The sequence below is a fragment of the Parasteatoda tepidariorum genome, chromosome 4 (genome assembly GCF_982258835.1).
Source record: "Parasteatoda tepidariorum strain Cologne lab strain chromosome 4, Ptep-v5.0, whole genome shotgun sequence".
Taxonomy (NCBI): domain Eukaryota; kingdom Metazoa; phylum Arthropoda; class Arachnida; order Araneae; family Theridiidae; genus Parasteatoda; species Parasteatoda tepidariorum.
The window spans coordinates 35,353,523-35,497,701 of record NC_141758.1 but is presented as its reverse complement, the minus strand read 5'-3'; the positions used below and the strand labels follow the sequence as shown (position 1 = coordinate 35,497,701).

At 32.1% G+C, this 144,179-nt stretch overlaps 4 protein-coding genes across 4 annotated transcripts; 3 read left to right on the top strand and 1 right to left on the bottom strand.

Annotated features, from left to right (window-relative positions):
* The first annotated feature begins 38,496 nt into the window (after positions 1 to 38,496).
* On the top strand, positions 38,497 to 68,551 carry LOC147810887 (uncharacterized). Its single transcript, XM_087162138.1, has 10 exons — positions 38,497 to 38,587; positions 40,349 to 40,512; positions 41,716 to 41,814; positions 42,654 to 42,750; positions 45,743 to 45,815; positions 49,691 to 49,736; positions 52,647 to 52,702; positions 54,673 to 54,748; positions 59,043 to 59,353; positions 68,368 to 68,551. The coding sequence occupies exons 1-10, from the start codon at positions 38,497 to 38,499 to the stop codon at positions 68,549 to 68,551; spliced, it is 1,197 nt and encodes a 398-aa protein (XP_087018264.1).
* A 6,392-nt stretch (positions 68,552 to 74,943) lies between these two features.
* On the bottom strand, positions 74,944 to 76,285 carry LOC147810886 (uncharacterized). The gene has a single exon (XM_087160915.1). It carries the CDS (start codon positions 76,208 to 76,210, stop codon positions 75,449 to 75,451), a length of 762 nt encoding a protein of 253 aa, XP_087017041.1. The 5' UTR covers positions 76,211 to 76,285; the 3' UTR covers positions 74,944 to 75,448.
* Positions 76,286 to 82,272: 5,987 nt separating this feature from the next.
* LOC107439972 (uncharacterized) lies at positions 82,273 to 105,369 on the top strand. The gene is made up of 9 exons (XM_087162137.1): positions 82,273 to 82,312; positions 89,048 to 89,211; positions 90,463 to 90,552; positions 96,198 to 96,297; positions 97,167 to 97,230; positions 100,551 to 100,593; positions 101,958 to 102,013; positions 103,837 to 103,912; positions 105,114 to 105,369. Exons 1-9 carry the CDS (start codon positions 82,273 to 82,275, stop codon positions 105,243 to 105,245), a joined length of 765 nt encoding a protein of 254 aa, XP_087018263.1. The 3' UTR covers positions 105,246 to 105,369.
* Positions 105,370 to 109,707: 4,338 nt separating this feature from the next.
* On the top strand, positions 109,708 to 134,454 carry LOC107439974 (phospholipase A1 member A-like). The gene is made up of 7 exons (XM_087160362.1): positions 109,708 to 109,780; positions 118,357 to 118,595; positions 120,089 to 120,253; positions 125,864 to 125,972; positions 126,748 to 126,864; positions 132,198 to 132,314; positions 133,980 to 134,454. The coding sequence occupies exons 1-7, from the start codon at positions 109,729 to 109,731 to the stop codon at positions 134,231 to 134,233; spliced, it is 1,053 nt and encodes a 350-aa protein (XP_087016488.1). The 5' UTR covers positions 109,708 to 109,728; the 3' UTR covers positions 134,234 to 134,454.
* The last annotated feature ends 9,725 nt before the right edge of the window (positions 134,455 to 144,179 follow it).

Sequence of the window (144,179 nt, the reverse complement as noted above, 5' to 3'; positions counted from 1 at the left end):
CATTTAGATTGAGTCTTAGAACGTGAAGATCCGATCATTAGATCAAAAATCATTCAGGGTGATCTTTTTTTTTTACGCGATGTACAATATATTTGTTTTAAAATACATAATAATCCAAGACTACTACCTCTCTGACTTCCAAATAGTTTGAATTTGAAAACTGTTTGTTGGTTTAAATTTCCAAAGATTTGCAGGCAGTGGCGGTGAGAAACAACTATTTATCAAATAAAGATGTTGTTGATAGAACAAGTTGCTGCTGCTATGGATCAGTGGGAAAATTTTATCGGAGCGAGACCGTGAATGTTTATAGTTAATTAACTATGTCCAGTTTTGAAACTTTGCAAATAATACTTCTTTTTCTTTTCAATTCTCGCAGGACTTGGATTATGGATATCAGGAAAGAAAAATACTTTATCCCAGACTTTATAATATGTAAGTTTTTCTATATAATATAAAACAAATGAAATAAAATAAAAATATGACCACCGAAGCCGACGTCTTCAGGGGGTACCGGCCCCGGTAGCCATTAAAAACAAAACCATTTCTATTTGAGGGAGAAGCAAAAGCTTAAAATATCTCCCTCAGTACCCCGATGGTTTTGTATAGAGGTCCAGGAAAAACGAGATACATTCAAAAGAATAAACAAATTACGAAAAGAAAATCAATAAAAATCATCAGAAAATTAAAAACTCACAGTCACAGGTCAAGAATAAACTTCAAAAGCAAGTGGAGGAAAAGAAAACACTAAAAACTGAAAAACAACGCCCCCTATAATAATGCGCAGTAGAAGTTTAAAAATGAAATGAAAAAGGTCAGGAGAAGGAGATACGTAGATAAATTAATAGAATGCTTAACTGGGGCTGCTCAGTTAAGACTAGAATTGCGCCCTGTTAAAAGAAAAAATATATAAAAACTTAAAAACCATCAATCATTTTTTTAATTAAAAAATTAACATTACAAAAATTAAAAGGAAAATCATTTTTACTCAAATTATTTAAAAAATTATCCACAGCTTCCCGAAAACTTTCAACATTATTACAAATTTTCTTGATCCTAACTAATTGCGAAAAAACAAGATTTTTGAATATTTTACTACACAAATTAGTTTTAAAGTTGCAGAAAAAAATAACATTAAAATTAAAGGCTTTTCTTTTATCAAACACACCAATTTTAATAAAATTGTTAACAATATCAATTTTAAAATCTAAATATTCAATATTAAAGCAATTTTCATTAGTTTTTTTCAGGACCAAATCACCAGGATAAATAGTATAAATAAAATTATAATCGTCACAATTAAACAAAATTAAATCATCAATGTATCGGAAAGCATTAAGTACTTTATGTTCAAGAAATTTAGCCTCGAAAAAGTGCAAAAAAAAAAAATGTTGGCAAAAGCCCCAGAAAAGGAATTACCTTGTGGAATTCCAATAATTTGTTTATAAAAATCTAAACCATTAAAAAGAACATTCTCAAAAAGATTAAACTTGCATAAATCTAACCAGTTAAACCTATCAATTTTTTCATCAAATAAATACTTGTCATAAATACCTTCACAAATCTCAATAATTTTTTCATGTGGTATGCTGGTATACAAATTTTCAAAATCAAAAGTGTTAATGCTGGAAATATCATTACTTTTAATAAAATCCAAAACTTCAACATTACTTTCAATAATAATATTTTTCTCTTTTTTAATTTTAAGCAAAATAATTTTTAAAAAACAAAAAAACCTTTTACTAATATCAGAATTATAACTATTAGTACCACATGCTATAAACCTAAATTTAATCGGATTTTTATGAAATTTAACTATTGGAAATAAATATGGAAATGTAATCCTATTTAATTTAAATTTTAATTTTTTACTAAATGCAATAATTCTTTTTTCAATAACTTTTTTATCTTCTTTTAACTTTAAATAGGTATTATTTGCATTATATTCCCCAATAATCAATTTTTTAAAAAAATATTTACACATAATACAGAAATTATTTGAAGCTTTATCTACAACAGTAGCAATGAATTTATCCTTAAGATTTTTAATTTTTCTAGATAAATCATAATCAATAAAAGTACCTTTAGGAAATGAACTAAAACTGGTATTAAATAAATTAAATTTAACCCTTTCAATAATTTTAGCTTTCCACTCAGAAAAACCTTCAATAGGCCAATGATATTTTCTGGAAATTTTTGCAATAAAAAAATCTAGATCTTTTTTAATGGATAAAATAAAATCTTCTTTTTTCATCTTAACTCTGGTTCTAAATTTTGAACCCTTACTTAAAATGCTAATTAGATCCTGATCACCCACAATTTCCAAATTTCCGGTAATAACATGTCCATAATCATTATCAATAAATTTTGAAAAACCCTCCTCATCACAATAACAATCAGATTTAGAAATACAATTAAGATTTCGACTTAAAAAATTATAATTACACACCTTTTTCCTAAGTGTAGAAGAATATTTAAAAGCAGCAGTAACCCTAATTTGTTCTAAAGGAAAGAAATCAGTAAGACCATGAATAATCTGTGGTAACTTAGCATTTTCAAAATTCTTATCATGAAAATTAATCGTACAAAAAACCCTTTCGACTTTAGAAACATTATTAAAAAGCAAATCAGTTTTATTGACACCAATTTTTGATTTAATTAAATCCAAAACTATAAATTTAACAAGTTCAGTATCAAATTTAATTTTAGAACCAAATTTAATAAGGAAATTTTTTAAAACTTTATTTTTAAAACCAAAAATATATTTCCTAATAATGAAAATATTATTCAAATTAACAGGTAAGTTACAAAAATTCGAAAACTCATCAAACTCAATAATTTTACCCTTACCTTTTCCACCTCCCCTTTTACTTCTAAATTTTGAATCACAAACACCAGGAAAATCAAAAACTTTTAATTTATTATAAATACAAAAATCTTCAGTATTAACCGTACCTTCCCCATTAAATTTACTATTTAATCCATAAGGAAAAAGAGTTTTAAGACTACCAATGTAAATATTTTCTAAATCAAGTCTTTTATCTAAATTTTCCATAAAATCCAAAATAAAAAGAGTAACATTATTAAAATCATGAAATTGAAAATGTAAAATTTCATAATCCGTGGAACAATTACTATTATTAAAATTTTTTATAGCTGATCTGTGGGAATTAATCCGCGTATGAAATTCAAGACCTGTCTGACCAACATAACACAAATTACAACAATTGCACTGAATTAAATAAATAATATTAATACTTTTACAAAAAAATACATTAGAATGACTGTCAATTTGAGAACTATCAGCCAAAGGACAAGTTTTACATTTTTATTACAACATTTCTTAAACTTTTTAAATTTTTTTATATTTTTAAATTTATTTAAACAAAATATTTGACTTAGTAACTTTTTGTCCGAAGTAATCCCTAAGTCAAGACAAACTTCAGTGCTCCTTGTTTGGGCGCGCGACGAGCCAGGCGCCATAAAATATTTATATATTGTACTTTGCATTATTTTAAAATTAACCTAAAAGGAAATACTAAATTAGACATATAAAACCTAGACATCCAACAAAACCCTTTGACGCTTTAAATTAATTAGAAAACACCTAAAGCAAAAAATAAAAACAAAATAATTTTTCAAATAAGAAAAGCGCAAATGCAGCATAAACCAAATTTGAAAATTACAATACTGAAAGAAAACACAAATAATTAAGATCAAAAGGATAAAACTTCTTTGAAAAAAAACGCGCTAAGAAGCAGCAGAAATTTCAGAAAAAAGTATCAATATAAAACAAATGAAATAAAATAAAAATATGACCACCGAAGCCGACGTCTTCAGGGGGTACCGGCCCCGGTAGCCATTAAAAACAAAACCATTTCTATTTGAGGGAGAAGCAAAAGCTTAAAATATCTCCCTCAGTACCCCGATGGTTTTGTATAGAGGTCCAGGAAAAACAAGATACATTCAAAAGAATAAACAAATTACGAAAAGAAAATCAATAAAAATCATCAGAAAATTAAAAACTCACAGTCACAGGTCAAGAATAAACTTCAAAAGCAAGTGGAGGAAAAGAAAACACTAAAAACTGAAAAACAACGCCCCCTATAATAATGCGCAGTAGAAGTTTAAAAATGAAATGAAAAAGGTCAGGAGAAGGAGATACGTAGATAAATTAATAGAATGCTTAACTGGGGCTGCTCAGTTAAGACTAGAATTGCGCCCTGTTAAAAGAAAAAATATATAAAAACTTAAAAACCATCAATCATTTTTTTAATTAAAAAATTAACATTACAAAAATTAAAAGGAAAATCATTTTTACTCAAATTATTTAAAAAATTATCCACAGCTTCCCGAACAGCTTTTCTTTTCGTAATTTGTTTATTCTTTTGAATGTATCTTGTTTTTCCTGGACCTCTATACAAAACCATCGGGGTACTGAGGGAGATATTTTAAGCTTTTGCTTCTCCCTCAAATAGAAATGGTTTTGTTTTTAATGGCTACCGGGGCCGGTACCCCCTGAAGACGTCGGCTTCGGTGGTCATATTTTTATTTTATTTCATTTGTTTTATATTGATACTTTTTTCTGAAATTTCTGCTGCTTCTTAGCGCGTTTTTTTCAAAGAAGTTTTATCCTTTTGATCTTAATTATTTGTGTTTTCTTTCAGTATTAAGTTTTTCTATTTTATATTAAAAAAAATATTTAGCCAATTATTATTTATAAAATTAAAATAATTAATTAAATTAATTACCAAGCTTTACTATTATTCTTCAGTGGTGTAGCATTATTTTCGTGTTTTATGTTGCGTACACTTTCTAATAGTTAGTAAATGATTCCTTAGTTCCGCAATTCATAATTGTCTTTACGGAATTGCATTCATTTCGTTCTTTTGATGTCTTAGTTTACAAGTGGTAAAAAAATGCTCGTAAGCTTGTAGTTTCGTTCTATGTCTCACAATAGCATTACAACGTAAGAAGACAGCACTGCAGAATTGCAAAGATGTACTATTTTTGCATAACAACGCTTGGCTGAATGTCGCGCTGGTGGCCAGGAAAAGCATATATCAACTTGATCGGAAGACTTTATACCATCCTCTTTGCTCACCCTACTGGAGCCGACTTGCTCCAAGACTCACTGACTTCTATGCGACCAAAACCACCGAGATTTATCGTAATGAGGTTGCAACAGTTGGAGACACATTGACAGAAGATGCCGGTGGACATTACTGCAAGGGCTAACAATGTTGTTGTTACACATCCCCCTGGAGAAGGAAAGCCTAGACCAGGTCCAGAAGGCCCTGTCGCGTCAGTTCCACATATATCTGCAGAAAGTCCCGATCAACCAGCAGCTGCTTATAAGAAGCGCCAAGGCAAAAAAGAAGGTGATCAGGAATAGCAGGTTGTAAGCAGGAACAAGGTTGGAAAGTCCTCTTCCCATTTTGAAACCTTAAAGACTTAAGATGGCCACTACGAAATCTGGCCATGGCCGACTGGAAAGGCCAAGGGCCGCTGCATGTTAATGATAGGCCAGGGCGGTTGCCAGCATACCACTGATGGGATGGAGTACGGCGCCACACTGGAAGCAAATGATGTTTTCCCAGGGAGTGGATCTCAGTGGGAGTAAGACGGTTCCAACAGTCTATAGGAAGATCACAGCCATTCTTGGCGAGCACATCGACTGTCTCATTGCCATGTACCCCGACATGCGATGGGATCCATTGGAGGCTTATTGGTGTCTTCAGTCCTATCTCAGATAGAAGCTTCATAATCTCCTGGGCAGGAATATAGGGCTAACACTTGTCGACACTTGAAAGTCACTTTCTTTTTGGCCATTAAAAAATGGCTTCATTGATTACCTTGTAAAAACGAAACAATTTTATTGCAGCATCTAATTTGAAAAGTATTTCCCGGTAAACAATATATATTTTGATTTCAATTTGCAGCTCACAATTCGCATATGTCGGAGTGTCCTTCAGAAATGCAAGGATTAGAATTATCAACTATGTTCCAAGAATGATGGTAAGTGGATTTTGTTTTAAATTCATTGCCTGTCAAAATTCTCCAACAATAGAACGAAAATGCTGATTACAATCGCACAAAAAGTCTTTCCGCAAGACAAATTTATAATTTATTCTAGAGCTCCCTGTTTTCTATCTTATATTCGAAACTGTAAGTCCGAGTGCTTCCTAATGCATTAACTAAATGAATTACCCAATAAAGTACAAACACATTTTTTCTCATATATCTGAAAAAGACAGGCACGATTACAATCAATTTTCATCCCATTTGTTTCAAAATTTTAACAACATGAACAGCCTTGATAGGGATTTCTTTCTCACTAAGCTTTTTTCGTTAAAAATAAATTAGTCGAATTTTTGTATAATAAGTATAAAGTCCCTGAAAAAAAGATTACAACATTTAAATAATAAAATTCTGCAGTTACATTAAAAAAATAATTGGATAATTGCAATGAAAAGGAAAGTGCATGTTACTGCAAAATTGTTTTTCTTTAAAAATGAGTAAGTAATGATATGACAATATGAAATAAGTAATGATATGACAATATGAAATAAGTAATGATATGACTATATGAAATGAGTAATGATATTACAATATGAAATAAGTAATGATATGACAATGACCGGATAACAATATGAAAAAAATGAATAAGTAATAATTGCGAAAAAATGAAAAGTGCATGCTTATTGCAAAATTGTTTTTCTTAAAAAAATGAAAAGTCGAAGATTTGTATAATAAGTATAAATGTCCCTGAAAGAAAGAGTTTAATATTTAATTAGTAAAATTCTATAGTTACATTAAAAAAAACTAATTGCAATAAAAAGAAAAGTTGCAAAATTTCTAATTAAATCAGACAAAATTTGAAAAAGTTTTCAAGTTTACGTACGTGAAAAAAAAAACATATTTTTAAAATGTAATTTAATTACTGAAACCTTTAAATGATATGCCATTTGGAGAATCCATTTTTTTTTCTACATCAAAGCGTACGTCAATGCTAAAAGTGCTGTATTTTTCTAATTTGCACGAGGTCCTTTCTTAATTCTAAAAACAATTTACTCTTATGTGCCAACAATCAACACCCAAACTCTAAACTAAACTCAGTGGCGCGACAGCCCATAGAGGGCCAAAGCCTACTGTACCAATTTCAGTTTTCTTGATCTTGGGCTCTGGGGTGCAGGAGCATGGAGATGTTCCGGTGAGGTGGTCAGCCGAGCGCGGAACCCCCAGTTTTTAGTTCCCAAGCATGCTGGGTACTCATTTATCGACTCACTGAAGGGATGAAAGGCTGAGTCAACCTTGCCCGTCCCGAGGATCGAACCCAGGACCTGTAGCACGGAAGCGCGAAGCGCTACCACTCAGCCACCGGGCGCCAACAATCAACACCACACAGACAAAAACTGCAGTTCTTTTTCGATTGTTTTAATGAATTGCCAACATTTATTAAATATGCTTTTAAATCTACGCTGAAATAAATAAATAGATAAATAACTTACATATAATTTCATTTATAAGCACGAGGAAAATATTATATAGCAACTGGACTATAAAGAAAAAACCAGCAAAAACAATTTTTGAGCCACATTCAATAAGTATACATTCAATTCAATTCAATTCTATTAGTATCTATATTTTTACATAAAAGCTATTTTGATTAACTATTTAAATATCAGTTTAATGAATAAAATATATTGTAATATTAATTTTGTATTGATATTTTCAGCCAATGGAATTGTTTAGCAACATCGGTGGATTCCTAGGAATTTGGATCGGATCTTCTATCATATCGATCTCTGATTTATTATACAAACTATCTGAATATATATACACCTACTTCATAAAGTTTGCTAAAACTAAATCAAGAGCACGGCAGTCATAATTGAATAAGATTAAAATTGAAATACTCAAATGCACTATTCTTTCCTCATTTAATTTATAATACTAACAAGCAAAAATAACTTTGCAACAATAAATTATTATCAAGTATTGAACATTCGTGTAAATATGAAGGTTTAAAACAATAAAATGGAATTTCCAATTTTTGAGATAATGAAAATGAAGCTTTTATAATCACAAAAATGAAACCTACAATGGGGTAATAAGTTTTGTCACGTCTCTAATGCATGAATAATATTAAATTTCGCACAAAAATTATTAACAATTTAAGTATACTTTCCATTTCCAATGTAAATCTATATAAGAAATAAACAGCTTAGTTTTATTTGAGTTATATAATTCCTTTGACTCTTCTTTACTTCCGTTAAACTGCTTTCAATTTTTAAGTTTTTACCCATTTTCAAAATAGGTCATGTTTTGGACGTCATCACACTTTTCAACTGTATTCAAGAGTAATAGTAAACAGTGCTCATGCGTCGTCATTGCATGCGTTGCTATGACGACCGCTGCTGTTTGATACTTTTTTTTAGATTTTTTTTTTTCACCAGCAGTCATTCTTAATGTATTTACATAATAATAATTAATTTTTTTTTAATATTCTTTTTATTATAAACTTATAATTACTGTCTTTTGACGGTGATTTTAATATAAATATGAATACTGAAGAAGGAAAAGTATTTTGTGACGTCTTGAAACACGTATATAGCCAAGATTTGAAAATCAATCCGACGACAAGCATCAATTGAAACAGTTTTTTTAACCCATGATTCGAAATGTTGTGGTGTTTATCGAAGTCAGGAAAAAAATCATTTAAAAAATGGATAACCAGTGATCGTAATAAAACGATCACAATTTTTTTTAATTATTTATTTGTAATTGTTTCAATTATTTTTCCCCCCATTTTTTTTTTCCAATTGGTTATAATAAGTAGAATTTTAAATATTTACTACATGGGTTAAAGAAATAGGTTTTAAAATATTGAATATTATAGTCCAGTAATTATAAAAAAAGGGTGTTTTATCGAATAAATTAATAATCAAAATGTTTTTGGCGAAGAGCTTTGTTATTATAAATGATTCTTGAAAACTTCCCTATTCTTATCTGTACTTTTCCCCCTTTTTCAAGACAAGGGAGGGAATTTAAGCAGGAGAATTGAATTTCTTCTAAACTAGCAACTGTGACATTGTTCTCCCTATTTTTTCGCCCATGGTAAATTGAATGAGACCGACTAATATGTGATTGGATTAATAGTTTAGAAGTTATAAAGGTTTTAGGTACAAATATATACTCTTACCTATTTATGCATCTTATCTCGCTATTTAAACAAATGAGATATTATTCACAATTGAACTTTTTACGTTGAATCTAATGAGACTATACACGTGTCAAGATATGGAATTGTTTAAAAGTTGCAAGCATTTTTATCTGTAAAAAGTACCACTTTTGACATAACTCGGTACACAATTTACTTTGCTCTCATTTTGCTATCTGAGTATGCAATGTACGTTTTCTGCCTAAATGTTTTATACTAAATCGAAAGAAATTAAAGCCAAGTAGATAGGATAAATAGTTTTGAAAGTATACAGGTTTTCCTGGTAATAAATGAAATTCAAAAGAAGTACTTTTTATTTTTAAAAAAATTAAATTTCGTAATATCACCCTTTTGATTTGTGTTTCGTCTTATTTTTAACAATACTTTTCTGTATAGAAATGTAAGACGTGTAAATACATGCACATGCAACATTGTACTTTTTGTTTACAAAATCCTTGCGTCTTCTTAAATCTTATCGATTATTGCTTTGTCTCTTTTAATTCAGCATTAAAAATTACATCGGAAAACTTACTTTATACGTACAGATATCTATTGGATAGCGATGTGAAGTGTATACATGAATGCGCAGAAGTACTTTTGAATCTTAAAACCTCTTGACGCTTTGTAATCATTGACTGGTGTGTATAGTCTCATTTGATTCATCTTGTGCAAAAAAAAAGGAAAACAATGTCTTACTTGTTTAGATAGCAATATCAGAAGCCTAAATAAATACAAGCACAGATTTGTACTTGTTGTACATAAACCATTTTAAATTTCTATACTATACTAGCGCGTTCTTCTAATGACTTGTTTAATTTAGTTCAGCGTGAAAAAATACATCAGAAACAAAACCTCACTTACCTGTTTAGAAGAAATTCAATTATCCCCAATTGATCCGTTGTGGCTCAGGGGATACAGCATTCGCTTTCCAATGAGGTGAACCGGGTTCGAATCCCAGAGATGGCAGGTTGATACGAATCTCTCACCCGGCTAGCACCGATCACAGTGCTGACGTAAAAATATCCTCCGTGGTAGACGGATCATGGGTTAGGATCCCCTTATCGTCAGACAATCTGTGGGAGGTTTTCGTGATTTTTCTCCCAGTACAGTGCGAATGCGGGTTAATTACATCAAAAGGTTCTTTTAAAAGGCAAATTTCTCCCAATACTTGCTTCACTTCTTGATTGGGTTCAAAATTACTAGGCTACGGAATTGGACATTACTAGTTGTAAACCCGAAATTGGGTCGGCAGTTCAACGACGGTTACATAAAATTTCTCTATAGTAGAGAAATCCCCTATTTTTATCTCTACCCAATATCTCTCTCTTCTCTCTCTCTCTCACTATATATATATAGATATAAGCTGAAGCGGTGATGTACACAGAAGCACCATAAAAAAAAGAGACCGAAAGTGAAATATCGTTTGAATAATACATTGAAAAAATTATATGGTGCATGGGTTAAAGTAAGTGTTCGAAGTTTCTGCAACCGGCTACAATGTACACCTCACATCTCCGGCGCATGGACATTTTGCAATGCTCCAGGCATATCACGCCGGCAGTTACTGCGATTCTTGCAACCAGCTCCTCAGCATTGTCAACAGGGGTGTCATAAACCAGTGTTTTCATATGACCCCAGAAATAAAAATCAAGACATGGTAGGTCTGGTGACCGAGGAGGCCATATAATTTTTTCAACATATTATTAAAACGATTTTTCACTTACGGGTCTATACGCATATATATATATATATATATATATATATATATATATATATATATATATATATATATATATATATATATATATATATATATATATATATATATATATATATATATATATATATATATATATATATATATATATATATATATATATATATATATATATATATATATATATATATATATATATGTATATATATATATATATCTTTATATATATATTTCGTCTGTTCGTGTGTTTGTCACTGAACTCCTCCTAAACGGATGGACCGATTTAAAGGAAATTTTCTGTGAACCTTCAGAAGGATTCGAGAATGGTTTGTATCTAATTTTTTTTCATTTTTTGGACAGATTTAACGTATATTTTAAATATATCTTTATTTAATCGTATTCGGATCCAAACTAGACATAGAAACATAATAAATCAAAAATAATATTCACGCACGTTGCAACAAGTCATATTAAACTCTAATACTTATGCATGCCCTTAAAAGAAGAGCATCAAATATATTTGCAAGTATGTGAATAAAGGCAATGATATAGCAGTATTTCGAGTTGAAAATACCAATGTGACTGCTCTTCCAGTGAATAACGACGACGAAATAACGTTGTACCAAATAGGCCGGCACATGAGCTCCAATGAAGCTGTTTGGCGTATCTTTGGTTTCCCAATTAATGAACGGGATCCAACCGTTATTCATTTAGCCGTCCATCTTAAAAACGGTCAGAGCGTATATTTCACGAACGAGATAGCGATTGACCGAGCTATAAATCCACCAAAAACTACACTCGCCAAATTTTTTGAATTGGGTAATCGTACGGATGCTTTTGGCGTCTTTGCACGGACATTACTCTACTCAGAAGTACCACCCTATTTCACATGGGTTCAAAAAAATGGACACCCCACAAGCAAGGCACACCGGTTGATGCATGTCCCGGTTTAATCAAATCAAACGTCTTGGGGAGAATATTTACAGTCAATCCCAGGCAGACTGAGTGCTTTTATTTTCGACTGTTGTTGGTTAATTACACCGGCTCATTGTCATTTCAAGATATATGTAAAGTCGATGGAAATCAGCATCCAACGTATAAAGATGCATGCTTTGCACTCGGCTTGCTGGAAGACGACAACTAGTGGGAATGTATGCTTGCTGAAGCAGCATTGAACTGTACTGCAAAGCAAAATCGTCTACTATTTGCTATAGTATTAGCTACATGTTTCCCGGCCCGTATAGAAACGTTATGAGAATATCACAAAGATTCGATGACTGATGATATACGGTATCAATATCGCACACGTTTCAACGATCTAACGATAGTATTCAGGGATGCTATGTACAATGAAGCACTGATTGTTATTGAGGATCTTTGCATTATTATTGCTAAATTGCCACTCAGTCATTTCGGTATGCTTTCGCCAAATCGAAGTGCATCTGATTTATTAAACACTGACATGAATCGTGAACTTCAATACAATACGACAAAAATGGCAGCGATTGTTACTCGCAATGTTCCACTAATGAATGAGAAACAAAGGAGCATTTATGACCGCATTATGCTCGCAGTTTCAGCAGGACAGTGTGGATTTTTTTCCTGATGCACCAGGTGGAACTGGCAAAACATTAATTACTTCGCTAATTCTCGGTGAAATACGATCAAATAATGGCATCGCGTTGGCCGTTGCATCATCTGGCATTGCGGCAATTTTGTTGGACGGAGGCAGAACAGCTCATTCAGTATTTAAGCTGCCACTAAATATTTAAAACAACCCAGATGCAGTGTGCAACATAAAAAATATTTCTTCTATGGCCACAGTGTTAAAACACAGTAAAATTATCATCTGGGATGATTGCACTATGGAACACAAAAATCGCTTGAGGCGTTGAACAGGACATTGAAAGATATAAAAAAATAATGACAAATTATTTGGCGGCACTCTGTTACTCATTTCAGGTGATTTCCGACAAACACTTCCCGTCATTCCACGTTTAATGTACGCTGATGAGATCAATGCTTGCTTGAAATCATCTCCACTGTTGCGCAATGTTGAAAAAGTTCTACTAAAAGTAAATATGCGTGTCCAAATGCTTCAAGATCCATCTGCTGAAACATTCTCGAAACAATTGTTAGATATCGGTGATGGAAAAGTTACTAAGGATGAGACTGGATGCTTAAAATTACCGGACGATTTCTGCACAATCATTGATTCACAAGGTGCTCTCATTAGCCTAATATTTCCCGATGTACACTGGCAGAAAGGGCGATCTTAGCAGCAAAGAATGTGGACGTCAACGAATTGAATCTGAAGATGCAACAGTTATTGCCGGTTAACTTGGTGACGTATAAATCCGTTGATGCAGTTTGCGATCCCTTTGAAGCTTCAAATTTTCCAACAGAGTTTTTAAACTCATTGGATTTACCAGGCATACCACCGCATAATTTAGTACTCGAAGTTGGCTTTGCAATTTGAACCCATCACGGCTGTGCAACGGCACGCGATTAGTCGTTAAAAAATTAATGAACAACGTTATCAATGTCATTATTTTAAATGACAAATTCGGAGGTGAAAGTATATTACTTCCACGAATCCCTGTCATACCCACAGATGTGCCAATTCAATTTAAAAGCATTCAGTTCCCCATTAGGTTGGCATTTGCAATGACAAGGCCAAACAATGTCTGTTTGCGTCTTAGATTTGAGCACACCATGTTATTCACACGAACAATTATACGCGGCATGCTCTCGAGTGGGCAAACCATCCAGTTTATTTGTGTTAGCTGAAGATGGAATGACAAAAAATATTGTACACTCCATTGCACTAAGAGATTAATATTGTTGACCAATATTTTCAGAATTCGTTGTATATATAATTTATAAAACAACTAGGAGGCTTCGCCCCTGCTCGCTGGCGCTCACCAACCCCCGGAACTGCTTTCGCAATTCATTTCGGATTGCTTCGCAATCCAAATGCTCGCTTTGCTCGCTCATTGGATACGTTCTTAACGTCTAGTTTTTGTATACTTTTTTTAATGCTGAAGTTCCGAAAACTTTTCACTGTAGAAAATTCTAAACCTGTACATTTCAATATTAATTTGAAATTGCAAACAGTTCACATATTTTTCTTAATCACACTATTCTAAATTTCAGTTGTTGTGAAAAGCAACTGTTGTAAGTTTTGTTTTAAAGTCTTTCCCACCAGAGGGCTAAAGCCATGTGTTGTGAAACAGTATGAAATAGTAGTCTGCCACTGAACGCCGGATGTAAAGCATCGGCTTTGCTGAAGATAATTTTGTATTTTTAAATCTCTGAAGAGAGAGCCATCTTAATAATATGGAATTTGTAAAATAAATGTAGATATTTTTGATTGTTGATGAAGCCCATCATTTTGTGTTTTCATCAGTGTTCAGAAGAAGAACAACTATAAGTTTTTTATTTTATCACAAAAATATCAAATGTATTAAAAACAAAGAAAAGAGTAAGAAAATGAGTATAGTCATAGAAAAAGTTAAAATTGTTATATAGTATTTGTCAGTTGAAATAAAACTTTTTGTTTAAGTCATTTCTAACAATTCAAATTTCTCCGAGGCAATTCTAAAGTATAAATTAAGGTAGTATTGTTAAGTTGAAACACAATATTTTTAGTTTTGATGTCAACAATACAATTCAATTTTTCACAAAAACGATTGCTTCCATTGTTTAGTTCAATGTCAACAATTCAAATATTTCTGAGGCAACTCTTAACCTCTAAATATTATTTTTTTTTATGTACACATTTCTAAATGTCAGTATTCAACCACAAAACAACTTGAAATCCTCAAATTTAGCATGAAGTTGTAAAATGTAATGAAAGAGGGTCATAGCAATAATGTAAGTAGAAGTAAAGTTAGTACTGTAAAATTAAAACAATATTTTTAATCAATGAGCCAAGTTCTTCAAGAAGCAGTTGTAGAAGTAGCTGGATAGATGTTTTTTTATTTAAAACTTTTTATAGAATTTGTTTAAAAACACAATTGTTAATCTGGGCATTTGGCGATACAACACTTATAGAATTGAAGGATTTGTTACGTCAAGCTCTCAGGTATCATAATTTTGATCTAGTTGCGCTTCTATGTCATTTTGATTTATGTTGCTAAGTTAACTTTCAAAAAATTCTATGGCTGGCAACAGCATTTTTATTTTTTAAGTTGTTTATTTTTATTTCTTTTAGAATTCGTTATTTTTTTAGCGAAATGTTTTTTAACCTAACAGAATTCTTTGCCGACTGTTTTCTCTATGAATGAAGAAAATAAAGTAAATATTTAACTGTTGTGAAAAGAATCTTATTTAGTTGTACAAAGTACTTCAGACAAAATTTGGGAACCACGTAAGAGAATTATATATATTAGATCAGAAACACATCATTAAAAGGCAGAATGCTTTGGTGTTTTCAAAACAAAGCAAACGTTGCCACCGGCGGAAAAGAAATACAGCCAAAATTTGGGAGCCACGTAAGAGAATTATATATAATAGAAATTACAATAAATAAAAAAAACTATTATTTGGTGTGCTGTTTTTTTCAGATTCCATCATCGTTCACAGAGCTCCATGCCTCTTCCACTCATATACCACAATCGCACACACTTACAAGAAATCAGATATATTTTCATGCTCTTGAAATAATTCATATGGCAAACCAACGTCTGCCGGGTCAGCTAGTTTATTTATATATTTGTGTAAAAAATTTAAGTGATTCGTAATCTCATGATTTGTAAAATCATTTTTCGTATTAAATATTTTAAAATGAATTGTTCAGAGATCAACTGTCACAGCTTTTATATAATATATTTTAATGGAAGAATGAGAATAAAATTTTTTTAAATTAGTGAAAAAGAGAAAAGAGCGTTCCCTTCCCGATGAGGTAACCCAGGTTTGAATTGCAGAGGTGACTGGTCGATACGAAATTTGCATCGGGCTCACACTGACTACAGTACTAACACAAAATATCCTCACAAAAAAGTTTCCTATCTAAACTTTCAGAATTCAATAAAATTTTTGCAAAGAGTTAGATCGAGAGGTCCCCGGTTTAAACCCGGGTACCCCCTGCTATTTCTTTCGAGCCGCTATGGCTCAGGGGGTGGAACGTTCGCTTTCTAATGAGGTGAGATGGTTCGAAACCCGGCGATGACTGGTTGATTCGAATTCCGCACCCTGCTTGCACCAACCACAGTGCTGACGTTAAATATCCTCAGTGATAGACGAATCATGGGTTAGACTCCCCTTGCAGGCAGGCTTACGGTGGCAGGTTTTCGCTGTTTTCCTTTCCATGTAACGCAAATGCGGGTTAGTTCCATCAAAACAACCTCCACGAAGACAAATTTCTCCCAATACTTGATCCAGGAGTTCCCTTGTCTTCTAGATTGGGTTCGAAATTACAAGGCTATGGAGTTGAACATTCGTAGTTATAAACTCAGAAACTGGGTCTGTTGTTCAACGACGGTTATAAAATAAAATAAAACGAGTTAGAGGAAAATAATAAGTCCCTATATCCGAAATATTAACTGCTAAATTGCATTAAGAGATGATTAAAATAAAATTGTAGATCGAGTAACGGTTATTAAACTCATACAATTATTAATACTCGACGATTTATTATTTTCGAAAAAAAAAATGCAATAAATTTTAACAACTTTTTACTGAATTTACATATCAGATATTTAAAAAATCAATCTTTACAGCCATCATATCATTTGGAAAATAGAACATGCTTCTTATCTGTACTCAGTATTCAGTGAAAGATAATAAAATTGATGTAGATCAATTGAAAGGATTACATTTTTAAAGGTTAAAATTATTGGAAATGTGAGTGCAGTGGGCAGATAGTAGGGAAACGGTTCCCAGCAGAAACCGAAGTCATACATCACTGGCTGTGGTCAGTAAGCGTGTGGGTGACCGCTTTGATCAGCCTGCGTAGGCACCGAGGGTGCGTGGTATCGGTCCACGGTAAATTGTTCTACCGTAAAGTGCTCGACTTCGCACGCAGGTCGTTGGGCTACCAAAGCAGGGGAGTCATCCCCTCTGCGGGGGATCAAAATTGCTATTGCATGTCTTCGTATCATCCTCAGGGATGCTTCCCAGACTGTCGCCAATAACCCATTGTCCAGCTCCAGTGTGGCGTAAATTAAATACCTACCATTATACCCTCCTCCCATTTACGTTAAACAAATGATAAAGATGATTTTTATATAGCATCTGATATTTCGATACATTCTTCCCAAATTCACCATGAAATGTCGCTCAACATGTTCTTCAATTACGATCAACTACAGTTATCTCCAAATATCGCTACTATGTCTTTGCCTTTTTTACCATAAATTTACAAATTTGTTTTACGATTCTCACCATCACTAAATATATTTTGAGCAATACTCTCCTTTGAAACAGAGTTTGTAAGATCCTTAAGATACTGAAAAGATGTCAGCAAAACTAAGATAAAATGCATATTTTTACGTTTACATTCATCACAATTTAATTTACTCCAAATATTTGGTTTCAAAATTTTAATTCTAAAGTAAAAGAAGCGTGACATCATTGATGTTACGAATCTTTGACTTTCTAAGGACTGCAGGAATCATGTTATTATACTAAAATATAGATGTTTACTTCTTAGAGCATAAAATTCATATCAAAATGTAAGACAGTATAATTGGTGATGCAAACTTCATTGACTTCAAAAATATGAAGATGAAAATAAATGTCGAGCATGTTTCGAGCGCTCAAAAATAATCACCCATTCTCAACAGAAGGGAATGACCTGCAACGTTAATTTTTGAAAGCTTTAAAACAAATATATTTTTATTTTCATCTTTATAGTTTATGAATTCAGTGAAATTTTTATCTTTTCGTTTCAGTTTCTAGGGATTATTCATTTCGTAACTCAGAATATTAAATTAATTCACGCGATATTAAAGTGAGTTTTACGTAAGATAATGACATAGTCTCTGAAAATTAAAAACATTTGTCCCAACTTTCTAAAAAATCAATGCAGGAAAAAAATTTTAAGCTGTTAGTCTTAAAAACAATTTTTAAAGACGTCAAAAAAAAGTTTACAGAACTTTAAAAGTCTAATGAGAAAGTGGAATGCACCTAGCATCAGTAATCAGAGTTAAATGGTTACAAATGACAGCTATTTCAAACAAGTTAATGATTTTGTCCTACTCTAAATAGTTTGAAAATATCGTTCTCGTTTATCTATTTCAAAATTTATTCTAGATATATTTTAGGGTATGCTTTAAGCCGTACTTTGATAGTTTATTTTTACACCCTTTATTTCGATAAAATTATTAAATTTGCTTAAAATAAATTATCAAGTCATGTCTTTCCATTCACAGCATAATAGCTAACGGGGCTCCCAACGCATATCCTTATCTTTGATACCGTTATCAACAAATTAATGGAATAAGCTTAAATAAATAATTACAGTTAAATTGCTTCTCGTTTTAGCCTTCAAGAAGTAATGTTTCATTCAAACAGATAATTCTGGAAGTAACGAAATTATTGATGGTTCCTTGGAGCAATATCATTCTTATCCTCTTATGATGAGATATAGGAAAAATTTGTATTCATAATTTCTGTTAAGTACGTTTACCCTCTCGCTGCTTGTTTTCTTCTTTTTTGTTATTTTTTAATCATAATAGGGTCGGAAATTGCAAATTTTTTTATTACATATTAAATCCGTTGATGAACTTTAGCCATCATTCTGGTCAAAATTACTATCTGTGGAACAATAAATGGATGTATGAATGGGTCAGCCCTATAAACGGGTAGTGATGTGTGTGTGACTAAAATTGTTTTCTTGGTCATAGATGGCGCAACTGTAAAACAAGAAACACACCCTCTGCCTTAAATTCACATAATTTCACCAAGTAATTCACATAACTTCACCTGGTATTGGCATTGGCATTAGTGTGCATGTAAAGTAATTGTTGCCATTTTTATTGTTAAGGTATGTCAAAAAATTTTAGTGTATAGTTTTTTGTTCAGTTGCTAATTTTAACTCGTCTAATCACGAGAACTGTTTTTGATTTCTGTGTTTTAAAACATATTCATATTACGTTACCTTTTAATCGTAGTGATTTATTCCGATCTTCTCAGAATATATTTTTTATCTGAAATGGAAAAGTTTAAGGGTTTCTTTGTTAATATTCCATATAATATTATATCATTTGAATTATCTGTTGATAACCTTGGTATTTAAAAAATAATAAATTTTTAATGCGAAAATCTGCCGATAATCTGTGACAGTGTAACAAAAATATTTAATATGCACTACAAATGTTAAAAAAAAATCTATAAAAAAGTTGCATTAAAACTGTTCAATGTATCTTTTAAAAGTTCAACAATGTGCTCTAATTACTGAATCTAATTTTCCCCATCTGCAATTTAGTTCTGGCTGTCTGGTAAATTATTTTACCATTGGTCGTTTTTCTTGCAACGTAGGCATGGATGCAGGGAGGCAAATAATACTTTATCAAATTATTCGATCAGATATTTTTTCTACTTTATTTTGGGAAAATCATGTTTTATTTGGCATCATTTTGAGTTGCAATAAAAAACTGCAGGACCTTTTTTAATTTATTTTTCAGGTATGCAGAGATTAATGAGAAACAAAATATTTTTAGATGGGTACAAAACTAAAAAAGTGCATTAATTGTATTGTGAATTAAAAACTGTAGCTATAAGGAAAAATGTGAATTTCGTTTCTTAGTAATTATCTTTTCCTTTATGTAGCAAAACATTCAGCAAAAAATGGGTTTTAATAATTTTTTTAAAAATAAGTAACATTAATTAAAGCTGAAAGCAATTAAAATGTCTAGTCATTTTTACACATTCGGGATTATTCTTGAAACGCTTTACAATTTTTCGATATTTTGAATGCAATTAAAAAGTATTTGAAATTAAACCCAATTTGACACCAATTATTTACTCAGTTACTTATGTGACAGGGAAATTTTGTAGTCTTATTTCCTATTCTACAATAACTATTTATCTAAGTGTGAATATCGCAAAGGTTTAATCAAGCACAAAATTACCACATAATTTAAAATTACTAAACCTTCATTCACATAAATATGCTTTTTTCAAACTAAACATTGTTTTGGATAAAAAAAAACATGCTTGGAATAAATTCGAAAAAAGATATTTAAATGCATTTTATTTGGGAACAAATAATGAAAGTAAACAGTGATAATTGTGGAATAAAATAGAAAAAGCAATCAAATCTGCTTTTAATCAATATTGAGGGATTAAAAAAACAGTGTTCCGATAATGCTAATACAAGTATTTGAAATTAAAAGAGAATTATTCCAAATTATAGTATCGTTTGACTACTAAGTCACATGACAAGCTTGAAAAAAACTCAATATCTAAGCCAACATGGTGAATGTTTGTGTTTTCATCCACTTAGTCAAGTCATAGGTAAACCGGGTTAAGGAAGAAAAATTACACATTGAAGTATTTTTAATTTACAATTTAATTTCTACAAATCTTTAAGTTTAAGGGTTGAGGTATAGAAAAAGAAAACAAACATGTCAACTTTAAATGAAAAGATAAGAAACGCGTTTGTGAAATCTTTCATCCCCAGTTTTGCGGAAATAGCAGCGACCACATCAACGAAAAAAAGAGTTTTCATAACTATCATATTTATGTCGTGTTTATTTGGATTCCTGTATCAAGTATACGAATTTTCGATGATTTATCTGTCATATGCAACTGAACAGAAAGAATACTTTACAAACCCAAACTACGTGGAATTACCGGCGATTTCCTTCTGCAATATCAATTCGTAAGTATTGAAATCCGTTTATTTTAATTTTATAATCGTCGTTGAACAGCCGACCCAATTTTGGATTAACGACTACTATGTTCAGCTATGCAGTTTTGCAATTTTGAACCCAATACAGAAGACAATTGAACTCCTGGATCAAGCATTGGGTGAAAATTGCCTTCGTGAAGGATTTTTCGAGGGAACTAACCCGCATTTGCGTTACACGGTGAGGGAAGTCACGAAAATCTCCCACGGTTAGCCTGACTGCAAGGGGACTCTAACTTGTGATCCATCTACCGCTGAGGGTATTTTATGTTAGCATTGTGGTCCATGCGAGCTGGTTGCGAAATTCGAATCAACCAGCCATCGCCGGGATTCGAACCCGGTTCTCCTCATTGGGAGGCAAGCGCTCTATCCCCTGAACCACCATGGCTCAAACCCGTTTATTATGCAGTGTCCATTCCATTATCAAAACTTTTTTATGAATTATTTTTTCATGCATTTTAAAAGCAAATTCTTCCTAAAAGTACTCGTACATCATTTTGAAGCACTTTGTTTCTTATTTCTGTTAAGTCTTTAACAATATTATAACGCAATCTCTTAATTACCTGTAGGTAAAGAGTCGAAGAAAACTTGTGCTTTGCAAGAGTCGGAAAAATTAAGGTTATGAAGGCGTTGATTAGTCAAATTTAGCGGTTAGTTAAGGTAGCATCGGTAAAATCCTAGAATAGCCCACCCCTTGGCGACTTTTTGAAATATTGCCATATTGGCGATTATTACTTAGATCAATATTGCTTTTTTAACTAATAAAAAACAATTTAAATTATTACAAATTTATTAAAATATTATTAATAAAATGAAAATAGTGCGTGGAGTCCCTCCTCGCGGAAGAAGTTAAACTTCGCAACCTGCGACGTTAATTGTAGAAGAATCAGCAGTCGTAGTAGGATCACTAGTTCTATTCAACGACTCTTTTTCCTGCTCCGCTCGCTTCCGTGCTCTGTAATCACGGTAATATTGTGCATTTTTCCCTCGTGGACCTATTGAACCAGTAGAAGTGATTGTGGTTGCCTCATCGTCTGGCCCCGGGAAATGTATTTGTATTAATAATGTATGTGAATGCGTCATAATGTAATTTCAGAAGAGAAAACCTAACAATCAATTGATATTCTCAAGAGACGTACCTTGACATAACCTTAAATCCGTCGCGTAGTCCGTGGGATTGTTTTCACTCATTTTTTACAATTGTTATCCACTAAGTTTGAAAATAAAAAATACTACCCTATTAAATTCGCGATCGCAACGCTCGAGTACGCCGTCTAGCGGGAGCCTGTAAATATCGGACATTAATTTATCACGTTTTCATTTAGTTCCATCAAAGTCATTGACTGAATCAGACGCCATTTTTTAGTAGCAAATAAGAAACAAAATTTCCCTAAGGAAAAGGCCGAAGAACTTGAAAAAAATCTCCAGAATATTAGTAAATCTTTCAGGAACAGAACACGCCAAACATTTGAAGAAAAATTCGTCAATAATTTTTAATTTCTATTATCAACAAACTTGCAACTGATGACTTCCGATTTCGGATACTGTTACAGATGTGTGTATTAAGGTAAAATGCATTTCTTCTGTCTTCAATTCATTACGAATTAAAGTGAAGTCAACATTGCTTTCGTCATTCCAGTGAATAAATATGAATTCAGAACATACAGAATTGTAATAGTTATAGCATATTCTTCTTCGTTATAGAATAGTATATATTTCTGTATCCATATAATTCGGAAAACAACAATAAAAAATTATCCAAGTTACTTGAAATAGTGCCATTTGTGCTGATTCTTAATTAATTTAAATCGTTTTCTTGGTAAGTTTTTTTTAATTTTGAAAGAATAAGTTCAACTAGAATTCAGCTATTCTGTTTTTAGCTACATATTCAAATTCATATCAATTATAAAATTTTGCTGTGTAGTATGTTATCTGAAAGTAATGAAGGTATAAACTATGTATCTATTATTTGAGAATAAAGTTTTCAAACAAGGAACTTATCATTTTGGAATTCTCCGGGAATCATAAATCAGGTAAGTGCAATGATTTTTACAATAAAAAATTTGCTTGTAAATATTTTTTTTTCATTTGATGATGGTTCTCTACAGAATGGTTTTTTACGTCTGATTAAGAACTATAAGAATAATAAAAAAAGAAACAATATGAAAGTTTTTATTTCAATGTTAATAATTCTTAAAATCGTTTTTTTTATCCTAAGAATTCTTTATTTTCCGTTTTTTAGTTTATAATTTTTTGATAAAAATTGTTCTCAAAATACTTTTGAAAAATTAAATGGTATAACACTATGTGTTTATGTATACTTCTTGTATATTCCAATGTTTGAAATAATATGATTCAGAAAAGTATGGAATAAAAATTCGGTACTTACGACGTATTAACGCCACCGCCGCTACAGATTTGGCGGTTTTTAAGTGCCGCCAATCTACACTTAAAATTTTTGCGACAGTTCATAAAATAAAACACTTTATTTAAAATCAAAATAGTTAATTGGATTTCGGTGGAAAATGAGCCGATATAGAGTTTAGCATAGATTCAAAACAGTCATATCGCCATATGAACTCTGATGAATAAGATTCCAAATGAAATAACATTTCCAAAACGTACGTTTGCCAAGATGAAGTTTTATGTTGTGGGAATTGGTACATTTTCGTCTTTTCGGTAAAATATTTCCCTCCTGAAAAAATAAAATTGCATCTTGTTTTGTTTTTGGCAAATCCCAAAGACGAATATTCGTAGCACTAAAAATGGCGACAAAAAAGAATTGTTTTTTTTGTTTTTGTTTCGTCAGCATTCTTTATTTTACGTTTCTTAGTTTCTAAATAATGATTTTTATTGAAACTTGAAATTTTTTGATAAAAATTGTTGTCAAAAAACGTTGTTTACAAAATTAAATTTCATAAAATTATGAGGCTTATGTATACTTTTTGTTCATTTTAATTTTTGAACAAATATGATTCTTAAAACTATAGAATGTAAAGTTTAAATGGGCCTTTCATGTTATATCATTAAATTTAGTAATACTATTTCTCGGGCATTAGGTTTTAACTCTTATAAGAATATACATATTTTTTTTCTGTTAATGTACAAATATTTTTCCGATGTGTTTTGGATATTCCTTCTCTAATAAAAAGAGATACCATTTTGTTTTCGGTTGTACAAGAAAGAAGATCAAGCATTTTTCTTTTTTAAATTTAATAAGCCACATTAAAGAAGGAACGTTGCAATGCTACACGCTACATTAACGACGTCTCCAGAGTAACTGAATGACGGCTCATATGGAAATCGCAGGTAAGCGTCTCATACAACAACGCCCCCTATTGTTCGTTGCGATCGCGAATTATATGTGTATCAAAACAAACTAAAAAAATATTTATAGAAAACACTACTTTTATTATTTTTATGCTAGTGAGAACCAAAACAATATGGAAATGAATGAGGGAAAACTGGATCCTACCACGTGATTTCCCGGCCAATAAAAATGTAGCGTTAAACGCTTAACGCAACCTTGTTAAAAGTCGCATAAGAAGTATAACTTTAAAATAAAAAAATAGCTTGCAATAAGGTTGCAACAATATCCCCCGAAATATCTTACAGAAACCTAGTTTGGCGAGATTCCTAGGAAGTCGCCACGGGGTGAGCTATTCTAGATTCCTCCCTGGAGCATCATTGTAGTATTAAGCATAGTTTCGGCCGTGTGAGATTATTTTTTAAATTCGCTTTAAAACTTCTCGAGATATAGTAGTACGCAAAACGTAAAATTAACATTAATGGGTCCAAACTTGGGAGCGCTCTCCTAACCAAACTATGAGAATCATATTTCCCTGACTACGGCTAGTCACTTAATTTTGCTGGACGAAAATCCGAATCAGTCGGAAAAATATGTTCATTCAGAGAAAGAACGTTCTTGTGTCTGATTTCGTAACACAAAATATCGTCTGCTCTAATTAACAACATACTTCAGGTAACCATTTTGAACCATTAAGTTTGAGTCCTAAAATGTATGTATTTTTTATTTATTTTTTTAATTTTTTTTGCACAGAGCATTATTAAATTACTTAGATGCTTGGCAAAATATATTCAAACGATATTTTTTACTGGATACTAGTAAACCAACCAGTGAAGGAACATTTCATATATATTGATTAAAAATAAGAATTTGAAAGTTTTTCTTTAGATTGATTGGTAACAATAGCTTACTGCCAAACAATAGGAAGTCATCTAGCAATGTTTTGGATTACCTGGTCAAATAGACTTCTCTGGAAAAATTTTTGAATTTGTTATTATCTCTGCAACACCTTGTTTCTTTGAAAAAATTATAAGGTGACTGTTTGTATTTATATGTTTGAAGTGGAATTAATTGCATGCAATAGTTTTATTTTTCTCACCGTGAAAAAGAGAATTCAAAGTATAGTTATTGAAGTTACGTTTTATTTTTTTAAGAATCATAGCATAATAAAGTACTGAGATAAGGGGGTGTTTATTCACTGGATCACCAAACGATGAAAAACCAGTAAAGGAACAAGTGTTCCTTTACTGGGTTTCTTTCTAAGTTAATGAAAATAAATGATAAACTTTAATTTTCTTGTACCTTTAGTGATGTTCCGCATCAAAAGTATGTTAAAAATACGAGAAACAACTTCTAACCAGTGAGGGAACAGGCATGTTCCTTTACTGGACATAGATTTCCCAGTGAATGAACAGTATGTGTTAATATGTTGACACTTTAATTTTCAATTCATGATTACAAAAAAAAGTTAACATTTTCCAAGTATTTATATGTTATAATTTCAAGAATAGGCTTGTTTTTAAATATTTGTATGACTTATAAATTCATAAAGATCATTAAAAAATAGCTAAAATTAAGTGTTCCTTTACTGGGTGTTCTTTCACCGGTAAGAGCTGTTCCTTCACTTGGTCTTCTTACTACTTGTTATTTGAACCTCCAAAACTTTAAAACAATATTATGTAAGTTCTCTACAATTTTTTTACATAATTTGCAATTAGTAACAAATATGTTGACACTGTCATTTAACTAAAATTACGAATTTTAAAATTAATATGATTTTTTAAGAAGCAAGCGAAGCTTAAGTGTTTATTCACTGGTTAGTTTACCCTTTGAAGCACAAATAAAAAACAAACCAACTTGAAGGCAATATTCAGTCAAGCTGTATGAAGTAATCTGATACCATTTGAATGTTTAGTGCTAATGCTGTTGCTGTGAGTAGTACTAATAATGGTGCTTGTTTAATTGCAAAAATTGTCTGTTGTATCGGCTATTTAATATGTGCTTTTTACTGATTGCTCTAAAATTGTCAAACAATTTACAAAATCGATTAAGGGAAAATGGAAAGTGACAGAAGTGTAAGAAGTGTTTATTCTCCCCTAGTTTCATTATTAAAAAAGTTTATGCAACAGATGGCGTTACTAGGTAAAAATATTATAATGTAATCAAAATAACAACCATTTATTACAGTAACGTAACCATTTACTACAGTATGCGAACAAAATTAGCCTACTACAGTGCAAATATTTCAGTCAGAATGGACTGATATATAGCTGATTATATTTTTGAATTTTTTCTTCTGATCATCAGCGCCATGTGCTACTACGGTTAAAAAGTAATTTTAAAACTTGTTAAAAAGAACTTCATAAACAAAACACCACAATTCACAAATTTCAATATAGTAGATTTTATAACTTGATGTTTTATAAGCCGTTTCACCTGGTAAAATTTCATATAATAATCAGTCATTAAATTATTATACAATTTATACCTTTATGTAATAATAATCCTTTAATATTAAAAAAATATTTCTTCTTTTAATTTTGTAAGAATATTTCATTTGTTTCCTAAGAAGAAGGCAGCAAGATTTATTTTTCTATCACATTCCATTTTCTGCTTTAACTAAAATTTTATATCATTAATTTTTAGGTTTCTTGGCTTATTTTTTTCTTTTCCTCTGTTTTTCTTTTGGTTTGAAAAATAAATTTAAAATTTGAGTATGGGAATAATTGTAGTAATTTAGTTTTTTTGAACATTTAATTTTTTTCAGGTTCAAAAAAAGTGAAATATGTAAGTCGAAAGAGGAATATGACATGTATGCACTCGATTCGTGTAAAAGAAACCCTGTGACTTGTGCAGAATGGTTGACAAGAGTAAACCTCGTTAGTATATCTTTGGAATAAAATTATTTGTACCAAAAATATTATGTCAGCATAAATGGGTATAATTTGCCATACAATTCAAAATTCTTCAAGGAAATGCTTAAAAGTAGAAAAATAAAACTTGAAATTCTGTTCGAAAACTCTTCCATTAATATGCCACAATTTTTAAGAATTTACTTTCTTTTTTTAAAAAAATTAAGAACTAACAATTTTTTGGAATTAAATTAAATTAAGATTTAAGTTTTATTCTTCATCAGCAGTGGTGATTACTTAATGAGTCTAATTTATGAATGGAATTAGGAATGGTTTTTAAGAATAAACAATTTTTGACAAGTGAGTTAAGAATTTAAAGTCCTTAAGAATAAACAATTTTTAAGAATGAACGATTTTTCGAAATGCATAATTTTTACGAATTGAATTTTTTAAGAAAAAGCAGGTTTTAAGAAGAAACATTTTTTTTAAAAATTGGAGTTGTAGTTTAATGCTTTTGAGAATTAATTATAAGCAGTTATTTTTTTTTATATTTTATTTTATAACCGTCATTCAACACCTGACCCCAATTTTCGGGTTAACGACTACTATTGTTCAATTCCATACCCTTGTAATTTTGAACCCGATTCAGAAGACAAGGGAGCTCCTGGATCAAGTATAGGTACAAATTAGCCTTCGTGGAGGACTTTTTGAGGGAACTAACCAGGACATGCGTTACATGGATAGGAAGACCACGAGAGCCTCCCACGGTTAGCCTGACGGCAAAGGGACTCTAACCCATGATCCGTGTACCACTGAGGATATTTCAAGTCAGCACTGTGGTCGGAGCAAGCCGAATACTGATTCATATCTACCAGCCTTCGCTGCGATTCGAACCCAGTTCATCTCATTTGAAGGCGAGCACTTTATATCCTGCGCCATCGCGGTTTAGTATAAACAGTTTATAAGAAATAACAAAATTTAATTTGAGTTTCTGTTGCTGTTGGCTATTGAGGCAAGGCGTTTTTCTTGTTTTCCAGTGGCACCATTTATGGCCAAGAATTCGACTTCTGCCACACCTATACGACACAACCGCTTATAGGGCTGACCCATTCATACATCCATTCATTCTGGTCATCAATTAAGTACCCCAGAGGCACTATTTGTTATAAGAACATGGAGGACTTTGTGATCCGACAGATTTAGCGTGCACCAGTCACCATTTACTACACGGGGATTCCTCGGCCGGATGGATTCGAAGACCAGCGCCCTGCCAACCTGGCTATCCCGGCTTATTTGAGTTCCTAAAATTTCAAAATAACTCAACTGTTTCTCTGACACATGAAAATAAGCAAGATTCTCTAGATCTAGCTAATAGGAAAGTAGACAATATTCTTAATTGCAAGAATATTGGGTCAGACCCAAAGCTATATAAAGACAGTAAAAATAAACTTAGTTGCGGTTATAACTAAAACGTAAAGCTGTTTTTTTTGTATATTTTAGAATCTATAATTGAAGTAAACATTTTGGCTAACTTTTTTCGAGTTATTGTGCACTCATCTGAGTTGATATGAATGATCTGCAGAGCAGGTAGATGTACGTTTTCTATGCGGATGTAAATAGAAGTTCCGTTGCTGGTGTCATACTCATCCGGTTCAAGATTTTGAGTTTTTTTTTTTTTAATCTGAAATAAATTTTCTCTTAACAGGACTGTGACTATCTGTTTGGTAAAAAGTACTATCATCACGGGATCTGGGAATTAGCCGAAGATTATACTCACACTGAAAGTATGTTTTATTCATGTTTCGTGGTAAATGGAAACGAAAGGAAAGAATGCGAGTAAGTGTTACAGAGTCATAAGTATTACCATTACTGCCTAAGTATTACCTAGTATTACAATTACTACCTGAGTGTTCCATCACCTTATCAATTACTTGCTTATTAATGACCTTATTTACCAATTTCTACAGCTTTTAGCGGTGGGCTACTCATTAATATTTAAAGTAATTGTAAATTTTTTTATCATCTTATTTTTAATTGAATACTTTTATTCAAAAATATTTTTATCGCCTCAATATCTTAGTTTAAACAAATATCTGATAATCAAGTAAGGAAGTTTTAAGTGCGTAAAATGCGTTAATTTTAATTGTTACTTCGCTGCTACTTTTAATGCTATAGGAATCAAGGATTTTTGGATAGTGATCTTATTTGTATATGTTACGATGAAACACCGAAATCTGGGGAATGTCGACATTCACCGGTGAATGTCAGCATTCACGTAGTCGCTTTGGTGAATGTCGGAAATATTTTTTATATCCAATTTTATATTAATTTATTCGTTAATATTATTATATTTATTTGATATATTTATATTTATTCTATATTTTAATACTTACTGACGATAGATTAGAAGAAACATCAGTGTTTGGAGTATCGGGAAAATATATACCGGGCAATGGCACTTGACCTTAAAAAAACATCAGTGTAAGGTTAAAATAGCGAATAAATGTAATTATATCCACGAAAAAATTTATATCAAATCGAATGTAATAAATATTTCGGACATTCACCAAAGCAGATCTGTGATTGTCGACATACACCGGTGAGGGTCCGAATGTACAAGAATGTAATGAAATATTCAATCTTTCACCGACGTATTTGGTGTTTGTCGACATTCACCGGTGAAAGTCAACAACCACCGATTTCGGTCTTTCGCCGTGACATACATATTTTATTGAGAAAGAGGGAAATAAAGGCATTGTATTCAATTTTGTAAAAGCCCAGCAATGCGTACAATGTCCTACATTTTTAGGCAAAGCATGAAATGAACGAGTTCGTATAAAATTTAAAACGAGTTCGTATTTATACTATAAATGGTATCTGCACATTTTACACCACAAGCAAAGAATGAATTAGTCTTTTGAAGCAAAAAATGAAGAAAGAAAATTAAAATAAACTTTTCCCGGCTATCGTATTCCACTTGAGCAAGACCGCAAGAAACAGCTGGACCAGATTGTTGTTGTTGTTGTTGTTAATTTACGTCACACTAGAGCTGCACAATAGGCTATTGGCGACGATCTGGGAAACATCCCTGAAGATGATCCGAAGACATGCCATCACAATTTTGATCCTCTGCAGAGGGGATGGCACCCCCGCTTCAGTAGCCCAATGACCTGCACGCGAAGTCGAGCACTTTATGGTAGCACAGTTTAACGAGGACACCCTCGGTCCCTACGCAGACTGAGCAGAGTGGTCACCCACCTGCACACTGGCCGCAGCCAGTGATGCTTGACTTCGGTGATCCGCTGGGAACCGAGTCTTAACAATCAGTCCACTGCTGTACCATCTGGACCATAAAAACAAAAATGTGGAAAATATATTGTTCATAACTAATTAAGGTACTAGAATTGGAGGAGGGGTTGAAGACTTAGAATATTCCAACACAGTTGTGTTGTGCATTCGGCTTGGTTACCATTAAAGCTTATATGTTCTGCAAGATAATTTTGAAAGGCAACCAAGCTGGCAGCCCAAGACAGTTGTTTTTTTTAATATTTAAAAGTTGCATGATCAGGACTTGAAAATTAAGAATTACGAATTTATTTTAATCTAGGTGGGAAAATCTTTCTAATCGGTGGTTTATAAAACAGTTTAATACTTTTGAAATATTAGGTTATCTGTTTTGAAACCCAAACAATTCGCTACTGCAACGTAGCAAAATAAGATTAATACTAGGAGGCTTCGCTCCCTGCTCGCTTGCGCTCGCCAGCCCTCGGAACTGCTTTCGCAGTTCATTTCGGATTGCTTTGCAATCCGATGCTCGCCTTACTCGCTCATTGGATACGTTCTTAACGTCTTGCTTTTGTATACTTTTTTGAACACTGAAGTTCCGAAACCTTTTCACTGTAGAAAATTCTAAACCTGTGCATTTCAATATTAATTTGAAATTGCAAGCAGTTCACATATTCTTCTTAATCACACTGTTCTAAATTTCAGTTGTTGAGAAAAGTGACTGTTGTAAGTTTTGTTTTAAAGTCTTTTCCACCAGAGGGCTAAAACCATGTGTTGTAAAACAATATGAAATAGTACTGAACGCCGGATGTAAAGCATCGGCTTCGATGAAGATAATTTTGTGAGAAATTTTTTGATAATTCGATGAGAATTCACCCGATTAGACATATGATGCTCACTACGTGCTCTTGCGCGCCGAAGCCTATCGATTAAAACGTATTAGCGTTTTATATAATATAGATTAGCTATATGATGCTCACTACGTGCTCTTGCGTGCCGAAGCCCATCAATTAAAAATGAAAACTGTTGCCAACGCCAGAAAAGAAATATCATCGGTTTTATTGATACATACAGCGTATTAGCGTTTTATATAATACCAGCGGGTGACCGAGCTCCGCTCGGAGAAAACAGGTATCGAAGCTAACTCGAAGATTTAAATTTTCAATTGTGATTTATCAAAACAATACATGCCATAAGAAAATTTGTGAAACCATTGGTGAAAAGATAACCGGTTAAAGTGCACCATTGTAAACTATCTAAACAAAGTTAGAGTTTGGAAAGGGATCTATTCTATACAAAGGTAAAGTTTGAAAAGTCATATGAAATAAAATGTAATTGATAACAAAAAATTATACAATTAAAGAAATGGTACAAAGTGAGCAGTGTAAAGATTGAAGTGTGTTGAAGTTCATTATTTTTGACAAATTTATTTAGAAAAACCAAACATATATACATACATAAGAAACATATTATAAACCTATAACAGCATAAACATAATAAACATTAATCATCGATTGCGAAGTCTTCCATGTTGTCCAGGTAGTTTCTTGTCGGAGAGGCAGGTGCGGATGGTGAGTTTCTCTTGTTCAGGACTTCCTTCCATACGACGTTTCGGGTGTGGGTTGGATTCTCAGGAGGCAGCAGGACCTTCAACGCACTTTGACGCTTGACTCTTGAAAACGCGACGTAGAGCATTCCGTGCACGAAGACCGTCGTGAGGAGAAGCACGCCGACGAATTCGAATGTTTGGCCTTGTGACTTGTGTATCGTAATGGCGAATGCTGGAGTAACTGGGAATTGGTGCCGTTGCATAGTTGCGCCAAGCTGTGATTTGCTGGAGTCGAGCGTGATCCTTGGAAGGTGTTCTTGTCGGCCTGCGTGTTCACCGGTGATGATCTTTGCCTTGATGATGTTGTTGCAAAGTTCGGTGACAATCAATCGTGTTCCGTTGCACATTCCTTCAGAGACGTCCAAGTTTCGGAGAAGCATGATGATGGCGTTCTTCTTGAGCTTCAGATTGTGTGGAGGCAAGTCGGCGATGTTGATCGAGTTCAGGAATTCAGGCGCGAATTGAATTCCCCCTTCATGTTGATCCTTTACCGAGTCGAAACTTGTGTATGTCTTCTCTTCGCCTGGAAGCATAGCGATAATCTGCTCGTTGATCTTGTCCTTATCGTCGTTCAATGGTGCAAGAATAGAGCGATTCTTCATTGCTTCGTAGTTCCCACTTCTGAGGCATGGTCCGAAGATTTCATCGATGAGGTTACCACCAGAGCGAATTTCTTCTGGGACTTCTATTTCGCCGAGTTCATTCACTTCGAGTTCACCGTCGCCGACCTTTAGCAGGTATTTCGCGAATTCTTCTTATTCGGGATCAACGCGCATGTTCTTTTCGAGCGAATAAGTCTTGAAGTGTTGCCACAGATGGCTTCTCTTGATCAAAAGGTCGAGTATTTCGCTTTTGTTGGCACGTTGTTGAATTGGACAGCACTGTCGGAAGTAGTCACCAAGCACCATGACTTTGCCTCCAAACGGAATGTTGTTGCAAATCGCGCGTAGGAGTTCGTCGATGTTGTGCAAGCCGTATTTTGACATCATCGGAGCTTCGTCCATCAGACACATGTGGGCTCCTTTGAGTGCGTTCGCATTCGGTGATCCTGGTTTGATGGATGATCTTGAGTCGGATGTAAGCGGGAGTTTCAAGCCAAAGGTTCGGTGCGTTGTTTGACCACTCGGTAGAAGAATCGCTGCTATCCCGGTGTAAGCCATGCATTTCACTTTCTTAAGCCTTCCGGTAACGATGCGATACAGCGTGCTGTAGACGAATGTCTTCCCGGTTCCTCCTGGTCCATCTATGAAGAAGCATTTCGCAGCAGGAGTCGGGTCTTCAAGTGCTTGGATTATGGTGTCGACGATTTCACGCTGCTTTTCGTTGAGTTGCTGGTACATGCGGTCTCCGATTGCTGTTGATTCGTCGACGTCGATCATATCGTGTTCCAAATCTTGCTCATAGTTGTCGATGTCTTCCATGCCATGTGTCTGCACCCAGTATCGGAAGTTGCGGCTTTCGGTAGCTTCGGTGTTCAGCTTATGCGCGATGATTCGGTAGGCACGCTTTATCGCTTCTTCTATGGAACCACCAGTGCGTCTTGCTTCTCGAATGAAATCTTCCGCAAGGTCCTCTTTGAACAGTTCCCATAATCTCTTCGGGTTTTCTGGCGCACCAAGTATCAGGATTTGAGCGAAGAGTATGCGCATAACACTTGGCATTTTCGATGAAGCAGATTCGCGGAGTCCTTCTACGTACTGTTGGTCGTCGTATGTGAGGCCTCTTGCTAGACAGGCTTGCTTGTAGGTTGTGTGCTGGACACCGTCGACAATGTAGAGGTCTCTGAAGTTCGTTGGTTCCTTGACGTGGAACAAAAGCGTACGCAGGAAGAAAAGTTCTGGCTGGGAAACGAAGTTGACTGGATGTACGCGACCAATTCTGCTGCAAGCATTCACGTTCTTCTGCCAAGTGCTCGTCTGGCCAATCCATCGGTAGGGCTCCGGCATTTCATGGTAATAGTGGTAGGTGACTGACTTTCCGTTCGCTTCGTCTTCTTTCAGCGCGGTGTTATGGCGGAAGTAAGCCCTTAAGGTCGATCCCTTCTGTCCAATATCGGCAAGGTCAACTGGCGTTTGGTCCAAGTTAACGCCATCTTGTCCGGGTAGGTGAATGTCAAGTCGAACGACGGTGTGGCTTTTCGCTTGGATCTTGAAATCCTTGAATAGGCGCCAACATGCTTCAACTGGTGAGATATAGCGAGCCTCCACGTACTTCTCCGGCTCGTTGTAGATGATCGTCTGCTGGTTTTCGACGGCCTTTATCGTAGCACAATCATGGCCCTTGTAGATGTACTTGTAGAGGTATTTCACCGGTCCGATGCTGCCGACGAATTCGACATTGATGTGGCATTGATACTTCTTGAGCAGGTAGGCGTTGTACGGGACGACGTGGCGGTTGTCTGTGGTGACGCGCTGGCCGTTGCAGTCTTTCCTGTAGATGGCTTGCTCATGCGAGAATTCTGGGTTCATTGGATCCAACAACGGATTGTAGCGTCGGCGATACCTCGGCTTTTCATCGTCCACCAGCGATGCCATGTCTTGATGTTCCATTGGAAATCCCCATCTGCACTGGTCTCTTCCATGTTTGCTGACCATGCACGGAGCGCTTGGGTTCATATCACCACACGGGTTATGGATCATCCATTTCGAGATCAGTTCCTTGAGTTCCGGATCATCTGCTGGAATTTCCGCCGAGATAAAATCGTCAAGTTGGTCAGCGCTGTGAATCTTGTCCGCTGGCGACATAATCACTAATAGGTGCATGTGCGGTAAACCTCGCTTTTGGAACTCGATGGTGAAGACGTACGCGGATGCTCTTCCAAAGATTTGATGCGTCATGATGTCTTCGACGATTTGGCGGAACTTGAGACGTGCGACTCTTGCAACGATGTCTGGACGGGTTAGAGCCAACAGGCTTTCCGGAATTGCGGCGTTGAATTCATTGCGTATCGCTGACAGGAGTTCTGGCCACTGCGGATTGCAGGTAACGGTGATAAAAAATTCGGGCGATCCAAATCTTCGCACTAATGCCATGGAGTCTTCGAAATTCTCGATATACCAGCGCGTTGATCCGGGAAAAGATGACGGTAAGATGGTTGTTTCGCCAATTGCAGCATCTTTTTGCGCAGCCAAGCTTCTGAGCATGTTGTGAACTCCGGCGTATTTCTCGACTTGAATTTCACGCTGATGGCTCTTTATCCACTGTATGCGATCTCTTTCGACGCAAATGTAGGTGTCGACCACGTATTGCTGGAGTAAGCGTCCGCCAAAGTGAAGTGCATTAAACTCGACCAATCGTTGATCTATTCCTGCATTTGTGCAATCGATCGGGAGTGGCTTGGCATAATTCGGACGGTAGGCGAGTCGGTAACAGGCTAATTCTGCACGTGTAACATGATTTCTTGATGGATAAGGCGTGTGCAGCGGCATTCCAACATAGAATCCAAAAGTTCCTCTCGGGTAGAAAAGCGGGTAGGTAAAAGGCTCGACGCGACCATCGATGTTGCTTAGCTGCGTGATTTTTCCCCGCGTTCTCGCATGACCATTTCATTCTCTGGGATGCTTTGATCGGCGTTGAGAGTCAAGACTGCGGCTATTTCGTTTACAACTCTTGCGTTGAATCGTCGAGGATCGTCGCCTTCACGGTTTGTAAAGACGAGGTGGACATTGGGCGGTTGTACTCCGGCTGCGATTGCGCGTTGGTTGGTTTCTTCGATCACTTCTCTCATCATCATAAACGATTGGGCGAACGGGTTGTTAAAGCGCATGATCTCCTCGAGTAGTTGCAATAGTTCTGGGCTTAACTCTCGGTTGAGCTCAGATCGCGCAGCTGTAGCCTCGTCCGGGTCCATGAAGTACATTTGTGCAAACTTCGGCTGTTCAAATCCACCTTGCGGGTCTTGAGTCGGGCGCGTTGCCAGGTTGATCTTGTGATGGACTTGACCGCCGGCGATAAACGCGTAGATTCCATGTTGATTGACGGTTCTGTCGCCGTCGACTTTGAATGAGGCAAGTGCAAAGCAGGCGTCGATGTTGCGGATCCTTCTGTGGTATTCTTCCAATAGGCGGTGTTGTCGTGCAAATAGAAGCGCTAATTCGTTTGGAAATTCGGGCATTGGTAGTTTGATTCTTCCATGTAAGCAGCAGTCGCCAAATGAATCTACGTGTATTTTGTTCTTCGCTCTTTCTTCTGGGAAATGCAAAGCGCCATCGTGGATGCAAGCGACGTTAAATGGACCAAGACTTTGATATTCCACGTCGGAAGTTGCAGCATTTTTGTAGGTTGACGCAGGCCGAGATTTCGCAGCTCTATGGAGTCTTTCATTACGGCGGCGTTGTTCCTCTAGGCGAATGTTGCAGCCCCTCATTGTTTCGTTTTTTCGTCTGCGTCTTTCATAATCGCGGTATTTTACTCGTTGAGATGCATTAAGTTCCTTCAATATATCCGAGATTCGTTCCTTGCTACGCTGCTTGACTGCTCTTGTCGGGCGCAACGGCGTTATCATCGGGTCTTGGATATTCAAAGCGTGCATACTGGTCGAAGATGTGAAAGATGCGGCTTCAGATGGTCCCGACATGTTCAATTGGTCACTGTTCACAACGAATTCGTAAATTTGCTTCCGTTCATCCGCTTCTTGAAAATTCTTGTCCAGGAAAAGGCGTCGATGAGAGAGGTATTGTCGAGCATAAAAGACGATGTAAACTCCGCAGGAAGACGCGTCATCTTGGTGGTTGTAAGCGTTGCGAGATTTCACGATGCATCCTTTCAGCTTTTCATTCGTAACAACGGTATTCAAAACGTGTCGCAGTATTTTTCTCAAACAGCATCGATGGGCAGCGGGTTGTCGACTGGATCGCAGACTAATGGTTGACGTTCTCCATAGCTTGCTTCGTAAATTCCTAGCATCCAGTGCTCGCCTCTATCCATTTGAGCTCTCTTGTGAACGGGAATGAGTAGCACGTCGAATCCTTGTTGAACGCCGTATAGATAGTTGGAAGCCTTGTTCTGGTCGCTGATATCGTTGAGAAGAGCCATTCCTTCATAAGCGTCATCCGCTGTTGTAACGTAAAAGCGTGCGACAAATTCAGGGTGAAGTACTGCAACTTTGATGGTCGGGTAAGCTTGTTCGGCGTAATGGAGAAGCATTCTGACAATGACGGTATCTTCTAGTTGTCCATTTGCGGGTAGAATTGAGTTGATCGCTTGTTGTTCTAAATTCCGGCTCCTTGAAGAATTTCATGTAGAGGTGCATTCTGCATGTTGAAAATGTAGCTTGAAATCTGATGAATGTTGAAATGTCGGACTTTGTTGACGGTGATTTTAACACAAAAGTTAAACTTTTCTCCACTTTGATAAATGTAAACTAATGCGAACCTTACAATTAAATTATTAATTCCTTCGTATATTATTGGTTTAAGTTGTCGAAAATTAATATTTCAATTGTAAGGTTCGCATTAGCATACATTTATAAGAGTGGAGAAAAGTATCTATAGCCATTATGGCGAACTAATAAAGTTTGAAAATATCCTATCTGTAACTCCGAACTGCTCGACCGTAGCGCTTCAAAACCGTCGCCAATCGATTCCTCGTGGCCAAAAACCCCAGACCCCCAAGTTTACCGGAGTTTATTAATTCTGGGGCGATTTTCGACTTGGCAACCATTCCTCGTATTATAGTATAAGATAGATTTAATTAAGATTTTCCTCAGGGCACTTAATCTACTTTTTTTTATTTTCCTTGGCGGAAAAATTTTGCAAATCACAGTTAACTGTGCCATCTCATTATCATTGTTTCTAAAAAGTGTGAATTCAACATACATTGTTTATCAGCTTTTATTTCTTATTTTAAGCTTCTTCACACCAGATAAAAGAGCATTTCCTGTACCTAACCAGGGAATAACAGTAGAGAACAATCCAACATTCTGCTACACTTTTAATTCTGCAGTTGGAAAACCTGAAACTGTGGGAAAAACTTTACCAAAATCCTCGAGTGAGTATGACCTGGCATACAGGTTTTATATACAAAATAAATAGGAAACCTAACATGGTATGTTTGTCATAGGAATTTTATTACCATTGGCAAAATGCGTCTTGTTTTGGGTTTTATTACCCATTGGCAAAATGGGTGTTGTTTTGGGTTGTATGGCTTGCGTACTTTATTTGGATGTCATCATACTTTTCAACTGTGTTCAAGAGTAATGGTAAACAGTGCGCATGCGTCGTCATTGCATGCGTTGCTATGGCGACCGCTGCTATTTGATAATTTTTTTAGAATTCTCTTTTTCTTTTCATCCGCAATCATTCTTACTGTATTTACATAATAATAATTTAAAGTACTTTTATATTCCTTTTATTATTAACTTATAATTACTGTGTTAACTGTGATTTCAATATAAATATGAATACTGATGAAGGAAAAGTATTTTGTGACATGTTGAACAGGATTTGCAAACTAATATCAATTGAGACAGTTTTTGCAACCCATGATTTGAAATGTTGTGGCGTTTATCGGAGTCAAACCAGAAAAAAAGCATTTCAAAAATGGATAACCAGTGATCGTAATAAAGCGATAAAAATTTTTTGTTGTTGTTGTTGTCGTCGCCCATTACAGCAGAAGGGATGCGATTGTTCTTGTCTCCAGTGGCGCCACCTATGGCCAAGAATTCGACTCTTGCCACACCCATATGTCACACCCGTTTATCAGGTGGACAAATTTATACATCCATTCCTTCATCCACAAATCGTAATTTTGACTTAAATCAGAGAACGATCAATCTCCAATTCGGTTCCCCCCGAGATATTGATTTGTTAAAGGAACACGGAGGACTTTGTGACCCAACATATTTACGTGCACCAGACGCTATTTACTAAGCGGGGAGTCCTCGGCCGGCTGGATTCGAATTCCCGTTCTGATAAATGTGAGTTAAGCTACTATCCAGGACAAGGAGTTTTATTAATTACTGGTTTTACTTTATAGTGTAATGAGAAATTATATGAAATAATTAGTTTCGCAGTAACTCTTTAAACTATTGTATAATACTAATTATTGTATAATACTAATAATTAGGTCAGCGGAGAAAGATTATCTTCGAGTTTTTAAAAGCATAAAAAATCTATGACAGTAATGAGAATACAATTATTTCTGAGGTAACACTTTCTAGAAGTCAATAATAAGAAGTCATATTGCAGATGCAGAAAGCTTCGAACTTCTATTTATAGGTAATATAAATAATCATAGTTATAATTATGGTAGTCTGTTGGCGAATAATTTCCAAGTTTATTTTTAAATTTTTTGTTGATTAAAAAAAAATTATAATTAGTATTTATATGCGATAAAATTTTTTGGTTTCGGACGGATTTTTAAGAGTTCTAAACACGTGACGCTACCATTTATAATTTAATAATTCTTTCATCAATAGTTCAAAAAATTCAGCGAGAAAGAATAATTATTAAGGAAAAGAATAAAAACTTAACAAAAAATATCTGTTTCATCATTTTCAGAAATTTCTTTATTCTCACATCCTTACTGAGTAGTTTGACTGAACTGTTCAAATTGCATCAAGGGAATTAGCATTATCTCATGCGTATTCTATATAAATTTAAATTAGAATGAAATATTCACAGCATAAATATTACAAAATACTATTTTCAATTATGAATACAAATTTGTCATTAAAATTTTAATCTGACGCTTCTTTATTTACAAGAAAAAACTACTTTTTAAGACTCTTTAAATACAGCAACGAATTCAACCGCTTCAACGATTTTGGAACTTGCTCCTCTAGCTCCAAGTCAGGAAATTAACCCTTACAATAGGTTCGGTTTCAATAATGGAGATTCTCCACTAATATTTAAATGTATCAGATCTCGATAGCAGTTTTTCGATATAAATTTTCGCTCGTTTAAATAATACTTTTGATGGGATTCAATGAAATATAGATTAAGGCCGGTGATAACGAATCATACTGTCTATTTAGTATGTGGCAGGGTTATTAGATTATGTGGGGGCTATTAGATTATGTGGCTGGGTGGAGCAGTTGGTTTGTCCGTCGGCCTTCTGAGCCCAAGTCTGTGGGTTCGATCCCCGGCCCAGACACCATATTTTCGGGCGCCATATTCGGGACCCAGACACCATATTCGAAAATCCTCAGCGGCCATGTCGTATGATTATGCGGCATGTAAAAGATCCCTGGAGTGCCTTATTGGCTCTTGGTATTTCCGACAAAATTCCTAGTGCACTTTAGCATCCAAAAAGAGTCTCGGTGCTGCCATCTAGTGTGGCAGAAACTAGACGTCCAAATTAACATGGCCAACGGTATCACACCCATTGTGGTGGTCCTGAAAGAGTGGATACCTCTTCTGGAGAGCGCACTAGATCTGCTCATAGGGAAGACTGATTGTGCAGCTCATAGGAAATAAAAAAAACTTTATAAAGATTTTCGTGAATTAAATTATAATACAAATTTTCTTAATGCGATTATTCTTTCTTTTTGTTTTTATTTAGAGATCGAAATTGTTCTTTTGACTGAATTTTCGGAGTATCCAATCCCGAAAACGAAACCAGGATTAATAATCGCGATTCATGATAGAAAGCAATTGGTAAATCCTTTTCTTTCTGGAGATGTTTTGTATGGTGGTGATAAGTATCAATTAAGAATTGAGAAAGAGGTAAGTAATTAAGAGTTATATTACTTAATACTTATATCAGCTCAAGAAGAAAGTTTGCAAAATGTCAGATTTCATTTATTTTTTCTTTTGCATCTGTTCTTTTGATTTGGAAAGACTCTTAAAATTTAGCAAAATACTGTGCATTCAAATCTTTTGCGTCTGTACTTCTTGATTACAAAGATGCCAAAAATTTTGCAAAAAAAAAAAAAAAATTACAGTCTACCATTTAACTTTTAAAAGTCGAATGAGACAATGAAATAACCTGAGCCGCGATGACTCAGAAGATAGAACGTTCGCCTTCCAATGAGGCAAACCGGGTTCGAATCCCAGTCGATACGAATTCCGCATCCGGCTTGCACCGACCACAGTGCTAACGTGAAATATCCTGAGTGGTAGACGGATCATGGGTTAGAGTCCCCTTGCCGTCAGGCTAACCGTGGGAGGTTCTCGTGGTCTTCCTCTCCATGTATTGCAAATGCGGGTTAGCTCCATCAAATAGTCCTCCACGAAAGCAAATTTCCCCCAATACTTGATCCAGGAGTTCCCTTGTCTTCTGGATTGGGTTCAAAATTACAAGGCTACGGAGTTAAACATTAGTAGTCGTAAACCCATAAAATTGGGTCGGCTTTTCAACGACTGGTGTAAAATCTAGCATCATTCATCCTACTCAGGATGTTCCGTAATCAACTCCTTTGATGTAAACGTTAGAAAATTTCGAAATTTAACGTAATATTCATTACACTCAGGTTCCGTAATCACTACTTTTGATATAAACGTCATTGCGATTTCGGAATTTATCTCCAGCAAGCTCATTTTAATCATATTAAGGTCAAGAACCGAATTATTGCAATAACTCCTAGAAAAAAGAAGGCCTCAGATCGGGTTACCATAAACAAGAAATTTGATTCATTAATAGTCTAAACGTAATGACATCTTTTGTATTTACCACCACTACGCAGCCTTGGATCCCAAACGTAGTGACATCTTTCTTATTTTTCACCCACTGCGCAGTTTATGTTCGTTACGTCGGACTACTAAATTGATCCGTGCTGAGGCTTTCTTTCTTGTAGGAGGTGTTGATTATTGTTGAATTATCAATGTAAAGCTAAAATTAAAAACATAAAAATCTGTTTGATTGCGTCGTCATGAATTATAGTGGACTTTAAAGATGATGTTTAGTCTAATTAGTTTTTTTTTTAATAGATTCAAACTAGTCTGTTACCAGCTCCCTATGACACCAACTGCACTGACTACTTAACTCAATGGGAGCAAAACGATGGTACAGGACCTCTCGATTCTCAAGTAAAGTTGCACTTTAAGTTTGAATTTTACATTTGACAATATTTTTAAAAAGATTTTTTAATATTTTATCAGAATTTTACTTTTAAAATGTATATTGAAACCTTAAAAAACTTTTTTGTGAAGAAAATAGCTTCAAAAGCATTTAAAAATCATTATAAATTCGATATAATACTTTTTTGTGTTAAAAAAAGAAAATGTGAGAGTATCTTGAGATTAAAATTGTATGTATCACTTCAACCGGTTTTATTTATTTTCGAATTCAATGATTTAAAACTTAAATATTGTGCATTTTTTTAAAGATTCTAAAATTATATCCTAAGGATAGAAAAATTTAATTATTGACTGAAATTTCTTTCAAGATTTTTAACTGACAATAAGTCTCAAATTTCTGGTTTAGAATTTTGTTTTACTTCTAAAGTAATTTTTTTGTCATTTTGTATTACATTTCTTTGAGTGTGCTTTTAAAATTTTTAACAGAAATGATGCTAAAAACAATATAAGTTGCATTTATATTCTAATATAAGTGCAATCAACTAGTAAACATTTTCATAAATAATTTTTAAAAAGCTTACTAAGTTAACATTTTAAAAAGCTTACCAAAATAATTTAACTGAAATTTGAAAACTGTAAAAACAGCTAAAACTTAATGTGTTTGTTATTTAGTATTCGCTTAAGAAAAGCGATTAAATTGTCTGATTTCAATCAAAAATATCGTTATCCAAAAAGAATTTTTTTAAACAAAGATATTTGTTTGAAAATCGCGTATTTTTTCACTTTTAGTTTTAATATATTTTCACATTCAGTAAAATAATAATTTAAACATGTTTCTAATTTTTCAGGATTGCATAAATAACTGTATTTTAGATAATTTAATATCTATTGAATCTTGCATTCCTGATGATTTTTTTGTTCCTCACAATCAAGATATTTGCGAAGGTATGTACATTTAGCTGAGGTAAATATCTTCATTTTTGGTTTCTACTTTGCAAAAAAGTTTCGCGTATTCGAGCTCTAAAAATGGTGTCAACTGCTTTACCCTTAAGTTCTACAGCACCAAAATCTAAGGATAGTTCCGGTTGTTATGAAACTAGAATGTTCTTTCACACTACTTGGTGTAAAGTAACTGCTACCAACTACCAAGTTTGTTATTTAGTAATATTGAATCTTATAATTACAGTAAGATATACGAAGTAAGAATCAGTAAAGTTACATTTGCGAGTAAATGCAAAGCAAGAATCAGTAAAGTTATTTTTGCGAGAAAATACAAAGTAAGAATCAGTAAAGTTATTTTTGCGAGACAATACGAAGTAAGAATCAGTACTTTAAGTTGCACACATGCACTAACTCTTAAGATAAAATTACAGTTTGTGAATCAAACATACACGAAGTAACTCTCATATTAAGACGAATTAAGGCATAACAGAGCTGGGTGGGATGGAAATTATACTTTATAAAATTATTTGATACAGTTTATAAAAGCTTGAAAAAAAAATTAAAATATAAATATCCTTATTGCGCAACTGAAAACAATTATACATATTTTTTAACGACGAACTATTGTGTAGTTATTCTCTGAACTTCTGCAGAGAACTTCTACTGAACTATGAACTTATCGGTAGACTGCAGTCTCTGCAGATGAAAAACAGCACTGAAGACAGACATTAAAAAGGCGTTATAGATTGTAAACAATCACAAACGAAATCAAAACGCGCCAACATTGGAGTTTTTGGAAGTAAAAATATTTCACGCATGGTGTAATAGTGACTAATTATGGTCAAAACTTTTTGTACTTTCGAATTTTTGAACTTTCAAACATTCTTTTATAGTATGTATAAAATACTGCATTTAAATTGTTTATAAAAGTTTGATTTGGTTAAGAAAGGTTTGGTTGGAAAAATGTTAACCCACAAAATTTTTAGAGTTGATCAACATCAAATTCGGAGAGATATTATGCCATAGTTTTTACTGTGTATACTGATTCTTAAATTGAAATTAGTTTATAAATCAAATTTAATCACAGCACGCAGAGAATATTAAATTGTGAATGCGAAGAAACAAAACTGATTTGAAATAGGAAACATAAAGTTGTCAATGAAAAATGGAGAGAAAAAAAATCAATTCCAGATTGAAGTTCATTTTATCGTTGTCAACTTCACGATTTCTATTTCAAATCTATTTTGTTTTTTCTCATTAACATTTGATAAATCTTGAAAATGGGTGCTTATTTTTGAGGGCTTGAAACATGTTGACTGTTATTTCATATTTATATATTTTCGAAGCAAATGAAGCTTTTAATCAAGTAATATATTGCATTAATTTGCTTCGAAAAAATCGCAAATATTAACGATAGAACATTTTCTTAAACTTAAAAATTAATTTTTTTTTAAATTTTTAATTTTTTTTTTATACGAGGTAGTCAGTGGAATTATTTCAATTATGTAACTTCTCAAGTTTAATTATTTCAATGAAAAGAAAAATGAAGTTAATATCTAGAAAAGTGTAATGAATTAGAAGTCCTCAAAAACATGTTTATTGAAATGAACATGAAAAGAGTAGATGAATTTATTAGAATTGCTGAAAACGGAGCATAATCTCGAAATCAAGTTAAACAGCACATTAATTCTTTTTATTCAATAGAATTATTGAATATAGTCAGCAGAGGCAACAACTGATTAATCATTAAAATCATGAAAACAATATGAAAAACCATTTGACGATTCCAAATCAATAGAAAAAAAATAGAAAAGAGCCAGTGATCTGTCATCAAAATTCCGAAACCTAGACGATAAATGGACTGGCTATTCTAATTTATCGGAAAAATAGAAAAGAACCGTAAGGTAATAATTTTTTCGTGAAAAATACTGTATTTTAGTTTTTATTTCAGTTTTTAGTATCTACCGAATCGATAAACCAAAGTCCGTCCTTTTCCCGGATCTGAAATTTTATTTAATTCCCTATAAGTTTATTATTTTTTTAAATTGAGTTTAGCAAAATTATTTTAGATATTTATGCACAATTTTAAAATATAATTCAATGAATTGATGTTATTTAATTTTTCCTATTAATCATGCAAGTTGAGAACACTGGCGGATCCAGCGGCGGGTCATGAGCCCCCCCCCCCCCAAATTTTCTTTTTTTTAGAAATAAATAAATAAATAAATAAAAATAAAAAAAATTTTAATAGTTTACAAAAGAGGCCGGGATAGCCTGGTCGGTAGGGCGCTAGGCCCATATCCAAGAGGTCGTGGGTTCGATCCATGGAGTTTCCTTGTCTTCTGGATTGGTTTAAAATTACAAGGCTACGGAGTTGAACGTTAGTAGTCGTAAACCCATGAAATTGGGTCGGCTGTTCAACGACGGTTATAAAATAAAATAAAATAGTTTACAAAAGAAATAAAAATTTTTAAAAATTATTTAAGGGGGCATATACACCTAGGTAGGTCGGAAAAATCGATTTTTTTTCCAAAGCCAAGATTTGCCAAAGTTTCTAAAAAAACACATTACATTTATTATTTAAAGATGTTGAATACTTGAATTATTTATTTGTTGTTCTATTGTTCATTATGAAAAAATAAATGAAAAATCTAGCATTAAAAGCCCCAGTTTTTTCTTTTTTAAAAAAAAATATGTAAAAAAATTTTTTTTCATAAAAAAAATTAATTGTGGGAGGGATGAATCTGAGTCTATGACCCCCCCAGGAAAAATTTCTGGATCCGCCCCTGGTTGAGAAATGCTTTCTTTGGTTTAAACAATTCTTCAAGAACAATAGATCCTAAAACAGTGCAATGCAAGCTCTAATCTGGCTAGTTTTCTGAGTAATGTATTTCACCAATCAGGTTCTTATTAACATCTACAAAATACGCATAAGCGAAAAATTGCATAGAGTGTGAATTGTCCCTAAAATATCTTATTTTTATTCTTTATATAGATCTAGCACGAAAAAATATAGATTTGGATACTTATAAAGAGAGCTGTGCGATCAGTTGTGGAAATCCTTGCTTGTAAGTGTCATTATATAGCATAATTAACACTATTTACACTTTTTAATATGCTTGCTAGCTGGTGGGTGACTACTTTGATCAGTTTGCGTAGGGACCGAGGGTGCGCAGTATCGACCCTTGTTAAACTGTTCTGCAGCAAAGTGATAGATTTCGCGCACTGGTCGTCGGACTACCAAAGCAGAGGAGCCATTCAATACATCCTTGAAGAACGAAGGCCTCAGCACGGATCAATTTAGTAGTCCGATGTGACGAGCATAAACTGCGCAGTCGATGAAAAAGAAGAAAGATGTCATTACGTTTGGACTACTAAAGGATCAAATTTCTTGTTTATGGTAACCCGTGTTAAGGCTTCTCTTTTCTAGGAGGTATTGAGTCATTTCCTCTGCAGAGGATCAAAATTGTGATGACGTGTCTTCGGATCATCCTCAAAGATGTTTCCCAGACCATCGCCAATAGCCTATTGCGCAGCTCTAGTGCGTCGTTAATAAAGTACCTACCAACTTAATATGCTCTTTAGTATCTGCCATGGAAAATATCAAAACTGTGGCAACTGTCTTAATGTGGAACTGACACCATATCATGTTTTTAACTGCCCTGCAGTCGCTGCAGGCCTTCACCTCTTAAACTACCCCACAGAAGAGGATTTGTATTCATTTAATGCCATAGAAATAACAAAAACTATTCAAGCACACCATGAAATATGATTCAATAGAGGATACGACGTCAACCAACCAACCAGTATATGCCATTAGAACGCATAAACTAAACTGTTCATTCCAATTAAGCACGCAAAATTTTGCTATTTTTTGTTCTTTAATTCTTAAACAAGACGAGCTTTTCATTTAGCCGAAGTCTTGATTGCAAAAGTTTGGAAGAATTAGCTTAGATATTACTGCTCAGGGAACATGAAACATCTTGAATTCTATGAACGGACGAAGATGTCGGGGCTACTTATTTTTATACTAGGTAGTCCTAGGCGTAATCTGCGATCAAAAGATACTGAACCGGTTACTTTCATTGTGATAAGAACTAGACTAATGCATTTTTGCAAGGAAATTTCGGAGTTTCTTTTACATAATCATGATCATGAACTGTGTTATTTTCTTTGCAAAGGGTTCAATGAATTCAAATGTTTATTTTTAGTTTTCACATTTTTTATTCTTTCATTATCGCTCATTGAACGCTAATCATTTTGAATTCTATGAATTGGGAAAAGTGACAGGGTTATTTATTTTATTTGGTAGTCCTATTAGTAATTTGCGGTCAAAAAGATAGTGAGCAGGTTACTTTCATTATTGAGAATTATAATATTACCTCTTCGTATGGAAAATCTTTATGTCTAATATACACTGGTGGACAAAATTAAGACAACATCAGAATTGGACACAGCTTCAATGGGCTAATGTTCTCTTCACCGATGAGTGCAGATTCAGTCTACAACCTGATTCTGAACCGTTATTGATATGGAGGGAACCCGGAACACGATACCATAAAAGCAACATTATTGAAAGGGACAATTATACTGGTGGAGGACTCATGGTTTGGGCAGGGATCATGCAAGATATACGCACACCGCTCCATGTGTTTGGCAATGGTTCCGTGAATGCCCAGAGGTACAGGCAGGAGGTCCTAGAGTCTATCATATAGAGTCTATCATCCCCATGTGCGTCTTTTCAGGGGCGCTGTTTGCCCTGAGTTCATGTTCATGGACGACAATGCGCGACCACATAGGGCTCTCATGGTTGATGAGTATCTGTAAAGCGAGGATATTCAACGAATGGATTGACCAGCCAAATCCCCTGACCTGAATCCTATTGAACATGCTTGGGATGCTCTTCGGAGAGCTATTGCGATGCGCCAACCTCCCCCCAGAACTACTCTGGAGTTAAAAATTGCTCTGATGAAAGAATGGGAGGGTCTTCCACAAGTCCTCCTTAACTCCCTTATTAACAGCATGCATACTCGTTGTGCATGCTGTTTGTCTGTCAGGGGTCACCATACATCATACTAGAGGCAACACACTCTGTACAAGCCTTACTTTTATTGTCATCTTTTATCCTTAAGTTCAGACTGCATTGGATTTATTGGCAATAGGTCTTGCCAGTGAATGGCACTTTCATTTTTGTTTTGCATTTTTTATCATAGAATAAGCTATATCCATACCAAATTTCATTTAGTTATATTCAGTATTTTTTGGGATATTTGGGAAAATGTCTTAATTTTATCCACCAGTGTTTAATCATGATAATGAGCTCCGTTATTTTCTTTTCAGAGGGTTTAAATTCACATTTTTCTCAGTTCATTTCTAATTTTTGTTTAGTTTTTACATTTCTCTGGACGCATATTCAGCTAAAATATATGTAACATGGTGCGTAGCGTTTTTGAAAAATGCTTAAAGGTGCTTATTTTCGATTTTCGTTTTTTAAAAAACCCTTAAAGGTGCTTTTTTGATAGGGTGTTTTTAAAAAGTGCTTAATTTTCTCTTTTCGAAAATGAGATTTTTTTTCTTTGCCACGTCGATTTCCACCACAAAAGCATGATTTTCACATTGTTCTACTCAACGTTTTCACAATTGATTCAGCATCAATCTATTTCGGCGTACCGTCGGTTCATAGCGTATGAAAGCGCCAATCATTTTTTATGTTTGATAAAACACTTGCGAATCCACATGTGCGTCTACTGAGCTGGATTCGGTGAGATTATTGCACTCTCATGTGCTTTGCAAGATATTTTCAATTTCGGGCTTCATTTTCCACCTTCTGATATCGAATCGAAAAATCTCTTTATTATTTTATAATGGCTAATATAATCAAGTAAAGAGTACTTTTTCAGAATTTTTATTTTATCATGATCATGTAGTCTTTGAAAATTATTTTGCATTTTGTTAATGTATATAGTCCTTAAAAATATTTTTTAAGTACTTAAAACGTGCTTATTTTTTGTTGAAAGATTTGGCTACGCATCCTGCGTAAAATTATCTCTGATTTTATTGCTCATTGAACGAGAATTATCTCGAATTTTCTATGAATTGAAAAAAAATGACTGGATTTCTTATTTTTTTCCTACGTCATCCTTGGCGTAATTTTCAGTCAAAAAAAAAAGGTGAACCGATTACTTTCATTGATAAAAATTCGTTTTCTATACAAGTTTGCAATATTCTGAGTTTTTTATATGTATTCATGATCACAGTCTCTGTTAACATCTTTACAAAGAGTTCAATAAATTAATATTCTTCTTGATTTTATTTTGTTTAAATTTTGCATTGCTGGTGTGCATTATTTAATGAAAACTATCGGCTTGCAACCAGCCTACCGCCATATATTTGGAATCCTAAAAAAATGTGAAATTATTCTTTGAAAATTTTCGAAGTGGAAGTAGGTTTTAATGTCTTTTGACAGTCAAAAGGCAATCAACTATCTTTAAAAAACCTCTTTTTGCCGCAAATTAAAACACTGAAATTGTAAACACTATGGAGATAAACATTAATGCTAAACTACATCCGTTTCAGAAAGTGTTAATTACAAAATTTACATATTTTGCTCTAGTTTTTGTTCCATTAAAAATAACTAATAAGATTTATACATTTTCTTTTAAATTAAGTAAATGTATTTCAAATTCTAATGATAATAAGTATTTATTGACAAGTTTCCTATAGCCTATATGATCGCCAAATATATATAGATATAAGAACTTTAGGCATATCAGAATCTTGCTTCAGCGGCTATATATATATATATATATATATATATATATATATATATATATATATATATATATATATATATATATATATATATATATATATATATATATATATATATATATATATATATATATATATATATATAAACAAATTAATTATTTTTTGTTTCCAGTGAAAGAACATATGTTACAAGATTATTAAAAGAAGGAGAATTAACGGTATGATTTTTGTTTTTAAAATGGATTTGATTAAATTGCGAAATTTGTGGTCAGAATTTTGTGCCCCCTACTTAAAAAGTCAAATTCAAAAATAAATCTTAAGACTAAAAAAGTCTTAAAGGCTCTGACTTAAATCGCAATACAGATATATTCTTCCTAAAGAGAGATGAGCTTTAGCTGCCACTTTTGAATTTGCAGTGGGGGAGGGGGCAATTGGAGGATATCATGTAAGCCTTTCTAGGCATCCGAATGTTACTCCAGCTGTTGCATTCATTAAGGAGATAACTGGATTCGAATGGGAGTATGGGTTTGAATGGGAGTATTGGTTAGTATGCTGAAACTTACGAGAGTCCATTACCATTTCATCTATTCTCTCCCTAAGAAGTTTCAAATTGGACTGACCGCAACCCAAATAGCAAAATAAGGTTTCAAAAATGGTTTGTTATGCGGTTTACGTGTAAACCTTCTAAACTTAAAACGAGATCCGTGACAATCTGCTCTATTCTACGCACGTTACCCTAATTCAAAACCTTGGAAAATAACCCTCAATATAATAACCTTATATCGAGGTTGACTTAGGGTTTTCAAGCGATCCTTTAATAAAGCTAGTGCCAAGGAGAAAATAATCTTGAATCTACGTAATTATAAGGTTTCTTTTCGCAAAGTCTTGTATGCTCAGCTGAAATCCACCTTGTCTTGGAATTTTAATGGACGATGCAATTTGATCTTATCTCTAAAGTAAAAATTCAAATTCATCACCATCAAGACAGACGCCCAGATATCAAAATAAGGTTTATTTTCCCTTAGCAAAAACCTTTTAACGTAAACCTAAAAAGGTTTTTGTAAGGTTTACGTGTAAGCCTTCCAAACTTAAAACGAGATCTGTGACAAACCGCTCTATTCTACTGACATTACTCTAATCCAAAACCTTGTAAAACAACCTTCTATATAAAAACCTTGAATAGAGGTTGTGTTAGGGTGAAAATAATCTGAATAATCTTAATCTGAATAAGGTTTCTTTCCACAAAGTCTTGTATGCTCAGCTGAAATCCACCTTGTCTTGGAATTTTAATGGACGATGCAATTTGATCTTATCTCTAAAGTAAAAATTCAAATTCATCACCATCAAGACAGACGCCCAGATATCAAAATAAGGTTTATTTTCCCTTAGCAAAAACCTTTTAACGTAAACCTAAAAAGGTTTTTGTAAGGTTTACGTGTAAGCCTTCCAAACTTAAAACGAGATCTGTGACAAACCGCTCTATTCTACTGACATTACTCTAATCCAAAACCTTGTAAAACAACCTTCTATATAAAAACCTTGAATAGAGGTTGTGTTAGGGTGAAAATAATCTGAATAATCTTAATCTGAATAAGGTTTCTTTCCACAAAGTCTTGTATGCTCAGCTGAAATCCACCTTGTCTTGGAATTTTAATGGACGATGCAATTTGATCTTATCTCTAAAGTAAAAATTCAAATTCATCACCATCAAGACAGACGCCCAGATATCAAAATAAGGTTTATTTTCCCTTAGCAAAAACCTTTTAACGTAAACCTAAAAAGGTTTTTGTAAGGTTTACGTGTAAGCCTTCCAAACTTAAAACGAGATCTGTGACAAACCGCTCTATTCTACTGACATTACTCTAATCCAAAACCTTGTAAAACAACCTTCTATATAAAAACCTTGAATAGAGGTTGTGTTAGGGTGAAAATAATCTGAATAATCTTAATCTGAATAAGGTTTCTTTCCACAAAGTCTTGTATGCTCAGCTGAAATCCACCTTGTCTTGGAATTTTAATGGACGATGCAATTTGATCTTATCTCTAAAGTAAAAATTCAAATTCATCACCATCAAGACAGACGCCCAGATATCAAAATAAGGTTTATTTTCCCTTAGCAAAAACCTTTTAACGTAAACCTAAAAAGGTTTTTGTAAGGTTTACGTGTAAGCCTTCCAAACTTAAAACGAGATCTGTGACAAAAAGCTCTATTCTACTGACATTACTCTAATCCAAAACCTTGTAAAACAACCTTCTATATAAAAACCTTGAATAGAGGTTGTGTTAGGGTGAAAATAATCTGAATAATCTTAATCTGAATAAGGTTTCTTTCCACAAAGTCTTGTATGCTCAGCTGAAATCCGCCTTGTCACGAAATTTTTACGGACAATGCAATTTGATCCTATCGATAGTGTGACGTCAGCTAAAACGTCATTATGGACTTAAGTTACCATTTTATCTAAGAGTCAGTACTTTCAAAAAAGCTTTAAAAATAGTTTTTGATCCTTTAAGGATGAAAGGTTTAAAACTGCAATATTTTTGCTTTTATTGTAATAATAAGGTTTTTGCTTTTACTTGCTTTTATTGTAATAATAATATTGTAATAATAATATTGCAAAAGAGCATTCCCTCTGCAGAGGATCAGATTTGTAATCGCATGGCATCGAATCTTCCTTAGGGATGTTTCTCAATTCAGTCTATTCATCATATATATGCAGTAATTCTCAACGAAATAGCAAATTTTCAATACGTCTACTTGTGTTTTAGTGACATCTATTGGTGAAAATTTGTACGTTTTGTAAGTTTTTTATTTTACGTACGTTTTGTAAAATTTGTAAGTTTTTTATTTTTGTTAAATGCATCGTTTGAATTTTTTTTCATTCAAATTTTAACTCATTCGAACCAATAGAATGATTCTCTAAGAAAACTCTAAAAAAGGAAAAGGAATTTTTTGCAAACTTTGTATTTTTGACTGGTGTTTACTCATATTTTGGTGAGGTACCACCCAGCTGTCCATTTCTCCCTAAATGAAGAGCTTTAGCTCATCTTGTTTGCTTAAATTTGTTCAAAAATTAGACTATTAGTAACATCAGTGTTTAAATAACGTTTACTTTTTTTTCCATTTTTAGTGTGATTCATCAACAAATGACTCTTTGACAAATTTTGAAGAATCTCAGTTTTGCACGTAAGTTCTTTTAAGTGCATTAAATAAACATTTTACTTGAAGAAATGTTTTACTAGTAATTTTGCGAATTTGAAAAAAGGCACTTTAGAAAGATAAAAAAAAAAGTTTTTACTTTAAGAAATTGCCTTTGAAATTTTTGATAGAAAATATATTAATTTTCTTTCATATAGAATTTGCGCGGAAGTAATGTCACTGGTTTTGTTGTGAAACGTACGCAAGAGAACGTGCTCTGATAAGTGTGGTCTTTGAGTCGACTGCGACTGTTCGCAGACTAAGGACACTAACTTTTTTTTAAGCTCATTTTTCTCTTCTTTGCAACTGCAATGTAACACTCGATGTATTGCTGAGTCAACTGCAACTGTCCGGTGGCTAAGGACACTGATATTTGTTAAACTCTTTTTTTCTATTATTTGCAAACTACAAGGCAACGCTCGATTTATTGCTGTGTCAACTGCGATTATCCGCAAAATAAAAGCATTGATTTTTTTAAAACTCATTTTCCTCTTTTTTCCGCACTTCTTTGCAACGCTCAATGTATTGCCATTAAGTTTTGTGGGAAACTTGGTCAGTTCGCAATTAAAAAAAAATTCTGTATGAAAGAGGACCTTTAAATATGATTCTTTATCAGAATACCAAGTATTCTGGTAACACAAAGTATTTTTTGAAGATCGTACAGAGGTCAGTGATAAAACCCATACTGTCAGGCATATAACTGACATAAGTATGACCCAACTGCTTAACTCTGGCATTCCAAAAAGTACCATTCTAATATCGCAGACTATTGAAAGTCTCACCTTTCATCATCTTCTTCCGCTTTCTAATCGACCCGAAGTTGACGATTCCTCAGTCTTCATGAACTCCTGACCTTGCTCCTCCAGACTTTTCCTGTTCCCGTGCTGAATTCCGAACATAAAAAGATATTATTCTATATCAATTGTCAATTCAAAGAGACTTACACATAAGCGTTTAAGCCGCAAAGCTGTAGATCGCATTTTGTCTGGTCAATCCAATAAAGTCTTAGTCACTTTGATCTTCTGGCTCTTCTAGAGAATTTTCCTGTTCCCATGCCTCAAAGATTGTATGAAATGGCATAGCTTCATGTCGATTGGCAAATCAAAGAGATTTACACCAAAGTTCTTTAAAGTGCATTTCGAAACAACTCTACGTGCCCAATACTCTGTTGCTGGAAAATCTTATTGGAAGTGATTTTATGACGCATAAGAAAACCATTTTGGAACTTTTCAAAGAGTTGTACGAATCTCATCAATAAATGTTTTTAACAAACTCCCTAACGCTAGTTTTTGGAGAGAAAAAACTGTTCCTAAAGACAACCGCAACTTTCCTCAGACTTAGCTGAAACTTTGATTTCTTCATTTTAAAGCCGTTATATAGCGTATGTTACATTTATAACACTCATTTACTTATCTTACTTATTTTTACCATAAACTTACCTATGGTGTAGCTTTTAATTCTAGAGGAATATTTCCGACAATTACTTGACTGAGGGCCGAAAAAGCCTGGTTGGTAGGGCACTGAACCCAAATCTAAGTGTTCGTGGGTTCGATCCCGACCGGCCGTGTAGTAAGTGGTGACTGGTGCAAGTTAAATCTGTTGAGTCGCAAAGTCCTTCATGTTCCCATAACAAATCAATACCTCTGGGGGTACTGATCCAAAAGTTTCCTTGTCTTCTGGATTGATTCAAAATTACAAGGCTACGGAGTTGACCATTAGTAGTCGTAAACCCAAAATTGGGTCGGCTGTTCAACGACGGATATAAAATAAAATAAAATTACTTGACTGAGGATTAGATCGTATCTTACAATAAAAATTAAAAATTTTTAATGTTTCTACTGCTATTCATGCATTCATATGGTTATTATAATAGCCAATTAACAGATCTCAAAGAATCAGATGTTTTTTATCGGAATGTCAAGGCAAATGTTTTAGAAGCATTTGTATTTTTTTTATAGGTATAACAACATATCTTTGACACTATTGTTCAATCAATTTATGCTGTCCAAAATTGTTTCTGTGCCAAGAATTCAGGTATCTTAAGTCATAAACTTATTTTCTTTCTTAATTTACATTAAATGCAGTGAATAAAATTGTGTAAAGAACCAATTTATGTGTATGTTATAAGACTCAATCGTTTATATGGGTGATTCTCATGAAATATGACAATTCACTGTCCCTTGTTTCTAGATCTAATACTATAATACTAAAAGAACTTTTTTTAAAAAAAAAATTAATAAATAGCATTGCTGTTAGCATTTTAAATTGACTTTGCATGAACATTGACTGTTTAAATAGTTAAAAAATTTTATTGAACTTCAAAATGTCATTTTCCTGGTATGCCCCAAACAAAGTTTCCAATAATAACTAGCTTCAAAACTTGACATAAATTTTTCAATATCTAATTTCTTTTATCTCAACCGGTGCAAGCATTTCTAGAATATACGCGGAGGATATTATTTACAAAAACTTCTTTTAAAATAATTTTTCCTGGCATTCAAGATTTGGTGAATTTCTATTTCATTTTATTTTTTTCTCGAGCAAATGTCAATAAACTACACTGCTGCCTGTAAGATATTAATAAGTGTAACGGAAGAAGTATACAAAAAAATTTTTTGATTATTTTGAAGACTAAATTTGAAGAAATTTTTTGATCCGAATTGTTATGTTTAGAAAGAATCACCCATATGAGTATTTTATAAGATTTAAGTAGATTTTTATTTTAGATTAAGTTTTAAAAATTCTCAAAAACTTCTTTTCTTTCGTTTAAAAGTTTTACAAATATTCATTAATTGTTTGGAGTTAATAGTAGTTTCTTTTTTTTCTTTTGAAGGAAATTAAAGTGCCTTAAGGCGTTTCAAAAATAAATATTGATATCAAATTTTTTTTTTAAATTATAAAATTTTAAACCAAACTTAAAAGCTAGTTTTTTTTTTAAAAAAATTGGCAAATAATTCGGAGTTGACATTTTTTATTTTGTTAAGAGATTTAGAATATGTTCTTTATGTATACAGTATATCATATATTATGTATATAGTAGATAATAATATAGTAATAGTAGGTAGTTATTCCAATATATTTTTTAAGCAATCGACTGATAGCAATATTTAACAATAAAAAAACACAGAATATTAAATAAAATAAAATAAATACTGTTTGAAATTTTTTTTCTTCTTTTCTAAAGTACTTTTCTTGATATAACTTTTCTTGTGTCGTCAACTGAAGTACTTTTCTTGTGTCGTCATTCGCCTCTAAGAGCACTTCTCTATTACGAACTGTTTCTTCATGATCTTCAGAACAGGTCATAATTGCAAAGCGGTGCGTGCGGTGACGTTTCTGGGCATGGGTTCCTATTCAGTTTTAATCCTGATGATGTGCAGTACCTCCCCTAGAAGCAAGAGTTATGGGACACCTTGTTAAATATAACGTTTTTAAACTTGCATATTTCGAGAAGAAATAGTTTAAGAATGTCATTAAAAAATCTAACTTTGGAAGCGAAACAAATTTCAGATTTGAAATCGCGAGACCTGAATTATTAAGATCAAGCATTCGTATAAATTCAACAAAACATTTTTGTTCTACAGAGTAATTAACATTTAAAGTAAATGCTCTAAAATTCGGATATGTGTCTTAAATTAAAGTGTGGCTTAAATAAACACAAATGATGATCCCTTCCAAAGCCTTAAGGTGTTTTCGAGGTTGTTTATAAGTGGTACGGTGGCTTTGAGGCTTATTTGAAGTTGACTTCAAGAACAACTTGAAGAAATCAACCTCCTAAGGTTTATTATCAAGTCATATGAAGTTCTTTTGTTTACATTTGAGATTGTTCTGAGGTTGATATAGTTTATCTACGGTAAGAACCCCCTCACGACAATGTCTGAGGCCGTCTGGTGCTATGGAAACAAGAATAGCTCATTTCAGGGAAGATAGTTTTTCTTCACTCTAGGGCTAGCACAGTAGACCGAAGAAAAATCTTCCCTTTCTCTAGCCAAAACCTGTCCTAAACAATGACTCCACACCCCTACTTGAAATAGTTATACCCGGTTACCACTGTCACAGCCACGAGGCCAAACGAATGGACAGGGGAGTTCTTATTTTAGACAAACTATAGAAATCTACTTTAGGGCCACCAGCTTAGATAGGTGTATTTTGGGGTGTACAAGTTTATACTTTTACGCTTCAAGCAAATAAGTATATTTGAGGTATGAATAATTTCATCAAACTTCAAATTAAAGTATTTCTAATCTATATATGGGGTTGATTTTTATAAGTTGTAGATGAGATTGAAATTTATGTTTATTGATGAAGTTGTTTCTGGTGTAAAACATAAATCCATTTACTACCTCATGTGTTTTTTTTAACATCTGTCAACCTCAAGAACACCTTATTTTTTTGTGAGGGATACCTTATGCACTAAAATGCTAGTGTAATTTAATCTCTTAATTTTTGTAAAAAATTTGAAAATGATTTTGCGTATTTTTTCCAGAAAATTTAATAATACCTTAATATTTATTGCGATTTTACTTTTAACAGAATCAGGAAATAGCAAGCTACATAGGTGGCTGTCTCAGGTTTTGGATGGGTCTCTCCTTTCTTCAATTTGCGGATTTTATTGTGTGCTCCTCTTTAGTGCTATTTTATACAATTACTCACCTAATGTCGGTAAATATAATTTCCGTTTTCATCAGTATAATGTAATATGCCATCTCTTAACGAAGATACTTTTTCAACTCAGTTGACGTATTTTTATTAACTATCTTCAATAGCAAGTTCATCTAGTCGGCCGAAGACTCCCCGTGGAGTAATTGGTGACTGGTGCACGTTAAATCTGTCGGGTCACTAAGTCCTCCATGTTCCCATAGCAAATCAAAACCTCTGGGGGAGCCGCTATGGCTCAGGGGATTGAACGTTCGCCTTCCAATGAGACGAACCTTTGATTCCAGTCGATACGAATTCTGCACCCGGTTTGCACCGATCACAGTGCTGACGTGAAATACCGCAGGGGTAGACGGATTGTTGGTTAGAGTCCCCTTGCCTTCAGGCTAACCGTGGGAGGTTCTCGTGATCTTCCTCTAAATGTAACGCAAATGCGGGTTAGCTCCATCAAAAAGTCCTCCACGAAGACAAAATTCTCCCAACACTCGATCCAGGAGTTTCCTCGCCTTCTGAATTGGGTTCAAAATCACAAGGTTACGGAGTTGAACATTAGTAGTCGTTAATCCATGAGATTGTGTCGGCTGTTAAACGACGGTTATAAAAATGAAATAAAATACTTCTGGTGGTACTAAATTAGAGATTAATCGTTGTCTGGTTCAGGTCAAAATTACGATCTTTGGACGAATGAATGGATGTATGAATGGGTTCGCCCTATGCACGGGTGTGACGTATGAGTGAGGCAGAAGTCGAATTCTTGGCCAAATATGATGCCACTAGAAAACAATAAAAAACACACCCCATCTGCTTTAATGGCTGACGACAACAACAGCAACAACAATATGACGTTTACATTAAAACCACACTATTTAACGATTTGTTTCGAAATGTTTGTATTTTTTAAACAGCTATAGCGATATTTTTTGAAGTATTTTCAAGATATATTGTAAATACCTTAAATTACAATAAACCATGGGATCGAATGTTCGACGACTTTGCCGTCAAGGTTATCGCGATTATTTTCTAAATCAATAATCGAATGCAATTAGGTCAGAATTTATATTGATAATGATACTTGTCTTGTACCATAATACTGGGCTCGACGTTGATGATAATCCTGAACTTATCATTATTGTTGTTACATTTCATTTGGATAATGAAAATAGTGACTGATGTAAATTAAAATTTTCTCTCGATTTTAAAAACTCGCAACAGCTATGTCAAAGCTATTTTGGATGTTCAATATATATCTATCTATCTATCTATATATATATATATATATATATATATATATATATATATATATATATATATATATATATATATATATATATATATATATATATATATATATACTCTATTTACCACCAGACAGTTGGTCTCGAAGTTTTAGAGTCTTAATCTTCTTGATCATTTTTTGACAACTGTCTGTTGCTGGTAAGATTACCTTTTCAAGCGCAATATCATTTTAGTAGACACGATTGATTGTTTCAAACTTGAAAAATCTTTTTTAAAACTTTAGGATGTATTTTTGTACCGAAATACACTAAATTTAGTACTGGTTAACAGTAGATCGTTGGCCAAATGAAAGTAGATGACTCTATGTAGTCGTTATGACTAACTGCACAACGTATTTATTTTAAAATTACTGATATTCTATTGCTTTTTGTTTAAGGAAAGAACAGATACTGTTAAACCATTTGAAATTGGAAAGGAACAGACAAGAAAGGAAATGACTCCTGAAACTGATGAAGCGCCATCTACAGTGAAATCTGAACTCAAGAAGTCGTTTATTTCTTCTGGTTCTGAATCCACAAAAGAAAAATGGATAAAGCTGATGATATTTCTTTTGAGTCTTAGTGCATTTTTGTACTTTTCCTATGATTACACAAGACAGTATCTTTCCAACGAAACTGTTTTAATAGAAACTATATACAAGCCATTGACCATAGATAGACCAGTTATAACTATCTGTGATGCAAATCGGTAAGTAAAGATAAATATGATAATGAAGGGAACGACTTACAAAAATTGCATTGAAATCAATATGAATAGCATGAAAAAACTTAAACTTAATGAAATAGACTTTAAACGATTAAACACTTAGGATAAACACATAAATGTCTCAACAGTTGTAAAAGAAAGAAAAAGAAACTGCTATTTAAGAAAAGGCAATTTTGGGACAAAAAAACTAATTTTGGCACTCTAGAACTTGAATGACAGTTCCACTAACTTTTGACAATATTATGCAATTGTTATCTCTTAGCCTCTTCTTCACTGAAGTATAAAGAGGAATGGGAATATATATATATATATATATATATATATATATATATATATATATATATATATATATATATATATATATATATATATATATATATATATATATATATATATATATATATATATATATATATAGTATATATATATGTATATATATATATATATATATATAGTATATATATGTATATATCTATCTATCTATATATATATATATATATATATATATATATATATATATATATATATATATATATATATATATATATATAGTATATATATAGTATATATATATATATATATATATATATATATATATATATATATATATATATATATATATATATATATATATATATATATATATATATATATATATATATATATATATATATATATATATATATATATATATATATATATATATATATATATATATATATATATATATATATATATATATATATATATATATGTAATGTTAAAACAATTATATATTAAATATAATCCATAAATAGAGCATTTATCCAACGCGCAAACGTTTAAAAACCTTTCCCACAAGAAAGTAATAATATTGATCTAATTATCTCAAAAAATGTGATGATGTGGCTTTAGCAGCTTGGGAAATTGATCAGTCCCACGCTACTGAGACCTATTAACATTTAAATATATTGTCCAGAAATATATAAAAACCCTCTTTCCAAGGTCAAATGTGCTATTCTATACCTATCCACCAGCATGTAAGGTTGTCATTCTGGGGCTCTGGCCCTTACGTTAATAAAATTAGATTATGATTACCGTATTTTCCTGTATCTTTTTCAAGAAGCACCGGCCACACTACGAACTTACAATGTTTAGGCTTTCAAAGCGTAACAGATAAGTCGGCAGTGATAGTTTCCTGTCGCGAAAAATTATTATTGAAAACTGAAAATGATGTTTAATTTAACAATGGAATACATCTTTTGATAATCGACTTTTGCTTCTACAATGATTCGTAACCTTGGATTAGAAATTCGAATGCGTGGGTGTGGTAAAGAAGAACGAGGACTATTATTTCTCTCTTTGTTTTGTCTTCTTCTCGCTTTAATCACCGATTAGAACTTTATTTTGATGACTTTGGAATTAAGAAACAGAAAAATTAAAAGAATAATGTCTGATTCAGAAGAAAAACAGGTGGATGCTCCAGCACGCGTTAATATTTCTCCGTGTGAGGATAAAAATAATTTTCCCAACTGGATCAAGTATTTCAATAAAAAATGCGAAATCCTACATTTGGAAGAAAACTGGAAAATAAATAACATATCTGAATACCTGAAAAGAGACTTATTTACCTTCTACATTAATGAATGCATAGAAATTGAAAAATGGACTGAACTCGAGGAAAAACTACAAGAAAAATTTTCTCTTTCTAGAGAAGATAAGTATGAACTTTTTCTATCTATGAGGCCATCTCCAAAAAAGACATTTTCTGAATATGCTACAGAGAAGTGGAGAGCGTCGAAGGATCTAAGCATAGACGAGGAGCTGTTGCTAGAATCCATCAAAGCTGACGTACCAGAAAAATTTCGTAATTTTCTGAGTATAGCATCTCCTTCTACTGTTGAAGAACTAATTAAGTTGTGTTCAAAGTTAGAAAAAAATGAAAAGAGTGCCATCAATAGACCTACTCCCCAACGACACAATTGGAATGATAATCCAAGATACTATGAGCAACCAAGGCAGTGGATTCCCCAGCATCGGTACAGAATGGAGCAGCCAAGGCAGTGGATTCCCCAAAATCAGTACAGAATGCAGCAGCCAAGGTTTGTGAATTCTCTTAATCGCTATGGTGTACCTCAGCATGATTCCCAGCCTCCGCAGCACAGCAATAACAACAGCTGACCATCAAATGACTATTTATGTGTGACATCGCGAGTAAACAATAAGAACTTACTAACTATATTGGACACAGGATCCAACATCACTATAATTCCAAAACATTTTATACGACAATCAAAAAAACATTCGAACTCTACTAGGATTTTAATTTCGCAATTTCAAGGAAATATCAAAGGAAACCTCCAAAAGGTAAGTGTTAAAATAGGAAACATTACAAAAGTAATAACATGCGCCTTTATAGACACCCCTCTTAATTATGCAATACTTGGTCTTAATGAAATTTCATTATTTAAGTTACATATTGATTTTGAAAATTTTAGAGTTTTTCAAAAATTTAAAGATGTTACATATGATAAATTTTCTCAGTCTAATAATTATTATAGTGCTAAAAATAAATATCATGCTAATATATTTTACAACAATAAACAAAAAATTGTTCTTAAAAATGTGAATTGTAATGTAAATGATTGTGTTAATACTAGAAATATAGAAACTAATAATTTTTATGATGAAAGAAATGTCAATAGTTTAAATATTCAGGAGCATAGGCTCAACCCACCCTCAGAATTTCAGGGTAAAATACCTGTAACTTCTGAAGAGGATAGGGTAAAGTTAAATTATCTTTTATCTAGTTATGATCATGTATTTTCCAAAAATAATTTTGATATTGGCAACTTAAATCTTCAACCTGTTAAAGTAAAGTTAACTTCTGAACTGCCCATATCATTGCGTCCATATCGAGCATCTGTTAAAGATAATGCAGAAATTAAAAATCAAATAGATAATTTATTACAAGCTAACATAATTAAACCCTCCTATAGTCCATACTCTTCCCCAGTTACTCTTGTTTACAAAAAAGATGAAGGTAATAAAACCAGATTGTGTGTAGATTTTAGAAAGCTTAATCAGATAACCAAAACTGACTCTGAACCTGTACCTAGAATTGATGATTTAATTGATAAATTGTCTAATGCTAAATATTTTTCAACTATAGATTTAAAATGTGGTTACTGGAATTTAACAATAGATCCAAATGATACTGAAAAATTAGCATTTACAACCAATTTTGGCCTTTATGAATTTTTACGTTTACCGTTTGGTTGGAAAAATTCACCCGCTATTTTTCAAAGAGCTATTCGTCAAATTTTACAGAAACATAAAGTTGATTTTGCTTTAAACTATTTTGATGATATTATCATATATTCTGATAATTATTTAGAACATTTAGATCATTTAGAGAAAATTTTTAAAATATGTGAAACTGAAAATTTTAAACTTAAATTTTCAAAATGTCAATTTGCTAAAACTAAAATAAAATTTTTAGGATATGAAATAGAAAAAGGTCAATATTCACCTGCAAATGCTAATATCGAAACTATTAGACAGTTAAAACCTCCAAAAAATGTTAAAGAGCTACAACGATTTCTTGGTAGTATTAATGTATACCATAAATTTATTAAGAATTATGCAGAACTTAGATTGCCACTTAATAATCTTCTTAAGAAAAATGTTAAATGGAATTGGACAATAGAATGCAATACCTCATTTAATCAATTAAAATCGTCTTTAATTTCTAAACCTGTTTTAACTTTGTATAATCCTAATTATCCATGTCATTTGTTTGTTGATGCCTCAAAAGAAGCAATTGCTGCTGTTTTAAAACAAAAACATCCCGATGGCTCATTGCATCCAATAGCTTTTCACTCCAGATGTTTATCTCAACATGAAAGAAATTATTCTATTACTGAATTGGAATGCTTAGCTATAATTAATGCTTTAGATAAATATCACTGTTATTTGCATGGAAATAAATTTATCATTTATAGTGATCATTCCGCGTTGACTTGGTTAAAGAAAATAAAAAATCCTACAGGTAGACTTTTTAGATGGTCTTTAAAACTATCAATGTATGATTGTGAAGTGAAATATATTAAGGGTCAAAATAATCATGAAGCTGATATGCTTTCTAGATATTCTGTATTTTTTAGTTTATTTGATAATAATCCAGTTGTGACTCATGATGAAATTAAAGAAGCACAACTAAATGAAAATTTAAGTAATCCTAAATTCATAACAATTAACGATTTGTTAACGATTAAGAAAAAAGGTTTGCATAAAATAGTAATACCATTTTCTTTGAGAACAAAAATATTAGAAAAAACTCATTTTCAATTTGGTCATGTTGGTATTAAAAAAATGATTGCTTTAATCTCACCCTTCTACTATTGGCCTAATATAATAATTGATATCTCTAACTATGTTAAATGTTGTGAAACTTGCCAAATTAACAAAAAATCTCACCAAAAAAGATTTGGGTTGTTACAAAGTATGCCCCCTACAGAGCAACCATTTGAAATTTTATCAATTGATACTGTCGGAGGGCTCAACTATTACAACTCAACTAAAAAATATTTGCATTTAGTTATTGATCATGCTACTCGATATCTTTGGACTTTTCCTTCAAAAAGTGTAACAACTGAAACATATACAAATTGCTTAAAACAAATTTTTCAAATTCAAGTTCCAGATAAAATTTTAAGTGATCGTAATGCTGCATTTACAGCATCTAGATTTAGAAGATTTCTTAGAAACTATAATGTTAAACAATTATTGACTTCAGCTCATCATCCGCAAACAAATGGAAAAGTTGAAAAATCTAATGCGACAATAATCTCTAGGTTAAGATGTAAAATCAACGAAAACTGTAAAAAAATTCCGTGGACAAAGTTATTAGAAGAAGTAACACATGAATATAATTACACCCCTCATTCTGTAACACAATTTCCTCCTGCTTATTTAATGTATGGAAAATTACCTTGTGATTCTCTTGTAAATCAAAATATTTATCCTCCAGTTGATGAAGCAAGAAAAATGGCTGTTCAAAATACCCAAGAGTTTTTTAAGAAAACCAAAATTCGTTATGACACTCATTTTTTGGAACCTAATTTTAAAGTTAATGATTTAGTAATTTACGAAGAATTCCATTATCCTAACACAAGGAAATTAAGTTCACCATATTCTGGTCCATACAAAATTTTAAAGAAATTATCTGAGGTGTCATTTGAAATTGATAAACCTAATTTTCTCACTAAGAAAGAATCAGAAATAGTACATGTAAACAAATTAAGGAAATTTTATCCAAGTCAACAGTTTCAATTGTATGTAAAAAATTCACAATAGCTTTTCAATGCTCGTATTTTCATATGTTTTTCATTTTTATTTTCTGCCCCTACTTTTGGAGTCCCGTTATTTTTTTTTTAATGCATCTATGTCTGAATTTTTTTATTACATGATGGTTGAGAGTTACTTCGGAAAATTTAGGTAAATTTCCTAAATTTTATTTTTTCAAATGAAATATATAGAAATGGTTTTTTGAACCGTGGGACTCCTCACATAGAATGTTTCTTTACTGATGTTTTCTCCTCAATTAAGGATCAAGCATGAGTAAACAAACTTAAAACCCTATTTTTTTCCGTCTAGTTGGGAATATTTTACCCAACTTAGACCATCAATTGTTTTCAATGGATAACGCTTATATTTTTATTATTTTGGAATAAAGCATATCATTTTCTACAAAGATTTATAATGCACTTTGTATGTAAATTTTTATGCTACCGAAGAACTTAATTATCATGTGGAAAAGTAAACATTTTAAATTAGATTACTTATATTATTTGTATTATTTTATTTGTATTGATTTCTTCAAGTGTATGTCATATGTTGTGAATAATTCTACACAATATTTGTGAAAACACATAATCATTAATGGGATTATAAGTAAAAACCATGTAAATGATGAGTGAATTTAAATGACTTCATGAATAATAATTGTTTCGAAAATGAAACAATGATGATTAAGAACATAAACTTTTTTTTTCTTCTGAAATGGATGAATAACTTAATAAATTTAGGCCCGAACAATGAATCCAGTTTATTTCAAGAAAAGAACTTTTCACAAGTTGTGAAATTGTGGTTTGATTTATTTTTATTTTATATATGTCATGGTATATTTTGTTTTAGATATTCTAGATTTGTTTTGATATTTCTTATTCTTTTCAACAGGAAAAGGAAAAATGTACATAATCATTATTAATTATTATAAAGTTATTAATTATTGTTATTCAAAGTTATGCAGAAATATTTAGTTACTTTTATATAAATGTTATTGTTGTAATACTTTACTTATAAATGTATAATATTGGACAATATACCAAAAATAACAAATTTTAATTTGAAATCGCGTGAAGGGGAAGTTCTGACCAATAGGCTAGCATATTGATCAGACCTTTCTTCAGAGGGGGGGAATATTATGTAATGTTAAAACAATTATATATTAAATATAATCCATAAATAGAGCATTTATCCAACGCGCAAACGTTTAAAAACCTTTCCCACAAGAAAGTAATAATATTGATCTAATTATCTCAAAAAATGTGATGATGTGGCTTTAGCAGCTTGGGAAATTGATCAGTCCCACGCTACTGAGACCTATTAACATTTAAATATATTGTCCAGAAATATATAAAAACCCTCTTTCCAAGGTCAAATGTGCTATTCTATACCTATCCACCAGCATGTAAGGTTGTCATTCTGGGGCTCTGGCCCTTACGTTAATAAAATTAGATTATGATTACCGTATTTTCCTGTATCTTTTTCAAGAAGCACCGGCCACACTACGAACTTACAATGTTTAGGCTTTCAAAGCGTAACAGATATATATATATATATATATATATATATATATATATATATATATATATATATATATATATATATATATATATATATATATATATATATATATATGTTACTGTCACAAGTCCGTAAGAGATAAACAAAATATAAATTATACAGCCAGGGGGCAAATAATTTTAGGTAAGCAAACGTTAACCTCGGATTTTAATTAAGTAAAAGAAAATAAATTATTAAACTGTTAAATTGCACCTATAGTGGGAACAAACAGGCATATTGTTATACAGGGTGCGTAGCCAAATTATTCAACAAAATATAAGCACCTTTTAAGCACTTTTCAAACACTCTAATAATATTTTTAAGCACTTTAAAAGAATATCATAATTAGGCAGGGTTGGAAAGTTTTTGAAAATTGACGGTTTTATCTGGTTTTAACATTCATTTCAGAAAAATACATTCTTTTGACATTGTTTTTGACAATTGTCAAAATTTTTGAATCATGTAAATCGAATGGCGTTTTCATAAATTATGGTCTGACGATGCGCCGAAATAGATTGGGGTTGAATTAATCGCGAAAACGTTGAATAGAACAATGTAAACAGTGTCTTTCTGCATAATTCGTAGCGAAAGTCAACATGGTAAGGGAAAAATTTCAATTCGGAAAAGGAAAACTCAGCACTTTTTTAAAAAAAACCAATGAAAAAAGCTCCTTTAAGGGCTTTTAAAAAACGAAAATCGAAAATAAGCACCTTTAAGCACTTTTTAAAAACGCTACGCACCCTGTTATATTATGGTCCTTTTAAATACAGGGAATGAATAGAATTAATAATTATTTAGAATTTTTTTTTTAAAAATATACAAAATTTCATCTAAATACAATGCAATACTTCATTAAATATCATTTTCAAAACTATTTTAGGTATGCAAACATCGCAAAATAAATTACTACTGAAAAAATTCTAATATTAATTATCAAAAAAAATTTAATTCTTTGGGAGTAAAGTTTAAAAATTATGAAAAAAAGTTTAAGGTTTTGAATGTATATGTGTTCGCGATATAAAACAATTATTAAAATATACATAAAACTCTTACTAAATAGATATAAAATTGAATACTCATAATACTATTAAATTTTACTTGACTACTATACTGACGTAAATTTCGCCATAGATACTTAGGTACACATTCATAGATCTGTATGTTTTTGACAGTATTATTTTTAAATATTAGGTAAATATAAATTTAAAAGCTTCATGCATGTCACAGAATTACAGAGTCAGAAGAAAATAATATTATTTTCAGAATAATTAAATTATATAATAATTAAAATTACTTTACGTTTTCGTGCACGTTGATTTAGTGTCCTATTTCGAAAATCATTTCTATTTACGTGGAATTCTATTCAAATAACTTACAAGTTCTTCATCTATTGGAATTCCCAGAAAGTTTAAACGTCCACAAATGTTTCATTGAGGGTAAAACTAAACATTTTCTTATAGCGCGTCTTCAGAAGCTAAGAAGTGAAGTTCCACATAAGTGGACAGATGTGATGAAGAAGTTAAATTAACAAGGAAAATACTAAAATTGTAATCTCTTAAACAACGAAGCTTTCAATCAACCACTTTTCAGATTGGATAATGGCCGATCAACCTGTGCAGGGGTTGGGGAACTGGTTTGCAGCAGAAAGATTCGAATCTCGGGCAAGGCATGGATGTTCTTTTATTCTTTGTACTCTCTGTCTTTACTTACAACGTTGGCCCACCTAAAGTGGTGCCCCTGAAAGAGTAGCCAACAAATCTGCCCTTCAGATGCCTGTATGACTTAGGTCATTCTCTAGGTGGGCATTGGAAAAAAATATTGATAAATGTAAAGATAAAGTGACACATTTTCATGCTATGAACCCAATTCTCTTATCTTTTCTTTACTAAATTGTTTTTAAATAAAATACTGAAAGAAAGGTAGTGGACAAGATGAAACATAGGATTTAGCTAGTATGTATGTTTCCATTTTGCACGTATGTTTCCATTTGCATGTTGGCATGTAATCATGTGTTGCCTAACATTGTCTCTTTGTACTGAGTAAACTGTTAAATTTTCTATTTGTGAATTTCAATGTTCATTATGTTCCTTTCATAACTGATTTTGAAGACGGAATCGAAGACAAGTCTGCAGTGAACATCCACAAAAATGTGTATTTTTAAATTCAGAAGAAGAGTTGTGCAACAAATATCCCAAATATTGCAGCTTTGACAACATTTACTTCGGAGTAAGTTTTATTCATTTACTCGTTATATTAAGTTTGAAACAACAAGAAAACAGTTTAATAAATTAACAAGTACACAGTTATATAGTAAGACAAAAGCAGTAAGGACATTGTAATATAATAAGTTTTAAACATTCAGAACGCAATTATATATAATAAATTAACAAAGACATAGTTATATAGTAAGACAAAGGCAATAAAGACTTCGCAATATAATAAGTTTTAAACAACAAGGACACAGCTATATATAATAAACTAACAAAAACACAGTTATATACTAAGGCAAAAACGATAAAGACATTGTAATACAATAAGTTTTGAACAACAAGAGCACAGTTATATATAATAAGTTAACGAAGACACAGTTATACAACAAGTTTTAAACAATAAAAACAGTTATATAAATACGTTTTTATTGTTTGAAGCTTATTATATAAGTTTTAAGAACAAAGACACAGTTGCATAATAAGTTCTAAACAACGAAGACCCCTTCTCGATCGTTTAATAGGCGAGCATATTTTTAATTATCACCTTGTTAAGTACACTAGCTCAAGTTTTCTCAAACTTTTGTACGCTGCCCTTCTAAAAGAGTCTATTATTAGAATAAAATACGTCTATTATTATTAATACAAATAAAAATACGTTGAATAACTTTTGATATAATAATCGTATTTTCATGTATGATAATGTCCTACCTACAATGAAAGTAAGTCCCGTAGTGGTCTGATCGTTAAGATACGGTTCCCGGTAGAACACCGAAGTCAAACTCCACTGACTGCGGTCAGTAGTCTTTAAAATCTAAGCTGCGGTCAGTAAGTGACCACTTTGAACAGCCTGCGTAGGGTCGGAGGGTGCGCGGTATCTATCCTCGTTAAATTGTACTAACGTTAAGTGCTCGACTTTGCTCGCAGGTTGTTGGGCTACCAAAGAAGGGGAGCCATCCCCTCTGCAGAGGATCAAAATTGCTATGCTTCGGATCATCCTCAGGGATCATTTTTATAGACTGTCGCCAATAGCTCACTGAGAAGCTCTAGTGCGACGTTAAATAACGTACCTACCTAATGAAGATAATGAATATTTTTCAAATAAATATATACATAAATTTATATTTCCTTTGCCTATAGCACCCGATAGCACCTCTCCTGCTATTCTGTATCATCAGTCGTGTCAGCTGTAAGCAAAAGGTTGACAATTATAACATAAATTTTTTAGTTATAAGAAATTTCTCCAATCATTCATTAACCATTTGCTAAACGCAAATAGTTAGGTGATTTAACCACATATATACTAATTAATTAACGCAAACACTGCTTTTAGTTACTATATCATAATACAAAGCGTACTTTTTCTGAATTAACATACCGTTATTCCCGATAGATTTGGATCCTTGGCTCTCAAAATATGGAGCGGGGTTATTCGTTATCCGGAAAATATGGAGCGGGGTTATTCGTAATCTGGAAAATATGGAGCGGGGATATTCGTAATATAGAAAATATGGATCGGGGATATTCGCAATCGGGAAAATATGGAGCGGGGTTATTCGTTATCTGGAAAATATGGAGTTGGGTTATTCGTAATCTGGAAAATATGGAGCGGGGTTATTCGTAATCTGGAAAATATGGAGCGGGGATATTCGTAATATAGAAAATATGGATCGGGGATATTCGCAATCGGGAAAATATGGAGCGGGGTTATTCGTTATCTGGAAAATATGGAGTTGGGTTATTCGTAATCTGGAAAATATGGAGCGGGGTTATTCGTAATCTGGAAAATATGGAGCGGGGTTATTTGTAATCTGGGAAATATGGAGCGGGGTTATTCGTAATCTTGAAAATCTGGTCTCAATAAAGCCGTAGTATAATATTATTACTTTTTAATAAAACTATGTCGGACAGACTGAAATTGGTTCTAGTAAATTCGTCTTAGATCATATGGAGTTCGTGTGGAAATGTTTATTGCACGAAATAAAAGTTTGGATTAAATAAATAAGTCATATGAGTACTATATTTTATTTGCAGGTATTCAAAGACAATCCTGCATGCCAAGATGATTGTTATACTTGGGAAAAAGCAGTAGCTGAGTTTATAGGTTTCGTAAAAACTTTAAAAGATAACAATTACAGATATGCTAAAGCAGCTAAGTGAGTATGATTACTGGACATTTCGGACTCGCTTTTGGAATTCCATAGAAACCCAAATTCTAAAAAGTTATTAAACGAAGGTTTGCTAACATATAAAACAAGAAATTTAAAATTATCTTTATTTTGATCGTGCTAGCTATTATTGTAGGTCGTTTATACTAAACATTTGAACTTTTTGAACCAAGCAAGCTTGGTTCGGCATAATTGTTAATGTCTACTCTAATTGTGATTTGGCAACAGTTAAGCTGTCATAGAAAATGATGATCCAAAGACAATACTTGCGAGCATGACTTCTATACAACTGTTATTTAGATGTGATGGCAAACGATGGGAGAAATCTACAGCCTTTGCATCACACTCCCTAAAAATCAAACTGCATATGGACATCTATATTTGCAACTTTCAGCCTAATTTCTAATGAGTAGCAGGTGCTCTAAAAATGTCCTATGATTTAAAAATGATAACCAAAGATAAAAGTGAAAAGAGATAAAAACGACAATTTATGGCATTCGGCGTAGGACACCAATAATTCATTTTTCCCTATTTTTCAAAATTAGTTAATTTTTTAGCAGATGGCTAGAGCATTAATTTATTTCAAAGCAAATGCTTTCAAAATAGCCACCATATTTCCACAATAACGTGGTGAAATAGGAAGAGTTCGGTGAAGTATGCAAATTTAAACCTAGAAACCACCCTACAGGACGCTTACATGACAGTTAATTAAACATTCTTATTTCATTTATAATTTCCTTGAAATTAGTTAGTTCTTTTTTTCTATATATTGACAATTTACAGATATAAGCTTAATTCATAACTATCATCTATTTCTAATTCTTCATTCATACTATTTTGTGTTTCAGTAGCACTCTGGCACAATATTACTTATTCAGTAGCACAATAATACTAAGGTTGTTATGTTATCTTAAGAATTTGCTAAATCTTAGAAAAGTTTCAAAAAATTAAATATTTATTTTTCTTTCTTAAGTAGTTTTAACTTTAAATTTCCATCAAGCAAAGATTATTGACTATGATTATTAAAATAAATAAATAAATAAATAAATAAATAAATATCCTGCTCGGCTTGTAAAATGATGCAGTTGGACCGAGCAGGAAAACATAGATCCTGATTTTAATGAAAGTAAAATTATTTATTTGGATCATTTTCAAATGGAAGACGAGCGAAAAGTGAAGTTAACGCCATTGGCGATCAGTCTTTCTGGTCGGAAAAATCTTGCAAAAAATCCAAAAATGTGAGGTAAGCGAAGATAGCTCCTTTGAGATACTATTATTTTATTAAACATATTTACATTTATATACAAGTTGGTTTGATTTACAAGAAGCATCATCACAGCAGGTGATGAGAGAAATACTGACGGGCTGTCATGTGCGTGCTGGTATTTATACAATTCTAATATGATGACGTCAGAACTCTTATTTCAGTTCACTTCAAAAATAAGTAAAAACACAATTGGTTAAAGACAAACAGATAACAATATGAAATAAACTTGATTTTACGATGAGCGGTGAACCTATCACCACACAGTATCCCCCCAGTGACAAAGTCACGATACCAATAATGATTGTTTAAAAACAATCATAAAATACAAAGTAGTAAATTCAAATATACGTCTTAATTACGAAGAAAAAAATTTTAACTTGGAAATTGGAATACAATTAATAGATACAAAATATTTAGTTGCTTTTATATTTCATACTCTTTAACAAAATATTTTGGGAAATGCACACGGCGACCAGATTTTGTAACAATTGGCTTTTCTTCCTTTGTTGGAGATAATTGCTTTTCGACCATTGGAATTTTATTTATTTTTAATTTCTCAGAAATTTGAAAAGCTGGTTTAATTCTATCTATTGAGACAGTTATTTTCTTACCATGAAAATCAATAATAAAGGTTTTATCAGAGCGTTCAATTACCCGGTGTGGTCCGGTGTATGCAGGTGAGAGTGGAGGACGAATTTTATCTACTCTTAAAAATATATGAGAACAAGATTTTAAATTAGGATTAATATAGAACTTATTTTTACTGTGTGCTGATGCTGGTACAGGACTTAATTTTCTCATTGCGGCCATTAAATTTGTGACATAATTTTCTGTTACTGGTGGAGATAAAGAATTTGCGTTTAAAAGATCCGAAGGTAGACGTAAGGAAGTACCATAAACAAGTTGTGCACAAGTTGCATTAATATCAGCTTTTAAAGCTGTGCGAATACCTAATAAGACAATTGGTAAAATTTCGGTCCATTTATTATTTTCCTGTGCTATTATAGAACTTTTGAGTTGTCTATGAAATCGTTCTATCATTCCATTACTTTGAGCGTGATATGAAGTAGTATGGATGTGGTTACTGCCTAAGATATTAGTGAGATTTCGAAAAAGAGTTGATTCAAAATTTCGGCCTTGATCGGTAGTTATAGTAACGGGTGTGCCAAATCTAGAGATCCAACCGTGAATAAGTGCTTTTGCGGTGGTCTCGGCAGTCATATCCGTAGTAGGGATAACTTCTGGCCATCTCGTGAATCTATCTATTATTGTAAGGCAGTATTGCTTACCTTCAGAAATAGGAAGTGGGCCAATAAAATCCAGATGGATATGGGAAAATCTTGCGTCGGGTTGAGCAAATGTACTAAAAGGAGCTTTAGTGTGTTGAAAAACTTTAGCTCGCTGACATTTCTCACAAGAACGAACTTTATTTTTGATATCCACTTTCATGTTGGGCCACACAAATCGTTTAGAAATTAAATTCGTAGTTGAATATATTCCAGGATGAGAAAAATAATGTAAATTATCAAAAATAATTTGCCTGTATGATTTTGGAATAAAAGGTCTAGGGTACTTAGTTGAAAAATCACATATTAAATTAACATCTTCCAAAGAAAAGTAATGTTTTTCTAATTTTAAAGATGAATTATTTGAATTTAATCTTTCTTTCAATTCTAAATCTTTATTTTGTTCTTGTTCTAGTTTTTTAAAGTCTATGAATGGAGGTTTTGAAATTTCATTTATTTCTATTCGCGATCAGCAACTGAATTAGATTTTCCTTTTACATGTTTAATATCAGTTGAAAATTGAGAAATATAATCGAGATATCTGAATTGGCGTGGGGAACATTTTTCAGGTTTTTGTTTAAACGCATAAGTTAGAGGTTTTTGGTCAGTAAAAATAGTAAAACTTCTACCTTCAAGCATGTGACGAAATTTTTTTATTGACGCGTATATTGCCAATAATTCGCGATCGTATGTTGACCAATTTTGCTGACTTTTATTTAATTTTGTAGAGAAAAATGCAATTGGTTCCCACTCATTATTTTGATATTGCATTAAAGAACTGCCGATTGCAAAATCCGACGCGTCAGTCCACAGACTTAAATTAGCACCAGGTTTAGGATATTTTAATAGAGTTGCATCGGCTATTGCTTGTTTTGCATCAGAAAAAGATTTGTTTGAAGTATCGGTCCAAATTAACGGTAAATCAGATTTTTTTGATGATTTGTTAGATTTCTTAATATTTCGTTGTCCTTCTAAAAACTTGGTTAAAGGTGATAAAATATGAGCTGCATTAGGAATAAAGCGTCGATAAAAATTAAATAATCCTAGAAATCTACGTAATTGAGTAATCGTATTTGGTTTTGGAAAATTTAGAATTGCATTAACGCGATCATTTAAAGGTTCAATACCTTTTTCGGAAATTTTGAAACCTAAAAATTGTAAACTATTCTGACCAAATAAGCATTTAGAGGGATTTATTGTTAAACCAAAATACTGCAGTCTATCAAAAAGTGATTTTAAATATTTTATATGCTCTTCGGGAGATTCGGAAGCTATTAATATATCATCTATGAAAGCGTAAACGCCTTCCAAGCCTCTAGTTACTTCGTCAATAAAGCGTTGGAAAGTACTAGCTGCATTGCAAAGTCCGAATTGCATACGAGTACTTTCGAATAATCCGAAAGGAGTTATTATTGCAGTTTTATGTACATCTTCATGGGCTATAGGTATTTGATGGAAAGCTCGAATTAAATCAATGTGAGAAAATATTTTAGTTCCATGTAGTTCACTAGTAAAATCCATAATATTAGGAATTGGATATTTATCTTTAACAGTTTGAGCGTTTAAAGCTCGATAATCACCTACTGGACGCCAGTCAAAACTATTTTTCTTGGGAACTAAATGTAAAGGTGATGAAAAATTACTTTTGGATGGGCGCATGTGGCCTAAATCTAACATATGTTGAAATTCCATTTTTGCTATTTTTAACCTATCGGGCGCTAGACGCCGAGGTTTAGCACAAACTGGTGAACCAAAAGTTTCTATATGATGTACAACATTATGCTTAACAATTTGGTCTGAGCAAATAGGTTTCGTTATTTCAGGATATTCGTTTAACAATTTTTCATAAAAATTTTCACCAAGAACAGTTTTAATTGAAATAATGTCAGAATTTTTAAAAATACAATGAGAATTTAAATTAGTAGTAATATCATTTAAGCAACGTTTTCTAATATTAGGTTTAAGATTAAAATAGTATAAAAAATCTGCACCTATAATATGATTAGTTATATCACAAATATAAAATGGAAAATTAAACTTTCGTCTAAGACCGAAGTCTAAAGTTAACAATTTCTTACCGTATACTTTTATGATGGTATTGTTCGCAGCTTTAAAAGTCTGAATCGGAGAAAGAGTTTTTTCTTTTTTATTTGCTGGAATAATTGAGCAGTCACTTCCGGTATCCACTAGAAATTGTTTGTTGGATTGTCTGTCTCTAACAAAAAGGCGACAATTTGTTGGAGGCAAGATGTTAGTCGCATTCACTCTTGCCTTTCTTGGTTTTTCTGGTAGATGCAGGGTTTGACACACTTTCTAGCATCAGATTTAAATTTCCGATGATAGAAGCACATTTTGGAGCTTCGATGTGGAGATGAGGATTGGCTTTGACGATTACGAAACTGTGCATAATTCCGGTTGCGAGACCTGCTGCGTGTCCGCAATGCAGCTACTTCTTTTCGTAGTGCTTTAACTTCTTCTAAAAGCTCAAGGGTGCATTGTTGGTTTGAAGAAACTACGCTAACTTCACTTGAAGTTGACACTTCCATAACTTTATCAGCGATTTCTGCTGCTCTAGTTGAACTTAGTGAAGGGATTGCGGCCAATATCGACTGAACATGCTGCGGTAGCTGATTTAAAAATAGTTCTAAAAGTAGAGAATCTGAGAATTCGTGGGATTCAGCTCTTCTCTGCATAGTGCGCAAGAGTTCACTAGGCTTTCTATCTCCTAGTTGCTCTCCGGAAAGTAAACGTCGAATTTCCTGGGACTTTGTTTCCCCGCAGCGTGCAATAATTTCTTCTTTCAGCTTTTTGAAAGGATCTTCTGCGTCAGGAGTTATAATGACGTCCCTTACAACTGCGGCTACTTCAGGAGGAAGATGGGCGAGGCAGTAGTTAAACTTTGTTTTGCTTTCTGTAATCGGCTTCGGTGTCGCAAGCTGGAAAGTTGCTTTGACCATATGGAACCACAGGTGTGGATCAGAAATATTGAAGATGGGAATTTTTACTGCAGATGATTCCGCCATAGTTGCAGTTTCCTATTAATCCAAGAACCAAAAACAGGAAAGATCAAAAATAAAAGTTACTTGTATCGTCAGACATCCGGGTCACCATTGAGTTAAGCGAAGATAGCTCCTTTGAGATACTATTATTTTATTAAACATATTTACATTTATATACAAGTTGGTTTGATTTACAAGAAGCATCATCACAGCAGGTGATGAGAGAAATACTGACGGGCTGTCATGTGCGTGCTGGTATTTATACAATTCTAATATGATGACGTCAGAACTCTTATTTCAGTTCACTTCAAAAATAAGTAAAAACACAATTGATTAAAGACAAACAGATAACAATATGAAATAAACTTGATTTTACGATGAGCGGTGAACCTATCACCACAAATGTCTCTATTTAGGGAAAAGATGGAAATCTTGGAAATTACTATTGGTTTATGAAATAGGTCAAGTGATTCCCACGAAGATTAAAGGGAAAAATGTCTTTACTTAAAATTATGCTTATTTGAGCCAAAAATAGATTTAGGAACAGGATGTGGCTTTTTAAACGTATGAGTAAGTGTTTCGATTTGAATAATTAATTAGAATGAAGTTTTATAGCTGAGAAAATAACATAAAAAGATTAATAGAAACTTTTTATGTTACTTAAATATTGTGCAATATATAACTGTATTTAATACCTAGGCATTCCATAGAATGACAAATGCTATTTAGGTAAAGCATGAAGAAAAATGTCCTGGTGAGGTTATTATGTAAATAATGTGCATTTCTCGAAAGTAAAAATGTTATTCTAAAAAAATAATGAGTGTGCAATTTAAAAGAAATTATTCAAAATGTGTAAAGAAAAATGAAAGTTGTACAAAACATGATTTATGTCCTTCTTATTAAGGGAGACAAAATTTTCATATAAAAAAATAAGAAATTTACCTACTTGTTGCAACATGGCAGGCTTGAATGATATTTCGAATTTGACATTTTTAACGAATCGGAGATGTATTTTCTAATTTGCCGGTTTCTCATTTGTCATTCTATAGATTGCCGGATTTCAAACCATATATATATATATATATATATATATATACAGTACCGCTCAAAAGTATCAGTACAGCTAGAAACTTATAAAAAAATGGCAAAATTCAAAGTGTCATAACTTCTTTAAAAATTATCAAAAATGCTTCTGCTTTAGATCATTTTGAAACTTAAAATCTCTACTTTTATGTACTCTAATTGTTTTTAATTAATATATTTTGCAACTATGTACAATTACACTCTAAACAATCATAGAAAATTGTATTAATTTTTTGTGAAGTTTGACGCGATGTACGGGCACAAGATTATTAGATATTAGATATTAGATATTGTTAATTTCTATTATACCATTGAAAAATTTGGACTTTCAGCTTTCATTTAAAAAAAACTTCCAAAAAAATATGTTTTTTGACGAAGTTATTGTCAAATAAAAAAAAAGGTTTTTTTTCAGAATTTAATGATTTTTCAGCAATTATAATGAATTTTAGTGTAATTATAATATGATATGAAATTTTTTTAATTAAAATAAATTAAAATATAATATTTCTCGATAATATTATTTCATAATTTATTATAACAATTTGAACTTTTTTTTTGGAAAATATAATAATGAAATAAGAATCAACGTTCACAATTTAATATTTTGAAATTTATTTTTTCGTATTTTTCATTTTTCTCAGAAAAAATTTGAAAACTAAAATGTATGTACATTTTTGTTATATTATATATATATATATATATATATATATATATATATATATATATATATATATATATATATAGGCAGGGAGACGAGAGATCAATGTTTATTTAAGCATTATTAGCAAGAAAATAATCTTTTCTTGCTAACAACACAAAATCGAAATTCTTCCGAATAAAAATTAGGGAAAATGTTCTAAATAATCCCGATGATCTCAAGTCACATTCTAAAAGGAAAACGTTATTAATTACAATTGATCCATAAAATAAGTCGAGGCAATAATGAGGATCTCATAGTTAGTAAAGGGAAAACTTTAAAATGTTAATTCATTCATACTTGAACTAAAAATAGAAATAAAAAGACAAGTGTGAATAACAAATTGCAAGAAAGCGCTTAATTTTGAAATATAAATAAATTAAGAGAAAATAGATAAACAAATAAATTGGAAGATTGGTTGAAGAGTTTCAGAAAACTATTACGAAGTCAATTATTATGCCTCAGTCAATTATTATGCAGCAACAGTGGAAATATCGGACACCTAGTAGGTGGCAGTGAAGAAAATTTCATTGATCAACTATTATCGACAATAGAGAAAGTCTTTCTTTCTTTATTTCGCAAAAACTGGGCACCTGGACCGCGCAGCGGCCCCTATCCCATACATCATGAAATATTATATACATTGATTTAAAGACATTTTGATTTTAGCAACAGTATGGTAGCTATTTCTAAAAGTCAAGCGTTTTGCTTGATAAATTAAAACATTTTGTACTACAATCAATTTAAAGATGGTTATTATATACAGGCATGATTTGAAAATATACATAGGTACTTATTTACAGACATAATTGGAGATAGATACATTAATCATTATTTGCAACCTTGATCAATGAAAAAGAAACATTGTATTCAAACATAATTAGTGAAATGTGCAATAGCTTGATTTGAAAATGCAGTGTAACTTTTTTATGCTAGCTTTTTAAAAAAAAAAGTCAAGCTCTTTGCTTGATAAATTAAAAACATTTTGTATTACAAAGAAATATGATAATTATATACAGGCATGATTTGAAAAATATACGTTGGTTTTTATTTACAAACATTATTGGAGATAGATACGTTAATCATTATTTGCAAAAGAAACATGAATTCAACCAAATTTGAGAAATGTGTAATAGTAATTAAATGCAGCTTGATATGAATATTATGCATAGAAATATGAAAGGTGAAATGGAAATTAGGCAATTGAAAATTATTGAACGAGATGATACATAGATAAAAACATAAGTCGAGCTGTATAAATCTTTGGTTTTGCCAAACTTTAGTGGCACCATCTGATGTATGCAACTCGAAATTGAATAAACTGAAAACATTCTATATTTGTTAAATAAGCAGTGTGGAAATACGAAATTAGAGTTCTGTGATTCAAATAAGAGTTCTAACTAAGGCAAGAGATATCACCAGGAGTGGTCTCCCTCATGATCGATTGTAATAGCTGGAACACTTCTTTGTTTTTTAAAAGATCATGAAGTTCTTTGATGATCGTTACCAATCTGTGAGCTTGTCCTGTAGTTGTGAATGGAATGGCACGAGGGCCCCTCCTTGGGGGACGGGCTTTACACCCCGTGTAGTTGGCAGTGTGGGTTTCCCCGCAATTGCAGCACATAGGTGGAGTGTTGATGTCCTTGTGGCACTCGTAAGATCGATGTTCTGCGGCACATTTAACACACCTTGGAGGTGAATTACATATTTTTTGAGTGTGGCCAAAATTTTGGCAGTTAAAGCACTGAATCGGGCCTCTCCCGCCGCGGAACCTTTCAATTTTGACCGGGACATCACATATGCTGGTGACGGAGAAGATTTGTTGGTTATTTTCTGTTTCTATAAGAATTGTGAGAAAAAGTGGGAGGAGCCGATAGGCCTCGCCCACTTTTCTCTTAAACTGTATTACTTTTTGGATTGAGATGCCTGCTTTCCCCAATTCATGAGAGATATCTTCTGTGTTTAGTTCAGCTGGGAGTCCACGAATTAAGACTTTAATATGCTTGGTTGTTAGCACTTTTACTGGAGTTGTGGGTGGAGCTGCAGCTTCATTTGAATCCTCCATGGGTGGAGCTAAGCAAGAATCTGGTAGTGGTGAGAAAGTGGCGGTATCTGTCGGTGAAGAATGGCAGCTTGTTGTAGTCATGATTAGATTATCTTCCGTTTTTTTGACGTTGGTTTGCGTTTTCTTCTTCTTTTTTCGTTTTTTCGGAGGGGGTTCTGTGTTATTTTTGGTTGAGCTTTCTGAATCAATGGTTGACGCTTTCCCCATCTGTTCCAAAAGTTGGCCGCCTTCATAAATTTCCATGTCAGTGACATCAACTGTTGCAATCGGCATTTCAGGCCTATTTGGCACAGGCATGAGAGACTGCTCCAACTTATTTAATTTCTCAAGTAGTTCTTTATTTTTCATTTCATCTTCTTTAATTCTCCTTTCCATGTCTGCAAACTCTTTAGCCATTTTGGTTTCAAAATCCGTGCATTCCTCATCCGTCGTTGAGTCACGTGCATGTCTTTCAGTCAGCCGCTTACCGCCACGTCCATGATGATGATAAGTAGCCATTGTAGCGTAGTTGAATTATCAGCTTAATCGGTATGGTTGCGTAAATTGATGACTACAATTTGCAGGCAGAAACCTTTACATAATTTGCAACTACTCAAACTCTCAAATCAATTCAGAATTAGTAAAATCAGACATAATTGCAAGAGAATGAAATAGGTACGACTCACTCGAAGGAAAAATGGTCAAATGCAGTCAGCAAAATCAAGACATCCACTTCCTCTTCGACACCTCGGGCAACGTCACCGTTCCGTCACTCATCCACGACAAACATCTCTCCTTCAGGATCAACAGGTCATAATCAGCAGCTCAAAAACATATGAATATCAATGCAATGAGTCACATCGGGATTGTTTTCATCATCAGACTCCAATAGAGAAAGTCTATTGTCACACATCAGTCAACTGATTTTATTCTCTGCGGTGACTGGTAATAACTTTCCGATCAAACAAACAGTATCGGCCCGATGTAACTAGAGTGTGGGGGCGGAGTTAACGACTATGTCAACCTTCATCTATCAAAAGGTACCTCGTAATTGGATTAAGTTAGTATGTCTTATACACCAGTGAATTGATGTTTAATTTTCGTAGTGGTAGTTACCCCACAATACTCCCCCACCAGAATTTTATCAGGGATAGAATTCGATGAACGGATACCACTAGTTGCTGTACTTGTGAAAGACCGGTAGAGCTGGTTTTAAGGTCACCGGGTTTTTGAGTACTGAATATGAAAGGCGTATTAACTTCACAGTCGTAGTCGCTCCTGTGTTGCCATTAGCAGTCGAGTGTATGCAGGCAGAAGTTGTGTTTAATCGAGACGAGACAGAGTAGCAACAGTGTGAGGAGGTTGATTAAGTCGCAGTCACAAGTAGCAAGTCAACTGTTCGATGAGGACCATCCAACGAAGTAGGCGTTACCAAATTGAAGTGGGCGTTACTGTCAAGATTTTTGCGAAGTGGGCGTTACTGCGTGTTCAAATCACGTCCAGAGGTCACCAATGTGGGGAGGTACCTTTTGATAGATGAAGGTTGGCACGGTCGATAACTCCGCCCCCACAAGAGTATAAAGGAAATCTATTCGGCAGCTATTATGTGATTATACAGGAAATCATTTCGGAAAGTTTTTATGAGTCAACGATGAAAATAAAAGCGTACCGCTGTTATGAGACAACGGAGAAAATCTTATCGGGCAGCTATAATGACAGCTTGAAAAATTTTATCGGATAAATTGCAATGAGCATATAGGTTATTTACTTTGTTTGATTGTAAGGAACATCGCTATTAACTTTGATTGGCATTTAAGGGATCATAATTATTTTAACACTGATTGGCAGTCTTTTTTTTTTCATTGTTTCATATTCAGTATGTTACAGTTGATTTCTATTGACGAATTTTTAGATTTTGCCGTTTTTTTTAATATTAACTTTTATAATTTTCTAGATACTTTAAAGCTGTCCCTTTTACCGACAACGAAGGAGAATCGGCGTTTTGTGGATCCTATGGATTGAAATATGATTTCCAGCTGATTACAAAATTTAATAGATCAGTTGCCGATAAAAATTTGAAGCATCCTATTTTTTCGGAAGAGACTACTATTCAGACATGGAATGGTGAGTAAATAATTGTATTTCAATCCAAAGGTACAACATAACAGCGATTATGTGAGTAAGTCCATACATTTTAATTATTGTAATGTTCAGTGGCCGGGATAGCCTGGTTGGCAGAGCGCTGGACTCTCGTTCGTGAGAATGGGAGTTCGAATCCATCCGGCCGAGGACTCTCCGTGCAGTAAATGGTGGCTTTTGCAAGTTGAATCTGTCGGGTCACAAAGTCATCCATATTCCCAAAGCAAATTAAATCTCTGGGGGTACTGAATTGGAGATTGATCGTTCTCTGATTCAGGTCAAAATTGCGATTTGTGGTATATGAATGAATGCATGAAAGGGTCCGTTCTATAATCCGGAGTGCAGAAGTTGAACTCTTGACCATAGATGGCGTCGCTAGAAAACAAGTACAATCGCAAACCTTGGTTCAATGGCCTACTACAACAAAAGCATTATAATATCCATCACAATTTCATACTCATTATAATCACTATAATGTGAACCATAGTTCAGTAATTTATTGTATTTTCTTCCTTATTTTTGACTCAAATTCATCAAAAAAGGCAGAAAAGGAAGCATTATAAACAATTTTGTTCTGAATAGATATTTACATCTGAAATTCAAGGAACTGAATGTATTGGGAATAATTTTGGGTAGATTTTGAATAGGTCATTGTAAAAGTATGATTTAAATGACCAAATACTCAAGTAACTCAAATAATTCATTCTCTTCTAGTATAATTTCTTTAAAGACTTCACCAATTTCATTTTTTTACTTCTTCATTAAGCAGATATTTGTTATTTTCCTTCATAATTGGATTTTTTAAACGATTTAGATTTTTACATCTGAATATATATCTGATATGGTATTATTTAGAGAGAAGAAAAAAATTCTTTGACGTTTAGACGATGAGGAAGAATCTTGTTTATGGAACTGAAACTATAGTCTATCAATTTATATACTTTCATTTGGTTTTTACTTTCGTCTGCATAGCACAAAGTAGACTATTCTTTGTTGGATATTCAACACTACTTACGGTATTACATCAAAATTCCTTAACAAAATAATTCCAAATACTTAATGCCTAACTAATCTTTTAGCATTACTTAAATTATTACTTAAAACAACTTAAAGAAATAAATAATAACTATAGTGTTGCCAATAGATAAAGAAATACGAGAGTTGATGGTGCCACATGACAGAAATACAAGGATAAGTAATCACGAGTTGCAATACCTCTTGAAGATCTTTTGACCTGAACAAAAGTTGAATTTAGTGTATTGTAGTACAAAAATTGCTGATTATACTATTTTGAGTTTAACAAAACCGTCACTAGACTTTGGGGCCATAAGAAAAACATTTTATGGGGCCTTTTAATATTTTCTTTCCACGGCAATCATCGAGAAATGAATCACTTAAGACCTAATTTTTTGCCTTTATATCTCGAATATTACAGGTAACTTAGCATATCAAAAGAAATATACCCAACGAAAATTATTGAACACAATGAGAGGTGACACGTTTTATCTTGGTAACGAAATCAGTTATCGAATTAAATATAACTAGTGGGCTGCGCCCCCTGCTCGCTAACGCTCGCCAGTCCCCGAAAATTGCTATGCAATCTTATATGGTTTGCTTCGCAAACCAAGCTCGTTTCGCTCGCTACTAACTTAGGTACAGTCCGCAAAAAAAAAAAAAAAAAAGATATCACCCTGAATAACTTTCGTTCTAATGATCGGATTTTCACGAACTAAGTGTCAATCTTAATGGTTCCTGGGGGTGACCTCAAATATGCTAATTAATTAGTGCTAACTATTAATTAAGTTACGAAATCAGACACGAAAACGTACTTTCTCTGAATAAACATGCAATTTTTTTTACATATTTGGATTTTTCATCTTCAAAATATGGGGGGTAGCAGCAATCTGGGAAATGTGGTCCCCATAGTTTGGTCAGGAGAGCGATTCAAAGTTCGGGCCCCTTAATGTTAATTTCGCTTTTTGCGTTTTCAGTCATATTTTAAAAACTAATGAAGTAATTCAAAAAAAAAATTGCACCCACTCATAAAACTCATTTACCGAAAGATAATTTCATGAAAAAAATAATTTTTAATAATTATTTATTATTTTTTATTATTTAATTAAAGTGAGGATGAAAAAAAGTTGAATTATAAGGTATGAATTTTTTAATACCATTTTAATCAACATATTTTTCAATTGAGAAATCTAAAGTTTCAACTGTTTTTATTTATTAGAAGCTGAGAAAAATTAAAATTAATTATTTGAAAAAAATTAATTTGGCGGCAATGAAGAAATGAGGGGCGATAAATATTAAAATGTGATAAACTTACGAGGAACTTAACTTAGCGCACGTAGCGAAAATTTCATTCATATTTTTTTCGCTAATAATCGTTTGCAAATCTTTATATTTTTATTTATTTAAAACTATAAAATGCGATGTTTCTTTTTTTAATAGTCAAAAATTCTATTTGCAATTTAGTAAAGAAATTTGAATAAAACATCTTATTGAATAAAAAACATTTTATTCAACGAATGTCGAGTTTTATAAAAGCATGCTTCTGATAGAATATGATTATACACTAGATTGTGCTTATTTAATGTGATTATTTTTTAGTTTTTAGTTTTTTTTCTCAATAACTGATACAATTTCCATAATATACATGCGTATGCATAGATTAAAAATAAAATATTTAACAATTTCTTGAATATATTTTTTATAAATATTAATAAAAATACGTAGTAAATATATTTAAGCATACCTCACATCATCGCAAATTTCTCAACATCTTATATATCGTCTTAATGTTAGTAATTTTTTAAACACCTCTCCGGAAGTGTTTCGCAGAACTATTTTACAAACTATTTAATTAAATTTTAACATTTTTAAAAATCTTATTCTTTACCCTACTACGTTTATTATTTCTTCATTAATATACTAATCAATTTTTTAGTACTTTAATTTAGGTTTTCTTTAAAGTGAAGTTCCTTTTTAAATTATAGTCAAGTTTTTTTTAAAAGAATTATTGTCTACTAGCTAAGAATAAAACCTTGTTAAGAAATTAAAAACATTCCACTGTTTACAATTATTTAATGCAAAACAGCTGATTATTTACTAAGCATATTTTTTTCGAAAAAGGAATATAAATCATTGATAGTCTTTTATTTGTTTTGTTTCTTGTGACTTCAACATAGATTATCTAAAATAGTGTTGATGCTTTAGAAGTCACTACAAAGAGTCTAAAGATACCGAACATAAAAAGCTGTCGAATACGTAGCCAAAATTTTTAAGCGTCTTAAAATATCTCAGTATCTTAAATGTAGTCCTAACATCTTAGTTGTGAAATTAAATTTTTAATTATCTGACCACGCGTGATTCAATAATTATTTCATTATCTTTTACTCTTTCTTTATGATTACATGTAGATTTTATGTAGTATGTAGTATGCTGAACTATTTTGTTTAATTTTTTTCTTTAGCACGATTCCCAAGATATTATTGTAGTATAATTTGTTATCAGGAGAAATGCCTTATTTTGTTAAGCAGGAAATAATAAAAATTGAAATTTGTAAGAAGATTCCGAAGCCGTGCCAATTTTAGAACCTTCTGATTTTTTTAAACAAAATATGCAATAAAAAATACGCAATTTCCGATCTTATTTTGATTAAAAATAAAAAAAAATTAAAATAAAAAAAGCGTGGCAAGAAGGCTAACATACTTTTTTCAGAAATTGTGAAAAACAATTTTTCCTATATTCCGTCAAAAGAGGATAAGAATGACATTGCTCCAAGGGACCCACTCAATAATTTCGCTATTTCCAGAATGAAATCTGTTTGATCGAAACATATTTCCTTGAAAATTAAAATGAGAAAACAATTAATTTTATTATTTATCTAAGCTTATTCCATTTATTTAATGATAGCGGTATCAAGGTTAAGGATATGCGATGGAAGCCCCGTTTACTATTATTCTATAAATGCGTTAAATCAAGTAGCATGAATATTTTATTTTAAGCAAATTATTTAATAATTTTAAGCCAATAAGGGTGTGAATATAAACTCGATAGAAATACTCCGAAAGTATACCCTAAAATATATGTAGAATAAACTTTGGAATCGATATATAAAAAATACCTTTTCAAACAACTTCGAGTAGGACGGAAACGCAAACTTTTTTGAAATAGTTGTCCTTGAAACTATTTCGATTCCTGGTGCTAGGGGACATTCCATTTTCACATTCGACTTTTGAAATTTAAGGCTTGCAGCAAAAAAAAAAAAAAAGAAAAAAAAATGCATTGATTTTTTTACAAAGTAGTGAATTATTATTTTTTTCAATCAAAGAACCTGTGCCTATGGCTTATGTAAAGCTTATTTTAATATCGAGTGAAATAATTTAATATGTTGTGTAACTATATAGATAATCCTAAGAAACTGAATCGAAAATATAAAAACTTCATTGATTTAAAAAGTAATAGATGATAATAAAAATAGACATGTTTTGAGTGTCCAATAATAAAAGTCACAAGTTATTTAAGCTTGACAAGTTCTGAGAATGGGCGATTATATTTGAACGCTCGAAACATGTCGACTTTTAAGTCCCTCTTCATATTTTTTGAGGCCAGGTGAGTTTTTATCATCAATTATACCGTTTTACATTTGAGTCTTGATCATTATTTTGATAAGGATTTTACACTCGTTAAAGTAAACATAAGCATTTCTATATTTTAACAGGATTTATGTGGTCTTTAAAAACGTAATAGCATCAATATTGTAAAAGTTATATTTAACTTAAAAATAAAAATTTTGAGACCAGATATTTTTAGTTAATGAAATTAAATACTTCATCTTTTAAGTTTTTGTGCCCCCATTTCAATATCTTAAGGATCTTACGAGCTCTGCTTAAAAAGAGAGCATCAGATATATAAGAGAAAACGAAAATAATCTTAGTAGCAGTATTTGGGGGTAAATGTAGCTTATCGTAATTGAAGAATATGCTGTGCGACATTTTATGGTGAATTTGGAAAAGGTAAGTTTCAGAATGCATCGAAACATGAGGATGCTATTTGCCAATCATCTTTATCCAAAGAAAACCATGTAACCTAAATATCTAGCAGAATGAAGCGATTTTTTAAACAATGAATCATACAATATGCAACATATTATTTCAATATCTTATTCTTAAATATAACATGTTTCAATGTTTTTAAAATGCCACTAAACATTCAGAAATTCCTTGAGTTATAGAAAAAAGAAATATCGTAAATTATAGAAAACCTTGTGAATGTGTATTAGAATTACTATACAATCTACATTTTATTTTTCAAGTACTTTTTGTTTCTTCAAACTTTCTTGCCTAGAAGACTCGATTAAATCTGTAAAAATGATTATCCCTAAAATTTTGTATATAGCTATAATAAGTTATGTCAATTTGATTTTAGTAAGAAATCCTCGAATAAATATAGCAAAAACAACATATCTAAATAATATCAGATAAAAAGTTCATGTATTTAAATTCCAAAAACTTAAAAAATCATAAATAATTTATAAATCAATTCAAATTTTCTTTTCAAAGGAGATTTTAAAAAAAAATTTTTTTTGCTTTTTTGACAGAAATCAGCTTAAAAATTGTCTATTGCCTAGAAACTTCCGAGATATTTTCTATTAACAATTAATTAAACCTCTCCCAGCAATCACAGAACATTATTTCATTTTTTTTTTACATTCAGAGTTCTTTTACTAGGTTGCCTAGCAACCTAGTAAAATTAAGCATTAAGCTTTTGAATTAGTCAATGGGTTATCTTAAAATATTCATTTGCGCTCGCGACTTTTCTTGGCGGTTTTCTGGACTCTCGCCAAATATATAAACCTTTATTGCTACCCAATTTACGACCCACTTTTTTCAAAATTTTGCCTACCCCTAATTCAAGTGTCTAGATTCCAAATATGTAAAAAAAAATATATGTTTTATCAGAGAAAGTACGTTTTTGTTTCTGATTTTGTAACTTAATTTATAGTTAGCACTAATTAATTAGCATATTTGAGGTCACCCCCGGGAACCATTAAGATTGACTTTTAGTTCGTGAAAATCCGATCATTAGAACGAAAGTTATTCAGGGTGATATCTTTTTTTTTTGCGGTCTGTACATTGCAAATGCACAAAATTCTAAAAATTCAAAACAATGATTCAAATCCATATAAAAACCTTTTTTTTAAAAAAAAAATTACATCTTTTTAGTAAATACTATGTCATTCAACTAAATTTGAATTCAAATAAATGACATGTAATTCGTTAAACCTATTAGAAATGTGCTATAGTATAATTCGTAATATAAATCCAAAATCGTCAAATAAATTCGTAATATATAAATTCGTGAAAAAAGCGCTTTCGACAAAATACTAAAATAGAGATCTATCGACAAAGACTACTCACTTCTGCCTAGCTTAATAGTATGAGATTGTCACAGCTGATTTTCTCTGGTTATTTCAGTTTCCGTTTTTAAAAGCGCTATATGTTGAACCACCTCAGCTAGATTTGGCATGTGACATTTTTAGCGGCAATTATTGATTGATTCGCCGTGTAAGAGAAATAGTAACGTAAACAAAACAAAGCAAAGGTTGCCACCAGCGGAAAATAAATACAGCCAAAATTTGGGAGCCACGTAAGAGAATTATATATATTAGATATAAACTAGTTGAATTAGAAAAACATCGCAATATGTTGCTAAATATCGATATTTTTAACAATCGTGAATTTGAAGTTCGTGCCGACAGGTTATAGTAGTCAATGTTCATATTGGTGAACACCAGCTAAAGTTGTAGTCAGTATATGATCGCTATAACCGATAATTCAACAAATGATATTACATTTGGTAGGAAAATAATTTAAAATTTTTTTTTTCATAGATATAACCTTTGTTTTAAGTTTACCTGCGGATGAATATCTTGATTCCCTTGCAACTCCGTCTGTTTATTTTATCCTACACGACTCTAGCAGAATCGTGAATCCTTTTAGGTATGGTATTCACATAAAAGCACCAGGAAATCATCTAATACAAGTCAATGATTACGTAAGTATTATTTATTGTTGTATTGATTGACGTGTTTATAAACTACTCAAATATTCAGGTTACGAAGGTAAAAGGTAACGGAGGCGTTTACCATACTTGAAGAGGTTTCCTTTAATTATCCTTCAGTTTCATCCTGTTGGAAGCTTTCGCCGACAGTTTTTTTTTTCTTAATTATTGTCAGTTTATCTCTGTTCTTAATAAGTCCGATTTAATTTCATTGCCATTTAAATGTTTAAAATTCATAATCTAATAAAACAGGAAAATTAATGAACAACATCGGTTGGAGAAATTTAGCACTTGCTACTGTAGCAGAATTTTTTTTTTAACTGCATTATGTTCGTTTTCTTTTTCCAGTCAAGACTTGCAATGCAGCGCCGAGAAAGCTCTAACTATTAAATACATGGTTGAGTTCTTGAAATATGAAAGAATTACTGTATTTTTAGTATGCTTGTTAAATTTTCTATTGGAAATAATTTCTCAGATAAAATACTAATGCTTTATAAAAAAAAAAAATTAAAAAAATAACGAAATGTTTTTATTTACTAACGTATCACAAATCGAAACATTTCCAAATGAATTAAAATTGTTTTGGAGAATTTGGATTTAACTAGTGCTTGCACTAAACCCTTCAATTTCGTGGAACTGCTTTTGGAGAGGAAATCACGAAAACATCCCATGGTTAGCATGACGGCAAGGGGACTCGAACTCATGATCCATCTACCACTGAGGATATTCTACGTCAGCACTGTGGTTGGTGCGAGCCAGGTGTGATATTCGTATCGATCAACCATCACTGGAATTCAAATCTGGGTCACCTTATTTGGAGGCGAGCTCTCTTTATCCTTAACCACCACAGCTCTCAAAGTATTTTTGGACGTTAAATGTAGACATTTTTCGAAGATTATTTCATATTCCACGCAGACCGTTTGCTATTGTAAGAGTAGATGAAGTTGCCGAAGTAAAAATTTTTCTTCATACAATAAAATGAAAGTTGACCGCTAGAGTGCTCTTGCTTGGGGTAACTATTTTTGCCCGTCATAATTCGTATTTATTGAACTCTTAATCTTCTCTCTTATTATCAGGTGAAAATTTTTTGTTTTCGAGTTATATTTATTATTCTTATTGTAATTTTCTTGTTATTAATCCTAATTATGGAATAGTTCCTTAGTTTAAGCAATTCATCTAAAACAACCAAAATGTCAATAAATATTTAATATTATTTAAAAAAAATGGGAATTTATTTTTTCACAGATCGAGCAATATCTACTTCCCTATCCATATGATACAAATTGTCTATTGCTAAATCTTGAAGTCGATACGGATGAAAACTTTGACTCAATGGTAAAGACCTGTATATATCATTTTCATTGTATAACCACATTTTATTGAAAATTAGTATTTTAATGAACATTAGTATTTTAAACTATATAGATATTTTTAATTTATATCAGTATTTTAATGTATATTAGTATTTTATTTAACATTCCTTTCTATTCAATTGTAGTATTTTATTACATATTAATGTTCTATTGTAGCACATGTTTCGATCTAAAGCAGTGTTTTGTTATATGGTACTACTTTATTATATAGCAGTAATTTATTGTGGACCTGATTTTCCCTGATATAAAACAAGCAGAGTAATGATACAAGGAGGTTCAGAAAAAAAAAACGTTTAGGCACTTTTATCAGAACAATTTTTTTCTTCTTAAGTTGTAGTATTTTGTTCTATTTTTCAATGTAGTTGCAATAGCTGATAGGGCACTTTCTTTAGTCTGTGACCAGTTTTTTTTCACTCCACTGTTACAGTTTTTACACTCGGATGCTGTACCAGTTTCTTCACTCGGATGTTGTACCAGTTTTTTCCCTCGTATATTGTACTAGATTTTCTAATCGGTTGTTGTATCAGTTTTTCATTAAGATGTTGTAATATTTATTTTTCCCAGATGCTGTATTAATTTTTTTTTTTACTCTGATGTTATATCGGAATTTTCACTCGGATGCTGTACCAGTTTTTTTTTTATTACTCGGATGTTATATCAGAATTTTCACTCGGATGTTGTACCAATTCTTTTTATTACTCGGATGTTATATCGGAATTTTCACTCGGATGTTGTACCAGTTTTTTTTTATTACTCGGATGTTATATCAGAATTTTCATTCGGATGTTGTACCAATTCTTTTTATTACTCGGATGTTATATCGGAATTTTCACTCGGATGTTGTACCAGTTTTTTTTTATTACTCGGATGTTGTACCAGTTTTTCTTTATTACTCGGATGTTATATCGGAATTTTCACTCGGATGTTGTACCAGTTTTTTTTAATTACTCGGATGTTGTACCAGTTTTTCTTTATTACTCGGATGTTATATCGGAATTTTCACTCGAATGTTGTACCAGTTTTTTTTTATTACTCGGATGTTGTACCAGTTTTTCTTTATTACTCGGATGTTATATCGGAATTTTCACTCGGATGTTGTACCAGTTTTTTTTAATTACTCGGATGTTGTACCAGTTTTTCTTTATTACTCGGATGTTATATCGGAATTTTCACTCGGATGTTGTACCAGTTTTTTTTTATTACTCGGATGTTATATCAGAATTTTCACTCGGATGTTGTACCAATTCTTTTTATTACTCGGATGTTATATCGGAATTTTCACTCGGATGTTGTACCAGTTTTTTTTTATTACTCGGATGTTGTACCAGTTTTTCTTTATTACTCGGATGTTATATCGGAATTTTCACTCGGATGTTGTACCAGTTTTTTTTAATTACTCGGATGTTGTACCAGTTTTTCTTTATTACTCGGGTGTTATATCGGAATTTTCACTCGGATGTTGTACCAGTTTTTTTCAATTACTCGGATGTTGTACCAGTTTTTCTTTATTACTCGGATGTTATATCGGAATTTTCACTCGGATGTTGTACCAGTTTTTTTTAATTACTCGGATGTTGTACCAGTTTTTCTTTATTACTCGGGTGTTATATCGGAATTTTCACTCGGATGTTGTACCAGTTTTTTTTAATTACTCGGATGTTGTACCAGTTTTTCTTTATTACTCGGATGTTATATCGGAATTTTCACTCGGATGTTGCACCAGTTTTTTTTAATTACTCGGATGTTGTACCAGTTTTTCTTTATTACTCTGATGTTATATCGGAATTTTCACTCGGATGCTGTACCAGTTTTTTTTATTACTCGGATGTTATATCAGAATTTTCACTCGGATGTTGTACCAATTCTTTTTATTACTCGGATGTTATATCGGAATTTTCACTCGGATGTTGTACCAGTTTTTTTTTATTACTCGGATGTTATATCAGAATTTTCACTCGGATGTTGTACCAATTCTTTTTATTACTCGGATGTTATATCGGAATTTTCACTCGGATGTTGTACCAGTTTTTTTTATTACTCGGATGTTGTACCAGTTTTTCTTTATTACTCGGATGTTATATCGGAATTTTCACTCGGATGTTGTACCAGTTTTTTTTAATTACTCGGATGTTGTACCAGTTTTTCTTTATTACTCGGATGTTATATCGGAATTTTCACTCGGATGTTGTACCAGTTTTTTTTATTACTCGGATGTTGTACCAGTTTTTCTTTATTACTCGGATGTTATATCGGAATTTTCACTCGGATGTTGTACCAGTTTTTTTTAATTACTCGGATGTTGTACCAGTTTTTCTTTATTACTCGGTTGTTATATCGGAATTTTCACTCGGATGTTGTACCAGTTTTTTTTAATTACTCGGATGTTGTACCAGTTTTTCTTTATTACTCGGATGTTATATCGGAATTTTCACTCGGATGTTGTACCAGTTTTTTTTTATTACTCGGATGTTATATCGTAATTTTCACTCGGATGTTGTACCAATTCTTTTTTATTACTCGGAAGTTATATCGGAATTTTCACTCTGATGTTGTACCAGTTTTTTTTCACTCAAATGTTATGCCAGTTTTTTCTCTTGGATGTCGTAAAAGAATTGTTCTCACTCGGACGTTGTACCAATTCTCTTCACTAGGATGTTATACTAGTCCTTACCCTTGGATGTTGTGCAATTTTTTTTTTCATTCGGATGTTATTTTAGTTTTTTCATTTGGATGTCTTACCAGTAGTTTTTCTCAGAAGTCGTACCAATTTTTTTCACTCTGATGTTATGCTAGTCATTTCACTCGGAGTTAAACGAGTTTTTTCTATTTGGATGTAGTACCAGTTTTCCCATATGGGTGTCGTACGGATAAGCTAGAATAATGTCCCTGGTTTGCAATGAGTGAATTACACTTGCTAAAGTGTAATTCACTTATTGAAAACCAGGTGGTTGCAAAAAGGTTACTTTTTGGTGGAATTTCATTCACTTCTTCGTACAAATAAAAATAAAGTTATTTTTAATTAACTTTAAAACGAAAGATATTTTAGGATTACTTTGGTACTCAAATGACGAAGACTTAAAATTTTAAGTGACATCCTTTTTTTTGTTTATTTGGCAGCAGCAAAGGCGAAAAATCATCAGAGTTGAAAAATTGGTCGCTAATTCCAATACGAATTTTGTTAGCTATCACATGCGTATTGAAAAGTTGAGTAAAGTAATGTGGTTTTTGTAGTAAAATTAACGGTCACCATTGGGCACACTGCTACTAAAAATTAAAAATGGCGATTGAAACATCTGCCAGTCAGAACTATTCTTTCGAATATGCATCTCATGTGCATTTTTTACTTTTTTTGTTAGTAATAGAATATGTTCAAAAATAGAATATTTAAAAACAATAAAAAATTTGTATATTTTTATGTAAGGAATCTCTTATAAAACATTTCTCAAAATACGGAAAATATTACAAGGTACAATTCTAAAATATTGAAAAAGTTTAAGAAAACAGCCGGGAAATAAGGCAATTTTCAGAATATCACATGCATATTGAAAAGTTGAGTTAAGTATTGTGACTTTTATAGTAAAATTGACGGTCACCATTGGGAACAAGGCAACTAAAAATTAAAAATGGCGATTAAAACATCTGCCAGTCAGAACTATTCTCTCGAATATGCATCTCATGTACATTTTTTACTTTTTTTTGTTAGTAAATGGGGAATTTTTATGAACATTTTATAATATTCTGAAAATTGCTTTATTTCCCGGCTGTTTTCTTTCAATATTTTAGAATTGTACCTTCAAATGTTTTCCGTATTTTGAGAAATGTTTTATAAGAGATTCCTTACATAAAAATAAAAAAAAAAATTTTACTGTTTTTAAATATTCTATTTTTGAAAACTAAAAAACTACTTGTAAATTAAACTATTCTTCCTTCGATTTTTTTTTAAAAAATTTTTGGCCACTGTTAAAAATACTACAGTTGGTCATTGTAACAAATTTTCCTACACTCTGGCTCTATAAAAAAATGTTATGTGCTGATATACATGCCCAAACGCTCCTAACTTATCCTGACTTCATCTATGTTTATCAAAATAATCCATGTATCGAAAACACCTCTATCGCAGCTGAACACTCTACGGAATTGACTAGGAGATCGCAATAGTGGCGTGTGAGGGAGTTTCTGGGGCCATGAATTCTGTCTTTCTTCTTATGCTTTGATACTTATTGTTTTTTATTTATCATTTTTGCTTGTACTTTTTGCCATTCGAAATAATAATGAAAAAAAAATCGTTTTTCACTTTGCAGATTATGCAAGCACAGTTATTTTTAAGTAACCGAATCAAGGGCGCTGGCAGCGGGGTGCAAGAGGGTGCACTTTCACCCCCTGGCTTTTCTTAAAAAACAATTAGAGAGATACAGAAAAACAATTTTGTTACAAAAAATTTTTGTTAAAAATATTTTTATTCAAAAGCAAATAATTAAGCAATTATTTATACATAACAATTGAAAAATTGTTTAATCAAACAAGAATTGTAATCGTCTTGTTTGCTGTCCAAATTTGTTTATAACTTTTTCAATGAATTCTGAGTCATCTTTGATTCTTTTCTTATGCACACTGAGCATGCGCAAACTTGGCAGATATCTAAGCTACATTTTTAAATTTCATTTAACAAAATATAAATAATATTATATTTTCTATTAGTTATTTAGCTTAACGAAAGTGTATGACACAAACTGACTTCTCACAACTGTAAAACTTCATCAACACAATAAATACCAATGTTAAGCGTGCACAAACGCGTTAGTATACGAAACTACTGTTTGTAGTTATTTGTGTTTCAAAGTCAGTAGCTATACCAGAGCCATCAATACAGTTTCTCGTGGCAAAATGTGCAAGCACAAGAAATTCGTACTTTTTTTTAAATTCCTTGCAAACGTGATGTATCTTGAAAAAAATTAACAGATGAAAGTATATGTAATAACAAAACAAATTGTAATAACAGAATATTTTAATTTTTTTGGGGGGAGGGGGTTAGTTTGTTAGAGGGTTGCTTCCCCTCTTATATTATTCTGCCAGTGCCCTTGAACTGAATGATTTCTGAAAATGAGTACTTTTGTCGCCACTATTAGCTTATCACAAACTAAAAAGTTCAGAGCTTAAGATCATACCGGAGGATGGAAAGGAACCTTTCAATTAAGAGATTAATGTAAACGTTGTGGTTGTTTTTAATGACAATAGTTTGTTAATGACAAAAGTTGTTTTTAATTAAGATAGGCTTGCTAGCCATTGGCCTTGGGAATTACGTCAGGAAGGAGCGTTCGTTTGATAAGATAGCACCTTTAGGGTGAAAGTGTAACCTAGCTCAGAACATCACGGTGGCATCACTCATTCGTGTTTTGCGTGCAACGCATAGGTTATTTATTTTTGCTGTTTTAAATCAATATTTGCACAATGCTTATTATATCTTAATTTTAAAAAATTTAATATTTTAGAAAATTGTACATTTAAAGTTGTATATTTCAAAAAATGAATTGTAACATTAATTTTTATAAATACCCTGTATATAAAATTGGTTAAAATTTGCAGTATATAACTTCTATTTATTTTTAGGACTGCCTAGAAAATTGCAACTTTAATCTTCACATGGAGCAATATGGTTGTGCACCACGTTCAATAAGTATTAGTCACATGGCGAGATTGTGTAAGAAAGGTAAGGATCATCAAGCAGAAGGCAATAGAATCTCGGTTCCTAACACCCTCGGTTGATAATAATTTTTGAATAATGAAATAATTTTTGAAATAATTTTGGTCGATAAACAGATTGTTGATGTTAATGAGATTGTTACATCAAAAACAAAAACCACTCATTTAAAATATTCCAAAATTCCTTATTGAATTAACACTGCGCCACTAATAAACTGAGTGGGGGTATCTCTTCATATAAAAGCCATACTTCTCAAATTTATAATCTCAACTGTATTTAAATTAAAAGAATAAATTTGACTTATTTGAAAAGAATTGTCAGATTTACAAAATGGTAGGAGTTTGTTTTGTCTTGTTAATGCATACAAACTAAATTTTGACCATATCGAAATCAACAGAGGAAACTACAGTTACATTGAACCTTGATCCCATTCACTTATTGTTTTATGTAGCAAAATTTTTCTTCAGAACCACAATCAATTGATTATTCTAGGTTGCTTATAAAATTTAAAATGAATATTAAAAGTTTAAAATGTTTCCTCAGGAAATTAAAATGTGGGCCAACTAGAGATTCTTTGCCCTATTGTAAAATTTAGATACATTATTTATCGTTTAATTTTTTTTTCAGAAAAAACTGTTGCAAATGAATGTAAAATACAAATAACATGCAGAAAAAGTGTCAAACATGAATAACCCATGATATAGATTTATAAGCATTAGATCAAATGAAGATCAAGTTTTCTTTTTTTACTATACATTAAAATATTATGTTATATTTCTGTTCTCTGGAACGGGGAGACTTTAATTCGAATACGATTTTAAAATATATATTTCTTTTCATCAGTCCACCATAAAACAACTTCTATTCTTTTTCAGGTGTAAAAGTGACACAGCGAAATAATGACATTTGTATAAAAAAGTGCAATCGTATGCCTTGCATGTAAGTAATTACAAGACCATTATCAATGTAAGCAATTTCATTCTTGTGTCAAGCTTTTTTTTAAACTTTATTTAGTTATATTCTTCAATTTATTTATATTTTAGTTTTACATAATTTACTTTTAAATATTTTTTTGAATAGTGAATTTTTTTTTTAAAGTACTGTCAATTTTATGATATTTCTGTCGATTGTCTGATTAATACTATTGATTTTACGCTATAAAGTAATGTCAATCCGGGGACCAGTATTTTTTTTACCGTAATTTAATCTGGATTATCCACTTTCCACCACTTTATTCTATGTCTATTCTAACGTTATGTCAATTTAATTTAAGTATTGAGATTTATTTATATACAATAAACTAATTTAGCTTATTACCTAAAATTATTTTGAATATTAAGACCATTTTTTCGTCGTTGAAGATGGAAGAGATTTTAGAAATTTTTCAGAATTGGTCATGAACATTGGCCTATAAAGATATGGCCATAAAACAGGAGTGCCTGCGCTTGCAAATAACTGAATTTAATAATTCTGTCTTATAGAGCTAATAATAAAATCATAAGCAAATCATAAACAAATAAGCTAGATTACAAATGATTAAATAAACAAACCCATAACGTCATACATAAATAAACAAAACATAAATAAACAAAACAAAAAAACTTCCCAGAGTTTTAATTTTTCCTTTGTCCTCTTTCTTCTTCATCCCTTGTAACTTAAACTGTTAGTAACTGTTCCGACAATTGTCTAATGTCGCCATGTCGCCATACTGGCGTGATGTCGGCATACATGTCCTTGTCAAATTGTCTAATGTTGTTAAAATCTTACACACGGGTGACATATTTATCACCTTGAAATATGTTTGGAATTTGCAATAGTAACAAAAAAAAGTTTTTTGCATCGAATTCCATGCATTAAAAAAATTGTACTAATTTTATAGTTCTGCGCGAGTTACAAAATCGAAATGCTTGTTATTCAGTAGAATAGCTGAAAGAGTCTGGTAAAAAAAATTTCAAATTTATATGTTGTGCTGTACACTGCATTCATGTACTGACTGTTCATTTATAGAATAATATTTTTTACTTTTTTAGAATTTACTTTATTTAATATTTCGTAATTCTTCCGGATCAGGGGTTTCCAACTGGCGGCCCGCATCCGGCCCTCGAAGCCTTCTTTTGCGGCTCGCGAACTAAAATATATTAGTTTTCATAGCGGACAATTTTCGTAAAAAGTGTATAAGGGCTTAAAATACTTTTCTCGTTAAAAAAAAAAAAAAAAAAAAAAAAAAAATCTCTAATTTTTTTGTCATCTGTGAAATTTAACATACCGACGGTGCAAAAAAAATTTATTTCTCAGGTTTTAAATCCAAGAAAATATTTATTCAAATACAAAAATAATCTTGTATGTTGCTCTCTTTTTTTATTTATTTTTTTTTTTTAAATTTTATTTTGTGAATATAATTTAGCATGTGCGTATCAGAGATTCTCCAATTTAGCTTTTTGAAACCACTTATTTTGGACGAAATTATTTACATTTGTAGATTTTAAAGTGCATAAAGAGGGAATGAATGTCATGTTTCATCTAAATCCCGTGAATTGAATATCGCATGAGCGGAAAAGAGAAAAAAATTAATTTCAGATGCTCGAGAATTTTTTAGTTGTCGCTATAATTCCTAATAAGTCGAAAAAAAAGTTAATTTATCACAGAATTAAATTTGAAAGTAAAAAAAATCTTGTCACTAAGTTTCAGATTAAGAGAAGATTCAAAATGATACGTAACAAGCATTATTTGTAATGCTTGTTATTTTGTCTTTTTTTTAATATTAAAAAAACTTTTATAAAAATCTGACAGCAATATTTAATGTTCCTTCAAACATAAAAGAGTCCTATATAAAATTTTGATAAAGTTGTGGCCCGTCATTTGACTGGTGTTTTTAATTGCTGCCCCCGGCCTCATGTAAGTTGGAAACCCCTGTTCTAGATAATTAATTTTTAATATAATATTTTGATATCTCTTAATTTCTCTCTTTTCCTCACTTATTTATTTCGTCTCAGAGTTTCGTTCCTTGATGTTAAATTTATTTACAAACATAATTTTGGCTTTTTTCACTTAGCTTTAATAAATACTAATTTACAATAATTATGAGGAAATGAACCTAATTAGTTTTAGGGTGTTATATATACCATTAATAATTTTTGATGGGTACTGCAAGATGGATTATGTTATTGTAAAGTTCGTTTCTTTCCCTCAAGTTTGTCTACCGTATTAAGTGTTTGGACTACTAAAAACGAATTCCTAGGTGGTGTGAATCCTAATTGTTACCCATGTTTTTATAAGCAGAGTGAAGCTCTTCATTTGAATTTCTTTTTATTTACTAATGCAATTAGCACATGGTCACAAATTCCATAGGTAAAAAAATACTCTCCCATGGATGTTTAAAAATTAATGATGTGGTGGAGAAGGATACTTTCTACTGCCTTACAAGAAGTTAAATTACCTTTGGTCATTAATAATGCTCTGCCACCTCGAGATGCGTCTCTAACCTGACTGAAAGCCTTCTCATGATTGCCAGACCAGACAGCAGAATCATATTACGGTAGCACATTTTTGAAAACGCAGTGGCTCACACCAAAATCTCGTAATGAAGGATCCATCTTGTACTCTAGGACAGTGTTCCCCAACCTTTTTATCACCGCAGACCTGTAAACGTTTGATAATTTTACCTCGGCTCGCTGGGGGGGGGGGGGGGGGACGTTGATTGTTTATATTTTAGATTATTTTGATTTATTAATTTTAATTTAATTGTATTTAAACATGACTCCAAAATAAAATACAGTTACACCAAAAATTAAATATAAAGTGATTTAACATTTTAACTTACTAGAACGTTAAAATCAATGAGAACCCTGAGCTTGTTTCTTTGCAATGAGACGATTCCATCTGGGGTAAATCGGAGACAATGATACATTACAAACACTAAAAAATTTATGTCAATACCTTCGGGGGCCCCTTTTTTTAAATGAATAAAATTTTAATGGAACACAGATGTTTTTAATTTGGAGTATAAACCTAGAAATTTAAATTCAATTTCAATGAAATGCCCGGCCCGGTACCATTTGATCCATGGACCGGTACCGGTCTGCGGACCGGTGGTTGGGGAACACTGCTCTAGGAGATATTGACTATAGTACAATTAGGAAGTGTACTAGTAGTTTAATCGAATTCGCTTCTCCTACCCTTTACAAATAAGCATTAAAAAATAATTTTTTTAAAAAATAATTTTTTTAAAAATTAATTCTTAAAAATCAATTATCTTACAGATCTCGAATGTTTAAATTTAAGCACCTAAAGAATAAAATACTGGTAAGTGTTTTTTTTTTCTATAGTTAAAAATATTATTCACTTGTAAAAATTATAATGCCATTTACAAATAAATTTGATCATATTTCGGTTTTATAAATTAATTTTAAGATTTTCACATTTGTTGAGTACAATAATAAAGCTGTCAGCAACTACAAATGCAATTTTTTTTTCTGTATCATGGACAGCAATTCACGGTTATTGAAAAAAACTATAAAAATAAAACATATATTTAAAAAAAATGTTTCTTAAATTAGGTGTAAGATCATGGGGAAAATCCTTTTTTATCAATTGTGTAACAAATATAAATATGTATCCGTTTGCTTTAGAACACAAAAAATCTCATGATTTCATGACTTGATCTCACTTATTAACAGTCCATATGTCGCATACCACATATTTTACGAATGCATATTAATAAAAATACTTTATTTACCTTTCATTAAACTATTAAAAAATGACATTTTATTAACATCTATATCGATACATTTATATCGATATCAATACTAGTACTTTAAAACTAAAATTAAAACTTCAAGTTCTAAATAAATGTTTTATTGTACAAATAAACTGCGTTAAAAGTCTTATAAAACCAAAGAAACATTTTTGAAAACTAAAGAGCCATATCCTAAGAAATGAAGGAGTATTTAAATACAAAAAAGAGATATTTTTTCGTATGTTTTAATCTAATAAAAATATTAATTATTCAAGCATTCTTATTCTTCTTCTTCATTGGCCTGACAGCCCAGGATGGGCCCTTGCCTTCCGCAGAGTTGAACTCCAGGCTCTTCTACACTTGGCCAGAGACATCCAATTTGTGACTTTTAGAATATTTAAATCACTTTCGAGGCAGTCGAGCCGTCTAAGTTTAGGTCTTCCTCTTTTTCGAGTGCCTAATGGTTTATTCAAGCATTAGCATTACTATTTATAATAATACTATTTACACTAAAGCAATTTACAAAATTTCAACGACGGTTATAAAATATGAGAGTGTTGAATAGTTTAAAATGACAAATTTTGTGAGAGTGTGCTGTAAAAGAAAATGCAAACTATTTTCAAAACAATTGCTCTTAGTTTCATGGAAACGATGTGTTTGTTTTGGGGGAAATGTTTAAAAGCTTTGCATTAAAAGTGTTTTTGCAGGAACTCATAATTCAGTTTCATGTGTTTTAAAATCACGGAAAAATATATTTTTGTGCACTTTCATTACCTCTTCATCGCATTTCAAAATGTATGAAAATTGTCATTATTAAATTTCTATTGGCTGTCTTTAAACAATCAAATGTGGTTAATTATTCAAATATGGTTATTGTGATTTTACACGCTTATATGAATTAATCAAAATTAATGTTCTTTTTAAATTTTAGGATAAAAACTATACTTATCAAGAAATGAAACAGAAATCGATTGGACTTTATGAAATGTAAGCTTTTTTTCTGATTGGTTAAACGTCAGCCGCACTGTTTGAAATATCTCGAAGGAAAAAAAACGATTAAATAACAATTTAATTAATTGTAATTTTACCATAGTTAAACGAAACTGTCAAATAACTACAAATAAAATGATATTTAAGTTGTTCACTGTGATAAAAACCGTTTACAAATTGTTTTCACCCAGTAAGGTTAAACAATCAGAATTTTATCGAGCCAACCAATTCACCTAATAAAACCACTTTGTTCCTAGCAGATAGGTACACATTATACCCGAGAGGACTAATTTATCATTCTCATGACTGACAGAATTGGTGTTCTATTCCCAGCGCTGGCATTTCAATATTTTCTCCATTCCCTTCAACACCTGAAGAGTTTCCATGTCCTGCACTTCCTAATTTGTGACCTTGGGCTGTTAGAATATACTTACCTTCATTTGCGTATAAATGGCAGCAGCATAAAGCTACTAGAGTATCTCCAATGTCACATTAAATTTCTTTTTTTACGGTTCTGAAACCATGCTAATTGTAAATGGTTTTAAAAACCGTATAGTATTGTATTCACGGTTTTTTTAACTATACTTAGTTGTAAGTGGTTTCAAAACCGTAAAAGTGAAAAACGCTCTTTACCGTTAACTTTACTGTTAATTTAATGGACAAACTGCTGCCGATTATTTTACTATAAATTAGAAGGAAAATTATAAGAGTTCATTGTTTTAAATTTAACTATAGACGATTCAATTTTTCGAATATTTTGAAGTTTACTCTTTTTTATAAAGTAGAGCTATTAGTAAGCAAATATCTTCGATATTAAATAAATAGTCCCAAGAATATGAAGCAGTTAGATACTTACTGGCTAAAACATTCATTCGCTTCAAAAATACATAAAAAAGTAAATAACAGTCGACATGTTTCAAGTGCTTAAAAAATAAGAGCCCATTTTTGAAGCGCTTGAAACATATAGTTATGTTATAATTAAGAGCTAAAAATTAGGCTTCTCAAGTTTAAGACGCATTTAAGCTGCGCGTTTCTTTTTCTTGGCGTAAGAGCTTCGAAACAAAAACCTCTTAAATTGATAGGTTTTGGAGATATACGTAATTAAAAAAACTTTTTACAAATTGCAATCTAATGTGATAAATATTTTTCCTTCAACATTCATTTTTTTCCTTCTTTATTATATTTTTATTATGTTTGTCAGTTGAAGAAATCATTCAGAAGGATTGAAAAGTCAGAGAAAAGTTCTTATTATGTTTATCAAAAACTAATTACGTGCAAACTAAATAAGGTTTAATTGTTCTTTTTTCAAACGCTGATGCATGTTATTTCAGAATCTTAAGCATTTAGAATCCATGACGAAAAAGAAATGAAAAATATGATAGTTATTAGTGTAAGATTATTATTCCAATATCAGTTCAGTTGCTTGATTTAACTAAAGTATGATAAAAAGGTGTTTATTAATATATTTTAGTTCCACGTGACAATCGAATTGATTTTCTTGATTTCAATTTTATCTTAACTCTGATTGAACACGATAATTTTTTATCATCTTTCGTCATGCCTTTTCAAATTCAGTTTTTTATGATTCCAAGCGCAATTGTATAATTTTGTAAAAATTTTACTGAGATTGAAAAGAAATTTTATTAAGTAATTTGATTATGAGACACTTTGTATATAGTGTTTAATAATATTCTTCAGCTTTTCAAAATGCTTTTTTACTTAATGAACGAGAACCGGACCAAATTTTATAAGAACATCTAATTACTGAAAGTATTTATTTTTCATAAAAAATGACAATTATTATCACTTACTTATTTTAGTACCCGAAATATAATGATCTCTGTGTCATTCAGGAATATGAAGGCTAGAATTACAAAGTTAATTCCAAAAATGGTGGTAAGTCAACTTTGCTTTGCTTACAAAATTTGTCAAAATCTGTATACAACTAGTGACTATTAATATCCAGGACAATCTAATAATTCTCGAAAGTTTTATCATAATTACAAATCATTTCATTACGTTTCTAAGCAACCTCCATCTGCTGTAATTCATGTCTATATTGTACTTGGCTGTCAAAAATAACTTAAGTTCGGAACACTCCTTAACTCATTTTTATGACTTCAATATTTCTAAAATTCATTCATTTAACAATTTTCTTCTCGTTTTAATGGTTGTGAAGGTTACTTTACATTTTATTCTACACTTATATACAATACATATGCACATACCATACAAAACTGTCAAAGAAACAAGATTTAAAGATGTCGAAGACATTAGGAAAAAATCAACAGCTGAATTTAAGAGAATTCATTGTGAGGACTTTGAAAGTTGTTGCTGAGACTTTCATATCTGTGCATGGAAGTGCTTATCGATAAGGGGGATGACATAGTAAATGGAAAATGTAGCTAACATAGCATTTTTAGTAGTTATTAAACTTCTAAAAATGAGTATCCTGTCAATACTCATCAGACTAACTGAGGGAGGTTGCTTGGCATCTATACTGGTATCACCTGGCTATACTGGTATCACCTGGCTATACTGGTATCACCAGTAATCAAATAAACTTATTTATTGTAAGCTATTTATTTACCGCGAAGATTCTACATCAACAAGCGTGTAGCACTAACCTTTAAATTTTCAGCCGCTTCGTTAGCATTAGACTAGATAATCTCATTTATTTTTCAAGTGGCGAAAGGTAAAAAATGCATGATATCAGCATAGCTAAAGAGCTATAATTCGGTTTATAGTTGCTCTTATTACTTACATGGTTTTCTTATATAATAAAGGACAATTATTATAACGATTTTCTTTTATTCATACCGATTTTCTTTTTCAATTTTTTTTAGCCGTTTGACAGACTTTTTTTAGACTCTAAATTTTAAAAAAAATCGAAATTTTTAAGTTGAAGGAATATCCGAGGAAGAGATTAGGAAAAAAATTCCCCAAAGGTATAAACGAAACAATGAAAACTTTGCTTTCAAGCCGCTTGAAAATTTTTTAAAATAAAAACAATTACATTCTCTTTTTAATTCCTGTATAGCTGTTTGTCATATAAAATAGAAATTCAGTTCTAATTGTTTTAACTGATATTTTTTAGCCTATCGACTTGTTTAGCAACATCGGAGGATTCTTGGGTATTTGGATTGGTTCTTCTCTCATATCTCTTTCTGATTTATTGTATAGACTGACTGATTACATTGTGTTTCATGTAAAAAAGAACAAGTACTGAAAAGCCATGGCAGCATCACGATTGTGAGAATTCAACAGAAGCAATGTTTTTCACCAAATGCAAAATTATTTTCGCTTGTTTGTTCGATATCTTATACAGACTATCTGATTCTATATTCTTCTACAGCAAGAGTAGCATGCAATGCATAGCATAAATTGAAAATTTTAACTTTATTCTGAAAAACTAGATTATATATAAAGTGCCTGAAATTAGAAATGAGACACAATACATGTGCCTGACTGTATTCACTGTTTTCATACACGATCCACAATTGGATCTACTGTTTTCATACATGATCCACGATTGAAACCTCTTATTTTTTACCCGATCCACCATTGAATCCACTGTTTTCATACACGATCCACAATTGGATCTACTGTTTTCATACATGATCCACGATTGAAACCTCTGTTTTTATACCCGATCCACCATGGGATCCACTGTTTTCATACACAATTCACTGTTGAATTTGTAGCTTCAGAAACAAAGTGTCCTGAATACGATTTGTGCGACATTTTGTCTCTTGGTTCGTTTTTAAAGAGCTCCTCAATAAGGATGACCAAGGATTATTTCAGTTATAGCTTATTTATTTCATTATTCTGGATTAATAATTGCTTGAAATAAAGGATTTATTTACAAAATTATACATGAGCTGTAGAGTATAATGTTTCGGAGCGCTATTGCTCCCTTTTTCGTTCCTACTTTTTCTAGCATAGTTCAACTAAAACTCAATTCTTCTGCGTTCAAAACTAATCTGCCCCAGAAAATATCTTTCTCATAAGAAACAGTCCTTTGCTCCACCCCCAATGTAGGGGACGACACTTCCAGTGTCCTTCACCCTCTGACCCTCAGGTCAAGGGGTCAATAAAATGCGTGGGAGAGGAATCAGGACCCTGACAGAGTTGGTTTTCAAAAATTTAAAGCAGTAAAATGGTTAAGGTAAAAAAAATTCTTGCACCAAATTATTGTGAAAAACTACAAATTCTTACTCCCAAAAACTTTTAAGATGGCTCTGCAGAAGGAAAATATGAAAGTCACGAAAATGAAACTTTTGAAACCTTTTAATGTATGGAAAATTGCATTGCAAAATTGTTGTAATGTCTATCATTCAACACAATCCTAAAGAAGCATTCATACAGCAAGCGTTTGTCCTAGACGCAAGCGCGAATGTTTAGAAGCTACAAGCAAGATGAACTGCCTGAGCATGCGCCAATCGTGCAAACGCTTGCAGTGAGAATGCTTCATAAATCGCAATGATAAACAATAAGCGAATGAAATCATCAGGCATTTTTTGTGAAAGTTTTCAATGGAATAACATCACTGATATTATTTTTCAAAGTTTTCAAGTGACCGAGAATTTTTCTACACACTGCACCTCTAAACTGATCTAGAAGAAAGCAAATTAATTTCGTTGAATACAATGGCCAGGGTGTGCCTTTTTCTCTGAAAACACATTAGATTAAAGCAAAACATGATTATAAAAGTGTTCCTAATGTAATTTGAAACCCTCAGTAGTCTGATAAGACCGTGAATCACTTTCCCGGTTCAAGAACGTGTTTCTTGTCATTGTATGAACTAGTATATTGCGGTTGATTCTAAAAGAAACATTTTCAATGTGTATAAAACCAAGAAAATTTTGAACATGCCATTTTGAAGATACTACATCATGTAGGTAAAAAAAAGAGTAATTACGACTATATAAGAAGATGATCATACATAAAATTCATGAAAATAAAATGATTGTAAATAAGCATCCAAAGTTCACCGAATTAGACAATTTTGCTTATTGGTAATTTCATCGTATTGAAAGTGTGCTTAAACATAATGAAAAACATCTACTTTACACCAATATTTCCACCAACAACCAATTCCAACTTTTCATTTTCAAAAGTGTTTCTTTGTTTACGGATATTCAAGCGTTTGATTTTAAAAACTAAGACTACAAACTTTATTTTTAACCTTACCAGTTTTTAGGTTAATAATTTTTGAAAATCAGTATTAAGTAATAAGTCTTTAAAATTTATTTTTTGCTTTAAAATGTTGTTTGTTTTAGATGTGTGTATTCTTATAACTTAAACAATAACCATTCTGATTTACTTGTAAATTTTTTTGGTTTTAATAAATGCCACTGGGGGGGGACCTCGCCGAGCCCCTCGACCGGTGCGTGCTCCGGTGCCTGAATCGCCCCTCCTCTCCCGAGGGGGAGGAATGTCGCGGAGACGAGTCGACCCGGTTCTACCCGCATACCCACATTTGGGGGGGGGGGGTCGGGGCTAATTACTATCCTTTATATATATATATATATATATATATATATATATATATATATATATATATATATACACCGAAGAGCCATTACATTATGACCACCCTGCTAATAACATGTAGGGCCACCTTCAGCCCTCAAAACTGCTAGCACCCGCCGTGGCATTGATTCCACAAGGTGCTGATAGGTAGTCTGAAGTATCTGGTACCAAGCTCTCACCAACTGGTCCTGCAATTCTCTCACATTGCGAGGGGGTAGTGTAGCAGCACGAATTTGGTTTTCCTAGAAGGACCACAAATGCTCTATTGGATTAAGGTCAGGTGAATTTGGGGGCCAAGAAGTAACTTGAAAGTCACTGGAATGTTCCTCGAACCAATCCATGACGATTCGACCCTTAGGACGTAGTGCATTATCCTGTTGGTAACCATCCCCCGCAGGAAAAACTGTTGCCATGAATTGGTGAACTTGGTCTGCAACTATGTTCAAGTAGCATACAGACGTCAGGGATTGTTCTATGAGGATTATGGATCCTAATGTGCTCTATGAAAACATTGTTCCTGGGCGAGAAACCATGAAAACCTGGGCGAGCCCATTGTTAAAGATGGAGGGTGATGATAATGTAATGGCTCTTCGGTGTGTATCTATATATATATGGGTCATTCTCACGAAAACTGTCATTTTTCAGTTCATAAAATCCCAAAAAAGTAAAGTGAATAAAAAGCTCTGAAACTTTTTATATTAATAGAAATATGTAATGGCATTATAAAGAAAGTATATATCCTATAAATTATACATAATATTTAAATTAATTAATTTTTTAAATAATTAATTTATAACAATTAATAATTAATTAATTAATTTAATAAATAAATTAATTAATTTTTTAATTTATTTTTCGCATTAATTAATAAGTAAATCAATTATTTTCACTATTTAAAAAGTGAGGGAATGACACTAATAGTGAGGGAATGATATTTTATTTTAATACATGTTTTTATCTAAGTTACATCTACCTAAAGTTTGAAAATGATAACATACTAAGTATGTACATATCTAATATTTATTATAATTTAGTCTTATATATTTAATAGTTTTTACAGGTTTGGGAAATAAAATTGGCTGGCACGATTGAACAAAAAAAAATTTAATAATATACTCATCTTGAATCATTCCCTCACTTCAGCGTCATTCCCTCACTTTATAAACTAGTGAGGGAATGACGAATTCAATAAAATTTAAAAATAACAGTTAGGCCTAATTAATTTCTGAAGTCAATCACATACAATTATATTTATACAAGAAAGCAACATATAATTATCTACTTTCTCGATGAAGTTGTATTTTATTTTACTCTAAAAAATGACATGAGGGAATGACAAATGTGAAAAATTTTACCTAGTTCGATTCATTCAAATTTATTCCACAGCAAAGCTTCTTTAAGTTGAAGATGGAAACATACTGCAATTTTGTTCTATGATGCCAGTTGTTAACTTCTGAAGTTTTTATTAAAATATTTTTATTCTAAGAAGATTGCAGGTGATAAGAACATTGTTGTGAGGGAATGACGCGAAACACTGGGGACAAAGTTTAAAATAGTGCTGTGTTAATATTTTTATCAGAAATTAAATTTAAAATTGATTTTCTGAATTCTATATTTCAGTATTCTAAAATAAAAAACTCAAATTTGTAAATAAAAAAAAATAATTTCAGGAACAATTTTTTTTCTTTTTTTAAATCAGCAGTGGGGACAAGTGAGGGTACGAAGAGCGTAGTTAGTTTAAAGATGTTTTTAATTTTGATTAACGATAAATTCTGCTTGTGATGATCAGGAATCTATTTCTACTACTAAATCTACTAAATATCTACTAAAAAACTAATTCATAAATCATAGTAATGATGATATTAGAAATTTCAAATAAATATTTTTTTATTTTAAATCTTAAGTCTCGCATAAAAAAGTGAAGTATGTATTTCCGATTTAAAGATGAAATCTTACTCTCGCAATGATATTTGGAAAATAAAATTATTTTTTTGGTATAAATACTCAGCCAAGACTAAGATATGCATTAAGTTAATTTATGATAATAGCTCATAGATTAAAAATCTTGACATCTAAGTTAATCTTTCGGTAAAATATCACGCTGATTCAGCTAATTTTCTTTATAAATACTTCAAGAATGTAAAGATTTTAACTTACTTCAGTGTTTTAAAACTACGATGCTGACTTTTACGATTTTGTTTCTAGCGTTCTTCGGGAATATGCCAAGTGGTAATTTTGCATTGATGTTCTTTTAAAAAATAACTATCAAAACCTTTCTTTTTATTAACCAACAATTATATAAAAGATTAACGTTTAAATTTTATTTCGTTTTTTCCGAAGTTTTATTGTTAAAAACTAATTAATTTAAAACTAAAGAAAATAATTTTAACTAGTGGGCTGCGCTCCCTGCTCGCTAACGCTCGCCAACATCCGAAAATTGCTACGCAATCTTATAGTTTGCTTCGCAGACCAAGCTCGCTTCGCTCGCTACTAACTTAAGTACATTGCAAATGCACAAAATTCTAAGAATTCAAAACAATCATTCAAATCCATATAACAACTTTTTTTTTTTAAATAAATTACATCTTTTTAGTAAATACTAAATCATTAAAATAAATTTTAATTTAAATAAAAGACATGTAATTCGTTAAACTTATTAGAAATGTGCTATAGTATAAAATCTTAAGATAAAATTTCTAAAACTGATATCTCTTTAAAAAGGTTAAAATTTTGGCTATAATTAAGTCTATTAAAAATTTAAATAAGTGAATTGCAATGGAAAAACCTGCATAAACAAATAAATTCTAGTAAAACAAATAAATTCGTGATTTAAATCAAAAATCGTCAAATAAATTCGTAATATATAAATTCGTGAAAAAAAGCGCTTACGACAAAATACTAAAATAGAGATCTATCGACAAAGACTACTCACTTCTGTCTAACTTATGCTCTCTCTGGTTATTTCAGTCTCCGTTTTTAAAAGCGCTATATGCTGAGCCATCTCAGCTACATTTTGCATGTGACATTTTTAGCGGCAATCATTGGTCGATTTTCTGGAGTTGCTATTCGGGGAGTTGTAATGAGGCTTTTTTTTTGTCGCCGTGTAAGAGAAATATATATATATAGATTTATCTGGAAAAAATAGTTTATTTGCTTTCATTTTAGCAAATTACTCGAAAAGGTATTTGAAATTTTTTACCAGTTTTTTTTCCCACATAACTTCTCTCTTTTAATAATGTATCACACAGATTTTTTCAGGATGTTCCAATATTTGTTTGTTTTCTCCTTACAGATATTTGACTGTAGATAATGAAAAAAAAACCGTTAAACTTTTTTTTAATCACCAACAAAGCTCTAAATTTTAAAAGCTTCTCCAAATTGAAGGAAGCGCCATATATAATATAATTTTAAAAAATGAAAATGTTCTATCAAGTTTGCAAAAAATAATTTTAATTCCTTTTACGTCTGCTAGTGTCGTATTGAAGCATTTTAATGTTTTTATACTGAGTTTGTCGTGCATAACTGCTTATAAACATTTTTTCTTAGAAATATAAATCTTTTTTCTTTCCTTTTTTTTAAAAAAGAATATTTTTTTATTTTGTGGCTTGTTATTATTTATGTTATTTCCTTAATAAAATTAAATAAAAAATAAATAAATAAACTGCGCTCGTCATCAATTCTGTTTCAGAAAATTATCGTCGGTACCTCTTCTCACTCATAACGCAAAACATACTGGAAGAAAAAACAAGAGTTTTCCCATATTTTTAAAGCAATGTTAAGAGAGCATTTAGATTTAAAAATTTTATTGATGTGCAACAATGGCGTAAGAAGAAATCACCCTAAGTGGCCAAAACTGATCGGCGCACAAGAACACTAAAATTTTAAAAACTAATAGTTCTTTTATTGAATTAAATTTTTTTAATAGATAAATATTTGGTTCAAGCAAAATATTTTATCAAGAAAAAATAAACATGATTTTCAAACAAATTTAGTAATGAAGTTTTAAATCATCAAAATATAAATGTTCCTTTATTTGAAAAAATAGCAAATTAATTAATAATAAATAAATGGATTCATAAAAATTAATAATTTTATATTTTGTAGCAAACAACCTATTTTTTATCATATAATAATCATTGATAGTATTTACAGAAAAATGGGTAGTTGAAATAATTTATTTTTTAAACGCTTACTGTTTTTCTAATTTTTGTCCCCAAATAGTGTGTTTTAATTCTCCGTACAGGGTTTTTTATTCGAGGAGTTTGTCCTGAGCATCCTTACCCATTTTGAATGCTCCCCATTTCACTGCATGCCTTTGAAGTTTAAATTATCTCCCTACATTAAAAAAAAAATTTAAAAAATTTTAAAAAAACTAGATATAATTTGGGAGCTTTTAAGTTTTTCCGTTTCGCTTTTTCCTTCTTTGAAGTTAATAAAAATTTCCGCAATAAAAATATGCATTTTTCCAATCACGTATTTTAATATCAAAAGATCAGATAATATAGATCTTTTTTTTTAAAGTTTTGGATAAATTTGAGAAGTCTTAAACTAAAAAGTTCCTTTTTTGACTTTTCTCAATTAAATTCATTTATGCAATTCAAAAAAGTTATATTTTTTATTTTTTGACTTTCTGTTGATGATATTCATTAACTGAATGTTCTCAAGAATCACTGTTGTTGATAAATCATGAAGATATTCTTCAATTATGATGTTGGGTGCCGAGAATGAAAACAAACAAATACCAGACTTGCTTAGTCACTAGCTGCAAATCATCACACTTTTCTCACAAGTTTTTGATTTTAAAGCAGATTTAAAAACATATCAAGTGTTGTTAAAATACGTGACAAGGGAGAAAACTTGGTATAAATTAAATTAAAGAAGAAAAAGAGGAATGACATGTTGTTTCTATCTATACACATAATAAAATAATTTGTGTGTCTGTATAACAAGCTTCAAAACCGTAAGTTTTAATAATACGACATGAAGTACTAATGTAAATAAACTATGATTTTTTAATTATATATTAAAACAGAGACATTTAAAAAAAAAGGAAATTTCTGATTGATTTAGTGCAGAGGTTTCCAACTTACATGAGGCCGGGGGCCACAGTTAAAAACACAAATCAAATGGTGGGCCGCAGCTTTATCAAAATTTGATATAGGACTCTTTTAGGTTTGAAGGTAAATTAAATATTACTGTCTGATTTTTAACAAGTTGTGAAAACAAAAGTATTAAATTACAAATTAAAATAAAAAGTAGATTTTTAAAAATATTTAATTGCATATTGAAAAATTTGGGCTACAATAACTTTAATTTGCACCCATGTATTAAACAATTAATGTGCAACAGATATCTAATTGTTAAGATATAAAACTTTAAAAAGGTTGGTATTAAAACTTACATAGTAGCACACAAAATGTTCAATGACAAAATTGTTTGTCTGCTGCAACCACCAGAGAATATATATATATATATATATATATATATATATATATATATATATATATATATATATATATATATATATATATATATATATATATATATATATATATATATATATATATATATATATATATATATATATATATATATATAATAAATACAAGAAAACATGAAGAAAGCTAAGAAAAACAATAAATAAAACATAAGTAAGAACGGCACTTTAAAACCCTCTATTTACACTCAATTTGCGCTTTTGTTTTCATAATTTGTAATCTGGCAATATTTCTGCGAAAACATTTTTAAATCATTCTTGAAACATTTCCCGTCCATCATGCCGTCATTCAGTCCCTGCCGTCCATGTAAGTAGATCTGATTTCGCTACTCGCTTTATAGTCCATTTTTTATACTGTTTTTTCTTTTATTTTATTTTCTGTTTTTACATGTTATTTTTGCTTCTTGTGTTCCTTTTTATTTGTCGTAATTTTTGTAAAAATAATTTTTTTGAGTGCTCCTCACACTATTGTATTAATATATTTTGCTTTGGCTTTATTAATACAATATCAGAAAGCACTCTGTTTTGCGGGTATAATCGTGTGGGCTGATGAAAAGATTATATCTTTTTTTTTCTCTTCCGGTTTTTTTAAATAAATTTTCATCTCTTTTTTTTTTTGAACTGTTGCTTGTTATTTTTTAACTTATTATTTCCCCCCCCCTTTTTTTTTTCATATGTCTATAATTTTTCTTTGTTTTTATATATATATATATATATATATTAAATTTAAACTTTACAAATGTGTATATAAATAAATTCGTCCAAAATGAGTGGTTTCAAAAAGTTAAATCGGAGAATTTCTTCGAGAAAATTTCTGATACACACATGCTAAATTATATTTAAAAAATACGAAAAAAATTAAATAAAAAAAGAGCAGCATACATGATTATTTTTGTATTTGAATGAATATTTTCTTGAATGCAAAACCTGAGAAATAATTTTTTTGCACCATGGTATGTTAAATTTCACAGAAACGAAGAAATTAGGTTTTTATTAACGAGAAAAGTATTTTAAACCCATATAGATTTTTTACGAGAATTGTCCGCAAAAAAATGACAACTAATATATTTTAATTCGCGAGTCACAAAAAAGGCTTCGCGGGGCCCCCGGGCCGCCAGTTGGAAACCACCGATTTAGTGGAAACCAATTTGGTTTAAATTAAATTAAAAAGAATCAATGTGCTAAATTAACCAATCAAATGCTTCTTTCTTTAATTACTTTATAAATTGAATAACAAAAGAAGTCAAGGTTTACATGAAATGTCTATTTATACACATATACCCCACGTCTTTCTACTAGCTTTCAATTCGTTTACAATCGTTCTAACCAAGTATTTCTTAGGTCTTCTTCTTTTTCTATTGCCCTGAGGGTTCCAATCAAAAGCTTGTTTTACTTTAAATTTTTCTGGTTTACGTAGAACTTGTCCTATCTATTTCCATTTACATTTTTTAATTTCCAGATCCATCGGTTTCTGTTTCGCTTTTTCAAAGATTTCTGCATTACAAATTTCATAGGACCACTTAAAACGCAAGATTCTTCTTTAAAAGTTGTTAATAAGTACTTGAGGTTTTTTCGTGTTATTTTTATTGAAGTGATTTTGCCTTTTTTTTTATTGAAGCACTTTGTTATTTTTACTGAAGTGCTTTTTAGATCCTTGCCTCGTCTGAGATCAGAATATGTCATTTAATTATTTAAGATCAATTTTCAAAATTTTAGTTTTATTTCGATTGATATTAAGACCCATTTTCCTTGCCTCTACGTTTGAAATGTTTGTTTGCGTGCTTTGAAGGGTGTTGGCTAGTAAACACAAGGATTACGCAAAATCAAGATCAGAAGGATATTCAGAAGAGTTCCATCTTACACCCCTTTTATTCTCTGCTACTCTCATCATAATCCAATCAGTAGCAATCAAAAAAATCGTTGGTGAAAGTATACAACCCTGTCCTAACACCGGAATCGATCTTGAAGTATTCTTATTGCTGGCTTGTATCCATAATGCTGTGTCAGTGTAATGTGCCAGTACTGGTAAGGTGTTTTAAGAACCAGTTTATTTTTAACACAAGCATAGTGAGGTACTACAGTTTGATACTGGAACATTAGTGAACTGCTCTGAATGGGAAAATAAAATCCACACTTTACTAGCGAAAGTTGTTAGATTGTGTTAAACTTTAAGTATGAGTTAACATATGATACGGAATACAGTTAATCTTTTTTTGAATGATGGGATGAACTACTCTATACGTTTTTTGCTTAATCTAATAATGGGTTATCAACAGGAAGGGCAACGCATATTAATAATTAAAGAAAAAAATTGGTATTATTTTAGCTTTGTTATATGTGTCGGTATTTGACTTTCAATTTTGTGTTCGATTTTGTGGTGGTGTTCAATGTTGATTTGATTCTTTTTCTTCCATCCCTTACGATGAACGGGTATTCAGATAGTCCATAATAATATATCATAATCTATGATAAAGCGTATAATTAAGTGAAATTAGGTTATACACGTTACAAAGATGCCTATTTTTCATTTTTACCATCAAAGTTTACTTTCTTGACATTAACAGTGTTGAAAGCTAAGATTCAACGTTTATTTTGTTTTCTTTCCCTATAGTAGTTGTTGTTCATTTACGTCGTACAATAGCTGCACAATGAGCTATTGGCGACAGTCTGGGAAGCATCCGTGAGGATGATCCGAATACGTGCCATCACAATTTTGATCCTCTGCAGAGGGAACGGCAACCCCGCTTCGGTAGCCCGACGACCTGCACGCAAAGTCGAGCATTTTACGGTATAACAGTTTAACAGTTTACCGCAAACCCTTGGTCCCTACGCAGACTAATCCAAGTGGTTACACTGACCGCAGCCGGTGATGCTTGACTTCGGTGATCTGCTGGGAACCGTGTCTTAACGATCAGTCCACTGCGGGATCTTTTCCTATAGTGACTGACAGTAAGATATTGTAACATGCAGTAAGACTATGCAATAAGTAAATAAACAAAAAATAAATTAACAAACAAAAATAAATAAAAAATATGATTCTGAATAATATTTTGCTGATGAACTATTTAGTTTGGGCGTAGTTCAAAATCGCGCTTTAGAATCATGTTTTTTTTTTTAGTTCGTCTTGCACATTTGAAAAAACAGACACAGCTCAAATTAAGTCCCCATATTTTCTTATCTCTTTTGTCATGAAAGCAGCAAGAAAATTAGATAAAACCGAGAAAATGAGATAAACAGCGAGAGTCAATGAATTCTTGGAAGGCTAGATTTACAGCATTCTTGTTTTTCTATTGAAATGCTGTCCAAATTTAGAAAGAAGTGGTTTTCAGAGGGGGATAGATCTGGAGAGTAGTGAGGTTGTTGAAGAAATATTTTTGCCAGTCATTAATGAAGTCAGCAGTGATTTGTTTGCAATGCCATGCGGTAAGAAAGGACCTATCTATTGACCTATATAGGGTATTTTTCTTTAAGTTTTTGCATCCTTTTGTTTAGATAATTGCAGCATCCCTAGCAGCAATTTCACCTTGGCCCCAGTTGGGCTTGAAATTATCTCAATGTGGGTCCTACATGAACATGCACCGAGAAACCAATATAGGGATGTCTACATTTTTTAATATTGATCCTATATAGGGGCAATCTCGGCCTTTATGAAGTCAATATAGAGAGTTTATGGGCAGATTAATGAATATTAAATATCGGGTGAATCTGATAATTCTATATAGGGCCGATATTGGTTGTAAAGTGGCGGTAAAATATCGGGTTAATCTAACAATTCTATCTAGGGCTAATATCGTAAAAATTACGGCTCTTCAAACCCTTTTTGAGCCAAGATTCGTGAATATTGGTCAAATGAGGGACCAATTTATTTTGCTACTAGGGATGTTTCTATTGAGACCTATATGAGCCAGGTTTTATACAATCACAATGGATCATACTATCATAATGGCATGTAAGAACACCAAACATTCACAACTAACATTTTTTGTTGAATATTATGCTTTGGAGTGAGTTTTGATGATTCGGTCTTCAACCAGTACTAAATCCAACTAACACTGAAGTCAAGTACATGTTATTAACATATTATTAACGTTCCACTTGATCTGCGAATGCTGTAGTTTCAAGTAAATAAATCGTAATTCATAATCGTGCGAATTGCTGACCATCTATACCCTTTTCAATGAATTATTTTGAAAGATAAACTATTTTATTATTTTTTAGGGTTTACGATAGTTTCTTTAACCAGTTGAGATACATAACTTTACTATAAAAGAAAAAAAAGTCGTTTGATTACTAAAAATGTTTTGTTAGTAAAAAAACTATTGCTTGCAGTGTTTTTGTAACACACATAGAATAAGTTTCACCAAAAAAATTAAAGGTGTTTCGTTAGTAAATAAAGCTATTGCTTTCAAAAGAAAGAATCTCTGCTGTGTTTTTGTGACGCATATAGAACAAGTTTCACCAAGGGGTGCTTTGTTAGTAAAAAAAGCTATTCCTTGCAAAAGAACAAATTTAAATATTCAACTTGAAAATCTTTCCCTAGCATTATTCAACAATATTTACGTTAGTTACCGTTTAAAACGATAGAAATCCTAATTTCACATGCATTATTTATTTTAAAGTCACTTGCATACCTCCAATTTATTCCTCTAAATAATAATAAAAGCAATAACTAATAACAATAATAAAACAAGGGGAAAATGAAACTTTTTTTCTGTGTAAGTCGGGGAATTCTGTGTCCTTATGTCGCACGCATAACAATTACATGTCTTGGGCATATTGAGCAGTGTAAATTTCGCGTACTAGAGGTTGATCAGTAAAAGCATTAAAGTCAAACAAGAAGTTTCTCGTGAAAACAGTAGAAAAGAAAGATGTTATTCAATGATTATTATTCCTTTATTTATTTATAATTAAAATATGTGTGCAATGAGCATAAATAGTATGATGTGTTTCTTGCGAAATTAAAAGAAATCCCATTTTAAAACTATGTAAACTAGGCATTTTTTAATCATATGTTTGATTATAATCTCATTAATTTTTGTATTTCACATTAAGTAAGATTAAACATCTACTTAAGAATGTTTGACAATACTGAAACATGACAATTCACAAATTAGAGAATATAAACTAATGTTTCAATTTAAAAAAAATCTGATGAATCATTTTTTAAATCTATCAAGTAAACAAAATTATTAAATAAAATTTAGTTATGTTGTCGGATAGTGTTATAATTTGATAACTTCCCAATTCTTTTTTATTATGATCTTTTTTTTTTTGCAATTTTTTTCTTAAGCATTCATTTGTCTTACAGCTGCAACATCTTTCATAAATGAAGTGAAATGCTACTTAGCTGACTTGAATTACTTCTTTTTTGGTAGCAAAAATGAAAATATAAAGTACTTGTTCTATTCTCGGACAAATCCGTTGGATCCATGTGACCTGCAACCTACTACAGATGCTCTAGACACTTGCAAATTCAATTCATCTTTAGATACTAAAGTTCTGTTGCATGGATGGATAGCTGGTCTACCACCCGCAAGCTTCTTATTCGTAAGTTGATATTTTTTGGAAGTTATTTACTAAGAAGGGGGGGGGGAGATACAATCGATTAATGGATATTTTTAAATTATAACCGTCGTTGAACAGCCGATCCAATTATATGGGTTTACGACTACCAATGTTCAACCTCGTAGCCTTGTAATTTTGAACCAATCCAGGAGACAAGGGAACTCCTGGATCGAATATTGAGAGAAATTTGCCTTCGTGGAGGACTTCTTGAGGGAGCTAACCTGCATTCGCGTTACATGGAGAGGAAGACCACGTGAGCCTCCCACGGTTAGCCTGGCAGCAAGGGAACTCTAACCCGTGACCCGTCTACTGAGGATATTTCACGTCAGCACTGTGGTAGGTGCAAGCCGGATGCGGAATTCATATCGACTGGGATTCGAACCCGGTTCGCCTCATTGGAAGGCGAATGCTCTATCCCCTGAGCCATCGCGGTTCATTGACTCTTGCGGTTAAAATGCGTCGTAAGACTTCTTTATTACTACTTCCCACTGATTTTTACGCCTAAGCTTGAAAAAGTGCGCCATCTACTATTATACTTGTAGTATTTTCAATATAACTCGTTCTTTCAATTTTACTTTTAAAGAACCAAACAACAAATAAATTCGGAAGACTCCGCAAGCTGGTTGTAACTGTACCCAAGAAATAATAGCTGGCATAGCCAAATAAGGGATAACATTCAAAATATGGCAACCTTACACTTTTTTGATTTTGTGGTATTAATTCTCTTAAAAGCTTGTAATTATTTAAGTTCAGTAAACCAGCTATAGATTTAAAAAAAATGAATCCTTGTTTTAAAACATTTAAAGCAATTGTTCAGTTATACATGTTTTGCGAAAAATACAAAAGTACATAACTTAAGGCATTATAACAACTTAGCATACTATCCAAGTTCTTGGACGAAGATTGATTGAAATTGATGGAAACTTGTTGTGCTTTGAGCTTGGATCGTGTAAACAATCATCCAAGTACTTGATCCAAGTCCTTGGACGATAGTAGAGTATGTTCTACTTTCCGTCCAAGTTTTTTCTCCCTTAACCAATCAGCTTCTTAAGTTTAGTGACGTCAACAAGTAGGCGTCAGGTTATGTCATTTTGTTGTCTGTTTTCATACATTTTAGTCCAAATAAATTAATCTGTCATGGTCTATTTGTGTTATTATGATTTTGTTTGAATTTATTTAGTAAAGTTACTTGCGTGGGAATTATGTAAGTATGATTTTATAATACTGAATTCGAACAATGCGCATGCGCAAGTTTCTCTTCCGACCAATCAGTGACATTCAAGAACTTGGATAGTGTCTATGAATCATCCAATTTCTTGGAAAGAAAAATTCGTCCTATTTCTCGGATTCAAGAACTTGGACTGTGTAAACAGGCTTTATTGGAAAGAAAATAAAAACTAAGTAAATAAACAAACTTCATTTCCGCCTGTGTTCGAATACACTTTATCTTATTGTTATTGTTTATTTTCTAACAGCCAATGAAAGATGATATTCTCGATGTGGGTAATTTCAACGTGATAATTGTTAATTGGACTTCTTACACTGGAAATACAGACAACGGTCTTATGGGATACAGTGAATCAGCCATCTATAGTATGTATGTCGGTCGGAAGGTGTCTGCGTGGGTAGCTTTCCTCCAGGTATGCTAATACTGCGTTTTACACTTTGTGGTTAAGATTCTTATTAAATAAAAACATTATTAAATAAGTCTTGTTACCATTTCTGCGAAAATCAAGAGATTCGACAGTTATGAAACTATAGAACACCTTGGCTGAATTGTCAAAACGAAGTTAAACTTCAAACCTCGTTTAAACTGCGAAGTAAGGCAAAGGTGAAAGAATTTAAAAGAAAACCCCGATTCTAAACATCTAGTTCAGCCTCTGGTCTATGTTAAACATGTGCTCTTGAGGAGGTTTAAATCAGAGAGACCAGTTTTAACACATTCACGCCGGGTGTTGCGCATGAAAGCGGGACGGAAAAGAGAAAATACTGGTAGAAGAACTATTTCAATATTAGGTTATATTCAGGAGGAGTTAATTCATTCTCAACAATAACAATTCACTGTAAGGAAATTTATCACGGCGAAGTAGCAATTCAATATAAAAATTGCATCCGTTAAAAACAATTGGTAGTTATGGGTTTTTATTATTCCCAGAAAAAAACTAAGAAATGAAATTTATTTGTTACCAGTTTTTACTCCGGTGCGCCACCCGATGAGACAATCTAGCGTGACCCACCGGTGGGTCACCCCGGCGTGAACGTGCTAAACCTCGATTCTTCTGTTGGGAATCGCAGCACATCCTCATCTCGGATTCGTGGACGTTTAGTTCATTTATTTTCTGCATTGTTTTGCAAGCTTTAAATAAATTATAAATATTCAATATATTCTTTCATAATAAATAAATCAATATGCTCGTAATAAATCAATATACTCGTGTATAAATATTCGTTCAAATTAATTAGAAAACATAATTGTTTTGAGTAGTGAATATAGCTTTTACCTTTCCTTCTGAATCTGCAACAGTGTTACCGAAATCTTATGAAAGAAGCCATCTTTTGGATCTCCAAAATTTGTTCTGAATTGGCAGCATACTATTTAATAATTATTGTCTTCTTGAAAAGAAACATCGAGATAATTAAATATCTCACTTGCTGAATGGGGCTATCTTCTTGAGTGGCTGTGAAAATATTGTATTCAACTATTCGAGAGTTGGACCTTTTCGGAACGTTCAAGAAAATGCAAGGGATTTAAAATTACAAATTTAAGGATTAAATAAAGTAAGATTAATTTTATTAAGAATCACGAATGTTTGGTTAGATCAATTACTGATCTTAACATAGGGCTATTGTTAATAAAAGGTATTGGATTCTTTACATGTTGACAATAAATACTACTATTTACTTTATCTGATAGTTTTAAGCATTGATTATATTTTTTAATGAAGGTAAGTTTCCTTTATTTAAAAAATTTCATTTCTAAGTTCTCATTCTTAAATCAAACTAATTTAAAGCCATTTACATATTCCTGCATCGATAAACTGGATTGTTTTTAGCTAAAATGTTATTTTTAAAACCATCATAAATTGAAAATAAATTTGTTGAAAACAGAACAGTGTCCAATAAGTTCTTAAACAGTATTTATACCGTAACGTACGTATAAATCAAAATTTAGGTCACCAATAATTTATACAAATTTCTCTGGAGTGTTTGAAATTTCCGCAAAATGATGTAATTTTGAAGAAACAAAAGCGCATCTAATATCACGTATCATGAAAAAGAGAATCAAATGAAATTCACCCATGGCATAGGGGAGCAACACGTTCTAGAAGAGAGAAGTCCTCCACACGGGTTACCATAAATGAGAAATCCGATCCTTTAGTAGTCCGAACGGGGTGACATCTTTCTTACTGACCTCCTATTGCCCAATTTAGTAGCCTGAACGTAATGACGTCTTTTTTATTACCCCCCACTGCGCTATTTATGTTCATTACCTTGGACTACTTAATTGATCAGTGCGGAGGACTTCTCACTTCAAGGAGGTGTTGAGCATTTTTCTTTTCAAGCAAAAATACTTTCGTTTAAGTATAATATAACCCCACAAAATTATCGATTGTGATCAGTACTAATTCGATATATCACACGATAAAATAATCGATGTATAGATTTCCAAACGCATCTTCTTTAATAATTTGACATGATTTAAAGTAGAGAAAACTTTCTTTGGTTTTCATTAAAAGGAGACTTCAATTTGTGTCCATAAAAAAGAGGTTTTGGAGATGCTATTCCATGAAATTATTTTTCTAAATTGGTCAGAAATTACTTCTTTTGCAAATAAAACTGTACCTGAAATTTATTAAATCACATTAAAAACAATTTAATAGCTAAGTATTGCGTTTTTCAAGAATATTTTGCTGCTGAAAGCATGAGGTATCTTTAAATTTCGTTTAATATAGAGTCAGAAGTTGCATCTTTTGCAGCTATAACTATCAACACTTTACAGCTCATTTAACAACAAATTAACGTAGCTAATTGTTGTATTTTTCAGAATTATGAGGATGCCTATATAATGAAATTCTACTTAATTCTTTTCAGTGTGGGTTCCGAAGTTATTTTCTGCTTTTAAAACTATCTGCATCTTAAATAACATTTAAAAAAAATAATAATAATAGCAAACTTTTGCTTTATCAGAAATATTCAGAAGTTGATCCCATGACCCATTCTAAGCGCTAATGAATTAAATCGAAAAGAAATTCATATTGCTAAACGTTGCGTTTTTCAGAAATATGTAGAAATTGAAATTCTATGTACAAATTAATTACAATGAAGTGAAATTCATCCAGCTAAACGTTGCGTTTTTCAGAAATATGCAGAAGTTGATCCCATGAAATTCTATGTGCAAATTAATTACATAGAAGAGAAATTCATATAGCTAAACGTTTCATTTTTCAGAAATATGTAGAAGTTGAAATTTTATGTACAAATTAATTACAATGAAGTTAAATTCATCCAGCTAAACGTTGCGTTTTTCAGAAATATGCAGAAGTTGATCCCATGAAATTCTATGTGCAAATTAATTACATAGAAGAGAAATTCATATAGCTAAACGTTTCATTTTTCAGAAATATGTAGAAGTTGAAATTCTATGTACAAATTAATTACAATGAAGTGAAATTCATCCAGCTAAACGTTGCGTTTTTCAGAAATATGCAGAAGTTGATCCCACGAAATTCTATGTGCAAATTAATTACATAGAAGAGAAATTCATATAGCTAAACGTTTCATTTTTCAGAAATATGTAGAAGTTGAAATTCTATGTACAAATTAATTACAATGAAGTGAAATTCATCCAGCTAAACGTTGCTTTTTTCAGAAATATGCAGAAGTTGATCCTATGAAATTCTATGTGCAAATTAATTACATAGAAGAGAAATTCATATAGCTAAACGTTTCATTTTTCAGAAATATGTAGAAGTTGAAATTCTATGTACAAATTAATTACAATGAAGTGAAATTCATGCAGCTAAACGTTGCGTTTTTAAGAAATATGCAGAAGTTGATCCCATGAAATTCTGTGTGCAAATTAATTACATAGAAGAGAAATTCATATAGCTAAACGTTTCATTTTTCAGAAATATGTAGAAGTTGAAATTCTATGTACAAATTAATTACAATGAAGTGAAATTCATGCAGCTAAACGTTGCGTTTTTAAGAAATATGCAGAAGTTGATCCCATGAAATTCTGTGTGCAAATTAATTACATAGAAGACAAATTCATATAGCTAAACGTTTCATTTTTCAGAAATATGTAGAAGTTGAAATTCTATGTACAAATTAATTACAATGAAGTGAAATTCATCCAGCTAAACGTTGCGTTTTTCAGAAATATGCAGAAGTTGATCCCATGAAATTCTATGTGCAAATTAATTACATAGAAGAGAAATTCATATAGCTAAACGTTTCATTTTTCAGAAATATGTAGAAGTTGAAATTCTATGTACAAATTAATTACAATGAAGTGAAATTCATCCAGCTAAACGTTGCGTTTTTCAGAAATATGCAGAAGTTGATCCCATGAAATTCTATGTGCAAATTAATTACATAGAAGAGAAATTCATATAGCTAAACGTTTCATTTTTCAGAAATATGTAGAAGTTGAAATTCTATGTACAAATTAATTACAATGAAGTGAAATTCATCCAGCTAAACGTTGCGTTTTTCAGAAATATGCAGAAGTTGATCCCATGAAATTCTATGTGCAAATTAATTACATAGAAGAGAAATTCATATAGCTAAACGTTTCATTTTTCAGAAATATGCAGAAGTTGAAATTCTATGTACAAATTAATTACAATGAAGTGAAATTCATCCAGCTAAACGTTGCGTTTTTCAGAAATATGCAGAAGTTGATCCCATGAAATTCTATGTGCAAATTAATTACATAGAAGAGAAATTCATATAGCTAAACGTTTCATTTTTCAGAAATATGTAGAAGTTGAAATTCTATGTACAAATTAATTACAATGAAGTGAAATTCATGCAGCTAAACGTTGCGTTTTTAAGAAATATGCAGAAGTTGATCCCATGAAATTCTGTGTGCAAATTAATTACATAGAAGAGAAATTCATATAGCTAAACGTTTCATTTTTCAGAAATATGTAGATGTTGAAATTCTATGTACAAATTAATTACAATGAAGTGAAATTCATCCAGCTAAACGTTGCGTTTTTCAGAAATATGCAGAAGTTGATCCCATGAAATTCTATGTGCAAATTAATTACATAGAAGAGAAATTCATATAGCTAAACGTTTCATTTTTCAGAAATATGTAGAAGTTGAAATTCTATGTACAAATTAATTACAATGAAGTGAAATTCATCCAGCTAAACGTTGCGTTTTTCAGAAATATGCAGAAGTTGATCCCATGAAATTCTATGTGCAAATTAATTACATAGAAGAGAAATTCATATAGCTAAACGTTTCATTTTTCAGAAATATGTAGAAGTTGAAATTCTATGTACAAATTAATTACAATGAAGTGAAATTCATCCAGCTAAACGTTGCGTTTTTCAGAAATATGCAGAAGTTGATCCCATGAAATTCTATGTGCAAATTAATTACATAGAAGAGAAATTCATATAGCTAAACGTTTCATTTTTCAGAAATATGTAGAAGTTGAAATTCTATGTACAAATTAATTACAATGAAGTGAAATTCATCCAGCTAAACGTTGCGTTTTTCAGAAATATGCAGAAGTTGATCCCATGAAATTCTATGTGCAAATTAATTACATAGAAGAGAAATTCATATAGCTAAACGTTTCATTTTTCAGAAATATGTAGAAGTTGAAATTCTATGTACAAATTAATTACAATGAAGTGAAATTCATCCAGCTAAACGTTGCGTTTTTCAGAAATATGCAGAAGTTGATCCCATGAAATTCTATGTGCAAATTAATTACATAGAAGAGAAATTCATATAGCTAAACGTTTCATTTTTCAGAAATATGTAGAAGTTGAAATTCTATGTACAAATTAATTACAATGAAGTGAAATTCATCCAGCTAAACGTTGCGTTTTTCAGAAATATGCAGAAGTTGATCCCATGAAATTCTTTGTGCAAATTAATTACATAGAAGAGAAATTCATATAGCTAAACGTTTCATTTTTCAGAAATATGTAGAAGTTGAAATTCTATGTACAAATTAATTACAATGAAGTGAAATTCATATAGCTAAACGTTGCGTTTTTCAGAGATATGCAGGAGCCGATCCCAAGAAATTCCATTTCATTCCTTTTAGCATGGGATCAGAGGTAACTTCTTTTGCGGCTAAAACAATGTGCAATTTAAATCACATTACTTGTAAGTATTGTTTTGTATTTCAATATTTCCTTTTATATCCTAAAAGTGCTTTTTAGCAAAATTGTCTTGCAAAGCGTTACGGTTTCCTTTAACTCTAACACTATATAAGCTTCACAACATCATACCGCAAGCGCTTAAATTTATTTATGAATTCCAGCGATGCTAAAAAAAAGCTAGCGTCACTGTTACGGTAAGACAAACGCTTTGTAAAATTCTCTAATACATAAATAAACTTTAAGATTAAAAGGATAACCCGAAGCTAGTGAAAATAAATAAAGAAAAAAAAAGAGAAAATATTATTAAAAAACCAATGAATCATTATCAAACTGAGACTGATTTGCTACAAGTCTTAATTCTTGTGGTTCTAAATCATTAGATTGAACGGAAAGTTAGATCATTCAGTGGAAAAATTATTGGTGTTAAAAGTCCTGCTTTGTGGGATTTGTTATGAGAATTTGACCGGTTCTGAATCGATTCTCGATGACAATAGTAGCAGCAAACTTCGCGTTGCTCTTGTATCATTCAAAAGTTTTTTACTAAATTTATTAAAATGTTCCTTTTTGCTTTAAATTTGCTTGTTTTTGCTACATTACCTTAATTTTGAAAATAATTTTTAATCGAAAAAAAATATGTTCAGATCCATAGCGGTCCTCCAAAAGTTTAAAATTCCCTTAATTAATTGCTAATTGAAGTAAACATTACGTATAGTTTTCTTTTTAAAGAAAGAAATCTGATAGTGCTGAAAGTAACTCTAAAAGATATGTTTTATTTGCAGTTCTTGATCCGGCTGCACCACTTTTTAGGTTTCTTCCATCATTTTTAGGGCCATCTTACATGGATGCTGATTTTGTCGAAGCAATGCACACTGATGCAGCATCAAACGGGCTTCAAGGTTAACACAAATTATTGTATTCTTAATCACATTATAATAATCATATTGCATTCTTTATGCCCTCTTTATGCTCATTATCTCACTCGTTTTATTCTCATTTCGTAGTAAATTTTATTCACAATATTATATATGTATTTTTTTTAAGGAATAGTAATTTATCTTTCTTACAAAAAGTATAGTTTATGCGGCAAAATTTATAATACTTGTTATTAAAGAGGCTTCCAAAAAATTAGGTATAACTCGTTTTTTTTTATTTTTTTTATTTTTGAGTTAGCTTTTAATTTTAAAACAAGAAATTCGGAGGAAGTGATCACAATTTTTTTTTATTAATATTCAATGAGATATGTAGAAGTTTATAAAAATTGAAACACATAACATAATTTGTAACAAAAAAGCGATTCTCCTGGTAGAAAGATCCATTTGCAAAGAAAATAGTACATCACAGTTTTTTTACAAAAAATTATCATAGAAAACGGCTTCTATTCTTCTAGTGGCAAAAATGGATTTTATTAAAAAACGCGTCCACCCTTCATTGCAATGCTCTAGTGCTAACTATTTACTATTCTGCCAATTAAACTGTGAACCCCAGAAACGGATTAACATTAATTCTAGCTCACGTAACTGTAGAGGACTCAAAGCAGGAAGTCTGACAAGGTAGTACCAAATTTTTTTTATTGGATATATGTCAGAAGGTAGGGCTGATGATAATTTTATTTTCTCCAAACCATGAGCCTCAAGACAGTATTAAAAAAGTACAGCACTATGAGCATTATAATGTATCATAATGAAGTCATAGCAGCGTGTTGTAATTACATGTAATTAAATATAAACCCTTGTAAAGGATCAAATACAACTTTATTAAATACACATAAGGGCGACCTTTGTGCTGAAATACAAAGTAAGGTAAAACAACGTTTAAGAGCACAAAAAATATATAAAATGCAGACAGCTGTTTCGGATGCTCAAAGGGCAACCTTCATCAGTGCAACAGTTGCACTGATGAAGATCACTGTTGCACTGATGAAGGTTGCCCTTTGAGCATCCGAAACAGCTGTCTGCATTTTATATATTTTTTGCGCTCTTAAACGTTGTTTTACCTTACTTTACAACTTTATTGTTACTTAAATAAGATAACAGCGTGCGTACATGCATGGCTGCATGCCTCCAGGAACAACAACAACCCCGAGCACGGTTACAGTCCTGCGGTCATAGTGGAAGTTGAAGTTCCAGGATATGACACAGCGTTATATGAGGGACATGTTCATCCAGGAAATCAAGCCAGGCAGAAATCCTCTATGAAGCACGTAAGAGATAAAAAAATTTTAGTGAACACCAAGTGAGATCACTGCGAAAACCATAATTCCAACACTTTTGTAACTATGTAACGAGAATGTTAGATTGGCTGTATCGTGTTCCATTCAGATCAGCAGTTCCCTGAATCGTTCTTCAGCGTGAACCTAGACTTGTCTGTGTAACATTCAAAGTCCATTGCTGTCTGATTCAAAAAACGTGTACTTTTGCCCGTGTCATTGTTCTTTCTAGGTAGCGCACTCATCTTGTCGTCTTTCGTGAAATCTTTAATAGTGTCCACACTTAAGTAGTTGCGGATACCACAGGTGAAACTGTCGAAGATGTTGCATCGAATCACGCAATGTTCTTAGAACAATAAGTAAAATCTGGAGCTCTTCAGCGAAATTACTTATCTTCAGTTCAACTAGAGTGACTAGTTCAACTAGTGTTCAGTTGGAACAACTCATCCTCAATTCAACAGTTAAAGCTGTCCTACTTTACGGGTGCGAAACTTGGAAACTTACTAAATCTCAAAAGAAACTTCTTAAACACCTTCCAAACTAAAGCTCCAAGCTCCATGTAGGATTTTCAAAATCTTTTGGTCTTACGTAATTTCAAATGATCAACTATACCGAAGGTTCAACACAAGACGCATTACTGAGGAAATCAAACATCGAAAATCGACATGAATGGGACGCATTCTGCGATTGATCTTCCTCGTGTAGCTCTCACCTGGTCACCGGAGGGACGAAGGACGCCTGGATGACAGAAACTAACAAGGCGAGGAAGGATAGAGGGTGTCTAGCTGGAACTTGGTTAGGGAGGCTGCCTTGCTAAGGAGGATTAAAAGAATATTTATGATGATCATGATGAGTAGCTGCGGTGATTTTTGTTCCTTGTGCTACAAAATGTCCTTGTCTTTAGATCGATGGAGTTAGAAAACGGTCTTTCACAGTTGTAATTCGAGATCATCAGTCAAGAACCTGTTTTCACTACAAGGAATCGGGAGATGAAGCTGATCCTACAGTAGTTAAACCATATTGTGAGACGTTTAGCAGCGTATCATTCAACCGATGGCAAAAAAAAAGGAATCCAGTAGAGGACTTCTCCTAAACATTGTTACAGACATCTCTGAATACTTTCACAAAATAAGCAACAAAAATTTATAATCAACAACAAAAATTAAATTGAAAGTTAGATTTTTCCTGAGTTTCCTCCACGCAGATGCAAAAGTGTCTATTCCTTTAAAATAAAATATCATTTTTGCTAAGTTTTCTATCAACCACATAATTCGCGGTATTTATTATTACTGCCATTTTTTTTTTTTAATTATGAGCTTCAAAAAACCCGTTTGTAACTTAACTCGTGAAGGGCAGTGTATTGGAGCTTTTAAAAATAGCAGTATTTTATATACGCCGCTTTAGAGTTTTGCAATTAGCTACGGTCGTCGGGGAAACATCCCTTAGGATGATCCGTAGACATGTCATTACAGTTTTCATTCTCTGCAAAGGGGATTAATCCCCCATTTTGGTAGCCCGATGACCTGCTCGAGAAATCGAGATCTATACTGTCAAACAGTTTAACGAGACTCAATACCTTGATCCCTCGGTCTTCTTACAGTCTGGTCTATGTGGTCACCCACATGCTTACCGCTTACTGATCTTTGCTAGTGATGCTTTACTCTGGTGATCTACTGTGTCTTAAGTCCACTGTGGAAAATTTAAGAAATAGAGTTATTTGTGTTATAGCTAAATATAGAACTTTGTGTATGAGTTAAAAACAAAAAAAGTTGCCGTGCAATATACCATGCGTTGTAAACATTATGCAATCGAAAAGTTTGAACCCTTTAATGTTAATTTTACTTTTTACATACTTCAACATATCCTGAGAATCATTTAAGATAATTAAAAAAATAAATTCCTCTATTGTATTTATTGTTTGTCCATAGATATTTTCTTGTAATATATTTTGAAAATTAGTTATTTTTATTATTCATGTTGAAATTGCGCTAAAACGTTTTGAATTATAAGATGTATGCTTTTTACAAGATTTTAAACTATCACCGGTGAGTTTTTGTTCCTGGACACAGCATTCCAGGACACAGTTTTTTTTCCTGGACACTACATTCCAGGACACAGTTTTTGTTCCTGGACACAGCAGTCCAGGACACAGTTTTTGTTCCTGGACACAGCGTTCCAGGACACAGTTTTTGTTCCTGGACACAGCGAAATGTGCACTTACGAAAATGGTCGCAGCAGAAAATGTGCCTTTTCAGTTATCAATCTAAATTTAACAACAAAACGAGGAATTACTTGCTTGTTGAAATACAAAGTATAAACATTATAGGGTAAACTCCCGTTGCTTAGGGGTTTCTAGGTTTATTACCTATGTAACTTCTCTGGTGATGTCTTCGCATTCAGAACTCTAAACTATAGAGCAAGTTTTAAAACTCTAAATTCCTATAACTTATTTTAAATTTATAACAGGACGAGTGGTAACCTTACAAAAACAATTGTTGACTTTTAAAGTCTACTCAATAGAAGACTAATTTAATAAAACGTAACAAGTGACTGCATATGGACGATACTACATTGCGTTCATTAGTTAATTCCTTTTACTTTCTTAAAGGAAAAAGAAAGAGCAATGCCTACAAAAGTTTGAAAAACAAAATCAAATGCTATGTCCGTTTTCATAAACACTCTCCATTTTGCGGTCTGCTGTGCAGTGTGCCAAAAAAGCGGGCCACCCTGAATAACTTTTAATTTGATGATCGGGTCTTTACGTTATGCTAATAATACAAATACAGTGCAGACGATATTTAAAGTTACGAAATCAAACGCGAAAACTTACTTTCTCTGAATGAACATACCTTTTTTTCGACCGATTTGGATTTCTGATCCCCAAAATATAGGGGGTAACCGGAATGTGGAAAATATGGTCCCAATAGTTTGTTCAGGAGAGAGATCCGAAGTTTTAACCCCTTAATGTTAAATTTTACTTTTTGCGTATTTCACCGTATCTGGAGAACTTTTCCAAGCGAATTGAAAAATTTTCGCACACAATTATAAAATTCGTTTTTCAAGAATAATTCCATGTAAAAAGTAAGTTTTAGTAAATATTTATTATTTTTTATTATTTTATTTAATAATAGTGGAAAAACTTTTAACTTTAAAGTTTACAAATTTTCACGCCATTTTAAAGTATGTAAGTTTACATGGCAAAATACAAAACATGGGCGAAATTAGATTAATAGTTCCTGAGAAATCGAATTTTAAATATTCGACTTCCATATAATTTGATTTTTCAGGAACTATTTAACCGATTTCGTTAAATTTTGCATTTTGTTACGTAAAATCAAATACTTAAAAATGGCGTAAGAACTTTTATACCTAACAATTTAAACTTTTTTCGACTATTATTAAACAAAACAATTAAAAATTATATATATTTTTTGAAATTTATTTTTGAATAGAATTATCTTTTGAAAAACGAATTTAATAATTGTTAGCAAAATTTTTTTCAATGCGCTTAAAAAGTTCTCGAGATTTGGCAAAATACGCAAAAAGTAAAATTATCATAAAGGGGTCCTAACTATTGATCGCTCTCATCACCTAACCATGAGACCATATTTCCCAGATTGCAGCCCCATATATTTTGGGAGTCAGAAGTCAGAGTAACCCCTATATTTTGGGAGTCAGAAGTCCGAATCCGTTAAAGAAAGGTATGTTTATTCAACGAAAGTATGTTATTGTGTCCGATTTCATAACTTAAAATTTCGTCTTCACTAATTAAATAGTATATTCGAGGTCATCCCCTCGAGCTATTAAGTTTAAGTCCTAAAACACGGAAATCCGATTAGATCAAAAGTTATTCAGGTTGGTCGATTTTTTTACTGTACATAGAATTTCGTCCACTTGACCAAAATTTAAATAGGATTTAACTCATCCTGTTTACTCATCCTGTAGTTTACTTTCAAGAGCATAAAGAAATAATTATATATTTCTCTGCTTAGGATTAAATTCAAAATACATTTCTTTGTGCAGGATATGGTTTTATACGACCTGTTGCTGGTATAGATTATTACCCTAATGGGGGAAATTTACAACCGAAATGCCAAGAGAACGCTACATTTTATTATGGAGATGGATCGACTGGCAAAGGTACTCCATTAATTTTTCTTTGGTGACATCATATTAAAAAATGCTCTATAAAATTTTCAAAAAGTAGACAAAGAAAGATACATATTAAGAATTTAAATATTTAAGTGAGGAAAAATCAAAACACTATCAAAGAATATACGCATAGGAGAAGGAGGCTAGCTTCCGTAGGCATAATATAAACCATTTCCCAAAGGTTTGGTGCCGATCCTGTGTATAAAGAAGAAACATTTATTATTTTTAATTATATAATTAGTTATGACTTTTATACCCAGATGGCGCCATCAGTATCAACACCTATCGTTCAAAAAAATAATAATTATTTTAATTACTAGATGGAGCTACGAGTATCGAATCACAGGTGACGCACCTCCTAACAGGCACTTTGCTTCTTATGGGCATGTGCTAGATCATAGTGCATATAATACTCTATTAAATCACCCTGTAAGTTGTTTTTCTAGTATAGCATACCGAACCAAGTAGTTCCATGCATTAGTTACGTATTCTAAGAGTCGGGATTTAAAGACTCTTTGATTGCCGTTGGAAGCAGAGAAAAGTGAAGGTAATTAACAGAAATACCTCACAGTTTCCCGAGGCAATCAAACTGGTTTTCCTGTTTTAAATCCTTATGATTTAAAAGTGTTTTTGTTTCTGACTCTCGTTTTTTTTTCTTGATATTTTTTTCACCTATATTGCGCCATCAGTATCAATATTAATTTTCCTCTTTGAATAAATTTTCCTAATTTTAATTTTCCTCTTTGATAGAGACATTTGACCAAAAAAAAGTAAATTCGAAATTTCCTGTCTCTTAGTAAATTAATCTAAATTCACGAAGAATTCAACGTTTTTTGATAACTGATTGATTGATAATAAGAAAGAAATTGATAAAAATTTCTTTGAAAAGAACCTTTTTTGGATGGAAATGGTATTACAAGTTATTTTTTCCTGAAGAATACAATATACTCACAAATAGCTGATGGACAAAAACAACATTCGATTTTGCTTATTACCATGCTGCTATCCAATGCACGGCAACATTTATATAAATGTTCAAATATAAAGATAGATATTACGGTTGGTGTTGCAAAGGCTTGAAAAAAAAACGGTGATAAATTAGGTTTTCTGGTATGAAATTTTGAAAATTTCCAATAACATAGGACTTTTAACTGGTTTTTAATATTGTATCCCAATTCTTTATTCGAATGCTTAAAATCCATATTCAACAACGCCATAGTTTTCACCGCATGGATTTTCCAAAAAATTTGTCAATTCATTGTTGTTGCACCAAACAAAGTACAACGCGTGATCTTTTCATTTTGTAACATAATAAAATTAACTGTTAACCGAGTTTGTAGTCAAAACGCTAATATTTGCTTCAACTTTTTTCATATCCAAACAATAAGCACTGGTTTTGAAGCCTGCTTGTTCCACGCACATACACAAGCAAGCAGAGCTCAGTACGTATCTAGAACCGGTTGAATCTCTTTCCTCGCTTGGAAGATCAATAAAAGTTGATGCAAACATTGACATAATAAACGAAACAGTTGGAAAGCCCCTTCAATCGCACGTTCTCCATTCAGCGGATAATCGAATCGTTTATATGAAAGATTTTGATAAGACCATTCACTTTATGACAACTTTATTTTTTTTAAAAAAATTTTCTTGCAGTGACTGACATGGGTACTTCAATTAGCTGCAAGCATAACTCCGCCTTTATCTACTACTTGGCTAGCTTCAACAAGAATTGCCAGTTCATAGGACTCATCTGCGAAAGTTATGATGACTACTTAAGTGGAAAATGTTCGGCAACAAATACAACTGTTTGCAAAATGGGTTACTATTCACGTAAAATTGAAAATCTGCCTCCCTATTCAAAATGTTACCTCCAAACCTCAGCTTATCCACCATATTGTCTTAACTGAAGAATGACCTGCTCTTGGTATTTCGAACCAAATGGACAAATATAACCGAGATGTTTCGAAATCATAGTTGCTTATGCTGAGTTATTCGAATAGACCAGCGGTTCCCATTTTTTTTCGGCTACGGAACCCTAAATAAACATGCTTCTTCCAGGGGAATCCCGACTTCACAATTCATGTAAATAAAGACAATTGTATGCGCATTAAAAGACAACTTATTTTGACTTTTAGACGTTTTTATGTTTGATAAGATGAGTGGAATTTATTTCATCTATTTATCATAAATAATATTAAGGTAGCGTTTTATGTTCGGTAGTTGAATTCCCAGTCTTGAAGATGAATTTAGTCTATAGTGCTGCTTTAAGGAGAGCTCCTCCAGACTGAAAGTCTGGGGCTGTCTGCTACTATGGTAACAAGCAAGAGCACATTTATAATGGGGGTGAAATGGAGGAAAAAAAGTGTCGATTGGTTTACTCACGACGACCTACGCTAAGATTAAGACAAAACTATTTACCCCAGTGACCTTTCCTCGTAACCATAGTACCCGCCACGACGCGAGACGGGTATCTGGAGGAGTTCTCCTGAAAGTCGCACTATTCGCAAAAATTTGTTTTTATGTAACTATAAAAAAATAATAATAATACTATAAATGAAAAGAAAATTCTTTGAAAATGATTATAAGAAAAACATATTTCTTTATTAAAGAACTCAGTTACTTTATTTTGATTTGAAAAGCGCATTGTGAAATGCTATAGTAATTTTTCATAAATATATTTTCGTAAAAAAAATTTATACTTTTTGTTTAAAAAAATTAAATTTTTTTTTTTAATTAATTTCTCTCTTAGGCATATTACTTTAAATATAATTTCATAAAGTCAATCAAAATCATAACTGAATTATGGATAATTGATTGGAACTAAATATAATTATAGATTTTAAAAAAGTTTTAAACAAAACTTTTTAAAAAAGTCTTAATTCTCGGAACCTCTTTAACTCTTCCACTGAGCCCTATGGTTTCACGGAACACCATTTGAGAACTGCTGGTATAAACGAATAAGGCATTTTTGCATCGTGAAATTCAACGTGAATAAAAGCAGAGTTATTCATGAAATAACTGCACTTATGAAAAACCTTGCAGTGGCCGCCACTGTAGAGTCGAAATTCATTTACAGTTGAAATCTTCTTAGATCCTAACGTGATCTCCGTTGGTCATCTGTCAAAATAACTTCAAAAAAGAGAAAAAAAGAGGTTTTCCATCTTCAATTTTCGCCTGACTTAAGTTTTCGATAATTCAAGACGGTATAACACTAGAAAGACTGAAACTTAGTATATACCTATATTGCCCAAAATGACTGAATTGTGTGAGAATAACTAACGTGTAAAGAAATTTGTTTAAAATTACTTTTTTTTATTTTTTTTTATATTATTTACAGTTATATAACTGGTTATTACTAAATATTAACAATAAAAAAAATTATATGCTGTACAAAAAGTCACAAAATTCTAAGAAATTTTATCATTATATGCATCATTGCTTTTTCTAATTGAAATTAAAAAGCAGTCAAAATGACTTCCTTGGGCAATCTAGTGTTAAAAATCGTTATGAAAGCTTCGACATTAACATTAAATGTATTTTTCTATATTCAAAATTTAAAAAAAAAAAAAGGTTTTTTAATAATTATAAAACATTTTTGTTGCGTGAATCAAATATCAAATCAAATCTATTAACAGATTAAAAAAACCTTTAACCTTAAACCTTTTTGTAACACGCTTTACAGGAAGACTGAAAGGGTGAAACTTATTTGAAGTTTTCTTTATTTTTCTGTTTTCTTCTATAAGTCTCATGCAAATTTACGTAGTAAAAATTGAAATTCTTTTCCTTTCTCTGTTATAGTTATTACATAGAAACTTAAGCAATTGAAGCTTAAATAAAATTTTCTTCATTCGTCTGTTTTGTAGATGCCTTATGGAAACATACACTGAAAACATTTTGGAGTCTGTTGAATTATAATATCGTACGAAACTTCGAGAACGTTAATATGGTTCTAAGCTAAATCTTATTATCAAGGTTCTTAAACTTGATTACAATACTTTTGTTTAATTTTGACACAACATTAGCGTTGAATAAATAATTTACAAAGCACCAAGATTATGTTCCCACGTTTGAGTAAGTAGAAACTTATTTGAAATTCTGATTTCTTTATTTTGTTGAAGTTTCATAGAAACTAAATTTCTTTTACTTTTGACTTGCGTTGAACATTCGACCCAATTCAAAGTTTACAACAATCATTTTATTTTAATTTTGTAACCGTCTCTTAACAGCCGACCCAAATTTGGGTTTACGACTACTAATGTTCAATTTCGAAGGCTTGTAATTTCGAACCCAATCCGGAAGACAAGGAAACTCCTGGATCAGTACCCTCAGAGGTATGATTTGTTATCGGAACATGGAGGACTATGTGACCCGAGAGATTTAACGTGCACCAGTCCCCATTTACTGCACGTTGAGTCTTCCGCCGCTGGGGAATCGAACCCACGATCTCTTGAATATGGACCCAGTGCCCTACTAACCAGGTTATCGCGGTCCTTACAACTATCATTGTTCAACTCAGTAGCCTTGTAATTTTCAACCTAATCTAGTAGAAAAGGGAACTCTAGATCAAACAATTAGCCTTCGCGGAGAATTTATTGCGGGAACTAACCCGCATTTGTGTTACATGGAGAGGAAAACCAGCAAAACCTCCCACTCCTAGCTCGACACAAAGGGGATTCTAATTCATTAAAAGTCCACCGCTAAAGATATTTTAAGTCAGCTTTTGGTCTGTGCGAGCCCGAATCAAACTTTGGATCAGCCAGTCACAGTCGGGATTCGAACCTGGCTCACCTCATTGGAAAGCGAACGCTCTATCCCCTGAGCCACTACGACATCCCATAAAAACCAATTGTGTAAAAGAAACAAAATTGCTTTATTATTATAAATTAAATAACTTTTTATTAGTTTATTTATGTTTTACAACGAAGCTTGATTCACGTACCTGGATTTGCATTTGATACATAATTTACACACAAAACGCATACCATGAATTCTATTTTCAACGATTTGCAAATTACGCATCACAGTACAAAAATATATAAAGGGATTTGTAATTTATATACGTGATTTTTTCAATTTACAAATGATTCACGCCCCATTTGATTCACTTATCTACGAATTCACTCGAATTCACGATCACAAATCATAGAAAATTTTATTTATTTAACATTATCTTGTAAAACAATAAAACACAATGCGATTTAAACATAAATTTGAAAAACCCGATGGATTTGGGAATTTTTCATAAAAACAGGATCTCATTTTCGAAAAAATATCAATAAGATTCTGAATTATAGATCCCAATTTACGCTAATTTTGAATTCACAAGATTATAAGAAAATAATATTTGCTTTTTATAATACTTATGATATGGCATATTGAATGTACGCTGATTCTCAAAATAATGGTGTGTAATTTGCATTTTTCTAATTTGATGCTATAGTCCAGTGGTGCGCAAACTAAGGGTCGCGACCCCTGTGGGGGTCGCCAGGAGTTCTTTGGGGGTCGCCAAATTTTTATGAAATGCATTATCCCTGCATGCTGCATACCATACAGTGTACATATAAAGAGTGAAGCGCCGTCACTCACTGTTTAATTGCAATTTCATGCTGTCCACTCTTTCTTTGACCGTAATGCGTAATATATTCTCTATCTGGCTATCCGTGGAAAAACAATATCCCGTTTTATGCAAGAATGCCATCAGAGTGTTAATACAATTTGCATCAACGTATTTCTGTGAAACTGGATTTAGCAAACTAGTTTCAGTAAAAACTTAATACCGCTCGTGTTTAAACCCTGAAGATGATACGCGAATTGCAATTAGCAACATACATCCAAACATCGATGAGATAATTAGAAACTTGCAGCCACATACATCTCATCATCTCATTAAAGGTCACTTTCTGATTTTTGTGTTATACAAAAAGTATTTTCTTAAAATTATAAATAAAATTAATATGAGTCAAATATGATGATATTTTTATTCGATGCAACGAAAGAAATGCGCGAAAAATACATCGTATTTGTGAACATTTATCTCTAGGGATCGCCAAAAATTTTCTCTCTACGAAAGGGGTCACAGTCGAAAAAAGTTTGCGCACCGCTGCTATAGTCAACTTCTTTTCTAATTCGAAGATAAGCAAAAAACCTTGAATAGAAAATTAAAGAAATTATGAAATATTCAGAATTCTGTGTTTCTTCTTTTGTTCTCAAACTCAAAACATTTTAATCTTAAGAACTTAAATGAAGCAAAACTTTTTCTTATAAAAAATATAAAATGTAAATATTATTTTTTACCCAAAATTGTGACTTTAGTTGCTATAATTAAGTTATTGATATTTTTTGTGAAAATATTTGATGCATACATTTAAAAATACTTTAGAGGACACAATACAAAAAAGTTTATGTAATATTTTTGAAATATTGTATGAAATATTTTTCCTATTTGAATCTCTTGAAAAAAAAATTAATATCACCCTTGCTTATTCAAGGCCATAGAAAATTTTCAGAATTGGATCATAGATGATAAATTCTAAATTCTATTCGGAAGAGGAACATATTATATTTTAGCTATTTCACTCTCATTAATATAAATTTCAAGAGATATTTACAACCAAAAAATGTGAATATGTTTCTGTAGTTTAAATATCCTCATTTGATTTTTGCCTTAAAAAATGGTTTTCTTGATTATTATTATTATTTATAATTCAACGACTTATTACCGTATTTCACAATACTAAATAATGAACTTCCCAAGAAGCTAAAAAATTTAATTCATTAATTGGAAATATTGCAAAAATAAATGACAGCTTCAAGATCACACAGACTGGGAGGTTCTTATAAATTAAAAGGTGGGTAAAATTAAGTATTCGGTCGGTTATTCAAATATATATATATATATATATATATATATATATATATATATATATATATATATATATATATATATATATATATATATATATATATATATATATATATATATATATATATATATATATATATATATATATAATATATATACACCGAAGAGCTGTTATATTATGACCACCCTCCATCTATAACGATGGGCTCACCCAGGTTTTCATGGTTTCTCGTCCAAGAACAATGTTCTCATGGGACACATTAGGACCCATAATCCTCATAGAACAATTCCTAACGTCTGTAAGCTACTTGAACCTAGTTGCAGACCAAGTTCACCCATTCATGGCAACAGTTCTTCCTGCTGGGGATGGTGTTTGCCAACAGGATAATCCACCATGTCATAAGGGTCGAATCGGCGAGGAGCATTCCAGTGACTTTCAAGTCATGTCTTGGCCCCCAAATTCACCTGACCTTAATCCATCAGAGCATTTGTGGTCCTACTTTGAATACCAAATTTATGCTGCCATGCTACCCCCTCGCAATGTGAGGGAATTGCAGGACCAGTTTGAGAGTGCTTGGTATCAGATACCTCAGACTGACTACCTATCAGCACCTTGTGGAATCAATGCCACAGTGGCTGCTAGCAGTTTTGAGGGCTAAAGATGGTCCTACATGTTATTAGCAGGGTGGTCATAATGTAATGGCTCTTCGGTGTATTCTAGTGAACGGAAATCAGGTTCTTATGGTTTTAGCGGCCCTGGGCGAAACATTCAACAGATATTTTACCAGACTTGATCAAAATCATGTTTTTTTTTTTTTTTTTTTTTTAATATGTTTTTATGCATTGGACTTTCTTAATTTCATTTTAATCAGATTTTATTTTCAATTTTTTTCTTCTTATTTAACGATCGAGACTCAGATAAAATGTATAAATATTATTTAAAAGCTAAAATTTTCAACTCCGCTAATAATAAAAAGATTTATTAAATTATGGCAAATTGAATAAATGAAGTCAGTTGCATTTTTCTTCCTAAACTCAAAACCTCAATGTATAGTAAAGACAGAGAATCAATTTGTCAAATGAAAAGCTAATTAGTTTGGATCGGAAAGCATTTTTAAATTAAATTATTCTTGGCAAAACAAGTCTTTATAGTCTTAACTACATATTTAATAAGATTTAAAATTGCTTGTATCAAAATAAATATGCATAAAATTAAAGTCGTATGTTTGAAATATATTTACTGATAGAGAAACAGGAAATTATTTTACATACTACACATGAGCACGGGCCGGGACAATCTGGTTGGTGGAGCGTTGCGCCCATGACCAAAAGGTCGTGAGTTCGATCCATGCCAGGCGAAGCAAAGTGTAGTAAAGGATGACTGGCGCGCGTTGAAACTGTCGGGTCACAAAGTCCTCCATGCTCCCAAGACAACTCCATGCCTCTGGGGAGTACTGAATTGGAGAATGGTACTTGTAGGGGCTGTTTCTCATTCCGGTAGAAAAATTTCTGCTGGTGTAAATTAAATTACGTAAATCCACATCTCAACGATCAGGTAATTGCATATCAATTTAGAATAATTTCCCAAGGTACTTTTTTCTTATTTTTATCTGATGTTTTAAAATATGATAGAAAAAAAAATTCGCAAAAACTCGACACAAAAATTTAATTAAGAACAACTGAGTATTCCGAATATATACAAACAAACCCGGAACGTCAAAACAGAAATAGTCACGTCAATGCTATGAGTCAGAAGAGGACCTCAAGACTTCCGGTCGGGCTTATTTGTTTCTTAGGATAGATGGGGAATATATTATTGATATCAGTGAATTATTATCACAACCTTTAGTACATACATATTAGATAATGCTGCACTATATAAATATTATTTTCCACGTAAATCTATGATTTTAAAAAAAATCATAATTAATCATCTAAATCAATGATTTTAAGTTAAATATTTTTTAATCATGTCAGCCTTGCTTTTATACTTTCTTGGCATTATTCGCGGAAGTTCTTTGGGAAGTTCTTCACACACTCATAAATGAGCAATGATTGAAATTTTTAAAAAAATTTATTTCTATGACATCAAAGTTTAATTTATGTTATTATTTCAAAAAAAAAAGCTCTCCTGATATAAATTACCATTAACTGAAATGAAATTAGACAGATTTGGAAATATACGAGGGTTGTAAATTAAATAGTGGCAACTTAACCTTGAAACTCACAGAAGGGCGGGTATGCGCAAATAGGATATGGGAACGGTGAGGTGGCCCTGTTGTCGATGTGTAGAGGGCAAAATACAGTCGATCTGCTTAAAAGGGTAGTTGTTGTGTGGCGTTAAAGTGAGGAGTTTCATTTCTACCGCTCTAAAGCATGTTTTCAAAAGGTGATCAGCTGTCGTCGCTTAAAATCGAGGTTGCCTGTGGTAAAAATGCAACAGAATGCTAACGAGGATTAGTGGAAGCCTGTGGGGTAAATGCTTGACCGTATTGGACAGTAACACGATGGGTTCAAGTATCTCGTCTTTTTCGTCATTAAGCCTTTTGAAAACATGCTTTAGAGCGATGGAAACGAAACTCCTCACTTTAACGCCACACAACAACTACCCTTCTAAGCAGAACGACTGTTTTTTGCACTCTACACATCGACAACAGCGCCACCTCATCGTTCCCATATCCTATTTGCGCATGCCCATCCTTTTGTGAGTTTCAAAGTTAAGTTGCCACTATTTAATTTACAACCCTCGTAAATTAAAATAATTCGTATGTATATCTAAGGAATGGAAGAACCACATCCACGATTTCGCAAATGTTAGTAAAAAAATATAATGTCCCTTACAAATATGCGATTTTTCTACCTATTTCAGCAGCAAAATTGCCTCTTGAAACCGGAAGTTGATATATCATTCTCACTAGAAAGGAGTGCTAAAGATGAAAAGCGGAAATTATTGATTTCAAATATGTTTTTATCAGTTTACGTTTTGAAAATGAACCTTCTGCAGAAATAATGGTTAAAGGAGCAGTGTGAAAATTTCAAGCAATTGCAAGATTTGGTATAGCATCAGTAATATTGTTTTCGAAGTGTAAACTTGTTTTTACTATATTCACTGTTTTTCTTGAAGCTAGAAACCTTGATTCACTAAATAGCAATAAGATAAGTGTAGATAACTATGGCTATGTCTCCTTCACAACTATTGGTGATTGAAATGGGCTGCAGGTGGCGTAGTGCAGAACTCTCGACTTATGGCAACACTTCGCATGCTTTCCCCATTAGCGTGTGGAGAGTCATAGACGAAGGAAGTACGTCAGTTGCTCTCCAGATTTTCATATAGATTAAAATTTTTTAAGGTGGAAACCTATATGGAACTGAAAACGACATTAACATAGTTCTAAAGTAAAGCACCATGGAAATTTTAAAAAATATTTTTATTAAATAAAAAGGAAAACTACTAAGAAAAGGGAAAATATCGTAGTACATTCCTATACAACTGAAAAGAGGAGGAGAGGGAAGGGAGAAGGGCAAAAGGCATGAAACCAGTCTCTCCCCAGATGGCGTATTCGAGCGTTGCGATCGCCAATAAGAAAAATAACATTTTCTACTGAGAAAGAAATTGAACTTTGAAATTGTAATTTATAATGAGTTAAAGAAATTTTCTCGATTTGGAATGAGAGTGAAGGGAGAACAAAAAACTTGCAACTTAAGCATTTTGGCAAATTTTGAAACTTCGGTAACCTTTATCTTTAGCGTCCCGGGGGGCAATCACCCATTCCGCCCACCCAGAACCACAACCTAGATGGTAATTGGATAGTTGTATTGGTAGGTGCGCTATAGTAATGGGCTGCAGTAATGTATACATTTTACTGCCCCGTCAGAATTTTATCCGAGATAAAACTCGATGGATGAATATCACTAGGTGATTCATTGTTGTTTTTCTAGAAGCCGGGAGAGTTGTATTAAGATCACTGGATTTTGAGTGCTGGTCGTGAAACCTGTATTAAGATCATGGTTGCAGACGTGGCCCCTCCTGTGTTGGTATTAGCAGTCGAGGGCAAAGGCACCATATGCGTGTAATCGAGACTGAGTTGTAACAGCACGAAGGGGACAATGTCGCAGTCACAAATAGCAAGTCAACTGTTCACGGTGGACCATCCATCGAATTAGGTTTTTTCAAATCGAAGCTGGCGTTTCAGTAGAGATAGCAGAGCCGTAACTACGCCGGGGCACCGCCCCGGGGCCCTGACGGTCAAGGGGGCCCCACATGAAGAGACCACATCATGTTTTTTCAAAATACAGTACTCTAATTATATACACATGGGAAAGAAATTGTGTTAAGATAGAGTTGCTGAAATTTTTTTTTTGTTATTACGTACCTACTATAACATAAAGCAAAGGGTAAAAAACGGTAAAACACCTTTTCGCGATTTATTTCCCTTTCTCAAAAGAACAAACACGCTTTGCAGAGAAGGAGAAAGGCCACAGCTGTATGTAGTTGATTGTTAACACTTTCTGTATATTGCACTTCTGGTTTACTTAGTTGTTTCCTCTACTATCTAGCGTCAGATCCAGTGGCGTGCCAACCAGGGGGAGGCAGAGGGCCCCTCTAAAATTTAAGTGATGGGGCAAACGATGCGTTTCACTCCTCCTGAAATTTAGACACTTACAAAAATAAAGTAAAATCGGAAATTACAAATTTTTTTTTTCAATTTTGAAGCTATTTTTGAAATAAGAAAACTTTATATTCCTCTAACATTTATGTGCTTTGCCTCTTCTGATATTTAGTTATTCGCCAAGACGAAGTTCATTAAAATAGGTAATTTTAGAGAAGGAAAAAAAAAGCTATTCTTTCACAGCTTTAAAGTTATACATCAAGTAGGAAACTTTATTTTGTCATGGGCGATTAATGTGTTTTTTGACTTTTGGATAAGTAAAGTGAAAGTGGAAAAAATATTTTATTTCCAATTTTCACTCTTCCGGAATAGTAATGAGGG

Excerpts from the sequence above, each read along its gene's own strand:
- LOC147810887 (XM_087162138.1), top strand. The coding sequence starts at position 38,497 with ATGGCCAAGAATTCGACTCTTGCCACACCCATATGTCACACCCGTTTA. Across the intron at positions 40,513-41,715 it reads AATTAAGAATTGAGAAAGAG|ATTCAAACTAGTCTGTTACC; the intron begins GTAAGTAATTAA and ends TTTTTTTAATAG. Across the intron at positions 42,751-45,742 it reads CAATCAAGATATTTGCGAAG|ATCTAGCACGAAAAAATATA; the intron begins GTATGTACATTT and ends TTCTTTATATAG.
- LOC147810886 (XM_087160915.1), bottom strand. The coding sequence starts at position 76,210 with ATGGCGGAATCATCTGCAGTAAAAATTCCCATCTTCAATATTTCTGAT.
- LOC107439974 (XM_087160362.1), top strand. The coding sequence starts at position 109,729 with ATGCTGACTTTTACGATTTTGTTTCTAGCGTTCTTCGGGAATATGCCA. Across the intron at positions 118,596-120,088 it reads CACCCGCAAGCTTCTTATTC|CCAATGAAAGATGATATTCT; the intron begins GTAAGTTGATAT and ends ATTTTCTAACAG. Across the intron at positions 125,973-126,747 it reads CAATTTAAATCACATTACTT|TTCTTGATCCGGCTGCACCA; the intron begins GTAAGTATTGTT and ends TTTTATTTGCAG.
- LOC107439972 (XM_087162137.1), top strand. The coding sequence starts at position 82,273 with ATGGGAGTTCGAATCCATCCGGCCGAGGACTCTCCGTGCA. Across the intron at positions 89,212-90,462 it reads TAATACAAGTCAATGATTAC|ATCGAGCAATATCTACTTCC; the intron begins GTAAGTATTATT and ends ATTTTTTCACAG. Across the intron at positions 100,594-101,957 it reads ACCTAAAGAATAAAATACTG|GATAAAAACTATACTTATCA; the intron begins GTAAGTGTTTTT and ends TTTAAATTTTAG.